A 144,179-nucleotide genomic window follows, 5' to 3' on the forward strand; every position below is an offset into this window, starting at 1 on the left:
AGCATCCTCAACGTGCAGGCCTAGATGCGGGGGCAATAACAGGCTGTTATATATAATTGGAGTCCTGTTTAATAAAAAAGTTACAAAATTATAAGTTTTAGGTACATCATTAGGTAAAAATGTGAATATTTATTTAGAATGAGGAAACACATGATAGTAAGCTGCAGAATCCATGGAGATTCAGGTCTCTTTCTTTTAAGATTCACTTTAGGCAATTTGCCAGAAATGCTTCATAGAAGTTGTCCTTGAGTGCAGTCTGGCTTTCCTGCCCCTTCTAGAGCATTTTAAACTCCCAACAACTCCTCCACACTCCCAGGAGCCTGTGTTGAGAGAGGTCATCAGAAGACATCACTGTCAGTCGACCTGCTAGCTGGACCAGGGCAATTGGAGGCTGCTCATCCCCGCTTTTGTCCTTGGCGTATGTATTCAGCTTGCTTTCCCCACTCTCCGAAACTGCTTTCCCCACTCTCCGAAACTGCTCCAAAGATATAGCCTAGAGATAGTAATGTTATGAGACTGGGCTGGGTACATGACTGAACCTAGTTAAGGTCTCTCTATAAATGTTTAAGATTCTGGAGGGTGGGTGTAGAAAACTACTTGTCCTGCAGCCGGCCGAGACAAACCTCATAAGTAATTCCCTTGTTTATTAAAGCTGTTATCTACCAATTTGGAGTGGTCTGCCTTCTTCTTTGGTCTCTCTCTGCCCTCCATGTATGGAGGCAGGTTTCAGAATATACCTGGGAAGCTCCTGGGAGGTTGCAAAGCAACAGTTGGCTAGCCAACTAGGAGAGCAAATAAGTGGGCTTTGGGCAAGAGACATAGGGATGAGGGGATCCTGCACCGGCCATCGACCTCTATGTGGGGAGAGTGGCATGAATGTTAGATGCATGTGGACTACCATAGGAGTACATCTAACATGGGAAGCATTGTTATGCTAAACTTTCTTTAGGCTATGTTTATATGACATTTCTAAAAACCCAACGTGTCCTGGTATAATGTTATCAATTACAATTTTAAAATGAATATCACAAAAATAACCAAATTTACTTGTCAATTGCATATTTCCTTTTGTGTATATAAACTCTCATCAAACCTTTAATCATAGCCATTTTTAAGTCTTTTGTCATTTGCAGACAGTTACTGTTTTACACTGATGCTTTAGCAGAAGTGTTCCTGCAAAGGTGCTTCATCTTCAAGGAGATTCATGGAAAAACTCTGACAAGTACGAGTTTCTGATAACTGAGATCAGTTTGCCTTCACATGGGAGGGACAATAATGAGTTTTTCTAGTGCTTCCTCAAGGCTTACTACACAGTCCCCCAGTATGTAATGGGATGGTAGCCCAAGACTTATTCCTGTGCTCCACCTACATCAGAAAAATGAGCCCATTACACTGATGATGCAATGTTCACATGTGAAGAGTTGCGTCTGCTGCAGGAAACTCTGCAGACTCTGTTGGAACATCTGCAAAGGGAAAGACTGGTGGTGAACCCACAGAAAATTCCCAGATGCAGCCTTAAGATTTTGGGTGTCATTAAGTCATATTGTCCCGAAGCTGTGCTGGAGTAGGTGCAAGTTTGTACAGCGCCTCAGATGTTAAGCAGGTACAAGACTTTGTAGGGATTTGAGGGTTTGGGAGGACTTTTATTCCCTTCTTGGCACCGTGCCTCTATCCCTTATGCCACTTGGTAAAGAAAGGACACATGTGAGACTGGGGATCAGAGCAACATGCTGCTTTTGAGAAGGCAAAAATACTAGTGAAGTAGATTAAACCTCTCCCAAGCAGGGCTACCATTTGAGTTAGGTGTGTCTGTGATTTTGGAAGGTATGGGTCAGGTACTGTGACAGAGACAACAGAAAGAGAAAGTACCCCTAGGATTTGGTCTCAGCTTTGGAAAGGGGCAAAAACCCAATGTACTTCCACAGGGCAACTGTTCCTCCAGGTGAAGCCTCTCAGGAAAGGATGAACCATACCAGCCAGTGGGCTGACCTCAGAGTGGTCCCGCTGCTGACCACACATGAGCTCCTGTCATTAACCCTTTGCACTGATCATTGGGCTATTCTAAGGAGATTAACCTGATGACTTGGACAATGGGAAGCCAAGGGTGGACGATTCACGAGTGGGCCCTTGTGGGGTCAGGATGTATAAAGGAATATTTGGGTTCACCTGCAAGAACCTGAGGCAAACCTCATTGTCTTCCACAACCTGGTCCATAAGGCACTGGCAATCAAAAATCTGGCATTCAAGAAGGTGCTCCCCTAGCTCAGGTATGAGCCCCGGTTACTGATTCTTTGGTAGATACAGCAGATTGGCTGCATAGAAAGAGTGGTCACCACCGCACTTAGGTAGGATGTCATACTGTGAACGATGCCTGATTGCCCGTGCAGTACAGTGACTTGGTTCATGCAGTAACAGAATGGCCTGTGTGTTCTAAACAATGTCTAAGCAACTGCCAAAGGAGTTTGAGGCCATCCACTGGAGCTCCCAAACAGTGAGGGATTGGCATATTGATTATATTGCCACTTCCCTTGAGTGAAGGTTCTGAATTTGCCTTGGTTTGTGTGGACACTATGTCTGATCTAAATCAAGCTTTTCCCTATTGCTGTGCAAACTAGGTTTCCACCATTAGTGGATTAGATAAGCTGAGTACCATATATGGATACCCTTGTCAAATAGTGATCAGAGGTCACCTTTCAAAGGTGATTAAATGCAAGACCACGCAAAAAAGAACATGGCATTAAATTAAGGTTCCATCTCCTCTATAACCGACAAGCAGGAGGGTTGGGAAAAAGGAAAAATGGAATATAATATAGCAAATTAATTTATTAACAAATAAAACAACCTTGGCAGGGTGGACTGAAATTCTGTTCCAGGCTTTAATACATTGGAATGATCAACCAGTAAGGCCCATTGTTTCCCCATATGCCAGACTGGGGACCCCTGCTGACACATCCAAAATGCCATATGGAAATCACAGGAAATAGCCTTTGCCCTGACATTCACCAATGTGCTATGTTGCTGAAAACACCAAGCCCCGTTATGCCTGGGAAAGGAATTATTAGGTTGTTGCAAAAGTAATTGCGGTTTTTGCAATTATTTTTAACTTTTTAAACCACAGTTACTTTTGCACCAACCTAATAGCAACTGTAATTTGCAATGGGACATCTTGCCAGGATGAGTGAGTTACTTCACACACCCCTGGGTGAGGATGAACTACTGAAACTCCACTGCTACAAGCTGGACCTGTTGAAATGCACTCTACCTGAAATGGGACATGCACCATTGAAAGAAAGGAGATGGTGGGGGTCTTGGTCTGGCATATCCCTTACAGTCCATCTCTTTACAACTTGAGAATGCCGTCTCCCCTGCCAACATGTATAGTATCTATCAGCTGGTCAAGTTCCTAAAGCTGCCAACCTCCTTCTTCTCCGGGCCAGGTGGGCATTTTCTGTTTCCCACAATCATTTGGCTGCCACGTTTTTTCCTCCATTGGCCTGGTGGACATTATTGAACACATAGAAGCCCATACTAAGTTCACCCAGCAAGACCTGACTAATAGCCAACAAAGCCTATCCTTACTGAACACTGACATGTCGCTAAGGAGAAAAGCTGTCTTCCAAAACAGAGTGGTCTTTGACATTGTTGAATGTGTGTTCATACCTCGTGAGTCTGTTAATGAGTCATCTTCATTAAATCACATGAGGACACAAGTGAACACCCTGAGTGATCTTATCTCCAGCTGAAGGGACTTAGTGAATCAATACTTTGGATAATGGGGTTCTTGGTGGAAAAACTTGTCATTGATTTTGGGAATTATAGTCTTAACCTGTGTTTTCACTTGCATATGCCAGCATTGTTGCTGTGGCATCTGCTCCCAATACAGCTAGATAGCTACCAAACAAGTTACCTCCATGCTAGTGAAACCCCTTGCTGACCATTCAGGGTACACTGTAGAAAGTCGGGCGTGAGATTATAAGAATCAATCACGGAGGGTGGAGTGTTGGTGGAGGTCATCAGAAGACGTGACCTCAGTTGACCCTCAGCTGGACCTGGGCAATCAGAGGCTATCACTCACTCCTTCCTCTATCCTTGAAATGCTCACTCTGCTTGGTTTCCCCACTCCCAGAATTTGTTCCAAGTATAGAGCCTTTAGATAGACAAGTGGTATTGAGACTATCTGGACTGTGTATGTGACAACCCAGTTAGGGCCTCTATATAAACTTTTAAGATTCTAGCAGGCAGGTATGGAAAACTACTCATCTTGCAGTCGACCAAGACAAGCTTGGTAAGTAAGTTCCCTTGCTTATGAAACCTGCCACCTACCAAGCTGGAGTAGTCGGCCGTTTTCTTCTGTCTCTGCCTACCCTCTGCAGGATTGGGGAGCAGTTTCAGATTCCACTTGTGAAGCTTCCTGGGAGGTTGGGAACAATAGTCTGGATGACAGAGAGTCCCAGAAAGGGAAGCTCTATTAGCTTCATGGTATATTCACCTTTGCTTGTGTAGATGGTGTCACCACTGGGTGCATTGCTGATTCCCTGGGGCTCTGCTGCAACCACTTGTCCCTGATAGCCTTATGCTGTTTGCATAGCCATCACGGAGGTTGTCTCCACCTGTTGGAGCCTGGGTAGTGCTCAGAGATTTGGCACTGAGACCATTATTTCCTCTTTCTCAGTTCTTTGCTGGGGCTGGTCCTGCCAGTTATTCCAGGTTACAGTGGTTTCTTAAGGTTTGAAAGAGGATATGACTTTCTTCAGTCTTTATCTACTGAAGGTGCTCCTTGATAAAATGAGCAGCTCTATTACCATGAATCAGTTTAATGTTATTCAATTGTATTTATCTTTCCTGTCAGTAGTACATGATGTATAATGAAGAGTTCCCCCAAACCCAGCACTCTTCTCCGTCTGCTATTCAGTTCTTCTCCTCAATGTTATTGTTTTGGGGTAGCATTACGGAAGTATATTTTGCAAATATAAACGTGTGTGTGTGTGTGTGTGTGTGTGTGTGTGTGTGTTGATGTTAACCTCTTCTATTCTTCTTTAATGTACTAGGGTAGTTTTATTTATTCTGTATTATTACATCATTTGTTAGAATTCTCTGTGAAGTTATCTGGGTGCCATGCTTATGAGAGAGCTGAACAAGAAAGGAAGTTCTTCGACATCTTTCTGCCTTTCTTTCATAGTGATATGTGTCTTATACTGGGCAAGGCACTCTGCTTCCCTTTTGTTAGCATTTGCCTGGCATGCCTTTCTTCTTTTGTTTTAGCATAGCATTTTGCTTTGTAATCCAAATAGTTGTGCTCCTATGTGAGCTTCGTCTAATCATGTTTATTGATTTGACTGATTTTTTTCTGTTATATTATTTTAGATGTTTTCTTTTTATAGCTTTAAAATACTTTACAGGATCACTCGGAATCCAATAGTGGTATATGGGTTGAGGGTGCTTCTGTTTCGGATATATTTACCTTTGTGCTGTTAAATATACTCTTCATCTTTACTCTTTGATTTACTAAAGAAGAGATCAAACTATTTACCCTTCTAACTTGAGTTAATTTTCTAACCACTTCCAATTATATTACTTACATTTGACCAGATCTTATAATCTTAATTTTTTTTTTTTTCAGTCTTTGTTCTATGGTTAAATAGATTCAGAAATCACCACAGATTTCTTTGCTGTGGCTTTTCCAGTCATCTCTCAATTGGCTAAATCTTATTCATTGTTAGATTCTTTAAGAACAGATGGGAACAATTCCCTTGAATTCCTGCAGTTGGTACCTTCTCAAATATATAGGTTGAAATAGTCTTTTATTTCAGGAAAGTCTTAATCAGTTTTATCTTTAAGTACTTGCGTTGTCTCCTTGTATTTCAATTTGTCTTTCTATAATTCCTAGTATGGTATCTTGGGTTTCCTTGGTTTATTGCCCAAATCAATGAAGACATAATAATAGCACATCCTTAGTTTTTTTTTAATTATTATTATTTTTCCATTTACTCTCTATGAAGGAAAAAAAAACCTAACTAAAAGGGAAGTTTGGCCATAAAAAGCAAATAAATCTTCCTTCAATACTGATGACTAGATGATGGTCAGACATTAGCATGTAATTGAACCAGTGACCTGCTCCAAGTCTCATTTGAAGTTACACTGAGATATGCAAAGTGGGTAGTCCCAGATTGTTGAAGGCATTACCAATTTTGTTTCTGTTGGAATTTGAAACAGAGTCTTGGTCCAGTGTATCAAGTGGCAATATGATGAGAGAGAAACTTGAAGGCCCCCACCCCAAGTTATGTCATCCATCCAAAACCCAGTAATGTTTACTCTACAGACTTTAAAATGTAAAATTTTAGAACTTTACCTATATACTATCTCATCTTTTTATACAACTTTCTGACAAATCTGAAGATGCTTAATGTTATTTTAAGAGACAATCTCTAAAAGAATAGAAATAAGATTTTATAAGAGCACAGTAATTCCCCATGGGAGCTATCTGGCCCTGACAAGAAAAAAGAGAGTGGATCAGACTGTCCCTGAAGGAAAGGGTGTAAGAACTTCAAGTCTCAGTGTAACTAACTCATTACCCAAACCTATAGCATCAGTAGGTTTTACACTAGAGAAATAGTCATGTTGGCCAATAAGTCCATAATGTTACTGGTTCAGACCCGATCTAGGGCTGCTGCAGGACCGGTGACTCAGCCATGGGCTGTATTCCCCATTCTCTGGTCTCTTGGAGTGTCCATATGATTTCCTGCTGTTACCAGGAAGAGACTTGCCAGTGACATTCTGTAACTCTCAGGCACAATGACAGAAAACAAGGCATTGGATCCAAGGCCTGCCTGATAAAAAAAGAAAAAGAATCGAAAGGAAGTGAGTAGCAGTTGTAAAGTGTGCCAAAACATACCTCTGATTTAATTCTTCAGCTGCTCAGTGACTTACGTATCTACTGTTCTTTGGATATCACACATATTTTCCTGTTTTCAGTGTTTCCTCTTTCCACTTTCTGTCAGAGATAGAGGAGAATGAAATATTTCTCCCTGCATATAATGCAATCAATTTTACCAGTACAGATCTTGAAATAAAACCATCTTGACCCTCTCGTAAAAGAATGTATTTTCAATTGCTTGATGATAGCTTAGAAGTAAGTACACGTCATTTTTCATACTCATACCCCTAGTAATTTGTCATGTGTCTGGACATTTCATTATCAGCAATATTTTACTGTCTATCTATTTGTGCTCTTTTAAGTGCTTGTGTTTAATATTGAAACAATAGACTTTAACCAGTCAATAAAAGAATATTCTACTATGTGGTGATTAAGAACATACACTCGAGTGTCAGCCAACTTGATTCAGATGAGCAATTTACTTAGTTCTCTCTAAGCCTTGGAAATAGGGTTCATGTCAGGACCCTCCTCACAGGGTTATTATGAGGATACAATTTATTCATATATTTAAAAATATTTATTGGTTGCCTCCTATGATAAGTGCTATGATGAAAAAGAATGTAAGCTAGGGGAGAGAGAATGACAGCGTGCTGCCTTAGATACAATGATGAGAGAAAGCTGCTGTCGGAAGGCTTACTATGAGCAGAGATCTGAATATAGTGAGAAAGCAAGTCATGCAAATACTGGGGAGAGAAGATTCCAGACAGAGGAAAGAGCAATTACAAGGTGCAGGGTTAGGAATATTATTGCCGTGTTTGAGCAGCTGAGTGAATTGTGTTATCGTGAATGCGATCATGATATGCTTTTCTCAGTGCCTGGGGCCCAGGAATCCTCCATATATATATTAACAATTCTCCATACTATCTGAATCTCAGGAACAGAAATATTTCCCCTTTTTATTATTCTGTTTAACGTAAGACGTTCTAATGATGCCAACCACAGCACAGAGACTACGGGCAAATTCTCTTGTTCTTTAAGCAAACAGGCTCTCTGCTGTGAAAAGAAATAAGCTAACTGGGTTTCTGTTTGGGACAGAGTAAGGAGCAATGATTTCTGACTTGCCCCACCTAGAACAATGCTGGGCTGTCCAGAACTGATGGCCTCAAGAAGACAAAGCCAGAAGCAGGTGAAGAGAGCTGTACTGCATGAATGGTATCTTTATGAGATGACTATGTTCAGTTAGTATTTGATCAACACCATCTTTTCATGACCATAAATACATTTGACCCCATCTTTTTGTCATCTCTATAGTTAACCATCATGAAGTTGAGCTACGATTTACCCAATTATTGAAAACTTATGATAATCTCTCTTTATAATGTTGTTTCTTTTCACATAATAGAAGTTGTGTTTCCAATACCCATGAAAGGAGAGAACACATAATGATAATAATCCCACAAATTTAGTGACACCTTCAGTGAGTTTGTAACCAATCAGGAATTAGTAACCAGAATAGCACTTACTTGCATTTGAAAACTTAGAGAGATAGATAGATAGATATAGATAGGTAGATAGACTGTTAATTTACTGACAGACTTGATACACAAATCAGCTTTTAGACTTTTTGCAAAGTTTCAGCAATCCATCGTCCCACTTACAGTGCATCTGCTTACAGGTTAGGATGCACAGATGATGCTAGGCAGTGGTCCTCAAAGTATGGTCCCAGAACCAACAGCATCAGCAGCAACTTGTTAGAAATACTAATTATCTGACCCCACCATACGATGATTGAATCAGAAACCCTAAGGACATATGACCTAGCAATCTGTTTTAGCAACAGCTCCTGGTGATCCTGATACAGGCTCAAAATAGAGAACCACTGAGAGGGAGAGAACATGACAGTTGAGTCCTGTATCTACCAATAATTAGACGTGTGACTTCTCACTAGTTATATCCTCTGAGCTTCAGTTTTCTCATTAATAAAAAATAAAAAACAGAAGACGCAAACAAACATTATATTCATAAGCATAGAATTTTTGTAAAGATCAAGTAATCTATATGAGAGCAACTGGCAGTGCCTGGCATATGATATACACATTGATTTGAGGGGCATTTAAGAACATAATATGTGACGGGCACAGGAAGACAAAGTGAAGAAGGTAAATATTTTCTTGGCCCTTATCTAGCAAGGAAAGAAGAGCAATTATTTTTTTTAATCAATTAAATATTGTATTTGCCTTGATAACATGTAGTTGGGCCCCAAGTAAGGGAGGGATTAATTCTATTTGGGAAGGACAGAGAGTTGGGAAAGGCTTCATAGAGAAGACCTGAGTCACAGAGATCCCAGAATAAGTGAAGTCTTGGAAGTGTGAAAAGGCCAGGCTTATGGAGGTGGTAAGAAGAGTCACTATATACACATGAATGAGACATGAATGACAAAACAGAATTTCCTGCAAAACTGGACATCCGTTTTGAGAGGAAGACAGAAGTCACAGAGGAAGCCACAAGTAATTAGAAGGGACACAATTTGAAAATGAAGAAAAGGTTAGACAAAAAAGCCAGGTCCTGAAAGTCTTGAATGGCCTTTATATAATATTTCTGGTTCCAAGCAATACCAGTTTCCCTCTTTTTTCCTTCTTTTTTTTTTTTTTTCTTTTTCTTTTTTTATTAATGCTGGAGAAAACTGCATTTTTAAGATAGTGTTGATGGTGGAAAAGAAATCACTGAAAAGAAAGGCTCCATCACAATTTGGAAAAGCAAAGGGACCTTAGGAAATTTTTCATTTCTGGATTTCTTTCTCTTTTTCTCCAGCTGATTGTCAGAGCCACTGACAAGCTGCCAGCTTTTGGGGTGAGCAAGATGAGGCAAAATGGGAGGAAAGGAGGGAGATAGACGGGAAAGAGAAGAGGGACTAAAGGGCATTCCTGGGGATTCATCCCACTCAGGGCCAGGCGGCCTGCCGCAGATTGTAGATACACTGAAGTAAATCATTTATTGCCTTTGGATTTCTTTGGATCCTTTGTGGCACATTATTTACGACTGAGTTCTTTGTACCTAGTTATTTTTAATGACTTTGTTCCCAAACTAAGCCCTTGGTACCACTGTGCCAGCACAGCCCCTGTGAAAATTGACCACTTTGTCTGTTTATAAAAGACTATAGATGTACAAATGCTGAAAATAAAACCCAGGGAGTCCATAAAGTAGACGTTCTTGGTCCTCTGCTACCTTAGTCTGCATTTGAAATAGTTTTGCAGCCACAGTCATAATCATGGTTTACTGCATGCCCAAAGACGCAAGCCTCAGAACATCCACTCCCGTAACTCAGTTAAAGGTAATAGCTTGAGCCCTCACTTCTGCTCTCAGTTTTCTGGTTAGGACAGAAGAAATGGTTATGTTTTGTGTAAATATTATGGATGTGCATTTCGTCTCTGTAGCTCGGGGTTTTAAATTTCCCACTTTAGAAGACTTTCACCACTTTCCTTTGCTTTTCCCAAACATGAAGTAAATATCAGAGAATAAAAGAAAGTTAGTATAGACACTATAATGCTCAGTTTCAGTATAATTAAATTGCATACACATAGTCACACTCAGGGAGAGCTGGGACATCAGCTTCTAATTTGCCTCCAAACACACATTGTCTCCAGTTATTTTCCAGAGTCTAGGGTGGTAACTTCAGTAATTGAAGAGGGGAATAAACAAAGTTAGCATAAAATTATAGTCTGACACAACCTTAAATTCTGCATTTTAAGATCTGGGTGAGCTCATCTGTCACAAGGCCTAAAATAAACAAGTGTCCAAGATGGAAACAATAGTATAGTTAAAAGTCATCCACAGAAGTGAGTCAAGCACTCAGAGTGCCTTCTGCCTGGGGCGTAGTGTAATTCTGAGGGGTGAATCTCTTGATCATCCTTGTAAGACATTAGGATATTTAAACAACCACCACAAAAACAGACACACACAAACACATGTACGTTTATTCTGTTTGTAAGATGTTAGAAAATAATCATGTTGATGCAATATAAGACTTGTTGCCTTGTCCATGTGCTGAATTACAAGGTGAACACCAGAGGGTTTAGGTTTTTCAGAACTCCAAATGGATGGAAAATGGAGGGAGAAAGTGCAAAGAAAGATTGTGTCTCTGGATGGATGCAACAAATCAAGGGATGAGGCCAAGGAACAAATATCAAGGAGGTCAAGAGCTTGCATTCATCCCCATTTTGAGAAATGAAAACCTCTTATTTTTTCCAAAGTGCTCCGACCAAAAAGTTGGAGTCATCTTTGACTCCTCTCTTTCTCTCATATCCTATATCTAATCAAGCTGCAAATTGCAGCAGCATTCATCACCCCAGTGCAAGTGACTTGCCAGTTTTGTTGTCACCATACATTTTTAATTGGTTTTCTTGTTCCCACCATTGCTCCTCTGTACCCTATTTTCAACCCAGCAGCTAAGGATATTGTTAAAATTTAAGCTAGATAATAACAATGGCTATCCATCTCTCTCAGAGTAAAACCTAAATTGTTCACAGTATCTCCTAAAAGGCCCTCCTTAATCAGGCCTTCTCTACCTCTGTGATGTCTTCACTCACCATCACGCCCTCTCCCACTTGCTCACTTCATTCCAACAACATGAGTCTCCTTATTGTAACTCAAGCCTGCTAGGCATGGTCCTGCCTCAGGATATTTGCATTTGCTATTCCTTCTTCCTGAAATGCTCTTCCCTTAGATATCCCCAAAGTTTTCTCTCTCACCTATTACGGGTCTTTGGTCAAAAATATTTAATGATTAAAGGCTTTCATAACTACCTGATTTAAAACTGCTGTTTCTTCCTTCACTCTTAGGATTCCCTGATCCTTTGTTTTGTTTTTGGATGCCACCGGTCATTCACAGAATGTGAAAGTATTCACAAGACTCAAAGGAATAGAAGTTAGAAAGTTTATTCAAGAAGAAAGGCACTGGCAAAGAAGCTGCCAGGGGCAGAGTCTCGAGCAGACAACTGTGCTGATCTATAGATTAGCTTTTTCTTATATAGGAAAGAGTAGATAAATTTCCTTACAGTCGAGGATGTGATGTCTAAACTTAGGATATTTTATGTATAGACAGAGGTAATTTGATTGACATATGTTGGTTATATAACTAGTTTCTTTCTGCACATGTTCTAACCCATAATGCATCCAGAAAACCCATGGGGGAGGGCAGAAAACCATAATGTTCATTTTATTTTAGTTGTATTATAATGAGGCTGGAGTTCAAACTACGGCCAGTCTCCAGCAGTCCGCATAGGCGTTAAAACTAGATCATTCCAGTTAAGGTCTTATCATCTCTTTCTAAGGGTGTTTGGACAGCGTAATTTATCTCTAGGGGTTGAGCCTGGGTGGTCCTTGGGCAGCAAACACCAAGTACTGATCATTTTTTGTTAACTCATTTTCTGCCTCATCACATCCCATTCTTTATTTTTTTTACTATAGCAGTAATTATCTCCTACAAACTATAAATTTTATTTATTTGTTTTTTATCTGTTTTATTCCACTAGGGATGTTTATGTGTTTGTTTTTAAGGCTGTTTCTACAGTTAGTACACTAGTGGCACAAGGTAACTAAACGCTCAATGAATATTTGTTAAAATTGTGAAAAGAATCATTCAAATAATTTTAATTGTACTACTTATAGGATCTTCCCTGCTCTAGTTCACTATGGATATTTGCAAAACAGATGTGAGATGTTGCAGGATTCATAACTAAAGAGAGGGAAGAAAGAATTCTGAGGAAACTGGCCGGAGGGATATGATGCTCCTATTGTACCGATCTGTTAGTTCCTTGGAACAGTCAACTGACCCATTGCATCTGACTCCAGAACCAAAAGATGTCATTCTATATTTGGGAGCAAATATTTAGGAAGGAGAAAACAATTTTAAAGACTGGTTTGCTAAAATTAAGCCAACAGCATTTTCCGAAATTTATTAAATATTCAACAACATTGTCCATATGTCTAAATCACAATGATATTCCATTTAATGGAAAAATACATCTGGCATTAAAAAGTATTATTGCTAATGCTATGAATTTTATTTATTCTCCAAATTTTAGGTTAAAATCACAGGTTTACTTGCCTCTAGACTAACTCTTTATAAACCCACTCTGGCTTTATGTAGGCCCTGGATTAATGAGGCCATTCTAATTTCTCAAATGGGGATTAGGATTAGAATTTCGATAGTACAATGAAAGAAATGACTTGCTTAAAAGGGAGCAGATAAAACTTTGCTTCTTGCCGCTTTGACCTGAAGAAGCGAAGACCTTCACCTATGATTACGTGTTATACTAGATTGATCCCTTTGGATCTACCACAGTGCACATCGTTTTCAGATGCCATGGGCTATCTCTGTCCTCAGGTTTGTTCCCCTGGGGAGATGGGGGAAATAATGAGTGAGAAGAAAACAAGAAAACATCTAGGTAATAAGTAGCTTCAGTGGACAATAACATAATGAATATACTCAAGATTGTCTCTCAGAGGCTGAAATGAGTAATGTCACATTCAAAGCTATTACAACAAATTCTGATGCCCAGAGATTCATTGTCCTCTTTAACAACATCAAGTCGGGCCTTAAGTCTCACTGGAGAAGCTGAATCACAAAAATTACAAAGCACCTCATGGCAGTGCTCTAAAGAGACATACAAAATTGCCCACCCTGTTATTTTCAGAGAGAAAATATCTTACCTCACTAAAATTGGCAGATGATGGAAGAACATACCTTAAAGGGGGATAAACCATTCAGGCAAGCACATTTTAGAAATCCAGACTGATTTCTTGTGGTGTCAAAAGCTCCTGAGAATTGGAAGAGTCTATATGACATTGCTTTTTTTCACTCTCCTTGAGAAATTTGATGTCATTAAGCAATGATTTCAGTCTTGGTCTTTTATATTAGAAATAAAACATTGACTCAAAGTCAAATCATTTTTTTAAGTGGTAGCATTTCTTATATCCCTGACCATCTTTATTGATAGCAACAAAGTATACATAAGAGCTAAGAGTTCTAATTCCTTTATATTGTTGTTTCTCTAATGATAATTATTTCTGGTTTTGGCTACATAACATGAAGCGTTTGTCCACTCACATTTTCCTCAGTGGCTCACTTTGCCAAGTGCAAATAATATCCCATTTTTTCAGCTAAACTTACTGCTGCTTTTCATTTTATCCCCTCTGAGCTTCATCGGCTTTTTTGGGTGCTATGCAGTGGAGTTCAGAGGTCAGCATTAAAAAAAAATCTCAGTTAAGAACATCTGAAGAGCTTTGCAAGGCTGTATAAATATGCATAAACAAACTCACCCTACCTATATCAAAAGGGTTAGGAACTCCTGAACAGCACTTCAAGGTCAGTAGTCTGCTTTCATCCCTGTCCAGCACTTTGCATAGCTGGCAGCCATCTATGCTTTTGGGAGTGTAGGAGAGCAGAGTGCACAAGACTTCAGCCTCAGCCAGATTTCCATAATCACATCAACAGATGGAATAATAATCACCACCGAAGCGACTGCACGGTCTCTCTGATCCAAGGAAATGTCTTCCTGCTTCATTTCAAAATCTTTTCTGCTGGCAATTTAAACATAAGGTATTCTTATTTTCTGGAAATGTTACCAAGTTAAGGTGATTCTAAAATTACTGAACAGTGCAAGTGCTGTATTTGAATACAATGCTGTGAAAGGAGCCATTGAGCGTCAGTACCGAGGTTGAGCCAAGGCGGGCCTTCATGAGTGCTTCCATGGAACACTGTCGCTTTTCTTGGTGACTGGAATCAGTGACTGTGACGGAGGCCTGTCACTTGTAACTGTCTCCTGGCCACCAGGGCTCTATCTCCACATCTGTGGTTCCACACATGACTGTGCTAGAGAGTGTCTTCCCCCAGTCTCTGTGGAGGAGGGTCTCTGTGTTCTTGATTATTCCATGGGGAAAAGCCAGTTAGATGGATTATATTGCAGAGCATGTCAGATCAATCCAGTTAGAACTGTACCTTCTAGAATCTGGTATATTAGAGTACTTAGTGTTGATTTCTAGACAGCAGCTCTGAATCAGCCCAGGAATACCCATGTGAAGAGTATATGACAAATTTAAGACACCTATAAAAAAAACACACATACCCCAAAAAACCAAAAAACAGTGAACAACATCTCTATTGTGTAGGTTTTTAAATTGTTTGAAGTTTAAGACTTTATTGATATCATGCATTGTCTGAGAGCATCTGGAAATTATTCATCTAGGGGGAATCTTTTACCGATAAAATAATGTCCAGGTTACCTACGTGGACTATTTGAATAACCATGAAAGTATAATAGAAACATGAATCTCTCTTCTACACCTAAGAATTTATAAAAGGTGTCACAGTAATTACTACATATGTTTATATAATGTAATCTACTAAAGAGATCATGAAAACAGGAGAGAAAGACTCTATTACTTCAGTAGAAAGTTTTGTTGAGAGCTATGTCTAGCACTATTCCAGACACCAAAGAGAATATAAAAAGTCTTCCTTTCTCTTTGTACATCCTACCTCTTGGAGTTTAATCTTTTTACATAACTTCAACTATATGCTAATTCAGAGAACTATATTCTTTGAAATCTGTATTTTCAATAGCAACCTCTCTTCCCAGCTTCAGACCAACATTAACAAGTATTCTTTTTTTTACAGGGAAAAGGAGGTTTAAAGTTGCCAGATAAAATATGTGATGCCCAATTAAATTGTTCAAAACTTGTGGGACAAACTAACAGTAAAAAAGTGTTCATTGTTTATCTGACATTCAAATTGAGCTAGGCTTCCTGTATTTTAACTTGCTAATTCTGACAACCCTGGGGTGGAAGCTGGAATGAGTTTTTGTTCTTTTATGTTTTGATCTCTGCATTTTCCCTTCTCCTAATTTTGAGCAGTAATCAAGCCCTAAGCATCTCCTGGTCTTTAGGATCTTTGCAAGATATAAAATCCAAGCTGAAACTCAATGAAAGGAATATGTGTGTTGTTTAAAGAGAAGAGGTGAGACAGAAGACAGATAACTTGAGGGATAGATTTCCCTTAGGTGGTGGGACATCAGAGATTGGCAGGTCTTGCATTTATCAGGGGGGAGTGCATTGCTTGGAAGTACTGGAGCAGAAGAATGGTGAGACTTTCAAGAGGATGATTTGGAGGAATGGTGCATCTCGGGAGATAGTATCCGTAACACCAAGGTTCCTGGCCTCACTATCAGTTCACATGTCTGAGCAGTGAGTGTGGCACATCAGACCTGAAGGGACTGTGTGCATTGCAATGATGGGTGCTTCAGTGGCAACCAGTGTTGACTGCTGACTGCAGAGTTCTCCTTGATGCTTTGGCATCAAATAATATCACAGAAACTTTGCACCAGGGGGAACCCAGATTATAGACTCTGATTGAATTTCCTCTTATGCACAGAAGAATGGGGACTTCTTAGAGTCTGATGAAAATTGATTTGAAAGGAATAACGAAATGAGATATTTCTTCCATACCACATCTGTGGAATCAAATTCAAACACTTTTGTGGTAGACACTGATGGTTATTCACCTAAAACCACTTCTTTCCCAAAATTGATCCTTGTTGGTAGATTGCCTTCTGCTGAACATGCCAGAAATTGCTACTTCAGCCTTGTTATAAACTATGAGACTGTCACCCAACCCATGCTATTGAGACCTGGGGAAAGAGTTTCTTCTCTGATTGAAACAAACAAACAAACAAACAAACAAACAAACAAACAAATGTCATGCAGAAAGATATTGTCATTCTGTCTTTGGACATGGTTCTGAGGAAATATCTAAATTTGTGACAACCATCTTTTGATTATGAGGGGACAAACCTGAGAACAAGTGATCTGAGGCATAAGCCTTAGGAATAGGAAATGGAAAGATGGAAGGAGCTTGAGGGTATTGAGTCATTTATTAGTCACCTCTATAACTGTCCTGCTTCAGAACAATCTGTTTTATGAGACAATATTTATTTTTAGACATTTAGTTGTTTTTTCCATTATTTGCATCTAAAAGAACCTCAAATTATACATCACAACTGCCACAGGTTAGGTTTTCTGGAAGCAGATGCTGAGATGCAGTTTAGGTACAAGATGTTAATTAAGGACCAACAACTGTAAAAAGGAAGGGATAGGAAGCAGAATTGGGCAGAGGAAGAAGCTGAACTGGAAGGGAACTAATGCAAGTGTTGCTCATGAGAGCATCATGCACTAGGTCACAATGGCCAGACCTTTACACCCCTGCCTCACTCTGAATACAAGCTGCTCTGGGAGGCATGTGACCTCAGACAAAGATGTTCTCTGTAGCTAAAACAAATCTTTGAGCAAGACAGCTGGATGTTGATTTCTGACCATGTATCCTGTTGTTAACCAGCAAGGCCCTCCTTCAAGGGTGATCTGGATATGTCTAGGGTTTTTTTTGTTACAGGCATGAGACACCATGGAAATTACTCAATGCTCACACATAAATAACCCATACCTGAGGTGGAGTTCAAGTTCCATGTGTTAGAGTTGGTGCAAAGGGAGAAGTGAGGCAGAGATGTCGGCTTAGCCTGACCTGACAACATGTACTTTCCCTTAGCAAGGCTGATCCAACTACAGCTCCTGTTGAATGTTCAACCTGCACGCAACATAAACCAACAGCAAACACTCAATATGTCTTCATACCTCAGGGACACCAGCTCAATTTTATCTGACTCTTTCCACTTTAGAAAGGGCAGTGATGTGTTCTCACAGGAATCATTATATACTCTACTTATGGACTTCCGGTCCCTGTCTGCAGTGTCTCTACCTGTACAATTGTCCAAGTATGAGCCCAATGCCTTATCTATGAAAATAGTGTCCTCTACAGCATCTTTGACCAATGGACCCATTCTACAGTGAAGGACATGCAGCTGTGGGCTCCTGACTATAGCATGCACTTGTTTACTATATACTGTATAATCCAGATATAGATAGTCTGATAAAAGGCGGAAAGGCCTAGTGAAGATTCAGCTGAGGTGCCAAGTTGAGGACAGCACCCTGCAGGAATGCACTGCTAATTTCTGGGATGCACAATAATGTGCACTCAAAAGGGGTGCAAAGGAACACAATATAAGTTACACTGAACTAGAAGTTGCGTGTATCATCTAGCCTCTTTTAAGGCAAAGAAAGGACTTACTGTACTAGTGGAGGTAATCAAGCCTGAGTACCATTAGGAGCTAGGGTTGTTGCTACACAATGAAGACAGGGAGCAGTATCTTGAACAGGGGATTAACTGTGGTGTCTCTTGACACTCCTATGTCAAATGAAAACCATGAATGGGCAATTGTAGCAACCATAGCTTGACAAGGGCAAGGCAACTATGGGCTTAAACCTCTTGGGGATGAAGATCTGGGTCATCCTACTAGGTTAACAGTCCCAGCCAGCAGGAGTGTTAGCTGAGAGTGAGGGAAACCTAAAATAGGGGGGTAATGAGGGAGATGATGAGTATCACATACAGACGAGGAACTGATTGTAGCAGTGGGTACTGGACCCTGCCTTGCTAACTCTTTTTAAGGTCCTTTGGAAGGATAAAACTTTCCAACACCTTGATGAATTAGACTTACACTTCCTATATCTGGTAGAATTGAGAGCATCTTTATCTTAGAATGATATCATTCTTTCTTAGAAGGATATCATTCGAAGAAATAAATAGATCCAAAAGGGATTTCTTATTTATGTGACACCCCAGATGCATGCACTTGCTTTGCTTTTGGGTCAGAGCTTTAGGAGCTGATTACACTATGGTGGTGTGTCCAGATTGTTGCTGCTTCCGCCAACACTACTATCGCTTTCTTGTACTAGGCTCCCAGTTATGCCTGTTGCTCATATGCAAACTCCAACAGTTCCTTTCCTCACATCATACCATGGACCTTAATCTCCTGCTCTGGTGATTCGCTGATTCCACCACAGCATGAGATAGCTCAGGACTCACTTGGCATTCATGTACATGCAAACCAGAAGTTTAGGAGAGTAGATGCTTGATGGGGGGAGTTTGGACCAATGGAAGCTGGGAGTCAACAGATAAATTCTCCTCTCTTCATTCCCCATCACCATGGACTGTCTGGAGTTGCAGTGACTATATATGGCTTCTATGAAAACATCCTGAATGACTGAACCATCAGCTTGTCAGGAAACTTTGGCCAGTTGGCAATGACCTCTATTTTATGATTTCCCTCCTCTGCCTCAGTCCCCATTCCCCTGCCTCTTGTTTCTTATGCTTGCATTCCCCAACAAAGTGTTAATGGAGAAGTGTTGATCTTTGACAGTATTTTCTAGGGAAGCTGGGCTAAAATACAGGTATATCTTAATTTATAAAAAAAGATGAAAGTTTTTAAAAATAATTTCATGGTTCATATCTTTTTGGAAAAAAATGTCATCATGGGAAAAGTAAAAAGAATTTGGATTTCTTTACACTAACTTTATAGCTTTCTGTTGTTTCTTTATTTTGGATAAGATTGGGCACGATAATCTTTTCATTGCTTATCACTTTCAACTGTACTAATCAGACATCATTATTTGAATTTACTTGGCATCTCCTGAACTAGACAACTTTGTAAGGAGAGGTTCTGCACCTTGTTTTTATTCATCTTTGTATCCCTCACTGAGGGTAACTTAATAGTGTTTAAATTATAGGCACTTAATAAATGTTTAAACACCCTTCCCCTAAGACTTCCCTTAGGCTACTGGTCATGGAGCAAAAGAAAAACAAAGAATAAACCCTTGGTAAACTTGATCCTGGGAAATAAGGAATAGCAATTATGATCAAATTCCAAGGAAAGGGGACTCCAAAAAAATACCAAAGACTGCATGGTATTCAAAGAGAAGGAGCAACAACAGATAAATAGGGAACTAGGGAATTTGGAAGACAAGGCCGGAAAGTTAAGCAGATACAAACATAGGTAGGGATAAGAAGTGCTTAATGTCAAAGAGAAAAGGAAGGAGCTAACCGTGTTTATAAATTAAAGAATGAGAGATCCAGTGTATTTCTGTGGGAATGTACATTTTTATTGGGAAAAAGAAATAAACAGGAAATAATCGAGTAAATGCAGAGATTGAGCAAGTGCACAAACAAGTGATTATGCACAAGTACTTTTGGATTTCAAGTATTCTTTTTAAAGTGCTTTTCCAAATCTTTTACCTATTTTTAAAAATTGGTTTCTGTTTTGTTTTTCTTGTTGATTTTTTTTAATGTCTAGATATAAATCCACTGTTGGAATAAAGCATTGCAAATATCTTCTCCTGGTCTGCAGCTGGTCTTATAATTTCTTTGTCACCTTTTAATGACAGAAGTTCTGAATGAAACCATTATTTTGATAGTACTTTTGTGTTTTGTCATCTTTGCCGACTCTAAGATCAAGAAAATAGACTCCTAATTTTTCTTCTATAAGTTTTCTTCATACTTTTTTGCCCTTCTGTTGAGGTCTATCATCCATCTGAAATTTATTTTTTCTATGCACTAGAAGGTATGAGAACAGAGAACTTCATATTATTTGATGTCTTACATTGCTTTTGAGAAGTTATGAACCAGAATTTTTTAAAATATTGGTTCTGTCTGATTTTCTTTCTCCAATTTTACATTTTACATATATATATGTATATATATATATATATACACATTTATATGTATATATATATACATTTATATGTATATATATGTATATATACACCTGTGTGTGTGTGTGTGTGTGTATATAACCACATTCCACATGTTTCTTATACTAGTTTCTATATTTTCCATCATTTTTTTTCCTCTCTATAGATCAATTTGGATACTGGCTATTGACCTATTTTCTGTTTTACTAATACTTTCTTCTGCTATGTCTAATCTGCCATTAAATGAATTATTAAAACTATATTGTATTTAATTCAGTTCTCATATATTTTAGTTATAGAATTCCCATTTGTGAGTTTTATGTCTTCTCTAAAATTCTACATACTACTGTCTAAAATTTGAACGTATTAATCATAATGATTTTAAAGCCCCTGTCTGATAACACTAACATCTGAATCACCCTCTGTCTAGTTAATTTATATTGTCTATTGTATTTCTCTTTTGGTCACCTGGTGTTTTTGTTTGTTTTTTTACTTGTCTCATAATGTTTTATTTCATACCAGATATTGTTTATGAAAAATTATGGAGGGTTCAGGTGTTATTTTAATCTAAAAAGGATTAGTATTTTCTTTATCTTTTCAACATTTTTTTAATTTATTTTTGCTTTTTAGTAAGTAGGTAGAGTATCAGCAGATTATCTTGATATTTGCTTTTGTTGTTTCTGGATTATAGATAATAGCTCCTCAAATCCTGCCTGTGTTCCACCACCTTCAAATTGTTGCTTTTTTACAATCTAACCAGCTCTTATTATTGATAGTAAAATGGCTAATCCAGAACCACTTGTTCTGTCAAGCTTATAGCTAGAGGTTGTTAGCTGAGATTTGATATTATCTGGATAAGTAAGGAAACAGAAAAGGGCTTTCTAGAGAGGATTAATAGCCTGAACATAAGCCCAGCATTAGAATGGATGAGGACAATTATCCATTAGAGGGTTTGCGTTAAGTGGGTGGAAGGGGGAAAATGCTTGAATTAAACCAGATTTTCAAGGATTTTTTTCAGAGTTTGTAGGGAGCTATCAAATTGTTTTTATTTATTTATTTATTTTTTTTATTTATTGGGGTGAGAATTGTTAGTAAAATTACATAGATTTCAGGTGTACAATTCGGTATTACATCATCTATAAATCCCATTGTGTGTTCACCACCCAGAGTCAGTTCTCCTTCCATCACCATATATTTGATCCCACTCCTCTTACCCTCTGACAACTCTAGTACGTCATACAAGTAGAACCAGACATATTTGTCCTTTAGTGACTGGCTTATTTCACTTAATATAATGCCTTCAGGGTGAATCTATGTTGTAGCCTGTGTCAGAATGTCCTTCCTTTTTATGGTTGAATAATATTCCATTGTATGTATAAGCACATTTTGTTCATCCATTCATCCATTTATGCACATTTTGGTTGCATTCACCTTTTGGCTATTGTGTATAATGCTACTATGAACATAGATTTACAAATGTCTGCTTGAGTCTCAGTTTGATTCATTCTATAAAATAACTTGTAGTAAGTGACAACTAGGTTATATCTTAACTATATTTCCCCTCACAAGTTAAACTCACATCATAACCATTTAAATATTTAGGTTTTATTTTTGTTTTACTATGCTTGACAATGTTTTTCCTTACTATGGCATCATTATGAAAAATTTAGATGTTGACAGTAGTAATGCAACATTATGATGTGTTGTTAACATCCCACATTTTCTTTCCTTTTTAAACTACTTTATTTCCCTCTTGCAGCAATTCTGCTTTGAGTATATATATATATATATATATATATATATAATGTATTGGCTTATTTCACTTAATATAATACCTTCAGGGTGCATCTATGTTGTAGCCTGTGAGTATATATACATATACATATACATGTACATGTACATGTACATATACATATATATATATATATATATATATATATATATATATATATATATATATATATTATGTACTATCTTTCTCTGATTCTCTAGCTTAGAAGAAACAACTAATCATTGGTGAAGCAACATATATTGTGACTAGAATTGTAAAACCATTCCTGCATTGTTGTAATGAGTATTCTGTGAAAGCGACAACAGATCAGAGAGACGACGGTCAGAACTGGGAGAACAGTCTGCTCTGAAAGAGGAACACAGGTATTCAGTTGGTTTCTGGATAGTCAGAAAGTCATTTTCTGAGAACACTGGATTCAGGCAAAGATCTAAAGAGTTTAGCAGAGCAAGACATCAGGGAGATAGTTAGTAGAATGTCAGACTTGCAAAAGAATATTTGGGCAGGTCTGATTGCACAGAGCTCAAGAAAAATGCGTTAGTCTTTAGACTCTGGAAAGATTGGAGAATAAGGCAAAAAACTAGTCCTTGAAGTGGGATATTAGAGAAGAACCAATCAAGAAATTGGGAATGAGTGACAAGACAGTGATGATTTATTTTCTGTTTCCCACCAGACCATAGTAAGTCACATGAGGACAGGGAACAATGTTTGAACCAGACAATAGCAAAGCTAATGAAACTTGAACTCCTTTTAACTTCCCTTTCTTTAAAACAGTATTGTTTGAAAGTTGTAGAAATGGGCTAAATCTACAGGGAGTGTTAAAGTGACTTTTCTGTGAATGTTAAAAGACTACAGGGACAAATATTCAAGCATGTATGTTCAATTCCCTGATGTTTGTGCTTTTCTTTTCTTTTCTTTTTTTGAAGATGTAGAATTCTAGACTGAGCTAGATTCTTTCATTCCCCCTCCCTTTGAACTTGATTCTTTGTGCACATTTTTAAAGAAAATCTTAACTTCTGATATTTGATAGGAACCTGCCTCCACTGCTTTATGTGTGCATTATGGAAGTGTTAAGATTTAAATAAAAGCTGTGATTACATTATTCTCAAATAACTATATTTGAGAATATATTTACTGTATATATATATTTATATTAAAAGAAAAATATTTGTGTAATTCATCATTTAGCTCATCTATTTTAAACGATATGAACAGATAGGATATTTAGAATTAGAATTAGGAATTTAAGGCAAAATTGGGGTAGAAAAGAACAGACATACACACAAAGAAAGAAAAACAAGAATGGATTAGTTATGTAATATGGGAATAATTTAGATTTTAAAAATTGCTTTAAGTTATGGAAACAAGGAAGATTATCTCAAACATAACATCCAGTATTGAATTTAAATGAAAGAAGAATACAAGATTCAATGCAAGTTACAGAAAATGCTCAGTTGTCTGTGGAAGAGATGTGGGAACTCTTGAAATGAAAGAATACACTTGAAACCAAGAGATTAGAGCTGGGAAATTCATGTTGGCAAACAAAACCCATTTTAGGTAGTTTAAGAACAGTTGCAGCCTCTGAGAGTTTGATTTTGTAATTGTATCTTTATAAGGAATTCATTAGACACTGTGGCAAAATTGTGTTATTGAAGAACTGTTTGGAAAACTTAGTTTTGCTTGAATATTTTTAATATTAGGTCTTGTAATAATCTGAGAAAAAATTGGACTTACCTCTATAAAAATGAACACTCTGTCAGAGATCATGAAGTAAAATTATTTTAGACTGGTAGAAGGAAATAAGAAAATCAGCTGAAGATGGAGAGAAAATATCATAGTTATTTGAACAGTCTTAGAAACTGTCTGGAAAAGCTACCCTTAACGGAGAAAAGGCTATATTTTAAGCATTCTGCATAATCATATTGCAATTTTTTCTCTCTCCTGTAATAAGTCGGGGAGATGTAAGAGAATTAAAAAGCTAAAAAGTAATTCTAAAAAAGCCAATTAGCTCTTTTACTTTTCTGCTTATGTTAGAAATGATCAAGTATTTAACATTAAAGAGAAAATAAATTGTTAAACTGAGAACTCTGTCTAAGGGTTTTGATACCAATTTGACAGAAAAGCCAAACTGAAACTTGGCCATTTTAATGTTCTAGATAAATTTTTAACCTTAAGGAAAACTTCATGTTGACATAATGGTATTCTGTTTGAGACCGTAATTAAATTAAAACAGGTGAAAACTGATTCAAAATATAATCTATTTTACTTACACCATATTTCTTAAAATCTCCATCTAAATTTGATTTAAATGTTAAATATAGTGTTGCAGTTAACATAAGGATTTTAACATTTTTTTATTATTTAGATTTAAAAAATTGTTGATTTTTAATGCAGTTAACATTATCTGCATTGGCTATTTACACCACAGGTTCACATCTTATATCCAGACCAGACCCCTTAACTACATGGAAGTTTACTAAAATGTGCTAAAAGGAAAATTTTAGTTTACTAAAAATTCAGGTATAGTGTTTGGAAAAATGCAGACTACTCTCTGGAAGACTAATTTTAAATCATCCAATATCTATAGTATAAGTGCACGTGGGATTTAAAAAGAAACTCCTCTTATTGATTTGTTGGCAATTCTGCACAGATATGGATTGGGGAAACTGTTCAGCTCTGACTCAGTAACAGTGAAAATCTAGGAAAGTCATGCAATATCTTAGTCCTCAATTTCCTCATCAATAAAATGGGCATAACCTCACCCATTCCCATAGTTTTGTTAGAAGGATTGAATGAAACCATGTTGTAAACACTTTGCACAGTCCTAGTACAGCAAATGTTCAGTAAATGGCAGTTGCTGTTCTCACCACGTATCCGAACAAGAGCTTTCGAACAATAATGATGCTAATATTTATTTAGATAGAATCTACCATTTCAGAAGGGAAGGAATCTGATATCTTTTACTTGTATAGACCCCCAGATAATTTATTCTTCAAAAGAGTCAAAGTGGGTCTCAGCATATCATCAGCACAAGCAGGATAGTCATTGCAGCATTTCTACCTCACGGTAGAATGACACACACGTATTTCATCATCAATTGTTGGAAATTGCTAACATCTGGTATATGTTATGTGAGTTGAAATATTTCTGTCTTAGGAGACTATATCATAAGCATAACACATAGTTATGTAAATATGGTCTTCCCTAAAGTGTTCATGTAGTACATAAATAAAATCAACTGCTTTATTTCCTAGCCAAAGTCTACTCTCAACTGCCCATTAAGATACACAAATTAAATAGCCCAACAGCACTATTCAGGGAGGTAGGACCAATAAATCAAAGATCTTCCCACTCAGACATTGGCTTGTATTTGAAAATGTAATGATGTCTGTAGATGCCAAAACCAAAACAAAGTAGATGAACAGTTCCTTTTGTGACTTATGATCAGAATCTTTTTTTTTTTTTCTTTTTTGAGAATGTATTCTGTGATCATTAAGAAGTGGGCCAATGGTATAAAGTCATTTCAAGGATTGTAAATACTAACAAAATAAATACACTTGAGCTTTGCCCCATAATTTGCCAGAGGGGGAAAAAAAACAATAGTTCAAATATCATATGTTAAATAAACTTTTGAAAATATAAACATATAACAATAGTTGTTAAACCTACCTATGCAGCAGAATTACTTCTTTAGCTTTTGTTAAAAAAAAAGTCGTTCCAACTTACTGAATCATCATCCTGTTTACCACCAATCTAAATCCTGATTTCCTACTGAGCACCTGGCATGTCTTCCCCTTTCACTCTATCCCAGTTGCGTGATATTTCGAACACTGGCTTGTTCCTATTTGGAACACAATTCTTCTATCCCTTTGGCTTGTGATGGTCAGAACTGTCTAGACTGTGACTAGTCCGGCCATCATCCTTTCAGAACAATCATAACCGTCAGTTCAATACCGTCGTCTCACTTCCCTAACATTAAACCTGGACCAACATCACTCAAAGGGCTATTGATGGCAGCTTTTGATCATTTTATTTCAAATAGACTTCTCATCTAGTGTTTTTGGTCATCTCTTTCATCTTCTACACTAACCGACATAGCCCATCTATTATTCTTGCTCCTGTCTTACCTACATTTTTCCTTTTGTCATACAATATGACATAACCAGTGGATGTCTCCCAAAGAAGGGACTTAAGGAGCATTATGAGAATCCTGTAATTGCCCATTGAGATTTTAACTTGGAAGGTCAAGGATGTAGTCATGGGTGCCAAGACACAATAATCTGTTTATTCTCCAATGCTGTGTCACCTGTGAAAATACTGCATCATGGGTAGTTGCCACTGTAGGAATGCTGGATATTAATGTAACCACATCTTCTACTCACTGATTTATACCACACTGACAGAACCTTGGTAAAGGTAAAGCAAATGTTTTAACAATGAGGAAGGTGGAGGTGTAAAGCAAAAGGTAGAGAAAACGTTCTTAATTCAGAACTTGGTTGGCTACCTTGCTAACCATCCACCTTGGGTTCTGCTTTGCTAAGACTATCACCTCCATAGAAACAAAAATTGGTCAATGTCTCTTCACTTTCTCTAGTGCTAACCAAGACTAGCAGAACTAGTGAAAGTTCAGTTGTACCGAGATCTTGGTAAGCAAACAAACAAACAAAAATATGAGTAAAGCATCAAATTATGGACTATGTGGCTATGATCTGTCCCTATTCTATGAATGGAAAACACTCAACGATGATATACAAAATATTTTTCTATGTTCTCTTTTTGTGTATTTACAAGTAATTATGGCAATCTTTTCACAGAAAAATAAGGAAAAACTAGAATTTTCAGGATTAATACTCTCTATTAAAAGATAAACTGGCACTTAAAGGCAGAACTCTACATATTTTAGTAGAGGTATCATTTCACAATTATTGCTGACAGCCTACGTTTTGTTTTTTCAAACAATTAATGTAATAGATGAAAGTGGCACCTTCACTATTTCCCTAGATAGAATGTTCTATGATACATATATGTGTTCTATGATACACACACACACCCACATCATACATATCTTCAAAAACACTTGATAAATTGAAAATTTCCTTATTTAAATTTTAATATTTATAAAAGGCCCCTATGAATGTAAGGCATAATGTCTGAGAAGCATTCATTGTTGGCCTTACCATGTACAAGGCACTATGTATAATGCATTTACTAATAACTACAGAATTTATAGTTTATTAATGAAAAAGTGACATACATATATTCTTCATTTAATTCCATTTGATAAATGCTATTGGAATATAAAACTATTTCTGCAATACTCTCTTCACTAAAATGTTGATAAATATGTAAATAATCCATGGTGGTATACTGCCAATGTGTGTGTGTGCGTGTGCGTGTGTATGTGTGTGTGTGTGTATGTATTTATTTCCCTATGTTCTCAGGCCTATCTAATCCAATATGACTGTGACCTTATTAGAAGAGCAAAATTTGAATATAGATAAACACAGAGAGAAGACTGTTGTGTGAATACAGAGGCAGAGACTGGAATTATGCTGCCACAAAGTAGGGAATGCCTGGGACTACCAGAAGTTGAGAGAAGCAAGGGAAAAAATCCACTTCTAGAGAATTTGGAGAGAATATTTCCCTGGAAACATCTTGATTTTATACTCTCAGCCTTCATAACTGAGAGAGAATAAATTTCTATTGTTTCAAGCCATCTAATTGGTGAATATATTTCTTATGCAGCTCTAGAAAATTAACATATCCAGTTAAATGTTATACACATTCGCAAATAACCAGTGTGATGGCAAAAGATAGGGAGTCATGAATGCTATAGAAATGTATATAAAAAATACCGGCAATGCAAGGAGAGATGATTCTTAATGAGAAAATTAGGACAGGCTTCAAGATAGACATGACATTTGCTGTTGACTTTGAAGACTAGATAGCACTTTTGATGGAAGGAAATGCCAGCTCTTTCCCTATGTCAGCTATAGTCATTAATGCTAATTTCCGAAAGCTCCATGTCACCTACTTTCTGAGATTTTCCTGACTAAATGTGAACAAATATTCAACATATTATTTCCAGCAGAAGATGGGATAAGGAATTGATCTACTTCCTTAGACCACGTTGTTTAGAATGAGCTGTGCGCTCCTGTGAAATTATTACACTTTCTAGAGTAGCCTTCTCTCATCTCCTTGATTTGATCCTATAACAGGACTTTAGTCTTGCCTCCGGCTTTGTAATTCACCTCCACTATCAAGTTTAGAATCCTTCCCTGAATTCTAATTAAGTTGGCTGCAAATCAGACACCTTATATAATGTTTGCTGTATTTTCAATGAGGACCTGGACCCCTTTTCTTAAACCTACATTTGCTGAAAGAATCCTACTCTAAACCAGATTAGAGACTATCATAATGCCTACCTCTGAGCATCACCATTGTGACTAACAAATTTATCCTGCCTGTGGTGGTTAGAATCATGACTCCCTAATAATGGCTACATCCTCATCACTAGAATCTGTGAATAAATTCTGCTACATGGCAATGGAGAGTTAAGGTTGAAGATGGAAGTGAGTGTTCTAATCATCTGGCCTTGAGATAGGAAGATTATCCTGAATCATTCAGGTGGGCCCAATGTAATCACAAAGGTCCTTATAAGTGAAAGAAGGAAAGAGAGTTTGTTTCAGAATCATACAGCACGAGAAAGACTTGACTGGTCGTTGCTGGGTTTGATGATGGAATGGAGCCACAAAACAGGAAGTGACAGTGGCTTTTGGAAGCTGAGAAAGGCAAAAAAATAGATTCTACTTTAGAGTCTTCAGAAGGAATGCAGCCCTGCTGTCACCTTGAATTTAGCCCAGTGAAATCCGTTTCAGACTTCTGACCTCTTAGAGCTATGAAACAGTGTATACGGTATATGTGTTGTTTTAAGCTACTTTGTTTGTGGTACTCTGCTACAGCAGCAATAGGAAGCAAAAACACTGCCCTTCCACAAAACAGGCAATCAAAGCTATCTTGCTTTGAGTCTAAGTTACCATGTTCTTTTGGTTTCCCAAAACAGGGGAACATATAATTTGTGGTTAATATCATATTGGGAATCCAACAAAGTAAAGGGTAAAATTCAGCCTCATTAATTACTGGCTGAATGGCTTCCTAACAAATGACTTGATTTCTCTGTGCTCAGTTTCATTATCTGTTTAATGAAGATAATACATTTCTCATCAGGTTGGTTTGAGAATTAATTGAAATAATGTATGTAAAGTGCTTCACTTAGCTCAGTGTGTGGAAAATGTTATGAATTATTCAGGATTCCCCCATGCCTTTGGTTCCAGAGGTAAGTTCTCCTGTCAGGTCGATGTAGTGATATTAGATAACATGAGGAGAAAAGCAGTTTGAAGCCATGTCAGGAAGTGTCTTTTGTCACATACTGCTAAGGAGTTGTGATTTAATTTGCTGAGCAAGGGGTAGTCATTTAAATTTCAAATGCTTCCTGTTTCAAGAAGAATTTGTTTAGTAGTCTCAGTACAACATGTAGACGTAGAGATATAAAGAAAAAAGTGAAGTCATATTTATGCCAAGTGAGGACTGAAGCACATGTTTGGGGATATGAGAAGAAGACTATCCAGTAGTGATAAAGCAGATAGATCTAAAATGGAAAGCACAATAATTAGAAGACTTGTTTTCTTCTGGAAACAGCTGTCTACCTATGAGAAAGCAGCTATTTCTACCGCTTATGTTTAGAAACATGTTTTTCAACAACCTGGAAATGAGCCTGTATATATACTTTTTCAAAGGGCTTTTGAACAATCTCTTCTTCCATGTTTTATTCTGTTCCTTCATTAATACTGCCTGCATCTATGGGGAAAAATACTCACTTGTCAAGAAATAAACGAAAGGGAAACTGGTGGTGTTTCATTTCAACATGGGAGGTACAGGCCCCCCAAACAAATCACCATAGGTAGAGACAGAAAGAGAATTAGCTTTCAAACAGAAAATATTGTATACAAAATAAATTGCAGGTTTTCAGTCTTCACTATATTAAAGTGTCAGAGATCTAAGCAACGTGGATAGGAAAAAATCCAAATTCTAAGCCAATATAATCACACTTAGATGGATCTCTGTTACTATTATAAGTTTAATTGTATCCTCCAAAAATATATGTTGAAGTCCTAACCCCACTATCTCAGATTGTGATCTTATTTGCAACAAACTTAATTGCAAATATATTTAATTAATGCGAGGTCATACTGAGGTCGGTAGGCACCAAATCCAATATGACTGGTGTTCTTATAAAAGATGAGACATGTCGGCAAAATAAAGAGGAGAAAACAGCCAGACTAACATAAAGTACCCTCTGATTCCTGTGGAAGGATGAATTTGCTAGTTTGAATAATCCATGGGCTGTCAGAGAACTGAAGCCCAATACTCCAGAATAAGCAGGCACTGTGCCTGGTTCCAGTGATAAGAAAGGTTGTCTGCTAGGGGATGTTATCTGCAGAAACACAATCGGAAGGTGAACTTGCGGTTAGGTCTTTAGAGCCCCTCCCAGTTTCAGATGTCAAAGCAGTGTGTAATATTAATTTGAGGACTTATACCACACTTATTCTCATATATAATTTTTTTTCTGAGCTATATGCTTCACACCATAATTTCATGCAGTCATACTGTGTTCAGATATTACGTTCTAACTAAAGTTTTGTTTTTATTATTTTTATTTGTATTTTTTTTCCTGACTCTGTTGATTGTTGTTGTCCACATCATCTGGAAATTTTTCAGCTATTCTTTTGCTAAATATTGTTTCTGTCCATTTTTTCCTCACCACTCCCTGTGAGATTCTAATTCCATGTATCTTAAGTTTCTCTTTTTAAAAAATCTACATCTTTTATACTCATTGTTTTGTTTTTGTTTTAAATTTTTTGTCTACCTTAACTACATTTTACATAATTTGTCTAATCTTAATTGCAGTTCACTAATTCTATCTTCAACTGTATTTATCTAAATTTATCTAAATTTAATTTTATCCACTGAGTTTTTAATTTTAGGTATTGCCTTTTTAGTTAGTTCTTTTTAACTACAAGTTTTAGTTAGTTCTTTTCCAAATTTGCTGTCACCATTTTTACTTTTTATATCCTGCAGACATTTTCTAGCTCTTTTTTTTTTTTTTATAAGAAGCATAATTGTCTTATACTTTGTGTCAGGTAACTTCGATAGCTGAAATGCTTGTGAGTTTATTTTTATTGCCTGTTTTTCTGGTTCTCACTCACAGTGGATGTGTTTTGTTACTCTTAACAGCAAATTATTTGGAAAATTATTTGGAGGAATAATTTGAGACTCAGGATGGTCATATACCCTTCTAGAGAGAATCTTTGTGCCTTCTGCCAGGCATTTGGGAAGGTACCAACTCAGGATCAACTTATACCTGAATTCCATTTTGTAGTCAACAAATGGCCTAAGTGACCTGGAACAAAGTCTGGTTTACTTCTGGTTCATCCTTACTATGAAGGTATAGCCCTGTGGGTTCTCATCTCAAAGTGAATATATAGGAGGGTTCAAAATTCTTACCTTGGTGAACCAGACTTTCCCTCCCCCTCCCCCAACACCAGAACCCTACCATGCTGCTAAAACCATCGTTCAGTTTCAAAGCAGCTACTTCCAATTGGATAAATCACCTTTAGGGCAAAACAGATTTGCATTCTAGGGTTTCCCTTCTAGTTTCTTGCCTTCTCCTAGGTTTTGATTGAGTAAACCTTCTCCCAGATTTTGGATTGTCATATATAACTATATTGTTTGTTAACTGTATTGTTTTTTATTGGGTTTCTTTTAGGGTTTCTTGTTTGTTTTTACTTTTATTTAAAATTTCTTCCAGCTCTTTTAGTTGTCTTCAGCAGGAAGATTTGGTGCTAATTACTCAGTTTACTACTACCAAGATGAAATCTCTTTCATCCCATAGTTGACAAAGAATTTACTAAATTTCAAGATGGTTAAATAATTACTGCTTCTGTTGTGGCTCAGCCCTTCTCCATCAGGTCTCATTATTTAATCTTAGGATACAGTATAGGGGATTATACACAAAAAGCTCTTTTCTTTTGCATTAAGAATAAAATTTGAAGAGGAAAGCAATAACTATTTGTATGGCCCAGAAACTCAAGAATAATTTTTAGTATCTTTGGAAAATTATACTAAACTTCCAAAGAATTTTTGTGCATGTGTTTTGCTATTTCATTGGTGGCGGTTGAAAAAAATCCATTGGTAGATACTATTTGTCAATGAACCGCTTGTTTTATTTTTATCTAGCTAGGAACCAGGACTATTTCTATTTAATTCTAGTTAGAACTTATATGTATGTACTCAAATATATATTTAAAAAGTCAAAATAAAGATTGCTAGGGGATACATTAAAATATTTTAGTATTTATCATTTATCTTTCTTGTACAGTAGAAATCTGTTTTTTTTCCTTCTCTTCCTTGTAGTTTTTCAATATTTTTCTAATTTTCTGTGAAGAATTTGTATTGCTTTGATAAGCACATTTATTTTAAATGTATAAACACTGTGCAAACTGTATTACCATGATCATAATCACATGAGCAGAAAATAAAAAATTGAGGAAAAAACACAAAAGTTACTATCGTAACAATGCATAGGGGAATGGTATTATCTATTTTATTCTTTTTTTCTTGTTACCAAATTTTCTTTAAAAAAAAATTATTGCTACTTTAGTGGGAAAGAATAATTAACAAAAAATAAAGAGGTTTTTAAAAAGATATTTCTTAAAAATATAGCTAACCTACATATTACATTAGTTTCAGAGGTACACCATAGTTATTCAGCATTTATATATCTAAAGAAGTGATCACCATGACAAGTCCAGCAACCATCTGACACAGTAGCATGTTATCACTATATTATTGACTATATTCCCCACGCTGTACATCCCCATGACTTATTTGTTTTATAGCTGGAAATTTGGACCTCTTATTCCCCTCCCCCTTTCCTCCGTTTTAAATTTATCAATCACAGTTGACATTCAATATTATTTTGTATTAATTTCAGGTGTATCGCATAGCGGTTAGACATTTATATAATTTATGAAGTGATCCCCTTGACTAGTCTAGTGGACTAGTCTCCCCTTGACTTTACTACCATATTATTGACTATATTCCCTATGCTTTACTTTACATCCCCATGACTATTTGTAACTACCAATTTGTACTTTTTAATCTCTTTACCTTTTTCACTCTACCCCCCAATCCCTCCCATCTATCACCCCAACAAATCTAGCATCCATCTGACACCATACGAGTTATTACAATATTATTGACTACATTCCTTATGCGGTACCCTACATCCCCATACTATTTTGTAACAATGTATTTGTACTTCTTAATCCCTTCCCCTTTTTCATCCATACCTCCATCCCCTCCCATCTGGCAACCATCACAATGTTTTCTGTACCTATGAGTTTGTTTCTGTTGTTTGTTTATTTTGTTCTTAGATTCCACATATTACCAAAATCACATTGCATCTGTCTTTCTCTGCAGACAGATGCAATGTGATCGTCACTCAGCACAACACCCTCCAGGTCCATCCATGCTACCACAGATGGCAAGAATCCATTCCCTTCCATGGCTGAGCAATATTCCATTGTATATATGTACCACCTCTTTATCCATTCTTCCATGGATGGACACCCAGGCTTCCTTCACATCTTAGCCATTGTAAACAATGCTGCAATGAACACATGGATGCACATGTCCCCTCCAAGTAGCATTTTGGGATTCTTTGGATAAATATCCTGAAGTGGGATTGCTGGGTCCTTCTTTGTCTCTTCTTATAGCTTTTGTTTGAAAGTCTATTTTGCTTAGTGTAAGTATTACTACCCCAGTTTGTTTGTTTGTTTATTTCCATTTTCATGAAATATCTTTCTCTATCCCTTTACTTTCTGTCTGTGTGTGTCAATCTGAAGTGAGTCTCTTGTAGGCAGCATATGTAAAGGTTTTGTTTCTTTTCCATTCATCCCTCTTGTGTCTTTTGAGTGGAGAATTATTCCAGTTACATTGGAAGTAATTGTTGATAATATGTAGTTATTGCTATTTTATTATTCATAATTTTGATTTTATTTTCCATCTTAAAGAAGTCCCTCTAACATTCCTTGTAATACTGGTTTTCTGGTGACGGACTCCTTTAGATTTTTCTTGTTTGGGAAGCTCTTTATGTGTCCTTTGATTTTAAATGATAGCCTTGCTGGGTAGAGTAGTCTTGCTTATAGGTCCCTATTTTCATCACATTGAATATTTTGTGCCAATCCCTTCTGGCCTGCAAATTATCTATTGAGAAATCAGCTGATAAGCTTATGGGAGCTCCCTTACAGGATACTGGCAGTTTTCCTCTTGCTGTTTTTAGGATTCTCTCTTTGTCTTTAACCTTTGTCATTCTAATCATGATGTGTCTAGGTGTAGGCCTGTTTGGGTTCACCCTGTTTGGGACTCTCTGCACTTTTTGGGCTTGTCTGTCTATTTCCTTTACCAGGTTAGGAAAGTTTTCAGTCATTATGTCTTCAAATACATTCTCATCTCTTACTTTCTCTCTTCTCCTTCTGGTACTCCTATTATGTGAATGTTGTTAACGCTTGATGTTGTCCAGAGGCCCATTAAAATATTCTAATTTTTTCAGATTTATTTTGCAGTTCTAATTGGGAATTTTCTGCTACTTTGTCTTTGAAATTGCTGATTCGATCATCTGCTTGATTTGGTCTACTGGTGACTCCTTCTAGTACATTCTTTATTTCAGTTATTGTATACTTCACTTCTGACTGGTTCTTTTTTAAGGTTTCTAGGTCCATTTTTATACTTGCTATCTCTTTGTTGAAGTTCTCACTAAGTTTCTAGAGCATTCTTATAACAATTATTTTGAATTCTGTCTTTGGTAGGTTGCTTGTCTCCATTTCGCTAGTTCTTTTTCTGGAGTTTTCTCCTGTTCCTTTATTTGGGATGCATTTTTTGTTTGTTTGTTTTGTTTTCTCATTTTGGCTGCCTCTCTGTGTTTGTTTCTATGTATTAGGTAGCTTTCCTATGTCTCCCAGTCTTGGTTGGGTGGTTTTATGTGGTAAGTGTCCTGTGGGGTCCAGTGGCACAGTCTCCCTGGTCACCTAAGCTGGGTGCTCCAGGAGTGTCCTTTGTGTAAGCTGTATGTGCCCTCCCTCCTGTTGTAGTTGAGCCTTGATTGCTATAGGCAGATCAGTGGGTGAGATTTACCTTTAGGCTGACTGGCTGTGAGGTTTGGGCATGTCAACAGCTTATAGGCTGCTGTGTGGGAGGCTTACCCAACTGAGTGGGTTCGCCCCAATGGGCTTTAGTCCTGTTGAGACTTCCCGTTGTGCGTGCCACTCCTCATGGAGCTAATTGGGCAGTGCTCTGCTGTGTTCTGAATCCAACCTCCAAGTTTGCTATTTCTGGGGCCTCTTGGGAGGGGCTCTGGTGCAGGCCCAGGTTAGGCACTGCCTGTGACCAGCTGGCAGCTACCTGGTAGGAGCTACAAAATGATCCACAGTTGTTCACTGCCTCTGCTGGACCTGGAGACATGGTGAGAGGCCACACTGCGAACTGAGAATGGCTGCCACCAGTATGGGTCTGGGATAACTGTGCAAAAAGTCAGGACACCCTTAGGTCTGCTGCCACCTGCTGGCTTCCTTAAGTGTCAGCCACTGATAAAGCCTCATGCAGTACATGAGTTGGGTGAGGTAGGGTCTTAGGGCATCACTAGATTGGGAAGAATTGTGATCACCAGGTTAATGTAAATTCTGGTTTGGTGCCAGTGCTTGAGCCTGGAGTGACTCAGCAAAAGTCTCAGAGCACACAGAGGACAGTTGCCTCCTGCCTGGGGCCTGCCGGACTCTGTTAGTTTTCCAAGAAAGAGTGCAATGTGGGCAAGGCTTGTTGCTTATGGAGAAAGTACAAGAGTTGGGTCAGGTGGGCTCCCAGCTGAGTTAACAGGGGAGAGCAGCAGATCTCACCAGGCCAGTCAGATTCAGGTTTGGCCAGAGAGGGCAGGCTCAACACAGGAATGATGGCGTCCGCCTGTTGGCTATGCAGAAGGTGGACTCATCACCAGGAAAATGATGATTTTTCTCCACTCCTCCCCCTGCAGCCACACACCTCAGTCTGCCTCTTCATATGTCTCCAAGGTCCCCCGATTGTCCTTCCCTCCACTGGAGCCTAAGGTGAGTGTCTGTGAATGAGTCAGTTTGCACTAGCCGTTTAAAAGGGCGTCTAGGTTTTCGGTACCCTTCCGTCCCACACAAATTGTCAGAATCCCCACTGTTTTTCCCAGGTAGATGTTGTGGAGGCTCTTATTCTCGGCACCGTTACTCTGGGCTAGGGAACCTGTGTGGGGGGCTGGGTTCCCTCGCTCTGCCAGGGGGAAAAAGGTGGCCGAGATATCCCTTCTGATTCTCAACCACCACACTCAGTTGTGGGGCTCGTTCTGTGTCTCTGCCTCTCACCAGTCTTTATGTGGCTTCTTTATCTTTTCAGTTGTAGGATTTCTGTTCGGCTAGACTTCAGATGGTTCTCCAGGTTGATTGTTCTGTAATTTAGTTGTAGTTTTAATGTGTTCAGGGTAGAACACAGGCACAGTGTTTATCTACTCCGCCATCTTGGATTTATCCAAAACATAAAGAGTTTTGAGTACAGTAATAATATACTCACTATTGTGCTTTTAAAAGTTTTCTTTAAACTTAGAAGAACACAGGAAGGAATTGTCTCATAGAAAGTTGTAAAGCTGTGATGTTATTATAGTTGAGGGTATTGATTACCTAAAGTACTGTATGTCTGCTGCATTGTAAAAGGAAATCCAGATACAAGAGCCATAGTAAAGATGGCTTCAGCAATTCATGACCAAATATTAAATTTAAGTAGGAAGAAGAATCAGAATATTTACTTGGTTTGAGGACAGGATGGCCATTCTAAGATATAAGAGATTTGGCAGATGAAGCAGATTGGAAAGGATTGTATTTGGACCACACTTTGAGTATGTGTATGCTTTAAGTTGTACACTGTTCCTAGGTGTGATGAGTTCATTAACTAGGACCCATTTTGCACACAAATGTTGCATTAGTTTGCTAGAGCTGCCATAACAAAGTACCACAGAGTCTGGGTGGTTTAAACAACAGAAATTTATTTTCTCACAGTTCCTTAGACTAGAAGTCTGAGAACAAGGTGTCATCCAGTTTGCTTTCTTCTGAGATTACTCTCCCTGGCTTGCAGATGGCTGCTTCTTCCCTTTGTCTTCACATGGTGCTTCCTCTGTTGCACAGGCATTTCTGATGTCTCTTTTTGTGTTCAAATTTCCCCTTCTTATTAGGAGACCAGTCATATTGGATTAAGGCCCATCCTAATGAGCCCCTGTTAATTTAATCACCTTTTTAAAGGCCTTATCTTCATATTCAATCACATTCTGAAATACTTGGGGTTAGGACTTCAACATAATTTGAGGCAAACATAATTCTGCCCATAAAAAAGTTTAATTACATTTATGCAAAAAAGTTACAGGTAAAGATTTGTATCAAGCAGTATTTTACTAAGTTTAATATGTTCAAAGAATGAAATGTAAGAATAATTTTAAGCATAGCTTTTTGGAAATTTTTCATAATTTAAATCAAGTTGCAATAATAAGAAATAGAAAATGATAACTAAATTACAATTTCAACTTTCTTTAACATACGTAGACAAAACACATACATAAAAACATAAGGGAACATATGAAAATAAGAGTGGCTATTTCTGATTGGTGAAATTCCAAAGTATTTTTATATTCTCTTATAGTCTTCATGCATTTTCAAATAGACTGAGACACATTGCTTATATAATTAGAAAAATAATTAATTATTAAAGGGGAGACAGATTAATTTTTATCATTATTAGTCTTTGGTTACAATCAACAGAGAACAGCTTTGTATAAGTTAGGCAAAAGAATTTACAAGAAGGCTATTCTGGTGCTTAGTAAATGAAACACCAGGCCATAGGAAGATCTGGAGAATCTTGACAACTCTGGGGAATCTAGACAGCAGGAATTGACTGACAATTTTATCAATGAGTCACAGCTGAGATGCCTGATCTCTGACTGCATTCTCTATCTTGGTGCTGTTCTGTTTAAAAGAGTCTGATTAGGCTGTCTTGGTTCATATGCCTATACCTTGTAGTTGGAGGGACACATTGATTGACAGACCCACTAGTAGAACAGACTGTTTAGGGGAAAGAATTCCTCAAAAGGAAATCAGTGTGATGTTACCAAGGAAAGGGAGAACTACTACTAATAGGTTGCCACTATAGAATTGAAGCAAGAAGTTTATTTAAAATCTATACCATATAATCATAACTAGATTCCAATTTTAATAGGCCATTTGGGAGCATTGCCTTTATTTCATGCTATGTTGATATTGAATTTCATTTGAATATTTGAATGGCATCTGGCATGAATTCTAGATAGTTATTTATAAGACATTTGAATCATTAAAAGTGTATATTTCATCAAAGATTCTCAGTATATCTTTTGTGAATCTATAATTATCTCAAAATTAAAGAAAAATTAAAGTATACATATTTTGTTTCATTCTTTGTTATTCTTTTAAAAATATAATCTGAAATTTTTATTTTGTTTTCTGTTTAACCAAAATCAGATTTCATTCTCAGTGAGTGGAGCAGAGTATGAAAGAGACACAGTTTTAATAGCTCATTGTTTACTTTTCCTTATACTACTCTTTACACTACTCTCAACGCAGATATTTACATTGCCTGAAACTTTTTGGACCAAATATTGACTACTTTTTTCAAGTTTACACACATTCTCTGATGACTACTTTTAAAATCCGTAATAGTGATCTGTCTCTCATGTTGTACTTCTTTAATACCCTAGTGTGGTGCTTTAGAAAAATCCCTTGGAAGGTCTAAATAAATTATATCTATGTTTATCCTTTATTTTCTTACAAATATCCTCCTCAGTATCTGAAATATCAGGTATTGTTCATACCAACAAACTGTGAAAACCATATTATCCTCAATGCATATAAAAATTGAACATTACCTTTAGTTATTTTCCTAAGTACTAAAGCAGTTTCAGTGATTTAAAACGCCCATAACACCACAGATTTAATAGGTTGAACACTAAAACGTATAAGGAAAACTTGAATTTCTCAGGTCTGTTGATCCTATGAAGTGATTAAGGATACTAACCAAAACGGTGGGCCCTTTTTAAACATGCACTGTTTTAAAGGCCACGTATGTGCAAAATGTCGTAGATAACAGAGTCCAGGTGTCCAAAGACCATCTAGCATCAGCATGTAGGAATAACGCAGCTATGAGCCAGGAATGAGCAGTTAATACAAATTTCCAGTAAAACAAATAAGAAAATTCAGTTTATTATAATTTTGAGAAAACAAAAAATAGAGCTTTGATATTTTCTTTATTACATTTTAAAAGTTTGTGTTCTACTGGGGTTTTCTTCTCATTTCTTCCAAACAACATAATGTTTAAAATCCAAAACAGACATTGGGAGAAATGAAAAACTTCTCTTTCCAGACACCAAGATAAATCAGATGCATGGTGATGTAGAAATAATCTGCTTTCCTGAATCTGCTTCCAAACATATTGTGAACAGAATCTTTATGTGGGCAATAAGAAACCTTGACACATGGACATCTCTGTTCTGTTGAAAATTTACTTGAATCATACTAGATTGGTTTCCCACACAAAGGTAGGAAATAGTTTATTAAAATAAATATTACCTTTAGCATTACATAAATATTTTCTTATTCTTCACTGAATTCTTGATCTGTGCTGCCTAAATATGGACTTAGCATGCTGTAATCCACACTCCCTTCACCCAAGATTGTAGGTTTGGCTAACATTTATGAAAGGCAATATGCTTATGAAATAGGTAGGAAAACAAAAAATCACTGTCTCATGCCAGTGTCTAAAGGTCAGCAATTTTTCATTTTAAATCAAAACCTTTTTCACTGACACATGAAATGCCTATAAATTCCCATTTATGTGGAAAGGCTTTCCACATGGAAGATTTTTGTGATTGTTAAGGAGGATTGAGGATGAAATGCTTTACATGATCTCACGGGCTCCCATAGCTTCACGTATCACCTCTGTGAGGATGATTCCCAGTTATGCATCTCTAAACCTTTGTTCCCAACCCGAAATCCCATAATTTCAGCTGCACACTAGACATCCCAACCTGGGTGTTCTGCTGAGCCATCACATTCAATCACATTCTCATTCAAACATGACCTTAAGGATTTCTCCAGTCTCTTTTAATGACATAATTATTTTCCCTTATACTCAGGACTGAGGACTCAATTTTTATTTATTCATTTATCCAACATATAGTTTTTACCTTATATTAAATTAGCTACAATGTAGTGATGACAATCCCCTGAAAATTATTTTTACATCCAATTTCTATTTTCCCTGCCACCATCTTACTTTATTCCAAATCATTGTTGAATGGTTTAACTTCTAAATAAATACTGTAGAATCTCCTTAATTAGGGGTTGAATTCTAAGTAAATAATACATGTTTTATTTAACTTAGGCACTACTGCATTTACAATATCTAACTTTTAGTCTCTAAATCTTTTTTTACTATCTTCCCAATCCCTCTGTCACTAGCTCATTTGTTCAAGATTATGTTTCAATAGTCTAGTCACTGAAGATATAGTGGAGCATATGGTCTCTGTCTGCACAGAGATAAAAATAAATGAATAAATGATTTTAGATATTTGTAAGCACTGTGAGGAACACTATAATGTGCTTTGATAGAGAATGACAAAGTAGTGCCACATTAGACAGAGTGATCCGGGAAATTCTGAATGATCGAAAGTGGCCAGTCATGTGAAGATCTGAGGGGTAAGCATTGTTAGAAGAATAAAGTAATGTCCCTGGATGAAAACAAAAAACAAAAAAACGAAGTCTGGGGTGTTTATTAAACAGAAGGAAGACTAGTGGGTTGGAAATTTACTGAGTCAAGAACATGCAGGAATGAGAAACATTTGGACAGAAAGGCATGAGAACAACTCTTGTAGGGTATTTAAACCATGAATAAAAGGTAGGTAGGATATGAGGAAATATTGGAGAGTTTTGGGCATGGATATGGCACTATCTAAACAGATGACACAAACTACCGAGTGAAGAATGGTTTCAGGGGCTTCTGTGTCAAGATGGTAGATTGACTTTCCACTGAAACTCCCCCCTCTGCTCCAAGTGCATGAAATTGTTCAAAATAAAATAATAATAACAAATATAAAAATAACAAAAAACAGTTCTTTCTGAACGTCATTTCTGAACCACAAAGGAAACAATAGTAATTAAAGTAGGTAGGCAGGAGAAAGGGGGACCTGATAAAGGTTGTTTGTCAACAGAGTATCAATGCCTATGCTGGGACAGAACCTCGGCACAAAGTCGGGAACCATGGCCTGTAAAATATCATCACAATTCTTGCCATCACAGATAAGAATCGAGTCCATATATTTCCTCCATGTCTATCAGACTTTTTTTTTACCACTACTCCCTCTAAGCATCAGATATTATAGAGAGATCAAACTACTCAAGTTTCCAAACACATCCTGTCTTTTTACTGTTTACTTCTCTGGAATTGCTTTTCTTTTGACCTAGAATACCTTATCGCATCTCTTGTTACAACAGCATAAATATATCCTCTCTTATTTATGTATACAGTTCTTTCATGACTGTTATATTTATTGTCAAAGCATTACTACAAGGTGGCTCCGTGATGGGGACAATATGACTTCTTGCTTAACACAGTGAAATTTCAACCACTGTCATCCACTGTGATTGTGCGTCAACAGCATCACCCTTCTTCTAATTCTACAAACAAGCAACCAGAACTCGTTGGCAGGTACTTGGGAAACAACAAAGGTAGAATTAATTTTTTATCATTAATTGTAAAGATGACAATTGTAAACGTGTTTTGTAGTGGACTGTGATTATTTTATAAGGTGAAGTGTGCATAGGACAGTGTCTAAAATTCTTTTTTTTTTTTTTTTTTTTTTAATTTATTTTTTTTTTTTAATTAGTTTCAGGTGCACAAGACAAAGCAAAACTTAGACATTTATCATTTATATCCCTCACACTGTGTGAACCCCCCTCCCCCCATCCACTATCCCTCTGTACGTTCCCAAAACCTCTCACCTTCCCCTTATCCCCACCCCCCCGCCCCTCTAGCAACCCTCTGTTTTTCCTCCATGTTTCCAAAACTGTTTCTGATTAGTTCATTCACTTATTCTTTTCTTTAGATTCCGCATATAAGTGAGATCATATGGTATTTGTCTTTCTCTTTCTGACTTATTTCACTTAACATAATGTTTTCTAGGTCCATCCATGTTGTTGCAAATGGTAAGATTTCTTTCTTCTTTATGGCTGCGTAATACTCCATTGTATAAATGTACCACAGTTTCTTAATCCAGTCATCTACTGATGGGCATTTCGGTTGTTTCCAGGTCTTGGCTATTGTATATAGTGCTGCAATAAACATAGGAGTGCATAAAGATTTTTGAATTGGTGTTTTGGATTTCTCCGGATAGATACCTAGGAGTGGGATTGCTGGATCATAAGGTAGTTCCATTTTCAGATTTTTGAGATATCTCCAAACTGTTTTCCATAGTGGCTGCACCAATCTGCATTCCCACCAACAGTGCACCAGCGTTCCCTTTTCTCCGCATCCACGCCAGCACTTGTTGTTTGTTGATTTATTGATGATAGCCATCCTGACTGGGGTGAGGTGGTATCTCATTGTGGTTTTTATTTGCATTTCTCTAATGGTTAGTGAGGTTGAACATTTCTTCATATGTCTGTTTGCCATCTGTGTGTCCTTTTTAGAAAAATGTCTCTTCATGTCCTCTGCCCATTTTTTAATTGGGTTGTTTGTTTTTTTGGAGTTGAGTTGAGTGAGTTTTTTATAAATTTGTGATATTAACCCCTTATCAGATATATCATTGGCAAATATCTTTTCCCAATCAGTAGGATCCCTTTTTGTTTTATTGATGGTTTCCTTTGCTGTGAAAAAGCTTTTTAGTTTGATGTAATCCCACATGTTTATTTTTCCTCTTACTTCCCTCGCGCGAGGGGATATATCAGTAAAAATCTTACTCCGGGTAATGTCTGTGAAGTTTCTTCCTATATTTTCTTCTAGGAATTTTATGGTTTCAGATCTTACATTTAAATCTTTAAGCCATTTTGAATTTATTTTTGTATGTGGTGTAAGGAGGTGATCCAGCTTCATCTTTTTGCATGTGTCTGTCCAAGTTTCCCAGCACCATTTATTGAATAGACTGTCTTTACCCCACCGTACATTCTTGCTTCCATTGTCATAGATTAAGTGGCCATATAGGCATGGATTTATTTCTGGACTCTCTATTCTGTTCCATTGATCTATGGGTCTGTTTTTATGCCAGTACCATGCTGTTTTGATTACTGTAGCCTTGTAGTATAATTTGAAGTCAGGTATTGTTATACCTCCCACTTTGTTCTTATTTCTCAAGATTGTTGAAGATATCCGGGGTCTTTTGTTATCCCATATAAATTTTAGGATTATATGTTCTATTTCTGTGAAAAATGTCGTTGGTAGTTTGATAGGAATTGCGTTGAATATATATATTGCCTTAGGCAGTATGGACATTTTAACTATATTAATTCTTCCTATCCATGAACATGGTATGTGTTTCCATCTATTTGTATCTTCTTTCATTTCTTTCTTCAGTGTCTTATAATTTTCTGAGTACAGATCTTTTACTTCTTTGGTTAAATTTATTCCCAGGTATTTTATAGTCTTTGGAGCAATTGTAAACGGAATTGCTTTTTTAATTTCTCCTTCTGATGTTTTATTATTGGTATATACAAATGCAACTGATTTCTGAATATTAATTTTGTATCCTGCTACTTTACTAAATTCATCTATCAGCTCTAATAGTTTCTTGGTGGAGTCTTTAGGGTTCTCTAAATATAGTATCATATCATCTGCATATAATGACAGTTTTACTTCCTCCTTACCGATTTGGATGCCTTTTATTTCTTTTTCTTGTCTGATTGCTGTGGCTAGAACTTCCAGCACTATGTTGAATAGAAGTGGAGAAAGTGGGCAGCCTTGCCTTGTTCCTGATTTTAAGGGGAATGGTTTTAGTTTTTCCCCATTGAGTATGATGTTAGCTGTGGGTCTATCATATATGGCCTTTATTATGTTGAGATATGATCCCTCTATTCCCACTTTCTTAAGGGTTTTTATCATGAATGGCTGCTGAATTTTATCAAATGCTTTTTCTGCGTCAATTGATATGATCATATGATTTTTATTTTTCATTTTGTTAATGTGGTGTATCACATTAATTGATTTGCGGATGTTGAACCACCCTTGCATACCAGGGATGAATCCCACTTGATCATGGTGTATAATCTTTTTAATATATTGCTGAATTCTGTTTGCTAGTATTTTGTTGAGGATTTTTGCATCTATGTTCATTAGCGATATCGGCCTGTAGTTTTCTTTTTTTGTGGTGTCTTTGTCTGATTTTGGGATCAGGGTGATAGTGGCTTCGTAAAAAGTGTTTGGGAGTCTTCCCTCTCTCTGGATTTTTTGGAAGAGTTTGAGGAGAATAGGTGACAATTCTTTTTGGAACGCTCTGTAAAATTCACCTGTAAAGCCATCTGGTCCAGGGCTTTTGTTTGTTGGGAGATTGTTGATTACTGATTCAATTTCCTTGGTGGTAATCAGTCTATTCAGGTTTTCTGTCTCCTCTTGAGTTAGCCTTGGGAGGTTGTATGCATCTAGGAAATTGTCCATTTCTTCCAGGTTGTCAAATTTGTTGGCATACAGTTGCTCATAGAAATTTCTTAGGATTTTTTGTATCTCTGCGGTGTCTGTTGTCACTTCTCCTCTTTCATTACTGATTTTATTAATTTGGGTCCTCTCTCTCTTTTTTTTAATGAGTCTGGCTAAAGGTTTGTCAATTTTGTTTATCTTCTCTAAGAACCAACTCTTGGATTCATTGATCTTTTGTATTGTTTTTCTGGTTTCTATTTCATTTATTTCCGCTCTGATCTTTATTATCTCCTTCCTTGTACTCCCTTTGGGCTTATTTTGTTGTTCTTTTTCCAGATCCCTTAAGTGTGAAGATAAACTGTTGATTAGTGATGTTTCTTGTTTCTTTAGGTAGGCCTGCAGTGCTATGAACTTCCCTCTTAGGACTGCTTTCGCTGCATCCCATAGATTTTGGGTCGTTGTATTTTCATTTTCGTTTGTCTCGAGATATCTTTTGATTTCTTCCTTGATCTCCTGTTTGACCCATTCATTGTTTAGTAACATATTATTCAGCCTCCATGAATTTGTGTGTCTTCCAGTCTTTTTCCTGTAGTTCATTTCTAATTTCATAGCACTGTGGTCAGAGAAGACAATTGGTATGATTTCAATTTTCTTAAATTTATCCAGACTTGCTTTGTGGCCTAACATATGGTCTATCTTGGAGAATGTTCCATGTGCGCTTGAGAAGAACGTGTATTCTGCAGCATTGGGGTGGAATGCTCTGAAAATATCGGTTAAATCCAAGTGGTCCAATGTGTCATTTAAGGCTGTTGTTTCCGTATTGATTTTCTGTCTGGAAGACCTGTCCCTTGTTGTCAGAGGTGTGTTGAAGTCCCCTACTATGATAGTGTTACTGTTGATCTCCATCTTTATGTCAGTCAATATCTGTTTTATATATTTAGGTGCTCCTATGTTGGGTGCATAGATGTTTACTAGAGTTATATCCTCTTGTCGAATTGATCCCTTTATTATTATATAGTGTCCATCTTTGTCTTTTAATATTTTCTTCATTTTAAAGTCTATTTTGTCAGAGATAAGTATTGCAACTCCAGCTTTTTTCTCATTTCCATTTGCATGGAATATCTTACTCCAACCCTTCACTTTTAGCCTGTGTGTGTCTTTTGATCTGAGGTGAGTCTCTTGTATACAGCATATACAAGGGTCTTGCTTTCTTATCCATTCAGCCACCCTATGTCTCTTGATTGGAGCATTTAAACCATTTACATTTAAAGTGATTATTGATAAGTACATAGTTATTGCCATTTTTAAATTTGTGGATAAATTGTTTTCGTCTTTCTTCTATTTACAGAAGTCCTTTTAGTATTTCTTGCAATGCTGGCTTGGTGGTAATGAATTCCTTTAGCTTATTCTTTTCTGGGAAGCTCTTTATCTCCCCATCAATTTTAAGTGATAGCCTTGCTGGATAAAGCAACCTAGGTTGTAGGCCTTTGTTTTCCATCACTTTGAGTATCTCCTGCCATTCCCTCCTGGCCTTCAATGTTTCTGCAGAAAAGTCATTTGATAGTCTTATGGGAGTTCCCTTGTATGTAACCCTCTGTCTTTCTCTTGCTGCTTTTAGGATTCTCTCTTTGTCTTTAATCTTTGCCATTTTAGCTATAATGTGTCTTGGAGTGGACCTGTTTGGGTTTATCCTGGTTGGAACTCTCTGCACTTCCTGGACTTGTATGTTGGTTTCCTTCATCAGGTTAGGGAAATTTTCAGACATTATTACTTCAAATATGTTCTCAATCCCTTGTTTCTTCTCTTCACCTTCTGGTATTCCTATGATGCGCATGTTGTTGCGCTTGATGTTATCCCATAGGTCTCTTAAACCATCTTCATTGTTTTTTATTCTTTTTTCTTTCTGTTGTTCTGTTTGGGTGATCTCTGCTAACTTGTCTTCTAAGTCGCTGATTCGATCCTCTGCTTCATCTAACCTGCTGTTAATTCCTTCAAGTGAGTTCTTTATTTCGGTAACTGTGTTCTTTAGTTCTAACTGGTTGTTCGTTATGATTTCTACATCCTTCTTGATGTCCTCTCTAAGTTCCTTAAACATTCTTATCATCAGTATTCTGAACTCTGTCTCTGACAGTTTGGTTACCTCTGCTTCATTTAGTTCCATTTCTGAAGGTTTCTTCTGTTCTTTTATTTGGGATATGTTTCTTTGTTTCCTCATTCTGGCTGACTCTCTGTGTTTGCTTCGATGTATTAGATAGGTGCCCTGGAGTTCTTAGTTCTTGCTGGATTAGTATATAATAAATGTCCTTTATATTTGACTTGCACTACTTCGTTCTTCTCCCCTACGTGTGCTCTAAAAGTGACTCTTGTGTTGTGTATATTGTCCTGTTAAAGAAGATCCTTAATTGCTTTTCGCTTGTGAGTAGGTGGAGTTAACTCCTAGGCTGACTAGTTGTAAGACTTGGCTTTGCCCACGCAGGGTATTCTGCTGCGTGAGGATTGACCGCTTAGATGTGGTTTGCCCTTTGGCCTCTATGTGCCTGTAAAGAATCCCCTCTGAGTGTATCACTTGTAGGTCAAACCCGGTAGTACTCTGGCTTGGTCTAGAGTTGGCCGCTGGGTATGTTGAATCTTGTGCCTCTTAAGCTGGGCACTGGTAGGGCAATTACAGAACAAAGCAAATCACCAAGCACAACAATAACAACAAGGAAAAAGTCAAATACATTCACATGTAAAAAAACAATCGACAACCCCCACTCGACATAGGCAAAGATGTCAAAAATATAAAGACAAATCAACACCGAACAAAAACAAACAAACAAAAAACAAACAAACAAAAAACAAACAAACAAACAAAAAACACAGCGCCAGTTGTGGCTTAAGCCCACCAAGTAATCTCCAAGTTGTTCTCTGCTGTAGCACAGAATCCCCACTCGACACAGGCAAAGATGTCAAAAATATAAAGACAAATCAACACAGAACAAAAACAAACAAACAAACAAAAAACAAACAAACAAAAAACAAACAAACAAACAAAAAACACAGCGCCAGTTGTGGCTTAAGCCCACCAAGTGATCTCCAAGTTGTTCTCTGCTGTAGCACAGAATCCCCACTCGACACAGGCAAAGATGTCAAAAATATAAAGACAAATCAACACAGAACAAAAACAAACAAACAAACAAAAAACAAACAAACAAAAAACAAACAAACAAACAAAAAACACAGCGCCAGTTGTGGCTTAAGCCCACCAAGTAATCTCCAAGTTGTTCTCTGCTGTAGCACAGAATCCTCACTCGACACAGGCAAAGATGTCAAAAATATAAAGACAAATCAAAACAGAAAGAAAAGAAAGAAAAAAAAAAAAAAAAAAAAAAAAAAAAAGACAGCGCCAGTTGTGGCTTAAGCCCACCAAGTAATCCCCTGCGTATTGTGCAGGTAGAGCCGGTCACCTGATGCCCAGAGTGACTCTGAGGCTGCAGCTTTAGATGCGTGGGGCTGAGGGGTCTGGACAGTAGGTTTTACAAAGTCAGTGCAGTTTCTGCCCTTGCCGGCACATATGCACACCGAGAATAGCACCACCAGCCCTGTGTCCAGCTCTCCTGAGTCTTAGGGCACCTCTTCCCTGTGTGTGTGTGTGGCCGGCAGGGAATTCCTCAGCTGCTGAAAGCTGAGTGCTGTATATACCACTTACTGCTGATCCCTGGGAGTGCCTCCGCAGATGTAATTGCCACGCCCTAGGCAGGCCAGAAAGTGTGGGGGCTGGGGATGGAAAGAGGGGTCTTCTCTTTCCCAGCCCAGCTGTGTCACACCCCACCCACAGGCCAGAAACGGTGGTATCTGGGGGTGGATGAGTCTTCTGTCTCCTAGTCCAGGGCAAACCACACTCTTCTCAGCCTCTTCCCTGGACCAAAGCCAGCGGCCAGTCTTCCCTTAGCCCAAACCCCAAGGCTCCTCTGTAATCTGACACTGCTCTTCAGACCAGGAGCCAGTTTAAGTCTCTGGAAGGGTGGGGGTAGGATTGGAAGAGCGGGGGGAGGGGCCCAGGTATGGAGTTTAATAGTCTCAAATGCTAGATATCCTCCCTCTGCGGGAGGGAGAGGTCTGCTCTGGGACGCAAAGTAGAGTCCAGCACTTGGCTTTTGTGTTCTCTCTTTTGTCCTGGGAACCCCTGCGTCTCTGCAGCTGGGGATGTGTTTACCCCGCTCTAGGCTGGCTAGAAAGGGTGGGGGCTGGGGATGGAAGGAGGGGTCTTCTCTTTCCCAGCCCCGCTGTCTTAACACTCTTCCCGCAGGCCAGAAAAGGTGGTGGCTGGGGACGGAAGATTCCCAGCTCCTAGCCTCCTCCCTGGGCCCGCCTGTCTTCCCGGAGCCGGGGCTCCAAGGCGCCTCTGTAATCTGCCGCTGCTCCTTAGTGCAGGGGCTAGATCAAGTCTCTAGAAAGGCGGGGGCAGGGTCAGAAGAGCGGGGGAAGGTGCCCAGGCACGGAGTCTGTGTTCCTTGTCCGGCCCAAGGACCAACTGAGGTTATTAGCTGAAGTTAATGCTGGATATGCTGCGCCTGCAGCGGGAGAGGTCCGCTGTGGGACGCAGGGCAAAGCGCCCACCTCGTGGCTTCCGGGCTCTCCTCCGTCCTGGGATATCCTGCGTATCTGTAGCCGTGGGTGTGGGCTGGAATTTCACAGGCACAGGTGCGGAGCAGATTTCCACAACCCGAGGGTGGGGGCCGAATTTCTACCGCCACAGGTGTGGACCGCGATCCCAACCCGCGTCCCCACCGCCGCCGCAGGTGCGGCGTGTCTCCGCTTCGCTCCCTTCCTTCTTCCCCTGCTCGCCCAATTTTTCCCCACCTGCAAGAAATCCCTGCGCGAGTCTCTTCGCTGTTCTGCGTGATGAGCAGAGAGTCCTTTGATGGGTTATAAGCTTCCCGTTTCTGATAAGATCCGACGGAGAACTCAAAAAGTGCGCCCCGCTGCCGCCATTGCTATGACGTCACCCTCTAAAATTCTTACAGGCATGTGAGCTTTGATCATACCAGAAATCTGTCATTTAAAAGTCTGATTTGTTTTTGTTTGTTGTGGTAGTTGTGGTAGTGCAGCTGGCAGTGATGGTGTGTGTGGGGGGAGAGATTATGCCTTTTCAATTACTTCTCTTTCATTTCCTTTTGTATTTAAATCTTTATTAAGTCTCAGTCAGTGGGGCAGTCAAGGCAGCATCTGAGTAAGGGAAGTCCTAAGGAAAGGTAAAAATAAATTTTTTCTTTAAAGAGATTATATCTGAGGGCAGTGGTCAACTGTCACTTCCTGATCTTTCAAATGAAAAGTATTTTTTTGAGTTCTAATCTTCAAGAGTAGTACAGTTTGAACACATATCTCTATTAACAGAAATAGTTGAACAGTCTCATGTAATCTCAACATATGTCTTTTTTATTTATGAATTCAATACATACATATATTTGTATTAGCCCCAAGGTCTGCAATCAGCAAACTAGAGACTCAAGAGAGCAGATGGTAAAAGTTCCAGTTTGAAAGCTGAAAAATACCAATGTCCAGCGCAAGCAGTCAGGCATAGGAAATTTCCTTTTACTCCCAGGAAGGTCAATCTTTTTTGTTCTATTCAGGCCTTCAACTGATTGGATGAGGCTCACCCATGGGAGAGCAACCTGCTTTACTCAGTAATAATAACTTCACTAAACCCTTCAGAATAAACTGTTTATTTCTCCTCGAATACTTTCTTACAGAAAAGAGTTAAATCTGTTAATCAAATGGCCAAGATTGCTCTGAAAAATAGTCTTGATAAACTTTTTAAATGATGTAGAAGTCATTTTGAAATAGAAGTTGTTGCCATAAATACATGATGATGGACATTGAAAAGTTGAAGAAATACTAGGTGTGAGGAGGAGAAAAGAATTTCAACCAGGCAAATTAGTAAATTTTCATTCTGCACAATATTTTTTTGTCATTGGAAAGCTTCTCTTCCTCCATTTTCCCAAAGCTTTAACCAGACTTCAATATTTTTTGGGGAAATATCTTAAGTTACCCAAACCCAGATAGATGTATTTTTAGGCTGTCAGTGTGCTGCATATGAAGGTGCACTTATTGACACAACACTAGAGAGAATAAAATGTTCCCTAGGACTTCAATGCATATTGAGAATCAACACTGAAGATTTTTAGAGATGGATTGGTTTGCCTTCTAGAGCAGAGAAAGACTGGCACCGTGGGAGGGCCTTATAGCATATGGCTTTGCCCATGTGGAAAGAGGATGCTGTGCTCTTCTTGCCAACTGCTCATTAAATGTTTGGGATTAGACAAGTCTCAGTAAAATAAAATAAATGTATAGTACTCGAAGGCAAAATGTTTGATACCTTAAGTCATGCGTAAAGTTGGATAGATCTGTCCTCTATCCAGGTCTATCCTGGAAAAATTAGTATTGGGGAAGGCAATGTAAAGTTAGGTCAACAAATCAACCTGCATAAGGATTCTCTAGCTTTGATACAATAATTGAATATAGTTGACAGAGGCAAGGCTGCCTGAAAGATTTCCCTGGTTATTATTGAGAGAAACCCTACCTCTACAGTGCAGCTAAATATTATAGTCCTATAATACCACAAAAACAGGGGCCTTCTCTCTTTTGTTAACTATTATATGCCCAGCCCCAGCACAATGTCTTGCATATAGTAGGCACCCAAAATATCGGTTTCAAGTTTGAATGGGTAGAGTTATAAAATTTATATCTACTAGCACACTCAGAGCCTTGGTCACTTGTGTTGTTTAAACAAGCCTGAAGTTTACTCTTCAATATATAACTCTTAAGATAAATAACATAGCATAAAATATAAGGTGGGGAAGGGAAAGTTAGGATCTCCTGTAACTGTTAATGTCATCCTGACTCCTTATATTCTTAGGGAAACAGCTCTAAGTTTGAGTTTCCTCAGCTATAAAATTAATGACTTAGACAAAATGATCTTTTTAAAATTTCAGTATAAATTTCTAGTATAACTCCACCTTTTTTTTTTTTTTTTTTTACAGATATTGATTTCTCTTTTCCCTTTTTTTTCATTTCTTTAATTTCATCTCTTTTCCTCTGGATTCCTTTTTTCTCTTTCGCTTTTTATTCCCCCTTTCTCCCTTTCTCTCTGTGCTTCTGTCTCATTCTCTCCCCCTCTCTTTCTCATAGATAGATAGATGATACATAACCAGATAGATAGATAGATGATAGATAGATAGATAGATAGATAGATAGATAGATAGATAGATAGATAGATATAGATTTGTGAAGGCAGATATCAAATGTAATTGTACAAACTATGGGTACCTTAATAGAGTCACAAGAGTATAAGATCTTTACTTTCTGATTTAAGTAGCTAAGCAATGTCAGAAGCTGCTAAGTGCTTCCACACCAGAGTAGTCTATATTGTTAGGATAAAATGATTCCAATAAATATCTTGCATGTTGCATGTCAACACCTTGAGAGTTAAGAGCCTTAGTAAATGTCTAACGTCTTTTTCATTAAGGATGATTCTGTTTTCCTGAGTGGTGGGGGGAAAGATTCCCATTTACTGAAAATGTTTACCCAAGAATTCCCTTTCCCTCCAGTAGCCAAATAAAAACACATTGAAGTATTATAGCAAATTTATATGGCGTTTTGTAAGTGCATAAAATAGCTTTGATTACATAAGCAGGTTTTCAGAACTTTATGGTGTGGGCCAGGAGAGAGCTTTTTACAAGAAGTCCAGTTTTCTTTGTGGGGCTAGTTACGGGCAGTGTCTTGAGGCTTCAGCAAAGCCTCAAGGGTCCATACCGCCAGGCCTGGAGCTCTTGCTGGGTGTACTTTCTCATTATTTATTATGGTCGCAGGAAAGTCCAGTATGAATATATTATATAAACTGTAATCATGAGTTTATTAGTACAAAGAAATTTTTATGACAGTTATTCAGTTCCAAAAAAGAATTTATATTAAGACAACACAGAAAACCAGTTTTGACTATATGAAAAAAAAACCAAAACACTATTTCTTTCATTCTAATTTGTTTAACTTAAAGAATCAAATGCTCCTGGTCTTCATTCTTACTCGTCAGAGTCAACTACTGTAAACATTTTCATGTGTTTATATACCTCCTGTTCTCTGTGTATATATCTTGCTTTCACTTATTATGCATTGACATTTTTCCATAATGAAAATAATATGTATACACATTAAAATCTGTCATAAAATCTATTAAATGGTGATGCCATAATTTACCTAATTAGTCTCTTGTTGATGGACAAAAGATTTTTCTCAATTTAAAAAATTCAGTATAACTGCATATATTTATATATTAATGCAATATAAAAATGTTGCATTAAACATCATTGGACTCATATCTTTGCCTGCTTAAATTAGTAGATCTGTAGGGAAAAGTCCTTAGAAATGGAACTGTTGGATCCAAGAGTATTTGCAGGTTAAGTTTTGAAAGATAGTGACAAATTGTTATCCAAAGGTAACGTACCTACATTTCCCCATTCACTCTAATACTGGGTAATATTACATATTTCATCTTTTCCTGTCTGAATGGTGAAAAATTGTATCATACTGTTTTAATCTCAATCTTATTATGAGTGAGGTAGAATATCTTTTCAAGCGATTGTTTGCATTTCTATTTCTGTTCCTGTGGATTCATAACATGAATTCTGAAATTGCAGCCTCAGTAAGCCCTCTTAGTTTCTGCCAAGTTAGCTTAGTAGCTACAAATAATTCTTAAAATACATGACATTCCCCCTCACCACACTCTACTAACAGTCCAGCATAAGGACAACACTGACTCATGCAGAAGAAGTTATAGTAGAGGAGAGAAGAGAGGAAAGAAGAATTGAGAAAGACTAGTGAGAGACTAGTGCTGAAGTCTGAACTCCTGAGTGGTGTAGTTTTAAATTCCATACCTGCTAAAAAGAAGTGTGCCCTCATCCATCACTGTGAGAAGGAGCTGGAAGCAAGTTCAGGATTTGCTATGCTTCTTGCTATTCCTCTTCACCCAGGCAGTGGGAGTAGGGAGAGTTAGAGTAAAAAACCTACAGACGCATCAAAGTTCTGCATTGGATTTGCAACTGCAGGTGAATTTATTCCTCAATGTCCCCTATTAACATGCTTGTCAATACATGGTAAGCAAAGAAAATAACACATCTATGAATCTCTTGTTTTATCTGTCTACCCCTGTGGAGATCACACAACGAGGAGAACAACTTCAATCACCAGACTCTACAACCTGGCCTGCATTAACTGTGAGTGAAACATAACAGGCAGGCAGGGGGTTCTCATAAAATTTGTTCTTATTTCCAAGCTTAAGTAACTCTCATGTGACTGCTTTTACTTACGACACATTAAATGACATCCCCTCACCAACTTATGTGCCAGGACTACAACGTGATAAAACTGAGGAATCATCCACAAAAATCCAGTCTCCTTATTTTATGTCCACCCTTCAGAAAGAAGGTTTCCATTCATCTTTCTCCATTTCTAAATATAAATAAAAAATAACTAAGAATAAACCTGACTTCTTTCTTTCAATCTGATTTATCAGTCATTATCGTTATCACTTCTTGCCTCATGCACTGCTCACTGGCTTATGCTGAAAATAAAAATAATTGAGGGAGGTGGGGCTGATACACAGAAGAGCACTGGTGATAATGTGGGAGGAGGGGGATCATAAAAAAATCCTAAAAATGATAAGAGTACTTCATCTTATTCTAAACAGGGATGGGGCTGAAATTTCCCTCTGTTGCTGAAGAAGGATTATTTATAGATCGGTATAAGGAAACAAGTTCTGAAAGAGGATTCACTGCCAGCTCTGTGGCTCTTGAAACAAAGGCAAGGTCAAGCTCCCCGATCAGTAGAGCAGCTTGTGAGAAACACATAAAGAAGCCGGTCATCCTTCAGTCATCCATGTGGCTTAGCCACGTGCATCTTTTCTTTGACAGTAGTGGGACTTAGATGTCCCTAAGAGAACTGTGGACTTATGAATGTACAAGAAGGGCTTCAAGTTCATAGATTTGCACGTTTAGACATTTTTACTATATTCTCCTTTATTCTTTATTATTATTTAAAAAAATAAAGCAAGCATGTATGTTTACTAGAGTTTGACATGTTGGGTATGTGACAAGCTGCACAAATCACACCTATGCATTCTCAGTTTATCATCTAAAATAACAGTGATCTTTGACAAAATTTAACGCAGTGTTAGGAAAGGTGTAGTTTTGTTAATTGCAAACATCAAATTACCCAGCCACCAGGGGAATGAGTCAGCAGCATTTTAATAATTTTATTTACTCTGAGAAAACCAAATAACAGGTTTCCATTGGATACATATGATTCTATGTTTACTCAATGATAAATTCAAATTGGAAAACAAAATTGTTTTTCAGAAACTCCCAAATCACATAATTCATCTTTGGAAATATAATTCTTTATTACAATAGGGTTTGGGATTTTGTTTTTTAAGTACTGCGGAACCTAATCCTTGATATGTTTGAGCAGTAAATTTCCTTTGGTCCCTATTTTAGTCATTTCCTACATTCCATGAACAGGATATGGGAGGAGTGGCTGTTTCCCATTTATCTAATCTATCTCTAACCTTGGAAACTAAAGGTTAAACTCAATTCCATTCTTGCCTATGGGCTGACAGAAGGGAATCACTGAGCTATAACATCCATCCACTTAATTTTCTTTATGAGACATCCTCTGTAGATAGCAATAGTAAGGGGATGGAGGAAAAAATCTGTGTATCCCATTCAAAAATATTTGAAAGCTCTCTAACACAAGCAAAGAGAAACTGTAATACAATGTTCATCATTACAAATAGCTTCAAAGTGATATCAGGCAAATATTATTTTTTCTCTCATAATAGTTATCTTCTATGGTGACATTTTAAATGCTAAATAATTAAATAATAGTGTATTAAGGATAATCTCCTTTCTTTCGTGTATGAAGATGGTGTTATCGATTTTGCAACATTGGGTCTATAATTCATATCATTGTCTCTCAATGAGAAAATTTTGGAATTTTCTGTCCATTATAATGAAAATGAGAAAGAAATAGAAGAAAAAGTAATACTTGGCTTGAAATGCAAAAATCTAGAAGGAAAGTGTGAAAGGGAGCTTTTCATTTTGTGCTGGTCACTTGTATTCTGCGCTGTGACAAGATACAAATAGAATAATACAATAAGAATTAAAGGCGTAGGTATTTTCAGGATCAGATGACTTGAGAAGGTATCACTGCATTTGCCATTGGTCTGTGGCTGGCTAAACTTTTCACTCCTTGTAAATGAGAGAAGAAACAGTTTTCACTTTCCTCACTTACATGACATCTCCTCCCAGAAGAGCTGCCTCTTGGGAAAATCAGTGATGAACTTGCGATTCTTGGAGTTCACTTTCCTTGCTGATAGAAATCATCTAAATTTGGTTAGTTGTGCCAGGATACAAATGAGAGAAATAAGAAATTAGAAACAAAGGAAAATGTAATGATGGTAAATTTAAAACATGCTACTATAGATAAATTCTTTAGTTTATGAACTTTGATAAGATTTCACTTTGATGTTCTACTTGCTTAAGAAGTAATTGTCTTCCATATTCTCTTAGGTTTGAATCCTAGAAGTAAACTTTACAATATTATTTAAGGACAAAAAATGCCTAAGTATAACTTTGAAACAAACTAATATGATAAAAAGAGAAGACTCTCTCCCAAACCATAATACGGATAAACCAGTCTGGGAATCTATGGCTTTTTGCACAAGAAGTCACTTGGGGATGTAATCTGACCCTTTGTTCTCTATCTTCTCTGTCTGCTCTGGGAGGAGTCACAATGGCCTTGTGTCTGCCATGGTATTGGAGGTAAGAGGAATGTATGTAGATCAGGTTATAATCGTGAACTTTTTAGAGCTCTTTGAAAGATGGCACAAAGACAGATATCATTAAATTTGCATTTAGAATTAAAATTCAAAAGGGTATGGGGGATAAATATTTTATAAGCAAATGTAAAAGGAAAAGCTTTCAAAAGTAAAACCTTCATCAGTGAAATACTGTACAGTTAGTTGTAATCCACATTTTCATAAAGAAATGGCTGTAAATGGTATCTTCTGAAATTCAGTTGCCTAAGGGAGATCTTCACCTTATGGAAAGATCGTTTTACTGTAGGACATTCTGGCAGTTAGTGAGTAGAAACAATCCAAGGCTGATTCTGCCTTGCTCCTCCTGTAACGACAAGTCTCCCAGGAAAGTCAGTTTATCTTCAGATAGAAAATAATCTTCTTATAAGATCTTTCAATAGTTGGGATACTTCTTTAATGACCTAAATCTTCATCTATCAGATCTCATCATCATTCCATTAGTAAATTGCTGGTCTCTGATCATATATGCTCTATTTTCTTTTACAGTTAAATCTATTTACTCTATTAAACACTAAGAGTATTTAATAATAATCATTTCATTCATTAATTGTCAGTATTTTTAAATTAATCATCTAATTACTTTTACAGGGATGTGACACTTAACTCCCAATCTTCTGATCTTAATTTTGTTTTACAAACAGCCTTCACAACCAGAGAGAAGGCACAACCTGATAACGTAAGTGTGGTTGTTCTATTTCTCCATATGAATTGGAAAGAGTTACCAACAAGTGTGTCGATAAAAGGATTGGTCACCGAGGTTGGGGTGAAACTGAGACTGCAGGAGGATGTAAAGGGGGTTGGTTTCAGAGTTGGTAGTGCTGGACGAAGGAGAGCAAATGGGCCATTACAGAGTTCTGAAGTTGTTTTTTTCATTCTTGTTTCGAAATCCAAGCTAGCAAGGCTAACAAATCAAACTGGTGGCAAGAACTAGAAGCAAAGTATTAAGAAGAATTAAATATCTCCCTTATAACATGTTATAAAATCTCAGACTGTGACAAGATTGCAGCCAGGTGAGGCCCTGTAGAGAGCAAAGCACCACACTGTAGCAGCTACTTCATCACGCTTCCTCCTGTCAACACTAGGAAACATCAAGTTTTTCCTTGGAAAAGGAGTTGATGTCAGCTCTCCTTTGTCATCTCCCAGTCCCATGTGTGCCCCGTGATTGGGTCTCTGCTATCCTTGTGGTTTATTACTCTCTTTCATCTGTGTACCTTAGGCTACCTTGTTAGCAGAGCATAATGTACTGGCATGCCACTCCCATTCTTAAGGTTAGAATAATTGATGATATCTCTACTGGTTTTGAATAGTGGCAATCTGACACTTGGGCTGAATTGGTTCTTGATTACTCTCTTTCTGGCAGAGGAGAAAATATAAGAAGCAAGGACTACACAAAACTCAAAAGAATGAAAGAGTTCCAGAAACAAAAATAATCAAACTTGTCATCTATCAATAGTTTACTTTGCATCTAATATTAAGATACGACTTTCCATTGGAAGAAAATCCAAGCTTGAAGGAAGATCAGAAGGCCTAGTTTGTCATCTTGGCATTTCCCACCACCTGGTAAGTGACTGGGGAAAAGCAGCCTTACTGCATCTAAACTTGTAGAGTTCCAAGAGCCATACATGAAGTCCAGTGCTTGTGTAACATACCAAATGAAGACTTACTTTAAATATATAATTTATATGTAAAATAGTATAGTAGTACTTAATGTCAAGGTTGCTCGCTTGCAGGTCGTGAAAAATTCATGAGGCACAAAGGACTAGAAGTTCAAAAGTTTATTTAAGAGAAGAACCAGCGGAGGGTTCCCGGGGGTGGAGTTTAGGGTAGACAGCTGTGCCCTGCTCCTCGCTGCCTGGATGTTTAAGCTTGCCCTGCAGGGAGGTGGGAAGGTTGGCAGTTAGAAACTTCACCCCAGTTCCTGCAGACCCAGGAGAGATAGTTCATTAGCGGGTTTATCTTGTTGGTTCACTCAATTTGTCTTGCTGGCTCCCATCTATGATTTAGAGTGTTTATCAGCTCGCAGGGAGTCACTATTATGGGTCTACCTCTTCTGTGATCTAAGCTTTTTTTGTAGGGCTGATGGAGGATTCAGAGCCAGACCCAAATGGTTAATCTTTAAACTCATTCTGTTAACTCTTTACCTGTCTCATCAACTAATATGTATCTTAAAATATTCCTGGGTTCTGTCACAACTTCCACAATTCCTAGTCCCCATTTCATAAAATCATCTCTTATGTAGGAGAGATCAAAAGTCACAACTTGAAAACTTCAGGATATAGCTCAGTAAGTGATTCAGCTTCTGTCACTGTTATAAATATACACCTATACTATTTTCTACTCTTTAAGACTCCAAAAAAGACCTTTAGAACTTGAGAAGAAAACACTAACAATAAGCTCTTTTGCCCCCACAAAAAGTAGTCATTGAGTGAGACACAATCTTTTAAGGTCAAGGGATTATTTCGTTGAGTATTTCTAAGGTGAGAAGGTCCCACTTTAAGGTCCCATGAAGAAATAGCGTGTGGTGACAGAACAAAGATGGATAAAAATGTGAGCTAATCCTGGGTTTTATAACATTAAAAGGCAAAATAGCTTTACTAATTAATGCATTTGAGTTATAGGTTTAAATGGATTGTTTCTACTAATTGCTAAAGGTTCTGAAGATAATAGTTATTTGGTAGGGAAGTTGTGAAATGGCAGAAATGGGTAGCCACATTTCATCTAGTCAACAATTTTTCCTATTTAATATTTTTGGTGCGTGCATAAAAATTTGTGACACCTGAGTTTTCCTTTGGAACTGGCTATAATACAGAAATGTCAGTCAGCTCCCTGTCTTTGGTCTGTGAATGGAAATTCTGAGGATAGAAAAAAAATTTCTCCCTCAGTTCATGAAACCTGCAGGAATCATACATAAAACTGCCTTTTGGGAAATCGTGATTGTTTTTTCTCCCTTTCTCTGCACTTACTTCTCTTGAAAGTAAGATATTCAGGGCATGGTTGAAGTGAGTGACTGTGTGGAAAGGGACAAAGGGAGTTTGTGTGGGATCCAGACAAAGCCAGAGACCTTACTGCCATTGACGGTTCATTGTTTTTGTCCAGAAGAGATAAAGTCAGAGGTTAGTTCTAATTCACTCCTGCTTCCAAGTGAATTCAACCTGAATGCTGTGTTTGCAGAATGTTAATTATCTGATCTTAATCCCAAATAAGTCAGAAATTCCAGTGTGAATACTCCCACAGCAACTTTAGTTCTGCCCTCTCATGCATAAGGATTATTTTGGGACCTGGGGCCTCTCACTTAGTTATTGAATACAGCATCTCAACTGCTCTGAACATGCTCAGTTAAAATGACTACCATTTTGAATCTGTGTAGCTAACTTGAACAGCACACTTTATTCTGTTTGAAAGAGGGAAAAATAGGAATGTCTTAAGAAGATTGTTTTCAAATCTAGAAAAGCTTTCCAACATGCATAGAGATGTTTTATATTCTCACTACCAATTGACTTTTCAACTTAAATTTCTTCATTCTTCTCTATAAATGTATCTTTTACACATTTTGAAGAGAAACTCTAATTTAAGTCTATATTAAATTAGGTTAAATGATTAGGGAAACATTATTTGTTGTTAAATTGACATTGTTAAATGATTCGAGCTGGGAACATATTCAAGAATTGTCATAGAAATCAAGAGAAATGCTTACTTCTACATACCAGTCGGAACCAAATCAGGGATTTTAGAAAAAGTAATAGAAAAATAATTACTAAGGATTGTGATTTCACTTATATTTTTGACTTGATCACTTCTTCCTGAACCACAACAAGGTAGCCTTAAATAAATAAAAATGATATACACTCATTTCTTAGACATATTTGTTATTCCATATGTCTATCAGATTTTGTGTGGCATAAGTGATGTGCTACTTGGAGCCAGGCAGATCTGAGTATAAATCCTGATAAACTCCTTGATAGCTGTTTATATTTAACCTCTTTCTAGCTCAGTTTTTTCACCTGTAAAATGGGATAATGGCACTCATCACTCTATTTTGAAACAATATAATGAAAGCACTGAACACAGGCTTTCACATACTAAACACTTAATACATCTAGTTTTCCTACCCTTTCCTCAAATGTATGTGTTCCCACACATAGCATATGTGGGATAATTTTTATCCAAAAAATACAAAAGTTAGGTTGAGATAGTGACTGTGGTATGGAGGAAAAAATACAGGTGTTGGAATCATAGAGATTTCTATTAAATTCTCAGCCTTACCATCTCTTTCCTAGATTTGTAATCACCAAATCTCAATCTTTGCATTTATGAAATGGTGATAGAAATGTCTAATCTGTAATATTTTGGTGATTAAATGTGCAAAGTACCCACCATAGTGCCTGTCACTAGGTAGAGCACCAATGATTGGTCACTGATGTTATTTACTATCTCAATTTTTATTTAAGGATAATAGTGTCAGTATTATCACAAGTCATGCTGGAGAGAGGTCAGCTATGAGTGGAGTGTAAGTAATATGAAGACTAGAAATTCAAAAATTTTAATGAAAGGATATAATAGTAATTGTAATCCATAATGAAAATACAGACATTATTCTAATTTAACATAATCCTGTACTAATTAGAATATAAAATATATTACATTGCCTTCTGTCATTTAACTTTCCTGATTCTGAAATAAAAAAGCAAATATACATATACATTGTATTCCTCATTTGTTATTTCTTACCTGAGGGAAGTAAATATTTTTTCTTCTCAGACTGAGCAAAAATACGGCAATATTTCATGGGAATATGAAAGTCTGGCAAAATTGCATAAAGGTCATTTTTGTCTTCACTTACATGAGACTTTTACTTTGACAGATAGCTCACAATCATTCACTGTGAAGTCATCGTACTGTCCTTTTAATCACATGAGACAGCATGTATTAAAAATACCTTAAATAGGAATTAAGATTCTTTAATTTCCTTTCCCTATTGAATTTTATGGTGAATCAATTTGCCTATAGTTCATGTATACAAAATATATATCAATTATCCTATTAATTTACACTTAAAGGTCTACCAAATGCTTAGAATGAGATGAAAATTCATTTCTTTGTCTGCCTTCTACATGGCAACACAAATTGTCTACATCCTCCATCCATAAAAACTTTCTTTCTTCTGTATTTGTCCTGTAGTCAAGGTGAGTAAAATGTGTGTGAATACCCATGTTGTAAAGCCCGTTAAGAAGCATTAAAGAATTGAAGCCTTTCTGTCATTACTCCACTGGACTCTACAAGGGCTTCCATGAAAGTGGTTTGCATTCAGTTTGGAATGTGTGCATCTATCTCCTTCACATTCTTGTGCCAGAGCCTCTCATAAGAGTGCTCCTTACAGCCAGCGCAAAGTGGCTGATTTTAATATTAAGGAAAGTGTAATAACACAGGGAACAGTGTTAGAACTAAAATGTCATGCCAAGTTGAGCACTTTAAGTTATGGCTTTATTCATTGGCTAGAGGGGAGGAGGCAGTTCAGACATTTTGATAGCACTTCAAGGTCAAGGTCAAAGTCACTGTTATGACTTCAAGGTCATTTGTAAATCTGTGGGTGTTAGAAAGACTTTAATCTCCAGCACAGTTTATTTACTGAACAAATACTTATTGAGTGTTGTCTGTGGATTGCTCACTTTTCTAGTTTCCAGAGTTAGCAATAAATATAACACAGAAATCTCTATCGTCGTGTTGTTTTTATTGTGGTAATGGTAGGCAGATAACACATAAATCAATACCCACGTAATGTCTGTTGGCAATACTGGAGAAAATAAAGTACAGAAGTATAATAGGCTGTTAAAGTTGGGAGGTGTACTTTCATATAGGGTGGTCAAAGAGCGCCTCGCTGAGGAGGTACCATTTGAGTAAAGGCCTAAAGGAGGTGGGGAGCAGAACAGAGCTGTGTGGGTATCTGGGGTAAGTGTGTTTTCAAGGGGGGAAAGTATTTGAAGGCCTTAAATGGTACCAGGGCTCATGTGCAAAGCACAGCAAATAAGGCAGGGTTGTGGGAGCCAAGTGAATGAGGGCAGAGTTGTAATGAAACAGAGAACTAATGTAAGAACTTATGGGCTAGTGTAAGGATTTTGGCTTTCACTTTGAGTGAGAAGGAGAGCAACTAGGGTTTTTTAGCATGAGAGTTCACAATGTGACCTGCATTTTTAAATAATTTATCTGTTTTTTGTATAATTAGGGAAAGGGTACAAATGACTAAACAGGGGAGGTGGGTAGGAGACTCTTGCAAATGATAGCTAGTCTCAGGGCTGAAGTGGTAAATGTGGTGAGATGGTTGAAATATGTATGAAAATAAATCCTCAAGCACATATTTTTTGCAATATCTTAAATCAGCAATATTAAGGAATTTCTCAATATAAGGAAGTACAGTTTCCTGGAAAATCTTTATTACCTAATTAAGTTAGAAAAATACTTTCTAGCGGTCTCCTGAGTCTTTTGTCACTTCACCATCCTTAGCCCTACTGGAATGCCAGAACTCAGCAACTCTTCTGGGTGAAGAGGTGGACCATAAACAATGATCTCTCCTTCCATATTCATTAGGAATGTTGTACTTGGCACAGTGGATTTCCAGTAGCTAAAGGCTCATTTCCTTAGGTCAACATACCATCTGGCAGTTAACAAAGACTTTCCTGATGAATCTTAAGATATAGAGCAAGCTGGTTGGGCAGGAGCAACCTCCAGCTCTGGAAATCGAATGGCAGTGTTGAATTTACACTCAATGTGGAAATCTAGTGCAACCCACTCTTCCTAACCACCCCCACGGTTTCAAAGAAAGGATGGAAACTATATAGCAATCATAAGGAATTAAAAGACTTACAATTCCCTAGAGCTTTATATTTGGGTGTTTCTACAAAAATTAACTTAGCTTGATAACAGTAAAAGTGAGGACTTAACACTAAAGAATGTCTTTATGTACCTTCAGTAATACAGTTACATAACTGTTGTTTTGATGAATTTCCCATGTAAAGTCTGATGTTGCAGTAACATTGCTTCACATGAATACATATTAAGATCTCATATTCCCCTCCTGATTTTAAATCCCATACAGGGAAGTACTCTATCTGGTGATGCCTCCACTCACCAGGTATTTCATAAACATTTTTTGACCTGGTATATATTTTACACAACTTTTCCACTTTCTCAGAAGAAATTTTAAGCTCCAAGATGATGTGGCACATTTGAGAATATTCTGAAACAGAAAAACACCATCTTCAGGATCACATCTGGAGTACGAGATCTGCATTTTCAATTTCCATCACTAGAGCGTGCTGGGGCAGTTCAAAGTGCAGTAACTCTCCATCCACACAGAGAAAGAGCAGCACAAATGATGTAAAGATCACAGAAACATTGCCTGTACGTCAGTGTGCTCATCATATCATATCCATTAACCCATTTAACATCACAGTTTATTTCCAACAATATTCTACTCACATTTATGAATCTTTACTACATGCAAACATATTTTTCAGTGTTTTGTAAATATAAAGTCTTTCACCAATTCTACAAATGAAAAAGAAGGGCTTTGAGGTTAAATAATGTAAACATAAGCAAGGATTTCTACAGGTACAAAGCTTATACTCTTAACTACCACACAATGAACCTATATCATGACTGAAACATAACTATACCCTTGTCAATGTGTATGCATTTGGATTTATACACACCATTCCATTGTTTCATGAAAATTGTTTTGCTGCAATTTGTTTGTATTCTTTACTATAGCATGCCAGAATACATTAATTGTTCTGTTCTCTAAAATCACATTTTTCTGTTTGGTACTTATGGATGTGTAAAGGGAAATATTCAGGCTTTGGAGCAAGGTTATTTTATTTGTTTAGTGGACACAAGAAACATCCAAGTACTGCATGGGATTTGTATAATGTTATGAAGAATCTCTTTAAAAAAACTAATAAGGCTGGAGTTTGCCCATCCCTCAATGCCTCACTCATGTACTGCAGTTTGCAAAACCTCAGCTTAAAGTTATTTTGTGTGAATATATTTTCCATTAATGATATATGATGGTTTATCAATAATATGCTTATAATAATATGTTTCTATGTATATTATAAGGTATAATTATGATATAATTATTTGTGTCATTTTTCTTTTTCTTTCTATTAAGTACAATTCTTACTCATGGGGCAATTCCTTTTATGTATGGGATTTTAACTAAAGACATGAAATAAAATTATAGGTACATAATGAGATATAACGGGCATATTTCATTATTTCAGAGTAAATGTATATTAATACATATATAGTTATATTAGTAAGCTATAGTTTCAGAGTAAAGAATAATTGCTACTGGAAAAAATACTTTTTGACTGTGTATACCTATAAAATTCAACAGTTCAAGTGATTCAAATCTTCTGGTTTGCCATGATAAATTAAGGAGCCTATTAAACACAGTCCTGTTGGAGTGCCCACCACTAGTTACAAAGGCTGAAAAAACTATTGTTTTTTTAATTCATAAATTAAATTTCTATCTGCCTAAAAATATCAAAATCTTATTCTTTAGACTCATTTCTAATAATATGTACTTGAGACATTGAGTATTTTGGAACACAAAAACAACTTCAACTTACATAAACAAATGTTTGTAACTTCCTTGGGAAAGATTTGTTGTCTAATTTGTTTTTGAAGAAAGTAATTGATTTTTCATGGCAGATCTGATAAAAATAACAAGGCCTTGATTGTCTAATCTGGAGGTCATGTCCTCCTCAGGAATCATCAGTACATAACTCACATTTAAGTGAATTGAAGTTCTCCTGGGACTCTCTGTTGATATATGACTACAACATGTTGCCACACAGCTCCTCTGCCATGAAATTACTAACACAAACAAATTGTAAGTAAACCACAGCAAAAAAAGTACATATGTATGTATTTCTGTTTGTTTTGTGTGCTATATCAATATACTTAGGAAGAAAAAAATCACATAACAAGACAGTCATTAAGAATCTTTTTTACTAACTTCTCATTAGTTCTGTGCACTTCCATCATAATCAGCTCCACTAATCCTGAATTTATGAAATTTTGCAAGCCTTAATCAACAGTTTTTCTTTGTGTTATGTATAATGTATGAAGATTGAGTTAGAAAGCAAATTAATAATGCAAATAAGATTGTAAGTTTTTTCAACATATAAAATGAAAAATAATTAATTTACAAGTTTTATACAATGTAATTAGAACTCATTTTTAGGTCTTCATTAGAGGAAATATGGAAGGACTTACTCTGCAGCATTTTTTAGCAGTGTGGGGACTAGCAAACAACGGAAAATGCATTTACTTAAAATCTACTATTTATATTCTAAATTAAATGGTTCATATTATCACTGTCATTAATTCAAATTAATGTAATTTGGGGGCTGATGAATTAAAAAGCTACTGTAGATATAGGAAATATTGATTTCAGTAAAGCTTTATGAAGTAAATATCCTTAATTTTTATAATTTCTTTGTCAAACTTATGAAGAAACATTGGACAAATACACTTAAATAGTATTGGCCAATGATGACTCAAAGGGAGAATTTTAATGTTGGACTTATACATAATATTATTAGGTTGAGGACATAGAGGTCATGCTGATAAAAATTTAAGATGGCACACCGATTTCTTAAAAAGAAGCATTAACATAATGATTGATAATTGTGATGTTGAAGATTTTGATAAGACAGTAAAATGGCCAAAATAAAAATATGAAATTTAATGGAGTAAAATGTGAAACTTACATTTATGTTAAAAAGTCAAATGTGTACAAAAATTAACTCAAAATGGATCAAAGACCTAAATGGAAAAGTTAAATTATAAAACTCTTAGAAGAAAGCATAGGGGAAAAGCTTCATGACAGTAGATTAAGCAGTAATATCTTGACATGAAACAAAAGCACAATCAACAAAAGTAAAAATAGATCAATTGAATTACATCCAAATTAAAAATTTCAATGCAGCAAAAGACAGTCAAGAGAGTAAAATGGCAACTTATGTAACTGGAGAAAATATTTACAAATCATATCTCTGGTAAGGGATTAATATCCAGAATATAAAAAAGAACTCCTACAACTCAACAGTGAAAAATTAATAACTCAATTAAAATTGGGGAAAATCTTGAATAGTCACTTCTCCAAAGAAGATATACAAATGGTCAATAGACATAGGAAAAGATGCTTAAAATCATTAATCATTAGGGAAATGCAAATCAAAACCACAATAAGATATCACTTCACACCCATTAGGGTGGCTACTATCAAGGAAAGAAGGAAGGAATGAAAGAAGGAAGGGAAGGAAGGAAGGAAGAGAAATTTACAACTGTTAGCAAGGACGTGGAGAAGCTGGTACCCTTATGGTAGTGGGAATGTACAATGGTTTAGCCACTGTGTAAAAAAGTATGGTGGATACTCAAAAACTTACAAATCGAATTACCATATAACCCAACAATTCCACTGCTGGATATATTTCCAAAAGAATTAAAAGCAAGGTCTCAAAGAGATATTTGTGCACCCATGTTTATAGCAGCATTATTCATGATAGCCAAAAGGTAGAATTAACTCACATGTCCATCAATGGATGAATGGATAAGCAAAACATGATACATATGTACAATGGAATATTATGCAGCTTTAAAAAGGAAGGAAATTCTGATACATGCTATAACATGGATAAACCTTGATTGAGGACATCATGCTAAATGAAATGTCAGTCACAAAACCTGAAAAAAAAAATACTGTCTGATTCCATTTACACAAGATACCTAAAGTAGTCAAATTCATAGAGGTAGAAAGTGAAATAGTTTTGCCAGGGGCTAGAGGAAGAGGTGAATGGAGCATTATTATTTAAAGTGTATAAAATTTCACTTTTGCAAGACTAAAAGTTGTGGAGGTTGGTTGCAAAACAGCATGAATATGCTTAGCACTATTGGTCTACATATTTAAAAGAGTTAAGATGGTAAATTTTATGCAATATGTGTTTTACCACTGTTTTTTTTTTTAAAGTCAATTGTAAAATTACCTAAGGGGCTATTATAGCAAAGCATTACCTTGTTTTAAAAAAGAAGTTTTGAGTTGAACAGAAAATGGCCACAAATTGAATTTAATTAAGATTGCATTTGTAATGTAGGTACAGAAAAGTTATAGTGAACTTAAGTTGTAGTACTTAACGTATCAAGTCTAGTTCAGGGGAAGGAAGTTTTATTCTACTTTGTGCTGGTTACATAACATCTAGAGTTCGAGTACTACATCTAGTTTTGAGCACTGTATTTAAACAGGGACATTTTCAAACCAAAAGCATTTAAAAGAGATCAAATGCAATGGTGAGAAATCTGAAAACCACGTCACACCATAGACAGTGGAGTGAAGCATTTCAAGGTTTGGCCTCTGTTACAGAAAATAACTGGGTTTAAAATCAAGCTCCATCACCGATTCAATCAGTGACCTTGAGGAAGCTGTTTAACTTCTATGACTGTTACTTGGATCCTCTCCGATAGATTTAGGATCCCAATAAATACTAACTATTCTGCAATACATAAAGGAAAATCACATAATGTAATTAGCAAAGTACTTAATATTGGCTAATAAGATTTTGATTTTTATACCATACTACCAAATGGCCTCTTCAAGAACAAAGTCATGATGAAATATAATAAATTTAAAAGTGTCTTTAGGGCTGTTCCTGTGAAAGTGGTTTATTCATTTTTGGACCAGAAGGATAAATAGAAAGGTTTAGTAGAAAGCTATCTTTTATTGAAGAAGTTTCCTGCAGAATGAAATGTTTGAAAATTAAATAAGCTGCCCTAAAAGCAGTGAGCTCCCTGGCTTTACTCCTTTTCAAGCAGCAGCTGGAAGTCTGTATGACAGAGATGTGTTAAGGTAAATTTCTACTCTGATTAGAGTATTGTGCTAGACAATATTTCCATCTACTATTCCATGATTTTATAACTTAAATATTAATATTTTTCTTATCAGTATTGATTCCAGTATTCCTCACAAGTCAATTGCTTAATTCTGAAAGGTTAACCCAAGTAGAAGTTTAGATTCTAGTTCACACATAGCATAGGAAAGTGGAAAAAACATTAAACTAGCCAATGAGATAATTGGAAAATGTCTTGAGAGCCTACCATTCTGTGTGGCTATAAAAAGGTGTGTGTGCCGATTACGATGCTGATGCTGACTGAGAGACTGGCTTTGGTGAAAACACGTGTTTTATTTTGTCCTTTTTGATCATTGCTAATGTTTGAAAACACAATTAGAACTGACTGCCCCATAGGCAGAGTGAGATAAAAGCTGGGGTAGACAAAGAATCTCAGGAAGCCAGGGCAGTAACCTTCATAGAGTTATTGAAAAACAGAGGAAGAAGAGAGACAAGAGAGGGGGGAGAAGAAGCATTTTAAAGCTATCCCCAAAAAATAAAAACAACTGTTCCTCTTGGAGGAGAAACAAAAGAAGTGTTTGAAAGGTGGAATCTGACAGAAAAGGAAGACAACCAAGGTCAGAGTCACCCGAGTTAGCAGGAAAGCAGAGTGTGGAGCTAATGGCAACTTGAGCTGCACTAAAAGAAGTTTAGAATGCAGGTCACGGGACAGAATCAACCACTGTGTTCTGTATAAAAGAGACCACATATGGGTATTATATTTAATTTGGTGCATGCTATTTTAAGACAGACACTGACTTAGATTTAGTTTAGAAGAGAAGATGCAAAACAGAAGATTGTTTAGAGTCATGTTATAAAATGAATGGTTCAAGAAAGAAAAGAAGATATAGCTTTAGAGAGAGAATATAGATAGATCCCTTAAGATATTTGAAGGATTCTCATGTAAGAACTGTTTCTGCTACCTCAGAAGGCTGAAAAGAATCAGCAACGAATGCTGCCCCACAATGAAACAGACTGCCTCATGCAGTAGCTTGACTGCACATTGCAGGTAGACACCGGATGATGGAAATTGAATTAGATGCCACAGATCTAAATTCTCATTTTCTATTTTAAAATGATACCTTGCGTCATGTGAGAGAGGTGGAAGTTTAATTCTAGACAGTGGCTCCCAACTGTTTTGTAGTGGCTTCAACTCTTTCTTTAAGCTTTCAGATATTTTTACGGTGAGAAGAAGAAAGTATCAATAATAAATCCACAGATTTCAGAAAATGGTGAGTAGGAGAGTAAAGTCTGAGAAAGTAGATGGAGAGAGGTCATCACTACTAACCAAGACTGCCCTAAAATAGACTACTTGTAAAAAAGGGACACCAAAGCCAAATAAGAAAGTTAGTAATATTTCACCCAACAGTTTATCATTAAGGGACTACAACATACTCTGGGACTCTGTTCTAAGGCTAACATGGTGAACAAAAACACTGAGGATATTTTGATTTATTGGTTTGAAGATCCAAATCCAGAGAAAATACTTGGACTTTGTTATCTTGGAAGAATTCATTGAAGGAAATTCCAATCAAGTTACTCAGAAACAACACGTAAGGTGATATTATCTTTAGTAGAAGAAACAAAATGAATTTTAAAATGTTATATAAAGAGAGTTTTATATTGAAGGGAGATATTTCAGAAGTTTTTATTAATTTGAATATGATAAAAATTGTGTGATGGGTAGAAAATTACAATAAAAATATAAGATAATTACATAGATATAAGAGGCAAATATCATAGTGTGTAGAAATGGTATACTATGGCCAATGAAAAGTAAATATATAATTTTAAATTACAATGATATTACTATATTTTTATTATATAAAGAAATCACAAAGTCCTTTTATTCACAAAAACAACTTTCTGTATTTCTCTGAATATTTAGAATTTGCCAAATTATTTTTAGATTATTAACTGTCCTAAAGTCTTTGCTAATAATTTTTTAAATTCCCAAACCCTAATATGTTGAGATTAATCTAACTCTAAACAGAAGGAAATAATTTCTTTCACTCTTAAATATTTTTTTAACTCTTGTAGCTGCTTAGCATAGCAGCAAAATCGGCAAAAATTTGCATGGAAATATTTTTCACTAGTTTTGATTTGCTCAACAAGTTTTTTGAAAACATCTGTTTAAAAAGAGTTGACACTCTTCTGACTTTTTGTTGTCCTCTTCTCTGTTCACACCCTGATACTAAGGGTTATACCAATGAAACTCCAGAGATGGATCATTCATTAATTGCTACAATATCACTACCAGGTAATTCTCCCACAGTGGCTTGATGGTCAAATTGGTCATCATAGATTTTATTTTATGCAAATTATTTATTGAAGCACAACATACAAACAATAATGTACACAAATCATAAGTGAACAGCTTGACAAATTTATACAAATTGAACACAGGATGTTACAGTCGCTTAGGTTAGATACACCAATTTTCTGAGTTTTCATTTCTCTGTCCTTTCTTAAAAGAAGGTATTGACTCCAAAGAAGAAATGTCTTCTGCCAGAATTAGTCAATGGTTTGAAAGAAGTTATCCTTAGTGTTAAATAAATTTTAGTATTTATTAAATTAGTATAAATAATTATAGATTGGTATTAATATTAATAAAACTAGATATATTCCTCCATTTAAATTTTGTTTTTAAAATCTCCTGCCGTAAGCTAAAAAAAAAATCATTTTTTGAAGCTTCTATATTTTTCTATTCATTACGTACACAGTTAAATGCTAGAAAGTGTTCAGAAGATCCAATTTTTTTTCTGGAAGCCATAAAAGTTGGTAAACCATCCTTTAGAGAAGTGAAAGGAAGTTATGTCAGTTTGAAGCTTTATAGCACTAATCTCTCTTCATTGTTTAAGTGCCAGTATTATAAGCCAATTCACAGACCAGATATTTTATTTATCTTGATTATTGAAGAATATCTGAGTGGTTTTTAATTGCTATCTATTTTAGGGACATAATCTATGCCCTTCAACCTATGTTGTAAATGTTATTTAAATATTTCAGTTAATGTTACACGTAATGTTTCATGCAGGTCACATTTGAAAGCTGCCTAAGTCCACTTATACACAGAACAATATATATGAGGTATGATCAAAAGGTACAGTGAATGTTTAAATAAAAAAATATATATTACAATAAAAGACACATTGCCATTAATCCCCCTCAAAATACTGCCCGTCACTTCAAACACACTTATTCCATCATTCTTGCCACTTTCTGAAACAGTTCTGGAAGTCCTCTTTCCTGAGTGTCTTTACTTTATCCTCCATCATGACAACATGCTGTGTCACACATCACTTCTAATAGGGCAATTTCTGTCAAATAAAAACATTATGATGTGTCCTCATCCACATTATTCACTGGATCTGGCACTGTTCGTCTTCTGGCTCTTCCCCAAAGTCAAAATGACCATGAAAGGAAAACGTTTTGAATTGATTCAGGACATCGATTCAGCCATGACAGTGCAACTAAAGACACTCAGGAAAGAAAACTTCCAGAGGTGTTTCAGAAAGTGGCAAAAACAATGGGATAAGAGTGTTCGAAACGATGGGGATATGGGGGTATTTTTAGGGGGTTTAATGGCAATGTGTCTTTTACTGTAACAATTTTTTAATTTAAACATTTGTCTTATTTTTTTTTTATCACACCTCATATTTATATCATCATTCTTTACCACAGAATTATTTGTCCTGCATTAATTACTCAGGAGTTACAAAAAAAGAAACTTGTAGACATGATTGGAGTGGCACGAAGAAGGGCTTATGCTCTGAAGCTCACCTCCACAGGGCATCTGGAACCTCTCAGAAATCATGGAAAACCCAAAGAATGAATGCTTGGAATCTAAAGAGAATGGAATTAAAATCAGACCAGCCTCTAGAACGATCAGTCACTGTCTAAAGAACAGGAAATCAGGATACAGATAAAATCTACAAATATTAGTGCTCTTCCAGACTCACTAAAAATAACTTTTAAGAGCAATCTATGTGGGCAAAGCCATAGCTAAATGCAATGGAATAAAAGAAGAGAATATTACTAACTCCGAGTTACACTATTGGATAACATAACTTACTTTATTAAGAATGTTTATATGACATAATATCCATTTAGTTCATCAATTATGTATTTTCCATTGAGTGCAATGGTCTGAAACTGATGCACAGCTAAGCAAGATAGATCTCCTTTGATTAATTTTTAAAAAGGCAAGAAGGGAGAGGAAGAAAGAAGAAACCACATTATGTTCGAAACCACTACATTTCAGAAACTGTGCTAGGTTCGTTATATACATCCTATCACTTAATTATAATAATCAGGAGGAGGTCTTTTTTTTTTTTCATCTTACATATGAATACGTCAAATTCCTTGAGTTTAAGTGACATAACTTGAATCCCAGTTAGAAATTAGAACCCAATCCTGTCTGACTTCAAAGAACTCTTCACTACAGCAGGCCGTACCTATAATAAATAGCTAAGAAGCCATGACAATAAAATGATACAATGATACAAAATAGCAAATAACACAAGATTGTAAATGAATGATAAGATCAAGAAAAGTTTTCTAAAAAAAGGGGGCTCTTCTACAAAGCCCTTGGAAGATAAAGTTGAACAAGAGAATAGAGGAAAACTCATTCAGAAGGGTTATTAGAGGAATAAAGATGAGAAATTAAGTCGTAAGAATGGATTTTTTAAAATCTCAAAAATCTCAATCAAACAAAAGATCAATTTAGTGAAACTTATGACAACTAGCTCCCTCCAATCCGTTCTCCACCCCACCCCTCCCATGCTTCTACACTGCAGCTAGAATAATGTGGAAAAACAAATCTGATAGCTTACTCTTGGGTTTAAAATTCTTCCCTAAAAGCGCTGGACTTTGGGGTAAAGTCCAAATATCTTAAACAGCTCACAAGCCTGCAGGATCTGGGCCGCTTTTCTTTGTCACACTGCATTTCAGCCACAGGGCTCCTGTTTCATTTCCTTAAAACCACCATGCTCTTTTTGGCCTCAGGTTCTAACACCGTTCACTCTGCCAGAAGTGCTTTTTCCTCCCTTTTGTGCACTTGTTCAAAACCCATTTTTCTCAGATTCTAAACTCCTTGAAAGCAGAGATCACTTATTTGCCAAATCTGCTGCATTTATTAGTTCTAACTGACTCTGATTTTATTTTTTTTACCTAATATGTATAATTTTGCACTATGAAAGACCCCTTGGAAAGTACCATTTATGGGGCCTGAGATGCCTGGCATGGCCATACAGCAATTTTTCCTTGTTTCAGGAAGAGATGGAATTAAAGGACTGTTAACTAATTTTCTCAAATGAGGAATTGTAAGAGTTCTGGATTTCTGGGCCCCTTCCAAAAGACACGGTGAAAAGCTATAAAAGGAAAGAGACTATGTAATATACATGAAACCTCTACTTCAAGCCCTTTGTTGAGGAATTATGATTGTTTGAATAGAAAAAACAGAACCAGATGAGGTAAGAATATTGTAACTGAAGATCACCAAGAAAATGTTCATTTCTGCCAAGAAAGAAAGAAAGAAAAAAAAAGAGTCAGAACACTCCCCAGAAATAGTTGTTCAGATGGACTCACAAAGGTTTGATGATTTAAGGGGCAACCCCACTGTCTTCTTCCCCATTGTCGTGTAGGGAAACCAGCACTGGGCGTCAGCCTAGTCCTACAGTTAGAACACATCTTAGTAAGCAGGGAATAGACATGCAGTTGGCAACAACGATTACATTGGCACCATTTTAAATTGGAAATAAAAAGATCATAAACCATTTGGTGATGTCTGCCCTTAAAGGTTACATAATTTTTTGACAGATCATAATAAAAAAGAATCAAAATAGTCTTGCCTGGAGAAGAGAGGCAGCCCTAATTCGGGTAAGCTGCAGATTACTATGCCTAGCCTACAGTAATCCTTTCATAAATATTTGTCGAATTAATAAATAGATGAATCAACAGAAGTGATGTCAGCTTAATCGGGTAGTTAAAAAATGGCTTACACATAGTGATTTGTTAAATCCATAAACACATTAAATCACTCAGGAATAAACCCTATATAAATACATTGTTGTCATAAAGTATGGGGCAAATTCAATATGTTTTTAAGCATCATGTTAAATCTTTTCAACCAAATTCTTAATTCGTAGATGATCCATACCACTGCTTAGTGTTATGGTTTCAATTTATTTTTATTTTATAGTCCAAGAAGAATTGGACTTTGCTTGGATAATTTGTTTTCTGAGCTGTGTCTTTTGTTTTTGTAGGAGATGGGAGAGATGTGAAGGAGAAATAATCTATTGCAGAAAGCTCGGGATATTTAAAAACAAGTGAGTGACAAAGGTGTCATTTAACACCATTTCTTTGAATTCATATCTATGTAGGAGAAGAGAGAGACATGTAATTATAATTATTTACTTTATAAGAAGAGGTCCATTTTTTTACTTATTTATTTTTGCTGGTTTTGAGAAGCCTCAAGTTTCACTTAAACATTTTAGGAAGAATGAGATGATTTGTTACCTCATAAAATATAAACAGAGAGATACTATTTTGTTTAATGGTATTAGTTTACATCTATAGGAGAGCAGAAACTCTATTAAAATTGGAAGTAATAAAACCAACTGATAGTCACTGAATGCTTATTATGTGCCAGCACTCTTGCTCAGGCTTTATTTGGATTAATTGATTTAACCTTCACCCTGACTTGAAGAGGTAGGTTCTTATCAACCACCTTATACAGATGAAGAACTAAAGGCATAGAAAATTTAAATAAGTTGCTTGAGGTTACCCAAGGTCGTGGCAGAGTTGGGACCTGATTCTAGATCTGTCCTAGTATAAAAGTTACAACTCCATTGTATGTCATAAAAATACCTTTTTTAGGAATAAGTATAGATCTGACGTTTGCTAATCATGTCCAATATTTTCCCCACCCACCCATTTAGAAAATAAACTTGGACTGTTTTTTTTTTTTTTAAAGAACAATAGAGAATATCCTTTCTAGAGAGAGTGGAATGAGATACGAGCAGGACAGTAGCCTATCCCTTTTCTAAGTTCTAAGGACCATTTCTAAACTGAGAAAGAGTCCATTTTATATTTCAGCAAATCATCTAAGATGAGGACATTAAGTTATTAGATTGACCATGCAAAGTTATTGGTGTTATAGGGCAAAACTGGCCAAGTATTAATAACTTCATATGGTTCAACCTATTAACTTTCAGTTTCTCTGTGTGGTATTTCAACCCAGAGTGGTTACAGTAAAGAATGCAAATTAAAAATTCTATTTACAAATCCAGAATTGTTCAAGGCCTAGAAAATGCGGGTGGAGTGGGAGGGAACGGAAGACATGGCCACTATATTCAAGGAAGTTAGATTAAAGTCAGACATGAAACAATCAAGATCAAAGTAACACACAAATAATTATTATATCATCATAGAGTATTAGATGGGGAAAGCTACAGAACTTTGGCTAAGTGCCTACATGTGAGCTTTAAGAAAAGGGATTCGTCGAAAAGGGCTGTGAAGCTGTTCAACGTAGAAGGAACAGCACAATAAAGAGCAGACAGTTAGGGACCATGATGAAGTATGAAGTATGTGAAGTCCAGAAAGAACAAAGGACTAATTGTATCTAAGGTGCATGGGATCCATGAGGAGGTTAGGCTAGGTGGGCCAGAGAGAAGAGCTGAAGGGACAAGGAGAAACCTGGACTTGATTCTGCCAGAAATGACTTTAGGCTTTTCCATGAGAATCGTGTGAGTAAAACCACATGTTCCAGGAGGATTAAAATGGTTGCAAGTCACAGTATAAGTGACTGGGCAGAGCACTTAATGAGAAGTCTAGCTAAACGGTCCAGAGTGAAGGGTGAGGCCAGAGTCAGGATGATAAAAATGAGAACAATATTTTGAATTCAACACCTTGAATTAGAGACACAGTTTGAAAGAAGAAGTAATAAGGTTTGATTTCTGATTTGACTTATTTATGGACTAGCAAAATGGCTCAAGATATTGAACCTGGGTGATTAAGAAAAATGGGGTTTTACTGTTTTAAAGAGAAACAAAATGAGAAAGGGTAAAAAGTTAGGAGGATGATTTATTCTAATAAATAGAGAATGTGCCAAGAAAATGTATACACATTTTAAGAAAGGGAAAAACTATCAATTGTAATCCTCAATATATACTGATAACAAAAGATGAACAAAAGTCAGGTTTGACTTCTGCAATTACAAGAGGTGCTCAAAGTGGTTGCCATCAGTGTCCAGACACTTCTGATTATGGGGAACAGCTGCTTGAGCATAGGTAACATCTCTTAAAATGTGTATATATTTTTTTGGCACCCCCGGTATATATAAAGTTATAATAGCTTATTATTGACTGCCAACTGTTTCAAGCACTGAGTACTAAGGAATGTAGGAAGGTACACACACACACACACACACACACACACACACACACACACACACATTTGTATTATACTCACTTCATCCTTGAAATAATATTGCAAGATAAGTATTAGTAATTCAATTTTATAAGTAAGGAAATGAAGGCTCAGAGAGGTAAAATAATTTTCCCAAAGTTGCACAGCAGTAAATATTAATGAGTTCTAACAGCAGTCTCTGCTCCTTCATCTGTTTCACCCAAGTGGAATTTGAAATGACAGCTGAACCTCCAAGTGACCATATCTTAAATACAGCACAGAATAGAAGACGAGAGCTAGAATGAGAAGTGAAGACTGAATCGTTGGGTTTGGGTCATCAGCATTAGCTGAGCTTTCAAAGTAGGTGATCACTCTAGGGTTTAGGGATCTGGGAAGAAGAAAAGAAACAAAACTAAAATCCTGGAAGTTACTTAGAATAAAGGGTAGAAAGTACACAGGAGAGGTTAAGAAAGGTTAGAGAACCATAGTCAGAGTGTTGGAAAATAAAGTATCATGTATCTCAGTTATTTATTCAGCAAGCATGCATTAAAAATTTATAAACCCCAAATAAATGGCAGCTTCTGTGAGTACAGTAGTGAACAAACCTAGACATGGCCTTTGCTTTCATGGAACTGGGGAGGGGAGAAGAGTCCTGTTCATCTAATAATCACATCTACAGCTGTAAAGTTTTAAAAAATATACCAGCCACTGTGACAGTTTATAGTTAGAGCCTCAGCTGGTAATGGTGAAAGGGTTCACAGACGGTCTCTTTGAGAAAGGGACAAATGAACTAATATCTTAAAGGCCCAATGGAAGTTAAATGAGTAGGAAGTGTTCTCGGCAGAGGAGACCTACATAGAGAGGAAACATGCTCAAAAGATGAATGTCAAGAAGGAACAGAGATTGGGGAGAATAAGAAATGGAGGGCTGGAGTCCAGCAGCGCTTAGAGTCTCAGGAGCAACCCACTTTTTCTTATCAAATACTGCTGGAGCACAGGCTGTCCAGTCCTGGGCTTTCCAAATCTCAGTAGTTCCAGGTTTATGGTCATGGAGACAGCTTCTCTCTTTATACCTGACTACAAAGGATTTCAGCACTGGTATCTCGTTTACCTTCCCCATACTTTCATGTGATGATAAACAAACCTTATCACCAAAAACTCTCATTATATTTAAAACTTAAAAATTGCTAATATGATTTTTCTGATTAGATTGCCACTTTGGGATTAAATTCTAAAGTCAGTAGAAAATCTTAGCCTACTATGGCTAACATAATGTACCTCAAAGGGGTACTAACGCGAAGAAAACCAGCAGTAGATTTCAGAAAATGTCAAGAGAAATCTGTTTTCCAACAATCCCCGACTCTTGGGCTTGGCTTCTTTTTCTCTTATCTGCAGTTCTAGAATGGAATAGCACAGCAGCACACAAACATGATTTTTGTCGCATTAAGAAATAAAACCCCGTCGACATCTCCACATCTATGATCACAAAATAGGCAGAAGAGCAAGATGGTGATATCGCTCAGAAAAGTACCGCACCCCTATGTGTTAGTATACTGAGCAATTCCCCCACCCTTACAGGTGTTATAAACACCACATTCTAAGGAAGCAACAACTGCAACAAGAAAACGGATTTGAGACAGCAGATATCCACATGGTTGATACGTTCTGCATCCTTTGTTAAGAAGTGTCTTGGTCTCCTAGCAACAGTGTAGAGAAATTAATCAGGGGTATGAAATTAGATGGCCATGCAGGCAAAATACCTGTAGAGTGTTCAGTTTTATGAAATGCTTTCACTAAAAATTATATATATTTTGTAAAATGCTACAGTAATCTAAGGTTAGAGTAGAAAGTGTTCAACTCCCCCACAAGCAATTCAGGGTTTCAGCAGTACCCAGTAGCCAAGGATATACAGTGTACCAACAAAAAAAAAAAAAAAAAAAATAGAGAAAGACATTATGTGGGATATGAGATAGGTTGACCATTCTAACCATTCATGATTAGAGAGAATTTCCTCCTCAAAAAGAGATTTCAAGACATCCTGATCCAGGCTCTTCTTTTGTAAAAATCTTCTCCCCACTTTGGAGGTGGACAAAAACATTTTTTCCTGTAAATAAACAAATAAGTGAATAAGTAACTGAGAATTACAAAATTCAAGGAGCAAGGACACAAAGTCCTGCCTTTTGCGGATAGTGGCTGCAGCCTCAAGTCAAACCCCAGCCAGTGCAGACCCACGCCCAGTGCCTTCTTTCTCAAAGTGCTTGAGGAACAGCTGCATGCAGACTCATGGGCTGCAACCCCACTAACCAGAGTCCTCGAGGAGTGAGTCCAGTCTGCCTAAGTGAGTCTTGATATTCTTGCTGCATTTTGTAGAATGTACATAGTCTTAATGGGGTGTGCCATTGTTTTCCATTGGAGGATGAGAAAATCTGCTCTTACGAAGGACCTATAAAGTTTTCCTCCGCCCAATTTGATGCAAAACAAAAATCCTTTTAAACAACAGAGGTTTCCTGCTTCTCAGTTAATTTATTTGCATGTGCAGTTTTATTCATCTTCCTTTCCTATCTCTTTCCAATGAATTTCAAATATTTATTGCGTGTTTACTGTGTATCCACAACACAATTATAAACTGGAAATTTTACAGAGCTGAATATATGTATTCTTGGCTTTCCTGTTTTGGGTCCTGTGCAGGGTGCTAGGGATATGGTAAGTAGGACAGACTGCTTCTGTCTCTCTGGAACTTGCAATTTACTGGGGAAGACAAACAAGCAATACACAGTAAAGACAGGTGCTATCAAAATCACTTGTTTAAAAATGTAATCACATTTTAGGTTCCTAAAGACTTTTGATTCTGGATTTTAGTTATACTTTTAAAATAAAAATTAATTGCTTGATATTATCCATATATATTTTCAAAAACCATCAAAGACATACAACAAAAGGATTAAAGATCCAACAAAGAATGGTTAAATTGTTTTGATGATATTGGAAAAATATGAAATACCTTGGGGTAAGGGTGTCAATTTATCTCTGCTGCTTTATCTCATAGTTTCTTTGTACCCCACACCTTATTTTTCTCCTGGATTGAGGATGGGGAATAGGAGGTGGCAAACAAGGGCACTGCCAGGGTCATCGCTACACATCTGTCTCTTCTGTATTTACTTCAGACTAGCTTCCTAATAAAAGTACCTGCTACACTAACCAAAGAACCTAAAATTAGATTTTGGAAAAACAGTATCCCAAGCTTCTCCATCTTGGATGAGGAGAGGAGAAAGGAAGACCTGAGGGTAGGAAGCTATTTAAGAGGTATGGTGCAGTCTAGAACTGCAGGAGAATTCTACTTCAAAATTTGCCATCAAAATTTCTAGGTGGTAGACTTTCCAGAATTAGAGAGTATATTTGACACATATTGTTTCAACTGCCAAGATCTGAGTGCCCTTTCTTGGGTCTCCTTTCACTTCAGTAGAGAAGCCAAATGTGAGAAGGTATTTCTTTTTCCTACTTTCTGGCAGCCAGAGTTTGGGCATTTCAGTCCCAAGGCAGAGACACAAAGATAGCCAGCTGGAGATTCTGTGAATCAGTTGTGATGGAGTAAAGACTCTAATAGCACATAGAGTAATGAGTGTGGTCAATGGTCCAAAGTGATGCCACTAGCATCCTAAGAAGTGAGTGCCCATGACAGGATTTTACCTGTGCTGAGACTCCTTTGGTTACTACTCAAGCTTCTTTCTCCATCCTCCTCATTACTTTTGTGATATGGCACTTTCTGACAAATTCTTTTTCTGCTTAAGTTAATCTGAATCTGTTTCTGATTTTTTTTTTTTCTTTTTTTCACTCAAAGCTAGGTCACAGATCATGGAGGAGAAAGGCTATATCAGGTATAATAGAAACAAGCCTTATCTCTGGGAGAAACAATTGAAAGGGATGAGATTCCCAGCTTGGATCCAGGACCTATGGGTGAACCAGAATCACTATATGGAGAGAAAGTTACATAGCAAAGCTACCGCTGACACTTTAATGGATACCTACACAGGTTAAATTTATCCAGGCGGCACCACTGCAACCAGGGTTGAGCTATTTTCAGAACCTACTTGCTCTAGGTCTGGGAGGACTTCTAATACACTCATCCATCCATTCATTCTTTTACTCAGTCTGTCATTACTGAAGACCTGATATGAACCAGCACCAATTGCTGAGCATATGGATACAATGTTGGTAAATAAGATAGAAATGGTGTGGGTCCTCCTGAAAATTACAGATCATCAAGACAGCTATTAAAGAAATAACCATAAATACATTGGATCCTCATTATTCAGTTTCTATATTCACGAATTCACCTACTTGCTAAATTTGTTTGTAACCCCTGAGTCAATACTCACTGTGCTTTCATGGTCATAGGTAGATATGCCCAGAGCTGTGACAACTTGGAGTCGCCAGATGCACAAGTTCCCAACTGAGGATGAACAAAGAGACACTCTGCCTTCCTATTTGAGCTCTCTCTGGTACAGAGGCCACCAGAGGATGGGCACGATAGGTGGCAGCGGAGTGCAAGGAGCTCTGGCTCTGGGGTCAGTTGACCAGTTTGAATCCCCATGTGGCACATGTTGGTGGGGCCACTAATGTGATATTTATGGCAAGTCACTTAAAGCTTCTGAATCTCATTTTCTCTATGTAGAATCTACCAGGATGAGTTGTTTTTAGGATTTAAGATAAGCATCTATATGAAATATACAGATGTACTGTGTTTCCCCGAAAATAAGACCTAGCCAGACAATCAGCTATAATGTGTCTTTGGGAGCAAAAATTAATATAAGACCTAGTCTTATGTTATATTACATTATAATAGACCCAGTCTTATTTTACTATAATATAAGACCGGTATAATATAATATAATGTAATATAACATAACATAACATAACATAACATAACATAACATAACATAACAACACTGGACCTTACATTAATTTTTGCTCCAAAAACTAGAGCTGATTGTTTGGCTAGGTCTTATTTTCAGGGAAACATGGTAGATATAAATATATATTTTTTTTTCCAGGAGCAATGTTTCCATATTTGGGGCATAACTACAGCAAATAATGAGAACTAACTGTAATAAATTTTACTAGAATGACAAATACAGGGTATTTTGGCGGGAGTGCATAGTAAAACCTCATTTAATCAGGGAACCAAGGACAGTTACCATGAACAACTCATATTAAGCTAATACTGAAGCATGAGCAAAATTATGGCAGCAAAGCTGTGGGCAAGTATGCTCTAAACAGAAGTGCAAAGAGTGTTATGGTATGGCTAGACCAGAGCACAGTGTGAAGAAAGGAGAGAGAGAGAAAAAAAAAAAAAATGAGGCTTGTAGGTTACAGGATGTTAGTTCATTCACTTTGAGTGGGCCACTCTAAGAAATTGGGGACTTACCCTAAGGACAATGGGAAACTATTGATGAGTTTTATGTGGAGCCATGAGTAGGCCAGGTTTTCCTGGCTCTTATTACTCTTCTTTGCCAACATCAATTTAAGCATAAAGACAGGCAGGAATCAGGAGGATTGAGGCTGTTGTGATATAATACTGAAGTTGCTATCAAAAGCACACCTCAAATAGATCTGTGTAGATTCTTACTAATGTTATGAGTCCCTTCCTTGAAGGAAATGAAAGGAATTACTGACTAAATGACTCTAGAGTCAAATTTTAAGTAAGATCTCCCTAATTTAACAGATTACTTTAAAAATAAAATAAGAATTTATTAATCTCAAGTGTTTTTAAGGATTATTTATATGTTAGAGAGAGTTGTCTTTCTTATCAGAATGTAACAAAATTCTGTTTAAAAAACACACACAAAAAACTTCAGTGTTCCCCCTAAACCATTCATCTTTGCCATACTGGGAGAACTATTCTTGCTTTTCCCACACAACTTGGAAGTCTACTAAATATTTTCCCTAATTTAAATAAATTGTATTGAAGTATAATATAACCAATAAAATCCACCCATTTTAAGTGGACAGTTTGATGAAATCCACAGCAATAAAGATTGAGAACATTTGCATTACCCCCCCAAAAATCCCCTGGTAGATCTTTTTGGTTTGTTCTTTCTCCATTCCTCAGGGCCAAGCTTCTATAGGCTTGCTTTGTTTAGAATTTCATGAAATGGAATTATACAATATTGGTCATTATACGATATGGTCTTTTGTTTCTGTCTGATTTTGGTTATCATAGGTCATTGAGGCTTTCTGCATTACTTTTTAGTCCTTTTTTCCTCTGTGTGCTTTATTTTGGATGGGCTTTACTGGTATATCGTCAGTTTTGCTGATTTTTTTCCCTTCAATTTTAAATATTCTTTTTAGTACCATTTAGTGTATTTTTCACTTCAGATACTATATTTTTAATCTCCAAACATTATTTTAGATTTTTATGTTTTATAATAACACATAATTCTGTGTGTTATTTTCATGGTATTGTTTTTACATCTTTGAGTGTATTTATATGTTTTTATACCAGTTCTTTTAAAATCTTTGTCTGCCATTTCTGTTTCTATTCTATTGACTTTTTTTCTTCTGGTTATAGGTCATATTTTCCTGTTTTTTTTTCCATGGATGGCTGGTAGTTTTTATGAGTTCCAGACACTGTGAATTTTACATTGTTGAGTAGTTGATTTTTGTCAGGGATATTTTTCCCCCTTTAGAGAGTATTGGATTTTGTTCTGGCAAGTATTACATTGTCTGAGAATCAGTTAGATCATTTTGAGACTTCCTATATAAGCTTTGCTCCAGTGAACCCGGAACAGCCTTTCCTTCTGAGGATAATTTAGCCTCATTACTAAAGTATGACCATTTTGCGGACTACATCGAACACTTTATGTAGTATGAGGTCGCTCTACTCTTGCTGGTGGGAACACAAACTACTACTGTAAACTCAGAAAATTGTTCTACTTACTGCTTTCGGGTGTGTTTTCCCCCAGGACCTGGAGATTTTTACCCGACACATATATAGGTAAGCTTAAAAGTTCAGTGGATCCCCTCAGCAGATGCCAGGAACTCTCTCTGTAAGTAGCTCCCTCCTCTTTGACACTCTGCCCCATAAATTCCATCTACCTTGGTTTCCCTGAACTCTGGTATTTGTCTCTTCAATTCAGTGAGTCCATTAGTCTCTTTCTCAAATCCCCATCCTTGTTCCTGTACCTGTATACTGCCTCCAGAAAGTTAGCTTGTGCAATCATAGGACTCACCTAGTTTGTTTCTCCTCTCTTTTGGATCACTATCTGGCCTGCCTGTTATCCAATATACGGAAACTCATGTTTCATAAAGTTTGTTCTAGTTGTTTATAGCAAGAAGTCAATTCTCATAGCAGCAAAGCCTTCTCAAGTAAGAGAAAATATGCAAAATATGCAAGTATGCTATCATTTGTACCTACATAATGGCCTTGATATGTTCTCTTTGTTTCTTCTTATAGATTCAGGTTACTGTCAGATGTCACAAGCTTTCTGCCTGAAGCATTTTCTTTAATATTTCTTAAGTCTGCTAGCAACGCATTCTTTCAGTTTTTGTTTATCTGAGAATGTTAATTCTGCCTTCATTTTTGAAAGAGAGTTTTGTTAAATAAAAGATTCTTGGTTAACAGTTTTCACTTTCAGCACATTGAATTGGTCACCCTACTGCTATCTGGCCTTCATTGTTTCTGATGAGAAGTCAGCCATTAATCTTATTGGCGTTTCCTTGTATGTGATGAATCATTATACTCTTACTGTTTTCAAAAGTTTCTCTTCATTTTTGGTTTTCAACATTTTTACTATGATGAGTTTATTCTATTTGGAAATTGTTGAGCTTCTTAGATGTATAGGTTAATGTATATCATTGAATTTAAGTTTTTGCCATAATTTAAAAAAAAATATTTTGGTCCCTTTCTAATTGCATGTATGTTGGTGCACTTAATAAAGTCCCATTTGTCTGCATTTGTGTCATTTTTTTTCTTCATTCTTTTTTTCCCTTGTTTTGCAAATTGTATAATCTCTATTGACCTGTCTTCAAGATCACTGGATTTTTTTCTCTGTCAGTTCACATCTATTGTTGAGGCCCTCTACTATCGTACTTTTTAACTCCAGAAATTCCATTTTGTTCTTTTTAATAACTATCTTTTTACGGATGTTTTCTATTTGATGAAGTATCATCATCATATCTTCCATTATTTCTTTTAAGCATTGTTTCTTTTGGTTCTTTGAATATAATTATCACAGCTGCTTTAAAGTCTTTGTCTGCTAAGATGACCATGTAGTCACCTTAAATTTTTTTTTTCTTTTATGTGGGTCATACTTTCCTAGAGCTGTTTTGCATATTTTATAATATTTTTTGTTGAAAAATGTACATTTTAGAAAATATATTGTAGCAAGTCTAGGTACCAATTCCTCTGAACATGGGCATTATTATTGTTAGCTTGATGATTTGTTCATTTGTTTAGTGATTTGGCTCAACTAATTCTGAGAAGTCTATTTTGCTTGCAGTATCCAGCTTCTTATGTCCTTGCTCAGATTTTTCCCACTTATTTTAATGTTTTAGTCTGGTTACCTAGGGATCACCCCAGGTCAGCTTAAGCCACTTATTGATAACACGTTGTGCTTAAGCCCTCTTAGTCAGTTATGTTTTCACCGTCTACTTGAATATGTGTGTGGCTTGGAGGCTGCTGTTATAGTTCAGGGACCTTCTGATTTTTACCTTATGTTAGGCAAAGACTGGAAGATTGGAGGTTCTCTCTCTGATCCATTCTGAAAGGATGCAGCCTTGGGCATGCACACAGTCTTTGAGACTGCCAGAGATGAAAGTAATTTTATTTTTAAATCTGGCTTCCTAGGAGTTGCCCTCAGGTTAAAGTACCTAATTGTTCAGTTAGTATTTAGTCAGAGGTTTCGTTTAAGCCCCTTGTTCCAGTGAGGCTCCTGCCCTGTGTCAATGGGTCTGTGTGCAGCTTGGGGAATGCTTTTAAATCTGTCCCACACCCTGCTCTGATTGTTCTTGAGTGGGTGCAGTCTTGCAGGTGCATAGCCTTCCCAAGTGCCAGATGTGACTGTGATCACAGGAGGACTCTTTTCAGCCGTCTCTCTCCCTGGTTCTTCTGTTAAATTTCTGGCTGTTCTGCCGTTTTGCCTTTGTCATGGAGTTAACAGCTTCCTCTTAATTGCTCTCTGCCAAGATTTCGATTGTTTTCAACAATGTCCTTAGGCACAGAGTTCTCCATTCTCTGTTCCAAATATAGTCAGTCTCCTCAAGCAGAGCTGCAGTGTTTTTCCCTTATGGCCTGCTGTTCTCACTGGGAAAGGCACCTATGCACCACTGCACAAAACTTGTGAGCAGGAGTCCACTTTTTCCAGAGTAACACCCTTCCTCTGTGAGTAGACACTGGGGGAGTGGTAGCCCCTGGTTTTCTCAACTTGTCCTTCCTGTCTTGGAAACACCATACTTTAAGTAAGATAGAGCTGGGTAATCTAAGTGCCAGTGTTCATGGGCTGCCAAACCTGAGGCAGTTCACCCTACAAGTGGGAACTAGGTGGGAGAAGAGAGACTCAGTCCTCTCAGCAATGCCTATTTGGAATAAGGCTTTTGTAACATGGGGAGAGGGGTGAGAAATGCTGACAGCCTATTCTTTCTCAGGTGAAATTGTAGCCTAATACTGGGAACTGAGGGGAGAGAAAATCCCTGTCTTCTTGGCTATCCATACCCAATATAGAATTTCCATAACACAAATCTTTGGGGATAAGAGAGTGGTGAGGGAACAGGTCATGACTCAAGTGCCACAGACTCTCACTGTTCTTACCAATATTGAATACATTTTCTTGGATGAAATTTTTTCTATTAGCTGTATGCCCTTAGGGCAATTTATAGAGACTTTAAATTATTGGGTTTTTAAAAAAATAATTTTCAGCAGTTGTTTTACTGGATTTTCACCAACCTCCTTATTCTGCTATTCCAGAAGTCCTGTTTAGATATACTTGCTTCTCTTTCAGAGGTGTTTCTCACTTGTTTTCTGAAAAATTCTAAGCTTATCCCATTTAATTTTCTGTCTTCCCAGGACCTCAATCTCACTAATTATTCAGTTGGAAAACAAAAAAAGACTAAACCAATTAATAATTTTTTCCTTGCAATTTCTTCATGTCATTGCTGCAGAAGCTTGAAATAATTTGTTCTCTTCTTATTTTCCTCCTATCCCCTCATATATATCCTTTTTACTTCCGTCACTTCCACAATTCTCTCCGTAATTTTAGATGTATCTATTTTCTCTTTCCCATCAAAAATGCACAAGCTCTGTCCACCATCAGTCATGTTTTTACGTGAAAACTAATTCCTTCTTTTGCAATAAACAAATATATGTTTCCATTTAAGTTAATTCTAGGATGTTTATCTATACCACCATTGAGGTAGTAAAGATTCTGTGAGGTAAGGGATGAAGCATGATGGAGAAGTTCATGAAATAGTTCTTGAAATCAGGTTGCCTGAATGTGAATCCTGGTACTGTCTACCACTTATTAGCTAAAGTAGTTTTTATTTTTAATGAAAGGCTAAAACAAAGGTGTAGAAGGTTGGAACTGGAACTGGCTTCACCATTCAACTATTTTCACTCTCTACATTTCATAGATGGAAAATCTATCAAAGAAATAAATGATTAACTTCAGATCAAATTCATATATAGATGTAATCTCATTTTTCACTTATAATGACCTTGTGAAGTAGGTTGAGTAACATTATAATAAGTATTTGTGAAACTGAAGCACATAGAAGTCACTAAGTTGCCTAAGCTCTTACCATTAAGTAGTGACAGGACCAGCACTAAAGCCAGATCTCCTGACCGAGTAAATGTACTGTATCACTTAACATGTTACTGACTTAATTTTGGATATTAAAAAATAACAAACTGTATTTGAATAGTCCTTTAAAATTTACTAAGTGTTATGACATATTTATACCATTTGCTCTAACAAGTGGTGGAGTAGAGGGCTACATGAACAAAGAGATGTCCCTGTTTCCTAAGAGACTCCAAGTTAAGGGCACACAGCTAGTAAGAGATAAAGCCAGAATCCCAGCACTTTCAATGCCTGTGTCAGTGCATTTATTCTCTCCACCAGGCTGCCTTAGCACAGCCTTCTCATGATGATCGTGTTGTTCTACCACCACATAGGAACTTCTTATTTTACATCTATTGCTCCATTCAGTCAGGTGTCCTCGTAAGGAGGCTCAAGCTTATAGAAGTTCACCGTTTTTGTTCCACAGGTAAGATTTTAAAATGTCAGGGAGCAATTCCACGCTATTACTTTCATTTGTCTTCAGTTATTCCTGAGTTACCCAGATGGGTAGCTTAAAACTTGAGGCCTTTGCAGCTCTTTCATTCATCTGTCCTCTGGGTTCACACTGCATTTTTGATAGCAAGATCCTACTCTTCTGACTTGCTTTCTTTCAGTAAAGAATGTATTACACCTGTATAGGTTCACAAACTCATGTGAGCACTGGCCCACTCACTCATTGACCAACCTTATGACAAATTCCCTAAAGGTCAAAAGGCATAGCAATTTTTTTTAAATAAAAGAAACAATTGCATCTCTGAAATATCACAAATCACACTGTATATGCTTTCAGAAATTTTTTTCTAAAAAATGTATGTAGGTAGAAAAATGCCATGTAATATTTCCTAATGGATTAAAATATATTAATATTTCCCAAAAGAAACATTCTTCCTTCTCAATGAGGGTATTTAAATACTTATTAGCTGTGTAGCAAAGACTGATTTTTCTCATACTAGGTCTTACTGTTTTTGAATGCATTTTATACAAACAGAAATAGCTAACTCACAACATCTTTTTATATGATGTTTAAAATTTTTTCTTAACTGTTTAAAACATGAAAATAACTTTTTTCTGTTAGATTGTAAAATGATTACATACTCTTTCTAAAATATTTTTAAATGCAGAAAATAAAAATCACCAGAAATGTCACATTGAAAGATAACTACAATTAACATTTTTAAAACATGCTTCCAGGTATTTCAGAGATACGCAAATAATTTTTACGTTCTTTTGTAACTTCGATTTCAATTACCAGTACCCACCATTGCTAACATTTCCATATCAATAAATATAAAGAAAGATTTTCTTTGATTTTTAAAATTTGGGACAGGTATGGTTTATCTTTTTACCAAAGATGTAGAGTTTTAATAATACACCTTCATTTAAGGCACAGTGATCAATACAAAGTTTATTCTTTCTTTTTTCTTTAAATTTTTACCTTAATTCTCAATTTCTTGTCTTTTCCACTCCCCTTGCATATACATTACCTATATTTAATTTGACATACACCCTTGAATATGCATGTATGCTTATAAGGCATATAATGTTGGTTTGTAGATAGATTTACATACCTTTTTGTAGGCATATATATATATATATATATATATATATATAATATGTTATATTTTTATTATGTAAAAATATAATATAGTATAATATAATATACCACATTTCCCCGAAAATAAGACCAGGCTTTATATTAATTTTTGCTCCAAAACACGCATTAGGGCTTATGTTCAGGCAATGTCATCCTGAACATGCTAGGGCTTATTTTCCAGTTAGGTCTTATTTTTGGGGAAACACAGTAATACACTATATATAATAGATGAACGCACATGTTAATATATTGCATGAGCAAATAACAACATAAACAAACACAAAACACACTAACAATTGAATGTAGCATGCCATACAGGAATACATTATTGTTCATAACCCCCATTCACAGATGTTTTCCTTTTGACCTGTTCTGGCCATGAAAGTGCTTTTGGTGTGGTTCTGCCACACCATTGTACAAAAGAAGCAAGCACAAGACAATCAGAAGAATCTTTCTCTAGCACCTCTACATTTTTGAAAACCTGAAATTGTTTCTCTATCTTCAACGTGTAAAGATGTCTCGCTATCCTTGTCTCTTTAACTCACCTTCTCCCACTTTTCACGCCTCTTTACACCAAGGAATATTCTTCTTATTTCAAGGTAAGAATCTATATTTTATCAGAGTATTTTAAAATGTATTAGAAATTTAACATGTCTTTTTAAAATGGTGCTAGTATTTTTATTAAGATTATTATTGCCTATGTTAGAGTTCTTCTTATAAAATTGTAAGGCTTTGGAGTGGACTACCCCAATCCTGTTTCTCCCATGAGCCCAGTTACTGTTAATGCATGAATTTGCAGAAGTGTTATTTCAAGAGCACATATATATGGTACTCTATATTCCTTCCAATCTGTTCACTCATGTGTCTCTTAAGGATTTGTGTTATTAATAGGAGTGAATTTGCTGAGTAATAGGTTATATGAATATTTAACTATATATGACAGATTTTTCTTCAGAATCACTGTAATGCAGATGATGTTGGATCTGCCGGCAGTTTCTGAGTGTAGGCCGGGATCCTGTCTCGTGAAGCCAAAGAATGGAAACACAGACCAGGGAGAGGCAAAACGTTTTAAAAAGAGGATAGTTTATTAGAGGTAGGAGAAGAGGTTGCAGCTCCCAAGCAGGAGGGGGTCCCGAATGGGGGTGCCCCATGACTGAGGCAAAAGCTCTTACTTTTATACCTTCCCTTGCCTGCTTGGGGAAGGGGAGCTGTTTGAAGAAGGGAACTTGTTTGAAGAAGGGAACTGGCGACTTCTAATGAAATTCGTCTACCAGGTTTGTTCTGCTTGCCCATCCTAAAGGAATTAGCAAAGTAACCCACTCTTTATCTATCAGATCTGCTCCATTTGTCAGGCCAAAAGGAATTTTATGATTAACCTCAAGGCATGTTACATTATGTCCTGGAGTGAAGGAGGGATTTCAAAACCTGAAGTTTTAGGATATGACTGCCTTTGTTTATTCCACCAGGGACCTCCCTATCTACCTAGGGACATGCTAACTCTCCTGTGTCAATTGTACCAGTTTATACTTCCACCAATGTTTTTCCCATATCCTCGTTTTCAAACAACTAAAAAATATTCCATCTGATATAAGGAAGTACAGTAATTCATTTCACTATTCCTCTACTTTCAGACCTTTTTGTTATTTCTACTTTTTGATATATTAAAACTCATAGATATACATCCTTCTGTATAAATCTCTGTCCAGTGTTTTTTCTATCTTTCCCAAAAATTCAGAAATAGTGTTATGCTTTTGATGCATATTGCCAAATTGCTTTCCAGAAAGCTTTTACCAGTTACAGTTGCCATGAGAAATCCCTCATGTGTTCATTCACAAAATATGTATTACGTGTGTAGCATTTTCCAGGTACTATTGGGGCCACCATAGATAAAATATAAAATGAAACTCCATTCTTTGGCGAGGATGTGGGGGAAGGAGGAAATTAAGGAAGGACATGATCTCAGTCGGGAACTAGCTTCAGGCTGTCCTCGTAGGAAGCTCTGCCACACAAATTACAGCACGGAATTAGGCCCCCACCCCCTGTGGCAGAATGTTGGGACACCTGTAATCCATGTCTGCTAACGTGGAGGATGGGGTGTAGGATATTAGGCAAAGAAGCCCCCATTTGGTCAAAAACAATTCTTGATCAATGGTGGCAGTTATGCATCATTAACTGCCACCACTCACACAGGTTGGGGGTGAGGGCAGTTGCCCGTGGAGGGGATCTGGGTGAGGTACTACTTTTCTATGAGTAGTAACTCAACAGAGGATAAAAACCTCAATTAATTTGAAGTTAATAATTTTGAGACCCTTCCTTTCAACATGAAGGAGGCTGAACATTTAAGAATCTCAAAACTATAGGGTTTACCCAAACCCTCCTACACCACCACCACCACTCCCCAGGTGTGAGTCAGTGCTATGGGCCACAGTGAAAACTTGAAACTGCCAGGCGAAAATTTGGAAGTCCATCTACTCCATCTCTTTCTTGCAGGGTAGATAATCACCTCATCCTAGGTGGAGAGGAATTTGTGGCCTCATACTTCAGACCAAAATTGAATCTTATTTCCACCAGATGTGTTCAATAAATGAAGATGGGAAATGATATCTCTTCATTTCCAGGTAAGAAAAGATGAGTGAGACTCTGTTGGGTGCATAAGAAGCAGAAGCCAGAATCACAACTAGAGTGACAACCATGAGGGTTTGCCTGGGACTGAAGGGTTTGGTTTACATGGATGGGACACAGGACTTTCAGTATTAAAACTGGAATCATCTCAGGCAAATTGGAATATATGGTCACCTTTCATCCCAATTACAAATTCAAATTGTACTGATATTTATTGTTACAAATTATAATTTTCTACTTTCATCTTCAACAGAGTTGGTAATATTCTGAATTTTCCATATCTGTATAGTTTATGAAGTCAAAAGAAATTTACCCAACATTTCATAGTTCTCACATTAGTATATACAAACTTACCCTTAACAAAGAATTTATATTTTAATTTTTAGATCTATAAATATTGCCAAAAAGTAAAAGAAATCAAAGGTAAAAGCAAGCTCAAGAGGTATAAATAATTTAAAATGTGGATATTTCATTCTAAATAAGTGAGATCAGGTCAGTTCCCAGTCTTCTGCAAATCTACATTCTCAGACTACAAGCAGATTGTATAAATGTGTATCCCTCCAACCCTAACTCAAATGTCAGTGTCCAGCTCTTTCATTTTTTGTCCTCCTTCATCTTACTAATTGCTAAAATACTATGCACAGGGAATTTGTGGGTGGAGAAAAAGCTAGAAAGAGAAAATCAAGGAGAAGCAAAACTGGAGAGGAGAGAAGAGCCAAGCAACCTTGAGATGGGCTGGAAGAAACTTTTTTGGAAGAGAAGTGCCAAACAACGAATTCTCAGTTCACGTTTCTCATGGTAAGATCCTCTACAAGGTGTGATCAAAACATATGGTGTTAAAAAAAAAAAAAATTACAGTGAAAGACACATTGCCATTAATCACCCTTAAAATACTCCCCTTCATTTCGAATACACTTATCCCATCCTTCTTGCCACTTTCTGAAGCAATTCTGGAAGTCCTCTTTTATGAGTGTCTTTAGCTGCACTCTCATGGCTGCCTCGATGTCCTGAATCAATTCAAAATGTTTACCTTTCATGGTCATTTTGGGGAAAAGACAGAAGTCTCACGGTGCCAGATCTGGTGAATAAAGTGGATGAGAACACACCACAAAGTTTTTATTTGACAGAAATTGCTGTATCAACAGCGATGAGTGACACGGAACCTTTCCATTGTGATCACAAAATATGGTAATGCTGCTATCAAGTTCCATCCAACAGAAAGGCAAGGATCTTCAATACAGGAAGTGGCACTTTGAACCTTAGTATCAGTGTGTGACAAGTTTCAGTTTGTTCAGTGCAGTCAGTAGGGTGTGAACTATGGTTGAGAGAAGATGTGTTATAAAATGTGCCATAAATCATCCTCCATCATGACAACACTCTGTGTCACACATTGCTTCTGATATATGGCAATTTCTATCAGATAAAAACATTTCAGTGTGCCCTCATCCACCTTATGCACTGTGCCATTTCTGATTCTTTCCCAAAGTCAAAATGATTCAGAACATGGAGGCAGCCATGACAGAGCAACTAAAGACACTCATGAAAGAGGACTTCCAGAACTGCTTCAGAAAGTGGCAACAAGGATGGAACAAGTGTGTTCAAAGCAAGGGGGAGTGTTCTGAGGGGAATTCATGACAATGTATATTTTACTGTAATATATATTTTTAATTTAAACATTCACAGTATTTGTTGATCACACCTCATATTCCGCCTTCACAAAGGTCTTTTATATGTGCAAATGTGTAGGTTACATCTTATAGAATCTAAGAAATGGAGTTTTGTTTTACTTCAGTGTTGACACAGTTTGAAAGAAGGACATCTGAAATAGTATGGAAAACTGTCTCTGCAGCTGAAATACTTTAGTGGGCACAGAAGCTCAGAATCAGAGGTAAACCATGAAAACAACTCAAAGAAACCTTTAGAATGTAGTTTCTACACTCTATGGAATGGGGATTCAGAACATCCATTCTTGAATATTGAGGAGCAGGGTGAATGCCTTAGCTGGCATGAGGGTAATAATTGTATACTTTATGACATTTTAACACGTGTGTTATATGTCCTACGTGCCTTATCCATTCTGTCCAAAACTGACCCCATGTGCATCAACCACTTTTTTGCTGCAACCGGGATATCAGATGAGACAGCCTCTGCATGCCTGGTCTTTCTCCCTATATTGCACTGTGGTGACCTGCTATTTCTGTTAACGTACAATCTCATTTTGTATCAATCACATCTTCTCTCTACTCCATACCTATGCCTGTATTTGCAGGAACTGAGAAGATGAAATAAATTTAACAAGGAAAAAGTTCTGCTAGAAAATCTGCTGTGAAATAGAACCTCTTTTTGTTGACGGGCTTGGCCACCTTACACTGAGTGATTGGTCTGAGAAAACATGCAGCCTGTAAAACTATCAGCAATGTTGTCAATTTGTTCTTCCCTGATAGATCAAGGACAGAATGGTGGCAATTCATTTTGGGGTGTCACAAAAATTATAGATGGTGAAGATTAGTTGATACAGGAAATTTATCAGGAGATGCAGGTTGTTAACCAGCAGTGGTGGAAATGACTGTGACACTTGCAAATAACCAGCATTCTCATATGCTTTACTGAGTCACTGTAAAAACTCCCCGAAGGCTTTCATCAAGGCATATCTCTGCTTATGTATCCTGCTGGAAATGTTTATGAGGTAGAAAAGTTGAAATCAGCTTTAACACTAATATTAATTTTGATTATCTTCCAAGATCATGGTACTCTCTATTTTTCTGAGAGAGTACCATGAGAAAGAAACTGATAGTTATTAGGTCACCTACTGCAGCCTCTGGGGACAGCTCATTGCAATATGCTTGTTAATTTTTCATCTTATGTTATTAGAATATTGTAAAGAATCACACTTCTACAACATTCTAAGGAGAATTCATGTAAATTATATAAGGAAAGTTTTCCTATTAGTCTGACTTTCTCTTTCACTAATTGTCATAAAAATAATTTTCTCTTTTTCTTTGTTAAACTCTGTCATGTCCATCTAATTCTGTAGCTTTTCCTTCTTTCAGACATTAAATTCCCTCTGAAGAGAAAACAAGCAAAACATATATAACTAATTATTCTGGTATCAACATGCCCATCACTAACTTTAGAGGGTACATAATGCTTAAAATGGAAAATATTACTTCTCCTCTTTATTAATTACTTTCTTTGATATAAAATGAAAACGAGACTTTTTTTCTTCTTTCCAAATGTTATGACTTTTTTCTCTTTGGTGAAAATATGCTAGAAGCCAGACATTCAATTTCATAATATTACTAATGATTATAATCTCAATCACTATCCATCTATGTCTGGACCACATTCTTACTCTGAGATACTAGGAAGAACCAGGAGGAATAGAGAATAAGAAACAACTTTTATAAAGTAGCACTGACTTCCAAACGCCTGACAAACTTTCATAGCTTGAAATAAAGATGTCCGGGGCTTAAAGGGAGAGCATCTTTTAGTCATTCACAAAACTTTAACCAAGTGCCTGCAATGTGTCAGCTACTGCACCAGATGCAGGAGACAAGAAAAATGAACAAGACACAGGAAACCACAGAAAACAACAGGTGCGATTAATGGTGTTTAATAGTTGCAATGCAGAGCAGTAAGAGCCCAAAAGAGGGAGAGCTCAATTCTGGCTTGGGGTTTAGGATTAGAAAACCTTCCCTAGAAGTTTCCTAGATGGGGACTGGAAGATAAATAAATGCTGCTAGGGAGACAGGAAGAGAGAAAGAAAAAGTGGAAAAGGAAAACAGAAGCTCTCCACCTTCGTGGACCATAGCATGCAAGTGGGTAACTAAATATTCACTGAACCATTGACCTAAGCATTATACACTGCTTTTCTACAGCAGAGCTGTCTGTCTTCAGAATTTAAGTTTAAAGCCTTAGTTCAATAAAGGTGCTATTTTTTGTTTTTGTTTTTTTTAAAGACCGTGAAAAAATAGTTACTTAGTGACTACTTAATAATAAAAAGGAGGAGCAAAAGACTGTGATTTGATCCTTTTACAAATTGCAAAACTCTGGTGCCCTTCCTTACTGCAGATTAGATAATGCGGAAAACAGTGAGGCATTTTCTACCAGAGGCAAAATAACAAAGTCACATTTGCTGGTTGTCAGGGCTAAAGTTCCTCTAACTCCAGTGGACTGCATTGTTCTTTATTCCTTAAACCTAACAGGAATGAAGAACATGAGCGTTCTTTTCTTTTTTGAAATTGTGCCTTTTAACTTTACTCTAACTCCATCTGCATTTTAGTGGAGAAAAAGAGAAGACAGCTATTTGCTGCTATGATAATAATCTTCCACTCCCCAAAATGATCAGACCAAAGGAAAAAAAAATTCAGCTTTTTCCTGCTTCAGTTCTTCCTACTTTTTGAGGAAAGTTCTCTGTCTGGTGGGTTCTTTGAGCTATGTAATGCTACTGTAAAGAGAGGGAATCATGAAGGTAGTAAATAGGAAAAGAAGAAATTACAAAAGTTGCTAAGCTGTTCTATGTGATCAAATAATAAGGGAAGGCTGAGAAAATAAGGAGAGAAAATCCACATGTAATAAGAGTGGATAAGAAAGTATTTGAAAAGGAAAGGTCTGGAGGGAGGTGTTAGAAGAGCTGCAGGATATAATGGAAGTAGCCAGATGAAAAAAGAATTTTAACAAGTGTGCTCTAACCTAACTATTGAGATAACCTGCATGGCTTTCATGAAATACTGGTTTTTGTTTTTTTAATTTTAAAATTTATTTTGATTTTCAGGACTGCATTTCTTTAATCGTAGCTATGTCCCAAAATTGAACCCTATGTTTCCAGTTTAAGAAGAATAATGCTTCTTTGACATGAAAGCTTACTGGTCAGCAATAATATTACTCCTACTCTGTCCAGTACAGTAACCACCAGCCGCATGAGGCTATCAAGTGCTTGAAATATGGCTAGTCTGGGTTGAGATGCATTGGAACTCTAAACCACACATAAAACTTCAAATACCTAGTCAAAAAGAAAAAAAAGCAAAAAATTATATTAATAATTTATATATGAACTACATGTTGAAATGATAATCTATAGGCTATAATGAATAAACATTTATTAATATTAATTTACCTGTTTCTTTTTCCTCTTTTTAACACGACTACTAAAATTTTTTCAATTACATATGTGGCTTGCATTACATTTTTATTGGATAGCAGTATACTAATTTGTAACAGAAACCAACCACAAACAATGACTGGGCATCCTGTGTGAGCACGACAGAGTGCATTTTCTGTGGTTAGGAAGCAGTACAACTTAACAGTTATGTTCATGAGCTCTGGAGTCCATATTTCTGGGTTTACTTCTGGCACTATCACGTATGAGCATGTGATTTTGAGTGAAACATTCAATGTTTTGGGACCTATAATCAGAGGTTTGCTAATCAAAAAATGGAATTGATAATAGTACCTTTCTCACAGAGTGGTTGATATGGGTAAAACATTTACAATAGTGTTTCACATGACTGGCATATAAAGACAAATCAATAAATATTAGGCTTTATTATTATTATTATTATTATTATTATTATTATTAGGGATAGAAGGGTACTAAAATATGCTGAGCACTCTTTTAAGTTTTATTTTACTTATGTCTTTCTGGAAGCTCCATGAGCACACGGACTGTTTCTATTTTGTTCTCTCCTTTATATGCAACAATTAACACAATGTGTGGTAGGAACATATTTATGACATACTGAATGAATGAGTCTAGGATGAAGAATGAATTAATGGACGGTCTTATTATCCCCATATTAGAGAAGAGAAAATTGAACTTTTTGGAAATTCAGAGGTTAAAAATGTTGGATGAAGTCACAAAATACATAGATGATAGAGTCAAGATTCAAATCCAAATGCACATGAATATTCAGTCTTGAACTCAAGGAGCATTCCATCTAATTAGATAAATAAAGTGTATTTCAAATTAAACAACAGTAACAATAAAAAAACTGTATCAATACTACTAGCCCATAGATGATGGCATTTAAATAACCTGATCATTGATTACTGGGGAAGTTGAGTGTGGAAAGATTTCACATCCAGTAGGAGTGTGCAGGAAAGGGTTGGAAGGGATGAGAGGGACCTCTAGAGATTATTAGGTTTGATTTGATGAGTACCTGGTCTGGGAACAGGGACCACTCAGGGCCAATGAAACATACTGAGCACAAACGTGGAGGGTGAAATTCAAAGGCAGATTAGGGAGCTCTAAAACTGATCTCTTTGCCTGCAGAATATATTTCATGTAAACATTAATTTTAGTGGAAATAAACTTGAAGTTAGATCTCAGGCTTTGAATAAAGGCCAGGGTAAGAAGTTAGAAATGTATCAAGCAAATAGTAGAATATTACTTTTTTATTTTTAGCATAGTCAAGACATAATTGTAGTAGTATGCAAAAAAAAGCAGAAGGAGGGGAATATTGGAGGTGGGGAAATAATTAAGGAGACTATTGCAAAACCCAGCCATCTGGTAAGTAAAGATAAAAGTTAGAGATTTGGAAATAGGAATAGAAAGAAAAGAAACAATTTAAGAGAAGCTAAAGACAGTGTTCCGGCTTCAAAGACCTAATTTGGATGATTAGTCACTAAAAGTGAAATATGTGGCCTAATTAAAGAGCAATTAAATCTCAAAATTTATGCTATAAGCAAAATGGGATTTTGGTTTATTTTATTTTTCTGTGTTTTTTTTAATATTTATTTTTTATTTCTTTTATCTTACACTAAGCCTACATCTAGTTTGTCACAAACTCTAGCCATTCTACTCAGAAATACCTAATAAATTAAATGTCTGTTTATTCGTATGCTTCAGCACAAGCTCTTGTGTTTATGCATTATTTTTCTTGTTGGAGTTATTTTAAGAGCTCCTGTTTTGGATAAGAGTATTTGTTCACAATTCTTTTCTTTTCTCCTCGTTCTTGTCTTGGCTTCCTGTGGGTAGAATATACCACCTCTTGTCCTCCAGCCCAGAAATCTCCACCCTTAGATTGTCTTCTAAAAAATGTCTTCTAAAAGATGACTTGCTCCTAGTAAAATTGTTTTGTGTCATAGGCAGTCTTACCTCCACTGATATGAAATGTTCGTTTGCTAAATATACTTTTGGACTATTCAGTGACTCAATCTCTTGATTATTCTTGCAGAGACACGCTTATATTTTAGCATGTCCTGGTTCACAAGATATTAGGACTTAAAATCTAGAAGAGTGTAAAAACTACCTCATTTTGGAGAAGATAGACTTGGCCTGGAGAAGTACACCCAGACTGGACAGCTGCTGTCTACGCTGTCTACATGGACTATTTAAGGCTACATAACTTGGACCTTGATAAATGTGGTGGTGTTTAGCGACAGAAATAGAGACAGAGGTAGAGATGTAGATACAAGTATATTTGTATGAATATGCGTGTGTGTGTGCATTTTATAATTGCATTTTGAGTAAAGGGCAAGACCATATTCCTTAGGCAGACAATTACTTTAAGGACTTGCATGTTCTCATTGTCACTCATTCTGAGAGGAGACAGATACTAGAAGAAACAAAGAATTAAAGTCAAATTCAAGACAGAGGTGAAGCGAAAACATCCTTTCTCTATATCCAGAATACCCCAAGTTTGGACTCCAATTTTTAGAGTGTCTTGAGTGCACCCCTGATGGTGGAAATAAGCAAGCCACTGCCAGATGGATGCAGATCTAGAGACGGTGGGAAAGTGCTCTGTAGCCTGGCAGAGAGGACCCTTGTGAGGGCTCCCATGGGCATGAGCCATAGTCTATGAGCCTGACCTGCAATATGTGATTTGATTTACTCTGTGTTGTGATTCCTTTCTGTTTTCCCAGAGCTTTCTGTGAAGTCCCAGTGAAAGTTACAACTTGGTATTGACTGTGCTGTGGGGAATGGATGGTCCGTGTCCACAGTTGTCTGAGAGAGCAGCACTCCCCACCCCTAAGTAAAATGATGTGGTGCATAGAAAATACTCAAGCAACAAAAGTGAGCCTAGAGGAGGGGACTGTCCGTGCACCCTTGGATGGAGCAGATATCAGGACACCAGAGCTGGATGACCACAGAGGCACAATAAGGGTAAAGAAAAGGGAACATACATGAGAGACCCAGCCCCGCCCCTCATCCACACCCTCAAAGATTTCAGCACATGTAAACACACACACATACACACACACACACACACACACACACACACACACACACGAAGTTGATCTAGATAAATGGAAGAAAGTCTGCTAACATAGGCTATCGAAGGCTATGAAGAAGTTTTGGGTTTCTCTGTTAATATGCTCTAACTTGTAGCAACCACCCAACCACCTGGGGAGGTTGGCCTGAGGATGTCTAAGCACCACATTGACAAAAGAAATAGAAAACCTAAGAGGTGGACTGGGAAACTATACATATAAAACTAGTCGGTTTCACTAGCACTGTTTCATTACAAGGATGGCTCCATTTGACCTGCCTCGGATGATATATTAGACGACCTTAGAAAGGCCGGCTTGGACTGCAGGCAGGAGAGTGGTCCTCGGCAGAGTCTGTTTTAAATCTCTGCCATTCAGTGGTCCAGGGTCATAACTTGTCTCACTTTCCTCTCAGTCCAAAAAATGTCAATATTTCAGGGATCCTACTATTTTCTCTTTTTCTTAACATAAACAATAATTCTCAGATCCCTCTTTCTTTTTTCTAAACGGTTCTCGTATGCTCTTGAAAATTTGAATGGAGGAGAAAGGTATGATTAAGACTCAGTCACTTGCTTTGAATAGATTAATTCTTCTTAAGAAGTTCACGAACAGTATGTAAGTGTTCCTTTTCCATTTGTAGTTTATTTTTATTATATATGTATGTGTATATGTATACATATATATGTATATGTGTATGTATACACACACACACACACAGAGGGTGCCAAAAAATGTACACACATTTTAAGAAAGGAAATAACTGTATTAAAATTGTAATACTCAATATATACCAATAACAAAAGATGAATATAAGTCATGTTTGACTTTTGCAATTACAAGAGGTGCTCAAAGTGGTTGCCATCAGTGTAGTTTTAATACAGTGTTTTCCTTTCTTAAAATGTGTATACATTTTTGCGGCACCCTCTGTATGTATACATGCTGTATTCTTTTTCAAAAGTCAAAATCAAGTTTTTTCAAAAATGCCTTAGCTACATGCATTGGAATTTTATATGTTTTCCCATTGTACTGCACCAGACCACAGACGCAATGACTCTGAATTTCTCTGCTGTCACAGTATGGTCAGTATATCAAAATACCGTCTATACTGTGCAAACTATCAGTACCTCACACAGCACAAAAAACACAACCCTTTGCATTGTTCTGAAGGGTCTCCAGACATAACTTTCCTTACCTTTTTAACCTGCTTGAGTGCTTTATAGTTCACAACACTGTGTTTTCTCTTTCCTAAATTCTGCTCTTTCTGCTTTAGTGGTTTTCTTTTTTTTCTAATATCTGAATTCTCCAAACTATAATTCATCTCATTTTTTAAATATGCCATTAAAGCACTTCGTCCTTCTGTTTGTGAGCAACTATTTCTATCTGAGCGCTACATGCCTGTCATTGTGCTAGAGCCCTGAGAGTATAAATGAACTGTGTAGCATGATTCCTACTCTAGCCCTCTAGCCACTTATTAGTGAAATGATGTTCTAATACAGGAAACAATGTGTGTCAAGGTAATAGAAAATAAAGTCCCATACATATACAGGGATTTAGAGTCATGAAAATTTGGTAGAATTTGAATACCATGATTGGCGGGAAGAACATACAGTTTATGAGATAATATTTAGAAGTAGAAATGAGATTGACATTTTTAGGGGACAGTCAAGAGATTGTCCTTGCTAGAATTTAAACTGGGCAAACAGATATGATAAGTAAACTTGGACACACTTATGGAAGGCACTCATCATGAGGAGATTAGAATTGAGAATAAAATTATGAAACAAGCTTAATCCTTCTTTGCTTTATTTTGTGGCTTTAAGATAGGAAAATTAAAAGTCTGAGATGACTTTAAATGGTTAAATGGAAAAATAGTAGGTTCCAAGCATTGCTAAATAAATGATGTAAGTGTAGTTTCAGGAGTTATTATTCTCTTAGGTGAACGGATTTTTAAAAAGCAGTTCAGAAATCCAGTGAATGATAGTGAGGAGCAGTAAATGGAGAAATGGGGAATTAAGAAGGAAAAGCAAATGAACAAAAAACACTTTCTCTAAATGTTGAGAAATACAAAGTTAGCCGATCCACTTAATTCTAGAAATAAGTAGCAGAACAGGGTTGAGGATATAATTATCACTGAAATTTTAAATACATGCTTAATCTAAACTATAATAAATAAGCTATGAAAAGGGACAGAAGCCTTTCAATGGAGGGAGAAAGCTTTTTTTTTTAAAGACTATTACTTCAAAATTGAGAAGGCTAAAAGAAGTTAATGAAAAGGTAATTAATTAGTACTTAAGAGGAATTGCTTTCAATCCTTTTAGTAGTCTATAGTATTCCAGTCAAATAGCTTTGAGCTATCTTGAATAATTTATGGTAGCCTTTTGCAAGTTTTCCTCACCCACTCACTGTAAATGGGGAAAGAAGCCATTTATTAGAGTGCTATAAATAAAATGAAGGAGAGGTATTGCAAATAGTGCTGATCACTGTCATCCTGCTGGTATTCCACTTCAGGCTGCATGTCAGAACTGCACATTTGTTCTTAGAGTAGCTGTGAGGATGGGGTGATGTTAATGACGCTTCTTAAACAGGTATGTGGTTGTGTAGGACCTTCTTTTCCTCGGATTATTCATACACTCGCAGTCAAAGGAGGTTGAGTTGGGTCCAGGGCATTTCCTTCCTAAGCAAAGGAAGTCTATGTTTTATAGAGCTCCCACACTGTAGCTTCTGTGCAACAGAAACCATCAAACTCCGGATTGATCAGTATGCCCAAGGCTTTTGTTTTAGAAGACTGAGATAGGGCAGTTTTCTCTTATTTACTGCAAAACCTAGTCAAAGGGATGAGGAGCTAACTAAAATTTGTGTAATTGCTTTAACTTACCTCAGTGGAAAATAATATCAATGAAACAGGGTACCTGTTAAGATACAGATAAAATAAGGCAGCAGCAGAAAAAGCAGTTAAAAATCACTGGTCTCCTCTGTGCCTCAGAGCAGGTACATAGATAATCTTGCAATAAATCTTATTTGTTTAGAGAATAGTTATTTGAATGCCCTCCTTCTTTCTTATGCAACTGTAAAGTGAGAGTAATTCATTGATTAAACTGAAAGTAAGGACATAACTTTCCTTATAAAGCCTGGGGATTAACCAAGATCCCCTACCTCCCAAATCCAAATTAGTGAATTGATGAATTGGTTTACCCCAGAATCTCTGGGCTCACAGGAGCAAAGAAATCACAACCCAGTTCCTTAAGAATAAAAATTAGGCAGAGCAATTGGAATGGATCAGAATGGTCCCAATCAAGTCCTAGTGGAAGAGAATGACAAAAATACTCCTGAAATAAAAATTCCTTCAATTAAAAACAAAAACCTAGAGTAGATATTCCACTCCTGATGAGGTTTGATTACTCATGGTCATACACAAGTGTTAAGTTCATCACCACTAGAATACAACCTCCACTAAGCAAGAGGTTTTTGTTGGTTTTATTCATTGCTGTCTGTCCAGCACTTAGAGGAGTGCTTTACCTGTTGTTAATATGGGAAATTACCTTAATCCAATGGTAGCCTCCAACTACACAACGAGACAGATTATCTTGAATACTCATTATCTGCATAGGTCTTGTCTGTCTCCCTGTGCTGTAGCAGTCTTTTTACAGTCGTGGTGTGTGGAATTTAAGTAATTAATTAGATGAGTGTCAGACATGTGTCTCTATCTGCACTCTAAAATGGTAGAGCGTGTTATAACAATTGTAGTAGTAAATCAAACCTTTTTTTGGTCATTCTTACTGATAAGTATAATGTTATTTCTGATCCATTATGTATTTCGGAACTAAAATATATTCATTCTGAGAACCAGAAGACACAGATTGATAACTACTTTTTTTTTTTTTTGCCCCAATCTAAGTTCAAATAAACAACCACAATGCAACGTAAAGAAATACCTCATGCAGATACATTACTGTTTAGCTATATATTTATCTGTCAAAGTGAATCTATGCAGTTACGTAGGTGTGTATGGAATAGCAATGAGTGTTATATTCATGTTTTTTTCACATATGTTTATGCTTAAAGCTACACTAGCAGAAGTACTTGTATTACCCTAATGTAGCAGCCATCTGAGGCTTAGACATAATCATTTGGAATCTGTTAAGACTTTTTTAAAACCTCAACAGTTTTTCCCTAACACCACAACACCTGATTTGAAAGGCTGTGGAGGATTATTTTAATTCTCAAGAAATAGAATTGCCTGATGAAAAATAAAAAGGTATTTGTGGAATTTGTACAAAGCATTTGTGGGACAGTCTATGAAGACTGGTGTGAAGATGGGGAGATTCACAATTATAAGCAAGTTATTTACCATTGCTCGAGACCAGAGGGAAAGGGGCTGGAAGGGGAAAGGAGAAGAGGAGAGAAGAGATGCCTCCTGGAGATTCGTCCAGGGAAGAAACTAGCAGCTGGTGCCAGGTTGGATATAGGAGGGAATGGAAAAGAGTATTTGCTAGCTGACCAAAGAAAGGATAACATTTTGAGAAAAATAGGCACACTGAGAAATGGGTTGCTTGCTTAAAAAGGAAGGTGGGTTCAAATAATTTTGTTATTTTTCGTAAGCCCTCTTCAATTCTCTCCCTTTAGGTTTAATGATCAACTTTAATAATGGTGGTTCTGGCACAAACTGAAGCAATGATTCAAAGAGAAAGATGCTGTGCCCTGGAGGTGTGGCATGCTTTACTCCATTTGGTTTTTAAGCTTGTTAGTTTTAACTGTGCTATACTGCTAATGTGTATTTTTAACTTTTGTTGTTTCTATCAATCCTTGACAGTTCTGAAGAAATTCTCCATTTTCAGTGACTTTACTATGGTGAAAAGCAACTGACAAGCACCTAGTACATTACACCCTGTAGGCACTCAGTAGACACTTGTTTCCTAATAGCCTGGCTGCATATGTCTTCAGAAACAGAGGCAATAAATCCAACTGCCTTAAAAATAACAGATGGCAGTATCTGGTAGGCATTCTCCCTGAGGCTTTGACGTACATGACTGATGTCAGGAGACACATGAATCTTCTTATCTATTCAAAGCAACTAATACTTCAGTCATTTGCCAACATATATGTATATGTATGAGAAAATAAACTAAAGTCACATTGGTTCCTAAGCACCTAAGATTTGTATGAAGATTAGGAAAGTCAGTCACAATGTGGGGAGTAGTTGAGAGTTGCAAAATTGGTCAAGCCACGGAGATTAGATATTGTGTGGTTGTAATAAACTTAGGTGGAGTTTGAATTGATGAGTTAATCACTGAGTCCTTAGAAATGTGTGGGAAGAAAGTGAGGGAGGTTGAGGGGAGGATGAGAGCAGGTATATATCAAAAATATATCATTCGTATTTCTGCCAGTGTTACCTTTCTAAAGTGCAAGTTTGATCATGCTACTTCTTTGCTTAAAGCCCTACAGTTAACAAGAAATTTTACGTGAATATTAAGTTTTGGGATGGATGAAGCTTTCTAAACAATAAAAGAAATAAAGAACAATAGGTTTAGCTACACAAATCTTTAAAATTTTCTGCATAAAAAATAAAGGTCAAATGAAAAATGAGGAACATACTTGTAGATACTCAGTGTTAAATTTTTTAATATGTAAAGCAACCCTAGAAATAAGAAAATCACTAAATGCTGACATGTAAATGAGCAAACAGCATGGAGATAATTCTCTGAGTAGAAAATGCATGTAAGTAACAATGTTTTTTTTAAAAAAATATGTTCAAAAATATTTCTAATTAGAATACAAATTAAAACATTTTTACCTGTCAAATTAGCAAAGTTTTTTTTTAAAGAGTGCAGAATATTAGTCATACTTTCTAATGGAAAAAAAAAAAAAAAAAAAAAAGATGAGCAGGTATCTTTAGAATCGAATAATAATGTTTTAAAAATTCAGTTCCTCACCCTTGACTCAGTATGTCATGCAAATTCTTCCATGATGCAGTCCCCGCCCATTGCTACAGATTTTTTTCCATGGCCACCTCCTTTCCAAGCTATTGTCCAGTCAAACTGGAATTTGCAGTCCTCCAAATGTGCCATATTTTTTCACATGTCTACAAGGTCAGATGATTAAGTTCGTGAATTCATCCTAGAAAAAATGCTACATACCGCATTGCTGAATATCACTATGGTCACCTTTGAAGTACTCCCCTTGGGAAGCTATGCACCGATGCCAGTGCCTAGTCCACCCTTCAAAGCAATTTTGGAACTCTTTTTCTGGAATGACCATGAAACCTGTCGTCATATTACCCTTGATGTCCTGAATGTCATCAAAATGTCTTCCTTTCAATATTTCCTTTATCTTCAGGTAAACAAAGAAGTCATTGGGGGCCAGATTAGGTGAGTAGGGAGGATGTTCCAATACAGTTATTTGTTTACTGGCTAAAAACTCCCTCACAGACAGGGCCGTGTCAGCTGGTGCATTGTTGTGTTGCAAGAGCTATGAATTGTTAATGAAAAGTTTAGGTCGTTTTCGTCTTTTTCACACAGCCTTTTCAGCACTTCCAAATAGTATAATTGGTTAATTGTTTGTCAAGTTGGTACAAATTCATAGTGAATAATCTCTCTGATATATATAAAAAAAAAAAGTTAGCAACATCGGTTCAACAAGTTCGCGAACTTTATTGTCAGAACTTGTGTGTTTGGGGGCGCATAGCCTAGAATGTTTTCTACTTTTGTTCACCTGGAAAATTCCTATTAACTCTCTAAGAAACCACCCTCAACATCCCACCTTTGTTAAATCTTCCCAGTTACCCATCATCCTCTTCTCCCCACCATCTGAACAAAGAAAGTCTGTCTTCTGCATCTTACTACATTTCTATTGTGCTATATTTTATACCAATTCTATTAATTTATTTACATATGTCTTCTCTATTAATTAAATTATAGATTGCTTGAGACTGGGGTGGTGTTTTAATCATCTCTGTATCCCAAGTTTCTGCCACTGATCTTGATAGAAGAAATTTAGTGTTGGTTGATATGATTTGAATTAAAACTATTTTAAACCTCTATTGGTTGCTTCAGTATAACATCAGTGAACAAGCAACAGAAGCATAACATTAAACCAGATCATGTGTGTGCGCACACACATGCACATGCACACACAGCTTCTCTACAGATGCCTAGTTTAGACCTTTTGTTAAACTGAAGGTCTTATATATGCAATTTCCGCCAAAGTATTTGAAAATGTAAAAACTATATTAGTTAATTACTGAGTATCCACAAAACTATACCCTAAAGGCTCAAGTACCTAATGGCTTTCTTTCTTTCACTCTGGAGCTACCCTCAGTGAAGCATATTATAAAGAGACTTAATGGCTAACTAAGCCAAGCTGTAATAAAAACCCAATATTTAGTGCCCCAGTGGGCACTAAATGTCAGAGACACATGCTCAGTTATTTTCAACCACACTTTCTTTCACTTATCACAGAAAAGCATTTTTTGCTGTCATAAAAACAAAGGTCGAAAGTAATTCTTGATCACAGATTTTATTGCATGTAGGCCACCAAGAGACTCTCACAAGTCTTGACATTGTTGTTTGATTTTTCGGATCAATTATTCTATTACAGCCTAGATGATACACATTTTAAGATGTGATTGGAAAGCCGATGTGGTAGAACAGTATCTTACTTATATTTGGTGGACATGTCTACATTAATTCATATGTTTGAAACGTGATCCTGTAACTCTCATGGCTTTTAACATCTTTAACACTTTAGAGGAAGAAAACTCCAAAAATATAATTTATGCTTTTCTTTATCCATAAAGAGGAAACCAATTAATTGAAATTTTCTTGATAATTCCAGGTCATCAGTATGAACACATATTGTTGTTTAGTACCAATCCCTTAAAGCCAGTCTGTCGTGCGGGGCGGCCTACGGGGTCTCTGCTCCCACTCCCCACATGAGAATGCAGGATATGGTGAGGCCAAAAGGAACACCCAAGGAGCCATAGATAGGTGAGTCATACCACTATAGTCTTGCTGGCAGCTGGGTTGGAGACACAGGAAGCAGGAGCCACACTGTCTGCAACTTGCTGTCCACTTCTCCGCAATCTGCAACCCGCACTCCGCCTTGCTAACTGCAGTCCGCACTTGCCAGCCACCGTCTTCTTGCCAGCCCCCATTTTCTGCTAGCGCAGCCGAGGCAGTTATATTAGTGGCCAATGGCCCACTGGTTACAGCTGACAGCCAACTAGCCACAGCTGATGGCCATCCAATCACAGTTGATGGCCATTTACTACCTGAGCCAGCACCTTTCTATGTGAGGCTGAGAGCCTGGAAACTGCTCACTGGGTCTCTGTCCCCACACAGTCTTTAAGCATAAACCTGTCTGTGGGCATTTTAGAATTTGTCTCTACATAAAGAGATTCCAGATAAATGTGTTTTCAGGCTTTTTTAACTTTCTTTATTTTCAGCTGAAACTTATTTTTTGGCTGTTACTAAATCAATCTCTAGCCCTCACCACTCCAAGCTTATTAAATTACAGTTGTATCTTACAATTATTTCTAACTCAGTCAACTTGGGAAGACTGAGGGTAGCTTAATTTCTTACTCTGTATACAAGTGTGTCTGAGTTTATTTAACAAGATTTCTAGAGTTCCTAGACTGGCTAGAGCAGGTCCATGAATGGTCAACTGGGTCTTTCAGGAGGTTGACTGAAATGTAATTAGAAAGACAAGAGATTTATTGGAGGTTAACTCCCAGGAAAATAGAGGAGGAAAGAATGAAGGTTAGTCGAGGAGGGCATTAGAGTGTAATGCAGATCTTATAAATTCTTGGCCAACCCAACAGGGAGCTCTGGAGCAAACAACACCACTTAGAGGAGTCCCATGTTGGGCAGAATTGGCTGGGTTGCAGAAGCCCAGCCAATACAGTTGGAACTTCCTTGAAAGAGTATGGCCTCAGCTGAGAAGGATCCTGAAGGCAGGGACTGCTGGAGGCTATCAGCTGATGGCTCTCCTTGCCCCTGAAAGGAAAGTTCTTTCTTAAAGAGGGATCCAAACAGGTGCACTTCTTGGCTGCATGAGTATGTATACCATTTGGAAATATATCTCAAAAGAGGTTCAAGTTCATAGGAAGGTAGGAAAAAGTAATCGTTTTCTGAACTTTTGTGAGTTTGTGGTTAATGTGAGTAGGTGCAGAAGGCAGAGGGATTGACGGGAAACAATCAGTGAATCTGACGCCTGAGGAGAGAGCGGCCAGGGGAACAGGGGGTTCTGGTTAAAGAGGATAGTAGTTAAATAACCAAGTGATCAAAATTTTACTTTTCTCAGAAGAAAATTCACCTTCCTTGGAAGGTCCCATTTTGAAAACAAGTTTGAAAACAAGACAGACAAGATATCTGGGATGGAAGGTAAGACCACCAAGAATATTACTTAGTAAGCTGCCTATACTTGTTTTTCTTTGTAATTATGCAAATTGAACATTTTAATTATTTTGAGTGTTTATTTTTCTTTTTGTATGAAATTTAGAATTATCTTTTCTATTTTCAGAAAAGTTGGTAGTTTTATTGTAATCACATTAAATATATAAATTAACTTAGGAAGAACTGACATTTGTATAATGTTGAATCTTAACCTGGAACATATGTGTTCATTTGTCTAATACAATCCTTGTATATTTTAGAAATGGTTTCAATATTTTCCCATATAGGTTTACATATTTCTTATCAAATTAATTACTAGAAATTTTATGTTGGTGTCATGTGTGTAGTTTTCTGATTCATGATATATTGTATTTGGCGGCTTTTACATATATACGAAAGCTACATATTTGTGAATTTTAATTTTAACATATGCTACCCTATTGGATTCTCTTGTTTTGGGTTAATTATTTTGCATTTACAGTTAGTTCTTTTTTCTTAAAGTAGTAATAATTTCACCTCCTCCTTTCCAATTTTTATAGTTCTAATATCTTTTCCTTGTCTAATTGCATTGACTTATAACTCCAGTACAATGTTAATAGTACTGTTACATTAATTATTAATACAATAATATGTTATAGGTAATATCCTTATATTTTTCCTGACTTTAGCAAGAATTGCTAAGTTAAGTATGTTACTGTCTCTGGGATTAATTATACATTCACACACACATTGTTAAATATGTATCCTTCAAATCCTTTACTCTTAATCTGGAAACTTTCCCCACATCCTCTTTCCCCACCCAGTTTTATTACTATCTTAAAACTCAACTTCTAACACAAATGTATTTTATTCACTTCACAATGATTGGCTTTTATTTGCTATCTGCTGGCACCTTGAATATTTATAATTTGTAAGAATAGTTTGCAACTACCCAGTTTTTTATGCCGGGCTTACTTTTGATCCTCCAAGCTTGGTTTACACGGATAGGAATAAACAAAACAAAACTACTGTTCTCTGTCTAGCACTGTGACTTTTGTGAAGTCACTTTGCGCCTCTCATCTTGGATCTTTAAGAAGCAAAACGAGAGTTGGTCTAGATCAGTTCCAATCCTATAACGTGGAGCTTTAGGATCCTCCCAGGGAAATCGCAAGTCTCTAAAAAGGTGTGGCCAGGGAAGCAGATCTCCTTTTTCACTTTTTACTTCAAACTGAGCAGCTATTCTTTTATCTGTCTTATTTATTAAGTTTTTGTATAAGATTTCTTTTGAAGAACAGGTCAATCAGCTAAAATGTATTTGAAAATGACTGATCTACGTAACTCCCTAAGGTCCATCTCAGCTCTCACATTTTACCTTCGCTATTTCTGCTGGTTTTTATGTCCCTGACATACTGCATGGTGCCTATATGTTGGCAGTCTGTATCAGAATGTTGTGTCAGAAATATATAAAATGATTCACGAAATACCTTTTAAGAAAAGAATAAGAAAATGTATTAATTGGTTTGTTAATACCATCACTAACATTTACAGATAATCATTAAATTCCAGCCAGTCTTCATGACAATGGAGACAAAATGTTGAAAAGTCAGATAAATACCCGTCCCTTCCAAACGATCAGTGAATCATTGCATTAAACAACAATTATTGGACACCTAGTATATTGCAGGAACACTTAATATATTGCAGGTATTTTGTTAAATCCTAATTATATCAGGACCTATTTCACTTGTCCCTTTCCTCTAAGATTTTAAAGTCTTCTAAAAGAAAAAAATGTAAATAGATTGTTATAATAAAAATTGTTAAGTACTATTATAGAATTATGACAAAAGTGCAATGGGAGCTCAGAGAAAGGAATATCTGACTCTGGCGTAGTAGTAAGATGGATTCCACAAATGAAGTGAGTTCTGAAGAATGAGTTGTGCCACGTGGAGCAAATCCCTGAACGTGCTGGCAGTAGGAAAGTATGTAGAAGGCACAGAGAGAAGAAAAACCAGGGAGTGCTAGGTAATAGTGAGGAGTTTGGCACAATTGCACAGCTCCGTGGTTGGACGTTAAAAAAGTAAGCTGCAATATAATGTTTTGCTTGAAATTATAAAGAACTTTTATGCCATTATAAATCTTTATAGTTACATAATTTAGAGAATGGAGAGTCCGCAGAAAATTGTATGTGGTGATTTGGCAGGATAGATTTGTCTCCTAAAAAATAAAATAAAAGATAACATGGATGTTGTGGGGACAGAGTCCCAGGGAGCAGTTTCCAGGCTCTCGGCCTCAAGTGGAAAGGTGCTGGCTTGGTTATTAGATGGCCATCAGCTGTAATCAGAAGGCCATCCATTGTGGCTGGGTGGCGATCACCTGTTACCAGTTAGCCATTAGCCACTAATATAACTGCTGTGGCTATGCTATGGGGTTGGTTGGTTGGCAGAGAAGTGGACGGCTGATTGCGGATTATGTTGCTTTTCTTTCCTGTGTCTCTAACCCAGCCGCCATTGAGAATATAGTGGTATGACTCCCTTATCCATGGCTCCGTTGTTGTTCATTTTTGGCCTCACCATATCCTGCGTTCTTGTGTGGGGAGTGGGAGCTGAGACCCTGCATTACAGATGTAGAATATGAAAGATGGGCTGGAGTAAGGAATGCATTGAGGAGGAGAGCAGTAAAAAGGCTATTGCAATAGGTCAAAGAAGAAGTTGAAGAGGATCTGAAGGATGAGGAGGGATCAGATTGGAGAGAACACTTCAAATTGAGTTAAAAGGATCTGGTGGCTGAAAATTAGTAGTACTTTGGCAGAGAAAAACATGAAAGATTATTCTCTGTTCCACTCCATTAAAAATGAGAAAACATTTTTTAGAAAACTCTATTTATCACCAAACATAACTAGCAACTACTATCTCTCTCTGGTAAATATATAGTTAATCCATTTGTGGAAGCTAATGGATGACTTAATTAAGGTCTGACAAGATTCTCCAGAATAAGGGATAAAGGGCAATTCCCATTGAACAGTCCCCCTTAGATAGGATGACACAAGCATTATAATTTCTCCAGGCATTTCCCATCCTAATAAAGAATTAACCTGGGAGTTCACCTTATCACTTGCCAGATAGTATGATCTGTAATCTCTATTTTTGTTCAGTCAAAAAGCTCAACAGTTAGCCATGGCAGGTTGTTAATCTTTGTGCTGACTTCACATACAATGTCAGAGTTGTGACTTGGCCAAGGGAGTGGGGGTGTTGTCACGAGTGATTGTTTTCCAAGATAGCAGATGGTTTGGAAATTATCTGCCATGACAGCCTGAACTGACTAGAATTTCAATTCTCTGTTCCTGGAGTGGTGATGAGAAGGGCACATGCAGAAAATTAACTTTCCTGCTTTAACAGAAAATGACAACGCATTGCATAGTCAAAGCACAAACTGGTAACAAGAAGGAAGGATAAATGAGAGGCAAGTGGGAAGTTCCTAATTAACGCCAATCTACTTCAAGTAAATTTTCCTAACTCAATGTTATTGCACATATGAGGAAAGTCGATTTACTCATTTTAAGGCTTGCTAGTGTAATTTTGCTCTTGAAGGATGAGATAAACAACAGAAGGAGTATATTAACTAGGGACCTGGATTCCAGTGAGTCAGAGCAAGGTATCAGGTAATTGAATCTGGTCAGTTTATTCAGAACAGGATGCAAATAAGTAATTTGGACACCTTGAATGAGCTCTGCCAAGTTAAAGGGTTCATGAGAATTTTGTAAATATGCTATGCACTTTAATCTGAAAATGTAAGTGGTTTACAATGATTTCAGACTTCTACTTGGTTATAATAATAATAATTATTATTATTATTATTTAAATGTTTCCTCTGACATCCTTCCTGTGTAAATAAATATGTCCCAAGGACACTCCAGTAAACGAGATGAACTAATGTAAAATGTTAAATAATTCATGTTTTTGGAAGCCACTGTGACTTTGCTCATGTTTTTATAGAAACTAAACCACTGCTGTGGTGTAGGCAAAAAAGCCATCTGCATATGAAAATATCTAAAGTTATTATCTTTTAAGCCTAAATGTGTGCTCAGTAAGGAAAAAGAGGAAAGGGAAACATGTTAAAAGAATACGTCACATGCCATTTTCACCATTTTATAATAGTAGAGATGATTAATATTATAAAACAGAAAGAGTTCATCCAACAGGCACTAGCAGAGCCAAACACTAAATAATGAGAATCGCAGTGGAGAAATATTGGCTATTTTATTGATGAATGGCACCATCCAGGAGAACGGGAAGCTAATGCTCAAAAGCTTGAACTCCCCGATGGTGGGTAGGTTACAAATATATAGGGCAAAATCACGAGACACTGTGGGTTAGGGGTTCAGAGTCATGCTGGGAGCTGATTGGTCAGAGGTGAGGAAAGGTTAATAAATCATTTCTTCAGGTCTTGAGGACAGTTCTTTTTTTCTTTTTTTAATTACAGTTTATTGGGGTAACAATTGTTAGTAAAGATACATAGGTTTCAGGTGTACAATTCTGTAATACATCATCTATATCTCACATGGTGCGTTTACCACCCAGAGTCAGTTCTTCCATCACTATATATTTGATCCCCTTTACTCTCATCTACCGCCCTCCTCCCCTCTTCCCCTCTGGTAACCACTAAACTATTGTCTGTGTCTATGAGTTTTTGTTTCTTCATTTGTTTGTCTTCTTCCTTTGTTGCTTTCAGTTTTATATCCCACATATCAGTGAAATCACATGGTTCTCAACTTTTTCTGACTTATTTAGTAGCTTAGTGTAATAATCTCAAGATCCATCCATGTTATTGCAAATGGCACTATTTCATCTTTTCTTGTGGCAGAATAGTATTTCATTGTGTATATATACCACATCTTTGAATGGCTATCATCAACAAGACAAATAATAACAAGTGTTGGAGAGGCTGTGGAGAAAAAGGAACCCATATACACTGTTGGTGGGAATGCAAACTGGTGCAGCCACTATGGAAGGCAGTGCAGACGTTCCTCACAAAATAAAGAATAGAATTACCATATGACCTAGCAATCCCTCTCCTGGGTATCTACCCCAAAAAATCAGAAAACATTTATCCATAAAGATATATGTACTCCGATGTTCATTGCAACTTTATTTACGGTGGCCAAGACATGGAAACGACCAAAGTGTCTTTGATAGATGACAGTTCTAAGGTCTTTTCTGGAGTCCCTTAGTCCAGTCTCATAGGAAAGTAACCAGGGAGTCATTCTACCTTAGGTCTCAGGAACTGAAACATAACTTAGGTCAAGATGTTATCTTTAGCCTACCAGAAGTTTGGATTAGTCAGGTCCAGACTACTGTCTCCGGCCTTGGGGTTTCTGATTATCCAGGGGAAATGCTAGGTCTCTGGGTGTTATAAAGAGAGAGGGGGGATATGATTTCAGAGCTAGGATTTAAAATTAAATTTAGTCAAAGTCATAGGACCCTTGGTTTCACTAATAGGATTTTGATATTGTTTTGGTTTATTGTTCGTTTTGTTTCATTTGGAGCTCATTTCACTGCCTTTGCCATCATTTCTTTTGTTCTGAATTATGCTGGATTGAGATTAACAGATGAGGTGGTCAAGTGGGATGTGGAGGGGAGACTGGGACAACAGAGGCAGCATTGAGGAGAAGAAGGCAAAATAAAATGAATAAGGGCCTGGGATGTTTGTGTTCTAAGACCTGCCCCTGTAAGGTCTGATTTGGGGTTTGTTATATAACTTTTCAGGGCCACTGTTTTCTTATCTGTAATATGTTACCAGCCTCACAGAGCTGTTATGAAAATTAAATGGGATAATATTTATGTGCAGATTAAAGTACCTGATACAAAGAAGTCACACAATTTGGAACCTACCTGGACATACTCTTCTAGGAAAGAACCTCAAACTGCCAACTTCCCCTGGAAGGGAATTCCAGATGTCCCCTCACTAGTAATAGGGAGACAGTAAACCAATGGGGTTATGAGTTAATTTTGATGACACAGTTCTTGGTCTTAAATTCTAATTCTACCACTTATCAGTAGTGTAATAACTAGTTATTTAGCCTCAATTTACTTATCAATATAATAGAGATAATGTTGGCACTTACCTTATTGGAGGTTGGCAAGGATTAAATGAAACAATCTGCATTAGGGAAAAAATCTGTATTAAGTCTTCACCTGGTGAAGACTCTCTAAATGCTTCCTCTGAGTATCCATTGATTAGCACCACAGAATTATAGCAAATTATGACAAAAGAGTCAAAAGGGCAAAATGTGTAGGAGCCTGAACAGACAGCTTCAAAATTTGAATAAGAAACTGAAAAATCTGGGGGGAAAATTAAATCAATCCTAATCACAGTCACAGATTTTAACACTCTTCTCTCAGTAGTCGACAGAAACAGTAATTGACTGATAAAAGAAAACAGTAACTGATAGAACAACGACATAAAAAATCAGTTAGACTATCGAAAGATTGAAAAACCACTGTCAACCACTTTAACTCAACTGATGTAAGACCTTATATGGCACAAATGTACAAAATGATTTCTTTAAAAGTACACAGGGGACAGTCACAAACATAAAAAATATGATGCATCATAATCAAGTCTTAATAAAGCTCAACAAGTGCAATATTAGCAAAATATATACATTGTGAAAAAACATTAGATATTAATAACAATATCTAGAAAAGCTCCAAATGTTTAGAAACAAAATAACTGGTTCTAAAAAGCTAGTGAGCCAAAGAAGAAATCACAAAAGAATTTAGAAAACTCTGAAATTCAACATATTATAATACGTGTGATGCAGCTAAAGCAGAGCTTAGAGGAAAAGTATGACTAGTTATATAACCAATATTGTCTTAAGAAGTTAACATAAAGGAATAAAATTAACCCCCCCAAAAAGTTGAAGGAAGGAAAAAATAAATATAATATCATAAATCAGTGAAATAGAAAACAAAATTTAAAAATTCACAAAGTGAAAACATTCTTTGAAAAGATTAATAAAAATCAATAAAACCCAATCAATAATAATAATAACCAATAAGGTAAAATATAAGTTGCCAGTATCAGCAATAAACTAATATCTATTTCATTACACAGATTTTTAAAAGATAATAACAAAACATTATGAACACTTTATAACAAATGAAATAGATAATTTTCTTTAGGAACACAACTTACCAAGACTAATACAAGATGAAATTTTAAAAAGCTAATAGCCCATATTTATTAGAAAGGTCAATTTTGTTATCAAATGTTTTCTCACAAAGAAAACTCCTAGCTTAGATGGTTTTACTGTGACTTTCAAAATGCATACAATGCCAATCTTACCAGAGCTTCTTCAAGAATTAGAAGATAACACTTTTAACTACTGAATGCACCTTAGCAAATGAAAACTACATGTACAAAATCAAGTAGGAAATCACATACAACATAGCTGGTATGTGAATTTTCAAGGTTTGATGAGATGGATCATGTTGTATATGGATCACTGTTTGTAACACATTGTATTTGGTTGGTATTTAATTTGGATGCCATTTCCATCTGTAATTGCATCTTTCAGCTGATTTGTTTTTAAAATTTGCTTTTCTGATGAACTCATCACTCACTGCCATGAGACCCCCAGTTACGTATGAAGGAAAGGGAAAGAAAAGACCATCACATAATTCCTATAATAACTATATATTCTACATATTAGTTCTGTATCAAAAATGAGCAAATAATAAAAATGGAAATACCTGTCTGTGTATGTAACCCTGAAAATATTTATTTTCCCCAACCTTCCAGGTTTTAAGAAGTATCTACTAAATTCTGATCTCTATTTCTACCATGTAATGTAATTCTTAATGTTCACTACTACTACAGAGGACCTGAAGCCCTTTTTGCAGATGTATTTTCTTGGTTCAAGCCCCTTCACCCAGACTCTGGAAATTTCAGTTTAGTGGACAATCTGTGTCTTCCCACTTGCAAGGACCCTGTTCCCAAGAAAACAATAAGGAGATTTTAATAATGACAATAACACAATATTATAGCCCAAATATGACGAGTCCCAAAAGCACACCCTCACAGCAACTTTGGAGCATAACTCAGAGTTTCTTTTCCTTCTCCAAAAGGAAATATTTTCCAAAAGTTGCTAATGAAAAACAGAAAGTTTTACATTCAGTTTCAGTTTCTTATTCAAATTTTGAAGCTCTGTATTCAGGCTCATACATGGAGAGAGATTTTATATCATGTACTAAATAGAAAAACTCAATGAAATTCCAACTGGATATCTTTATTTCTCTTTTATACCATTGCTCTATGCATCATAGTGTCTTCTCTTTTTTCCTTTTTTTTCCCCCTAGATTCTACCTCCCTCTGCCCATCTTCCAAAACAGCATTGTTCACTAGCCATATGTGGCTATTTAAATTTAAGTTAAATCAAATTATAATTTCAATATCTCGGGTAGACTAGCCACATTTTAAGTGCTCACTAGCTATGTGAGTGGTTACCGTATTAGACAACACAGGTAAAAGAGCATTTCTATTATTGCAGAAATTATTATTGGACAATGATGATCTAAAGCAACTAAACTCTGGCTCTTTCAAAAAGAAAAAAACCAAAAAAACAGAAGGCAGTGGCAGAGGGAGAGGAGGTGGAATTTGGGAAAGGAGGAGGAAGAAACCATGTTGCTAGCTACCCCTACTCTTGGTAAAAAGCAGTTCAAGAGCTTCTTGTTCCAGCAGCAAGTTGACAGTAATTTAGTCCTAAAGCTACACTCTTCTCCTCTAGGAAAGCAGATAGAACCACAAGATGGGTGAGGAGGAAATATCTACAAGCTCTAGCTTCAGTGAAAACAAGAGAGAACATTTAAAAACCCCAAATTTTATGTGATGGCAAAAGCAAGTAAAACCAGCAAAATCTGCCTAAAAAGCTATCATAGCATGATAGGGAAAATCACAGAGGATAAAGGCAGGCTACAGAGGGCAGTACTCAGCAATGATCAGGAAATACTAACTCCCAGAAAGGAAACACCTTCTTAGGTAGACAGTGGCATGATAAGGCTGATTTCTAATAGGACACAATCACTATGGCTGCTGTGACATAAGATACTGAAAGTCCCCTGGGATCCTGGCAGTGGTAGATCTAAGAAAACACCATCTTTCAAAAGAGAAGAAGATACTTTGGGAGATGGGAACTGTGCTCTTGATAGCAGTATTTAGTGAAAAAACAGTGGTCTGAGGCTAGGTCTGAGAGGCAGAGGAAACATGGTTGCACAGAGGGGTTATATTTTAATCAAACAATCCCCATCTCTTTAATCCCACTCACCTGGAAAATTCCCACCCCCCACTAATGTGTCCTGCTACTATCTAGTTTGGAAAACTCTATTTAATCAAATCTAAGTAACAACAGCAACAAAAATCCCAGCATCCTGTTAGGGGTTGAATAGTGTTCTCCAAAAAGATATATTAAAATCCTAATCCTCAGTCTCTCAGAACATGATCTTATTTGGAAATAGGGTCATTGCAGATGTAATTAGTTAAGATGAGGTCATACTAGAATAGGGTTCATCCTTAATCCAATATGACTTGTGTCCTTATAAGGAAAGAAGAGACATAGAATCACAGGGGAGAATGCCATGTGACAATAGAGAAAGATATTGAAGTGCTGCAAGTCAAGAAATGCTGAAAATTGCTGGCAAACCACCAAAAGCTAAGGATTCTCCCCTAGAGGTTTCAGAGGCAATATGGCCACGCTGACATTTTGATTTTGGACTTTTAGTCTCCAGAACTATGAGACAATAGTATCTGTTGTTTTAAGCCATCCACTTTCTGGGTTTTTTTTGTTTTTGTTTTTTTTGTGTGGCAGCCCTAGGAAACTAGTACAATCTTTCCAAAGCCATCATAAAAATGGGGAATAGCAACAAAAATTATTTATTTTCAAAGAAATTTCTTCAGAAAAATGTTGGCTCAAAAAAGATAAGATTACAATAAAACATTTCACCATAATTAAAGAAGCAGTTACAGCCATGAAGGAAATATAAGGACTCAGGAAGATACGACTGGACAAGAGAAGCTAGATGTCTAGACATAGGGAAATAAAGTGAAACCTGTTAGAATTCTGTAAAAAAATGGAAGAAAAAGAAAATTATTTTGAGATGAACACTAAACTACAGGATCACAAAAGAGAGTGACACCATAGAAAGAACAATAAGAGACATACCTGAGAAAATGAAATCAAAATAAACAGAAATAAAGATATAAAAAGGATTGAATAGAATATGCTACACAAACGACAGGCAAAATATGTCCCATGTTCACATAATTGGAGCCCCAAAGAAAACCAAAATAATGGAAAATAAATAGTGTGTTAAAATATAATTATAAAACAACAACACTGGTTTATGTAAAAGAAGACTTGAATCTACCTCTTAAAGAGGAAACTGTAACCCAGAAAGGGGATACGCTATCACACAGAATGGTAAATATTGAGACAATACATGAAAACAATTATTTAATTTTAAAGATAAAGAATTTAAGGGCATGTTTCTGTTTGTAAAGTATAGCATAAGGGATATATTCAATAATATTATAATTATTATGTATGCTGTCAGATGGGTACTAGATTTATCTGGGTGATCACTTTGTAAGTTATGTAAATGTCTAATCACTATGTTGTACACCTGAAACTAATATAATATTGTATGTCAACTGTAATTAAAAAATAAAAAATATATATATATTTTAAAAAATAATTTGGGGGCAGCAGGAAGAAATACCAAGATAATTTTAAGTGAAAGAAAATCAAGGTGATATCAAACTTCCTCAGCAATTATCTACCAAAAGACAGTGGAAAAAACACTTGCAAGGAAAAAAAGGAAATGACTCAAGGAAAGAAAGTGTGAGCCAAGCTTTTACACCCAGCCAGACTATCCTTCCATTATAAAGGCTATAGATAATAAACATTATTTTAAAAACATATTTGTAAGAACTCAAGGAGAATTAGTCATACAAGGCTTTCTTAAGGAAACCTTCCTCTTCCTCCTCTTTCTCCTCCTCCTCCTCCTTCCTTTCTCTCTCTTTCTCTCTTTCTCGCTCTCTCTCCCCCCCTACACAACGCACTGATGATTGACACTGTACATTAGTCTGAGGTCAGACTATTTCAACTAAAATGCACTTTGGCTGTATAAATGACTATCTAGCAAGATAACATTATCTTCTAATTGATCACAGCCGCAGAAGTTGACAGAAAGGGAATATATTGGCATAGCTTATAGAACCGTAAGGAAAGAACCAGGCTATGGAAGGACACAAATCAGCTCTCGTGGAGAAGTCTCCGTAGCTGGAACTGATGAACAGCCTTTCCAGGTGCTACTCTTGAGGGAATGAGCTCTTACTTTTTGAAGTATTTTTGATGCTCTGCTTAAAAGTAAAACTCAAAAAGCTGCATGGATCACATGCTACAATACCAGATTGTATCCACTAAGTAAAATATAATAGGCCCAAACAAAAGAAAATTAACCAGGAAAAGGAAGGATAAACACTGAGTGACAAAAATCACCAAATATCCACTGGAAAAGTCATGATCTTTGTGCCTACACTGGTAGGTTGGAAGAAAGTGGACAGAACAGTTCATTTGTCTCTCAGAGAAGTTAGAGAAGCTAAGAAGTAGAGAAGAGTTGAAGAAAGCAAAAGAATTAGAGGTTGTTTATGGGATTTCTTCCCTCTCATGTATACCTCCTGCCACCATCTCTTTTTCCAAATTTCTTCATCTCATAGAACTTATTCTGTACTTACACTCACTCTTATTTGTTCACATCTTTCTCCTTCTGGCATAGCATGGCTTCTACCCAGGGACATAAAACTTTTCCAGTTGTTTCCACCTTACTGGAATTTTGAGACAGCCCCTTTAAGAGAATGTGCCTGGAATTTCCTATTTTTTTCCATAGCACCTATTGAGTTAGTAGTAGATGCCTATTGAAATCATTTCTGGTATCCCTCTGTGGTACCTGTGCCACTTAGTTGAAGTTGCCTTGGAGATTTCAGACTTTGAGGTCAAAGGGATGTTCTAAGCTCATGAAACTTTATTCAATCTCCTTAACTCAAATCTGCTACAAAGAGCCACTGGCAGTTGGGAATACTGCCAAACCCTGAAACAGTTTGTCCAAGGTCTGTAGTTGGCAACAGTTTGTTCATAAGTTTCATAGTTCTGTACAAAGTTGTATTCTCTGATTTGATATTGTAAAGATTCCATCTGCCTCCACTTTAGGGCAATTTGGAAAGCACGGGGGAAAAACTGTAACAAGTAATCAAATCTTTCCTAGGTGGATTTTTATTTTTGCTATGGTGCCATCTGGAATTAGGAAATAAACAAAAACAAACAAACAAACAAAAAACCCCAACAACGAAAAACAGGAGAGCCACTACATAAGCCATCTGCTACTAAAGGCCTTCAGCTATTTCTTTCCACACCTACTGCCAAGGGAGGTCCCCAAGGCACTGCAATTCCAAGTTGAGGGTTCCAAATTCCAGCCTTTTAAATAGCAGCAAAGCAGTAGCAGTGGAAAGACAATAACAGATACTTGTCATTTTTGTAAGTTTAAATATTTTTATATTCATAATAAGTTCATTTTGAGATAAACATGAAGATGAAAGAGCAGAGTGACATTTTAATCATTCTTAAAGCAGGAAAATGGTAACTATTTTATGGCATGGAAACTTTCTACTTTTAGTAAGAGAAGAGTGAGAGAAGGCAGAGTACAATGTCAGTTCCACCAGGCTCAATTAATTGTTGAAATCAAACAAAAATAGCCTTTCACGGTTGCCATTGTTCTGCAGCTGTTGGCTTCAGAATGCTTGTTGTCTCCTTCCTTCTGACTAATCAGCATGGTTGCCCAATTTCCTTTCTTGGTTTCCTACCAGAAATTGTGATGTGTCATAGGAAGAGAAGGCAATCCTCCCAACATTTCTTTCCAGGCCTTTTGAACACATCCATCCTGGAGCACTTGTCCTTTTCTTCAAATTCCTGAATTTCTTGACCTGTGTGGACGCAGAGGCTGTTTGTGAGCATTTAGTCTCTGGCCATTTGATAAGGGAGCCTAAGTGGCTTCCTGTTTTAAAGAGGTCCAAAAGATGTGAGTCTTGAATGGAATGTGTGTACAAGTCTTAGGTCAAATGCATTGTTTTTTTTAATCTCACTTTACTTCTTGCTGCTTTGTTGAAAGAGTTCTAGATTGCTAAAAGTATAATTTGCTTTCACATTTTTGATCTGAGTTTAGCAATAACTAAAAGTGTTATGTCATCTGGCTATAGAATCCCATTTAGTTGAATGTCAAACTTGTAGCAACTTAAATCTTCAGGGCATAGAAATGAACTGCAAAGAAAAGACCACTAACATAGTTGCAAAAACTCCATGCGCTAAGACCCAAGCACTTTTCACATAGAAAAAAATTAAAATTTAGAACCCTTCATGGTATGTATTAAACACTACATAAGTGTTTGTGGTTATTATTAAAATATATTAGCTATTTTTACATATAAATCAGTAAACATAATTATTACGTTTCTCAGGAAAAAGGAAAAAGATTCCTAAAAGCGTTTTTGAATGATAGGAAAATATGACAAAATGAGATTATTGTGAAAATCTACACCTGGCATCTAGCTGTAATAATGAGACAGAAAATTAACAACAACAACAAAAAAAAAATTGCAGTAGTTGGCCCATTGAAAATGCCAAAGGATTAGAAATACTTTATACCATCCTTTAGAGACACTGCCCAAATGATCATCGTGACCCCTTAAGTCATCAAGGAAAAACCAATTAGCTTTCATCTATTCTAAGAATGTAATGCAAGGTAATATAAAAAAGAATAATGTTTAAAAGGGGTAGATTGAAGCACTAAATAGGATTTTTATCAACTATCTGGGAAAATCTACTTAAATAGGGCAGCTCATTCATCAACAGTTTTAGTGAGGCCTTGCTAAATATAGTGATGTTATCAAATTTATTTATTCATTTATTTAAAGTTTATTGGGGTGACAATGGTTAGTGAAGTTACATAGGTTTCAGGTGTACAGTTCTGTATTACATCATCTATATATCACATTGTGTGCTCCCCACCCAGAGTCTGTTGTCCTTCCATCACCATATATTTGACCCCATTGACCCTCATCTACAACCCCTCCCCCTTTGCCCTCTGGTAACCACTGAACTATTGTCTGTGTCTATGAGTTTTTGTTTCTTTATTTGTTTGTCTTGTTCCTTTGTTGTTTTCAGTTTTATATCTCACATATCAGTGACATCATATGGTTCTCAACTTTTTCTGTCTGACTGATTTCGTTTAGCATGATAATCTCAAATTTAAAGATATCCCATCACATAGTTTAACACTGTCCATGGGCCTGGCTTAGAAACTGGGGTGAACTCCACAGTCCTTCTCTCCCCCTGCTGGACCATGTCTGGCTCCCTTTAGAAAATAGCTGTCTGATTGTTAGGAAGCCTCCAGGAGAATGCAGCTCCTTTGCTCGCACTGAGTCACCACAGTCTATTTGCAACCGGCCTAATTGGCATGTATGCTGACACTGGTTCCCCGCAGTCAGCCTAGGCAGCATGGCTCAAACCTATGATTCAATGTATCCTTCAGTTATGTCTCCTGCCCGCTTGTGTTGTTTGCTACAGCTCTCTCCAGGTCACCACACATTTTTTTCCTCCTCCATCATCATCAAAACCACTCATTGCCACATTGCATCTCACACACCCAGTTCTTTTACTTCTATGCTTTTATTCCCCAAGTGGCCTCTCTCTGACAGGTCTCATTCCCTCTCTGCTTTCCCCATCCAGTTACCACCTCATTTTCCCCTAGCTCAGTAAACGTACTACCAACACGTAGTAGACAGAGCCCAGCAATGTTGCTAAACATCTCACAATGCACACGCCCATCCTTCAACACAAAGGATTACCCAATCCAAAATGCCAATAGTGCCAAGGTTGGAGGACAGTACAGGGAGATCTCACTGGTCCCCACTCTTCAAATCTCAGTTCAAATCTCACCACCCCTGAAATCTTCCCTGCCGTGTACTCCTCACTGCATAAGCCAGGTTAGCTCTCCCTACTCTTTTCCCTTCTAGTCTTTGATAAGGTGTTCTGTCTTTGAGGTTTCCACACTACCGCAAAATTGCCTTTGAATGTTTCCCTTTTCCCTAAACTACTGAAAACTCCCTTTTTATCCAAGTTTGGCCAGCACTTGGACTAGTACCTGGCTTATTGTAAGTTTTTTTTTTTTTAAAGTTTGAATGATTAAATGAAAAAAGAACAATTTTGTATCAAGCTTTGTGCCTTTGCTTTTCTGCTAATTACTTGGCAGCATTAGAGACATCTTGCTGATCCTCTTGAGAATTTTTAAATATACAGTAAGTGGTCCTTATCTTCTTACATTTCATTAGGACTGTGTTCTAAAGTGTCTCAGCATCTTTGATCCTAATCTTTGGATGGCGATGATAGTACATTTAATACTAACAGTGAGCCCATCTTTCACTGCTAATAATCTACCGTGTTAGAATTATTTCCTACTTAAGAGGGCAGTCACTGAAGTCAGATTGCCTGTGTTCAACTCTGGGATCTGCCACCTGCCACTGTGACCTTAAACAAATTACTTACGCTCTCTGTGCCTCAATTTTCTGTGTGAAAAATGGGGGTGATCATGGAAAAAAACCCTATAAATTTGTTATGAGGATTAATTGAGTTATTTGTAAAATGCTTAGAATACAACCTGGCACCTAACAAGTTCTATATATGTCATTGTAAAACATGGAAGGACAATCAGGTATCAACTCCTTATTGCTCATCATGAATGCATTAGCCAGGTAAATAAATCTCATTTTATCTTGTTTCTCTGCTTTATTGCATTCTTGAATAGAAATGGATAGAATCATGTTAAAAGATAAGAGCCTCCGCGATTTGACCACTAAGTGTCCTGGTCAGACCAAGATAACTCTCCAGAACTTCTCCAGCTTTGTTACGGGCAGGTGACAGAGTGTCTCATAATCTTGGTACAGACAAAAGCCACCGATCATTTATGGTTGCCACTCCTGCTGCATTCTAATTTTTCTGCTTCAAACAGTGACATTTTAATCATTGTGCCCATAGCAACTAATGTCCTTTAAATTAGCATTAAATATTCATTCTTTTGGTTTATCCTTCCTGAATCAAACTAATTAGCTATCAGCTGAAAGCCCTTTACATTATAAACTGAATGTGTTACATTTTCACATTTATAATGCCTCATCTAGGCAAATTGGAAACCCAAAAAGAGTGAATTAATTAATGTTAATTAAAGTGTACAGCGTGGAGCAGATGCCAGGTCAATCTTTAGAGTGCACTTTGAAAGCCATTGTTGGGACTAGGTTGACATTTAGTAGCATATAGCTTTGGACAAAGGTCTTTGCCATGGTGGCTTTGTAAAGAATAGGAACAAAAAGACAGAGATAAGGCTAGAAGCAGCACTGAAGACAGATAGCATATATCTCTTTATTACATATACTACATATATAATATTACATGCTCCCTGTACTAAGAAACCAAATAACCAAATCAATCCCTGAAGATTTTCACATTTTTCTAAAATTTTCCTTTTATATTTTTATCAGCAAATATTTTCTGAATGCTTCCTACATCCAAGGTTTTATTAGACACTGAGGGAAATGCAAAGATAAGATGGTCACACCCAAAGAACTTACAGTATAGAGCAATGCTTCCAATGGAACTTTCTGTGACGATGAAAATATTCCCCATCTGCACCATCCATGTGGACATCTACATGTAGATATTCAATGCTGGAAATATGGCTCCTGTAGCTAAGAAATTGAATTTTTAATTTTACTTAATTTAAATTTAAATACAAGTAATCACATATGGCTACTATACTGGATATCTCAGGTCTAAAAAGTGAGAGATACAGCATACTGATGATTTTTATTACTTAAAGATTTCCAAAGTTTGTCAGTCTGTATTTCTCTCATGCTATACCATTGTACTGTTCTCTCTCTCTCTCACTCTCCCCCTCTCTCGTACACACAAACAAGCATGTATACACATACCTGTGTGCGTGCGCGCGCGCGCGCTCACACACACACACACACACACACACACACACACACTGTTTTCTATTCAGTGTAATATTCATCCACTTAAACTGATTTTCCTTAAGGCTGTGATGATTAACTTGGAGAGATGAAGCATATCAGTTTCTGGAGTGAAGAAAATAGTTGCCTACTAAATATTATAATTTTATAAAAAGAACATGGAAAAATACTTATATCCAAACTACAGTAAAGTAAATTGGAGGGAGAGTTTGTGTTCTCAACAGAAAACTCTACCAGTTTCCAAAGAGGAGTATCAGGAGATTTTTCAAGGAGATTTTTATGTTGAACTAATTGGTGCATAGGTTTATAAACTTCAAGAAATACTGCCTTAACTTAAAAACAATTAAAACACGTTTGTTCTAAAGTGCTGAAAGATCTTTTCACTGTATAAGCCAGCATGCATATAAGCATTATCTCAACAGACATCAGAAACTCACTGAGTGTTCTGGGGTCCCATAGCCTGGGTAGTCCCAGGGCCCTACCCACAGTTGCCGACACAATTACCAGTGGTGTGTACTGGACAACATAATTTGGATTTTGCCTTTATATTCTTAAATGAAAACAAAGGTGTTAGGAATATAGTTGTGAAAAATTGGTTTGAATTTATTAATAGTTTAATAAGCTATGATAAGTAAACAAAATGCGAGTACATTTAATTAAGGTACCATGAGAGTGGGATTCATTACTCAGGACAAATAATTGAAAACGTTTTTTCCCCCCAAAATTCAAATCTATTGTTCATTAGGGATATTTCACAAGTAAGGGCTGATTCAACGAGATTTGGTGAATTTACTTCTTTGTTTCAAGTTATTTTATGTTCATCAAAGATGTGATTCAGATTCAATCATCTTTGCTGAGCCATTAAATTATGCTCCCTTATTCACCCCATCTTTCTGTTCTTGACTTGAACAATACCAATATTGCCATCTATAGGTCAAAATGATTTTTTGGTTTGTTTCTCAAGACCAAGATGAGGATGAACTAAAAACCTTTGGAAAATGGGTCATTCTGAATAGTTGAGTTTAACAGCTTCTTAGAATCCATGCTTTACTCACCTTATTTTTGTTTATTTATTTATTTATTTATTTATTTATTTATTTTTAGTAATTTTGGGTGGAAAACATTTTCAAAGATACTATATAAGTCCCTAATTTCTCAGCTACTACACTGAAAATAATGAACTTTTTTTTTTCATGAAAAATAAGGGTCATCATCAGTACTAATTATTGTACTAGCTTACTTGGCCCTAGTCAAAATTATCCCAGACTGTTGCACCCTTTGAGTATTTCAGTCACTTGTCTGGACCCTCCATTCGCTTTTCGCAGCTGACAGTATATATTGTTCTTTGGCAATTCCTACTTTTTCATATGTTGCTCCCAGTTTCTGTAATTAGAAACAAGATGACTACCCTAGTTAGAGTTATTTGCAAAATAAGGGTAATTGGGAAGTGAGTTTGTGACTAAAGAATTCATAAATCTTACGTTAGGAATTTTGTGACTCATTATATCCCCTCGGGTAAATTGTTGCTAATACACAGCTATATTCCTAACAAGTGAGATTACTCAGTAAGTGTCTGGATAGGTCACTAATTAATGACCTCTTATAATTTCTAAGACTTCCCTCAATATTTAACTTTATTTTGATTTTTATATGTGGTAATTCTTTATACTTGAAATAAAGTGTCAATTTTTAATTAAAAATTTGTTTTATGATATTAAAAATATTTGAAAATATGTTATCTACCTGAATCTTCCAATTCCAGTTTCAATATGCCATACAACAGTTGGTAAAAACGTTATGTTTTTCTCTAAATTAGCAGATTGTATTATTCAGAGCAAGAGTTAATGAACTTTAGTGAATAATTGAACATTATTTACTAATTTTTAACTCATTGCATTTAGATAAATCACACCTTGACATCTGGTAAGCTTTTAAAAAGTAAATAACTTCCAAAATTTTAACTTAGAAATACCATATTCAGGTGGTTTGTGTAAAAACTTGAACAACACTTCAGTGCTTCAGAGAAATTTGAAGTAGACCTCATAGTCTTACCTTTTATTATAGACTTTAACATTCATCAAGTATTCTAACTTAGAAATTTTATGGGGAGAAAAAGAGCTAGACATCCATGATTCTTATTTGGAAAAGTTGTTTATTACTTTTCTATAGTATTAATATTTATTTTTTATTACATGTGAAACGAATATCAAATAAGCAATCCATAAAGAGAAGTTACAAAATTGGGGAAGGGCTCAGAAAATACACCACCTAGCCCATCTTGAAAAGATGACCAGACAAACAGTGTTTCTCCAGATGCTCTGTGAATAAAGAAAATCCCAGTTTAATGAATTTGGGAAGCACACCATATCATAATCCTAATTAGATATTCATAAGTCACTTTACAGGTTAAATACTAACAATCCCACAATGAAGAAATATATGCCACTTTAATCCAAATTTCCCCAATTTGTTGAACGTGGAATCCTTTCCTCTCCAAATGCCTTTTAATGTCCTACTGAACCACTGTATTTGGACACATATTCTGGTGGCCACTGGGCCGCTAACAGATGTTTGCTTCTCTCCTCTTGCCAGGCCATGATAGATTTGCAGTTCTTTACATATTTTAAAGTTTGACATCACCAAATCACATGCATTTGTCCAGATACATGTGGCAATTGTGTCGTTTCTGGACAGAGCTTTAAGGACCACTGTGGAATTTTCCACATCCCCCTTTCCCTACAAAAAGAAGTGACAAGTATGGGTCAAAGTGGAACTTGGGTGCCTGGATCAGAGAGTGACTATGATGAGCAGAGCCCCCTCCTACCTACAGGAGGTGAAGAGTGAGCAAAAATAGCCCTGTGTTCATTTTTAAGCCTCTGAGATCTGACGGTCATTTGGTATGGCAGCATTACTTAGCTTATTCTGAATGATACACTGGACTATGCAGCAGAAAACTTCAAAGCATCAAAGGATTTCTAAGATTCCCAAGGTGAATTATAGCTCCAGAACCAAATTTTAATGGGGTTCTGTAACAGTTTTGCCTCCTTTAAAAGTCTTAGACCTCTTCATAAAGGTCATGTGGGCACATTAAGAATGTTTACTTGATGAAATTATGATCAAGCCAGAGAACCTCAATTCATGGTTGGACAGAAAGCTCTGAAACTCTTGCAGGCACACAAATGCAACAGTGTTTAGTAATTACCTACTCTATTGGCTCACATCCCCAATAGCAATTCTTTTTGCACACCATCCCCACCACAGCAATTTCATATTGTTTTTGCTACTCTCATAGGATTAAAAGTTCCTACAGTATAACTCAGTCTATGAACTTGATGAAGAGGTTGACTTAATGCTGCTATTGTTTTCCCCAAAACTAGCTCATCCCATTTGCTTTCTGGACATAAATGAAAAGACAAAATTAAAAAATATATATATTTTTGTTTGCTCGAATCCCAAATGGGAGTTCAAATTCCTCTACTGAATAAGCTAGAAGTAAATGGACTTCTTTAATCATAGACTGAAGAAGGGACAATTGATGTTCTGTGTAAGGATATAAAACAGCTCCTCTTTCCTGCTAGGAATCAGGTTTCTAAATAAAGAAAACTTTACATCATCAGTTTACACTTATATTTGGTACTGACCTTTTTCTAAAACCATAATAAGAGAAAACTCAACATGAAATAATCTCTCAGTTGTTAGAACCACATTTCTGTGGACTTTCCATGCCACCCTAGTCTTTAATCCCTGTACTTTTTTTTCCCCTTAGAACCCTGGAAAAACTGAATCAATGACATAGTTTAGATCAAACTAAAAAGAATAAGAGCTTATTTTCTGCTAAAATAGTAGACTAATAAGAGCTTATTTTCTGATGGGGATGGTGTAACAAAATGAAATAAAGTTTCCTTGATTTGTTCAGCTGTTCTGCAGAAACATTAATTTTTCAATCTTCTAGAATTTACTCGTTTCTTCATTTAGTAATCACTGAATAGTGAGTGTCCATTATGAGCTAATTACTGAGCATACAAAGAAAGCTGTCAACATATCTTCTCCACTTCTAAAACAATTCAAAATATTGATCTGCAGTTTTCATTATGGCAACCACTAACCACACATGCATCACTATTTAAGTTAAATTAATTAAATTTAAAAATTCAGTTTTTCAGTCACATGAAACATGTTTCAAGTGTTCAATAACCACATGTAGCTGGAGACTATCATAGTGGATATTGCAGATGTAAAACATTTCCATAATTACGCAAACTTCTATTGAACAATGCAGATATAAAACATCAGCATCATCACAGAAAGTTTTTCAGACAGTGTAGGCTCTAGATAATAAAACTGACATATTTGTAAATAATAATATAATGATAACCGTCTTAAGTAAGGAAGATATGGTATCAGTAATGTATAACTTTGCTTGGGAAAAATAGAGGAATGCAGAGAAGATTAACTAAAAGGTCAGGAGGACAAAAGAAGGTCATTCTAGACACAAAGTCAACATGTTCCAAGGCTCACATGCTTGATATAGTGTATGTTTTGGAACTAGGATAAAGCTCAGTGTGGCTAGAATGAAACATTGAGAAGAGGGAATGGTATGAAATGAGGCTATAAGCTTTATCAGGGGTCAGATCATGGAGGGTTTTGTGTGCCGTATTAAAAGTTATCAACAATAATCTCAAGAAAAGCCAAAAATGTATATTAAGCAAAATGTAGCGTAGTCACATATTTTTCAGAAATGTGGTTCAAAATCTACTAAAGATTGATTAGAAAACTGAGCCAAACTTCTTCTTCAAATATATGGGGATTATAGAAAAGAGAATAAACAAAACTAAAAGTCTGGAGTCTAAAAGAATATACACAATTCTATTCATAAGAAATAAAACAGAAAAAAAAGAAGAAGAAGAGCATGGCTAAGTCAGTAGTCAGTGAGCTTTCATATTAAAAGTACTTCGAGTCAGATGAGGACCAGACCTAGACTCCCTGCTTGAAGCCAGGACCAATAAGGTGGGGAAGAAAAATCAAGCCATTTCTTGCATCCATGAGATTTGAAATACCCCTAATGTCATGCAGGAAATAAATAGCCAGAACAAATGGAGTATTACCTTTAAACTTCTGGTGAAAAATAACCCAACCTAGAATTATAAACCAAGTTATATTGATATTTAAAAATCAAGGGAATATGACTCAGCAGTTGACTGCTCAGCTCATGGGCTGATGAAAAACACAGCTCGCTTTGAGAATTAATGCAAATTACAGGGCACACTGATCATCAACACTTCAAACACACTTACACTTTGAGTTCTACCCAGAGCCATGCCAACAATAAAAAAATTAAAAAAAATAAAAACTAGGAAAATAATGATATTTTTACATATTAAAACAAATCACTCAGATTTTATCACTCACAGTTCCTTATTTTAAAAATAATTAAGGAATGTACTTAAGCAAAAAAAGTTGAATCCAGAGGGAAATCATGAGATACCAGAAAGAATGCTGTCCACAGAAATTTAAAAATAGGTTAATAAGCTTAATTAACTATTAACTAAAAAAGTAAACTGTGAAAAGCTCTAAAACCTATTTTATAAACTGTAAAAACATAATATTCAATGTTTGTTGCTAAAAATAAAATTAAGAACTTCCAGTTTATGGTCCAGCTTGGAAGTCATCACATTATCCTAACAACAAATAAAAAGATGAACAAACTAAAAATCAATAACTATTTTTAGATCCATCAGAAAATTGAGGTCAGGGCAAACCATTGCCCCCAAAATTGAAAAGACAGATAGGCAAATGTAGAGAATTACAACATATTATTGCAGAAATCCATGAGCCTCTATATACACCAGAATGAGTGCTGGGGTAAAAACCTAAACTGTAAACTAAGGAATTCTACCAAACATTTAAGGAAGACATTACACCGATTCTCTGCAATCTCTTTCAGAACATAGAAGCCAAGGGTACACTTCCCAACTCATTCTATGAGGCCATCATTACCCTGATACCAACACCACCACCAAGGCATTATGAGAAAAGAAAACTACAGATCGATACCTCTCATGAACATAGATGCAAAAGTTCTCAACAAAATATTATCAAATTGAATCCAATATATAAAATGAATGATGTACAATGACCAAATGGGATTTATTCAAAGTATGCAAGGCCAATTCAACATGTGAATATCAATTTATGTAATCCATCAATTCAACAGGCTAAAGAAGAAAAATCCCATGGTCATATCAATAGATATAGAAAAAACACCCACTTGACAAAATCCAATACTCAACACCCATAATATATAATATAATATATATATATATATATATATATATATATATATATATATATATTATATCAGCAAACTAGGGATATCTATATGATACATGTGATTATATATATATATATATATATATATATATATATATATATATATATATATATATATATGGCAAACTAGGAATAGAGGGGAACTTCCACAAGTTGATAAAAAAAATCTAAAAAATACCCTGCAGTTAACATCATGCTTAATGTTAAAAACCTAGAAGCTTTTCCACTAAGATTAGGTACTAGGCAAGGATTTCCCCTCACACATCACTCCTTTTCAATATTATATTGAAAGTCTTAGCTAATTCCACAAGACAAAGAAAGAATATAAAAAGCGTACAGATTGGGAGGAAGAATCCATCCTATCTTGGTTTGCAGATGACATGATCATCTATGTAGAAAATCTCAAAGAATGAACAAAAATTCCTGGAATAAATAAATGATTATAGCAAAGTTGCAGAATATAAGGTTAATATAAAAAAAAAAGTTGAATCACTTTCCCATATGCCAACAATTTGAAATTTCAAACTCAACAGCACTTACATTAACACTCAGAAAAATGAAATACCTAAGTATATATCTAACAAAATATTTATAAGCTGTATATGAGGAAAACTACAAAAGTCATAAAAATATCAAAGAACAAAATAAATGCAGAGATATTCCATGTTCGTGAAAAGGAAGACTCAGTACTGTCAAGATGTCAGTTCTTCCCAATCTATAGATGCAAAGCAATTCCAATGAAAATCCCAGGAAGCCTGTTTTATGGATACCAGCAAACTGATTCTACAGTTTACATGGAGAGGCAAAATACCCAGAATAACCAACACAAGGAGAAAGAACAAAGTTGGAGGACTAACATTGCCCTACTTCAAGACTTACTATAAAGATATAGTAATCAACAGCCTGGTATTGGTGAAAGAATAGACCAATAAATTAATGGAACAGAATAGAGAACTCAAAAATAGAGCCACACAAATATGGTCAACTGATCATTGACAAAGGAGCAAATACTGGTGAAACAATTGGACATTCACGTGCAAAAAACAAAAAAATGAATATAGACACAGACCTTATACTTTTCTTAAAATGTAACTCAAAATGGATCATAGACCTAAATGTAAAATACAAAGCTGTAAAACTGCTAGAAGATAACAGGAGATGATCTGTTTAGATACAACACAAAAGCAAAATTCCTGAAAGAAATAATTGATAAGCTGCACTTCATAAAATTAAAAGTAAATGCAAAAGACAATATCTAGAGAATGATAAGACAAGCCACAGACTGGAAGGAAATATTTACAAAAGATATAGCTGGTAAAGGACTTGTATCCAAAACATAAAAAGAACTCTTAAATCTCAACAATAAAAAAAACCCAAACATCCTGACTAAAGAATAGGCCAAAGATCTTAACAGATACCTCAACAAGGAAGATATCTGGATGGTAAATAAACATTTGAAAAGATGCTCAGCCTCATATGTCACTAGAGAATTGCAAATTAAAACAATACTGAGATATTACTACACACCTATTAGAATGGTCAAAATCCAAAACACTGACGACATCAAATCCTGACAAGGATATAGAACAGGAACTCTCATTCATTGCTGGTGTGAATGTAAAATGGTACAGTCACTTTAGAAGCCTTGAATATTACAGTGTGATCTTGGGATAGTGGTAGACAAAGAAAACTGATAAAATACTGTAGAAAACTCAGAAATAAACCCATGTGTATAGTAAATGTGATATACGGAAAAGACAATATCAAACTGATAAGAAATGGGTAAGCTACATAATAAAAGGTACTAGGAGAACTGATTGTCTATATAAAAAATAAATAAAATTACATCATTACTGTGTGCTAAAATTAATTCTAGTTGTCCTTGTGAATTTACAGTAAGACAGAATTTCTTAATCAAGACACAAAAGAATAAATCCTAGAATTAAGGATTAATAAAGTTAACCACATTAAAATGATAAACACCTTATCAGATGCTTTCATAAACAAAGTTAAAAAACAAACCACAGACTGAGTGAGAGAAGATACTTCCAATGCAAATAACTGACAAAGGATGAGAATTCCTACAAATCAATAATCTGATATGAGAAATGGCAAAGGATATGAATAGGCCCTTTACAGAAGATAAAACCCAAATGTTCAATAAATATGTGCAATGATTCTCAATTTAACCTCAATAGTAATCAAAGAGATGCAAATATGATATTATTGGCAAAAATGTCAAAGTGAGACCATGCTAAGATATTGGTGAATGTGTGAAGAAACAAATTTGTACAACCTCGTTGAAGAACAAATTTTCACTGAATTTGTTGCAAATATGTGTATCTATAGCCCAGCAACAACACTTCTAGTATGTATTTTTAAGAAATTCTTACATATGTGCACAAGGAGATAGCAAAAAAGTGTCCATTATGAGATTATGTATAATATTGAACGCCTTAAAACAATTTAAATGTTTATCAGTATAGTGGATAAATATAGTGCATTCATAGTATAATGTAAAAGGGAATTTTATATGCCCAATGTGCAGAGTAAATATTAATAGTCATAAAGAATAAGTAAATCTGTCTCTTGGCAGATAAAACTAAGAAAGCAAATAACAAGGCATCAATAGTAAGTCAATAAAACCCTCAAACTTGCTGATCACATCTGCACTTGTGATATTTGAAATGTGCTCTTCCAAGGGCACCTGTCAACATGTCACAAAGAATAAAGCAAATGTCAGGTCAGCACTTCTGGATCTCTGGTATAAATGTTCTAGCTCGAGGCATGATTGTTAATTAAAGAGTTTAGTTCTTGTATTGCCTTCTTTAAACCTTGACTTCATTGTTTTTTTCAAGTTCCAACTTACTATATCACTTATGCCACCACATGTCCTCTTTCTTAATACAATTAAGCATAGACAATGCATCTGTTCACCGAACTATTACCCTATAGCATTCTGTTGACCTTATTGTCAATTCTAATATTGAAATAAGGAAACACAGTCATGAAGAAACTTAAAAGACTTTATTCCACTTATAGCGATTTCTTTGCCTGAGAGAGGACTTACATTACACAACGGCCTTACGTTAATTCCTTAATTAAAATAGATAACCTTTTATTCTTTGTGAGGAAAAGAAATTACCTTGTTTTCTTTCTATTGGGAGTAAATCATCTTTAAAAAATACTAGTAACTAGAATTTTTCTACAGGGCACTTTCTCTCTCTCTCTCTCTCTCTCTCTCTCTCTCTCTCTCTCTCTCTCTCTCTCTCTCTCTCTCTCTCATCTTAATACTTCTGACCTCCTCTTAGGACTTCATTAAATTAACATTCATTAAGTGGAGAACAGAGTGCTGGTTGGTGAGTTACAGTTCAATAATAGACCACAAGAGAAACTGAAATCTTTGAATTATAGAAGTCTGTTAATCATAGGTCCAGAGGAAGTACACTGTATGCCACACAGAGAGGGCAAGGCAGAGTGCAGAGAGAGAGAGAGAGAGAGAGAGAGAGAGAGAGAGAGAGAGAGAGAGAGAGAGAGGTAGGACCTGGGGCACAAACCTATATTATTAGGTCTCTGGGTGTCATTCTTTGCAGACTACTTAATTTAAATCAAAAGATCAGACTTTTGGTAGTCCCTGTGGAAGGGGGGAGGGCAGGTCATATCTCAGGGGCCTGTAAGGTACACAGGCCCTGGGAGGCAGGGGAGACTGTTGATCACAGGGCTGTTGGGAAGTCATATCTTACATTTGCTTGTGACTCTGTGGACTGTTATCTAGGACATGTGCTTACAGGAGGATCTAGTGTCAGTATAAAGTCCCTGCAGGCCACTTAATCAAACAAAATGGATCCTGAAGCAGCACTGCCATGGAGTAGTTTAGATAAACACCTTCAAATGTGAGGAAAATGTAGGCTTACACTTGCAATGCTTACAAGGACCTGTGGATAGATTTGCTTCATCAGGCTGCATAATGTTCTTCTTTTTTCCATAACAGTTCTATGTTTGTCCCATCGAATTGCTGAACTTCTAGTACCATACTATTTGCCAGGGTAATTCGTGGATATAAGAGAAGAAGTTATTGTGTTCCCCTGTTTCAGACCCATAGTTTACATCCCGTCTGTAGGACTCTATGACCTAGCCACTGGTCACTGAGAGTTTTATCATTAATGCATTTTAGCATAATGCCTTAAGGTATAAAGTACTTGTTTCTAAGTGTCCTTACTCAGCTTTTCTGCCATTGGGTATCCTGGATCAATTGGGTCTTCTAATCAATAAAAGCAATGAGCCATATAACCAAGATGCAGAGAGGAAACGAGGTTGTGATCCAAGATTCAGTCCTGCCATAGTTTTGCATGCAATCGGAGGAGATGTTGGGTCAGATAGTATGCTAAACTCTGTCATTTTCATAATTCTATTCAGAAATAAGGCAGGGCAGGATAGGAACAGGGCCCAATTCCTGGGAAATGGGTCTGGTAAGAACACAACAGAAAGTACATTCTCTGGTTAACTGTTTTGTTTCGATGGAATGGCTTTCCTATCCTCTCAGTACCTCTCAAACATTTATGCTCCAGTGTAACCAAGACCAAAACAGAAAGTGGCCAGATGGGGACTGATTTCTCCAAGGAGTTTTATACTACTGTTCCTTTGCATCAAGGAAGTGCCTGACATGCTATCTGTATTAGTTAGGGCAAATTAACCTTAGCTACTGTGATGAATAATGCTAACCTCAGTGACATATGCAAAAAAAAAAGGAGTATATTTCTTATTTTTCACACAGTTCCATATAGGTCCCACCCTCTCCTGACACACTCTCCTTGAGAGAATGATTTAGACAACCAGCTTTCTTTCATCGTGATCTCTGTCACCTTGGAGTTCTTCTTTTCCACTCATATAAAAGGAGGAGAGAGAGAGAGAAAGAGGGAAGGGGGTAAGCAAGCATGAGTCGAGATCATGTAAGTTGTTTGATGGGTTATGCTTGTAGGTAGTATACATCACTTTCTTCTTATTTTATTGGCTAGAAGCTAGTCATATAGCCCCAGCCTAACTACAATTGACGCTGTTAAATGTAGTCATTCTATGTGGCCAATAAGAGAAAGCAGAATTTGTGAGCTCTAGCAAGCCTCTGCCACACTATCTTCCTAGAGAGAACAATAAGGATTTTTTCACATCACTGGTACATACTAAAAAGCTCCTGGTAAACTGATAAGCAGCCTTCTCATTGTTTCTAGTCAGCAAAAATCTGGAGGCTCAGTTGGGTTAAATCTAAAGCTACTTATATCTAGCTGTTGCTTAAAAGTTCAGCACATTGAGTTCTGAGACCAATCCTGTTTCATATCAAGTTAATTTTAGAAATCTAGGTCACTAAGTAAATTGTCAGCAAGAAGGTAAATGTTCTCATACTACTGCTGTGATCCTGTTACTCCAGTTTAAAACTTAAAACGGTAGGCTCTGGAGACAGACTGCCTAGTTTGCACTCTGGATTGCTACCTATGAAATGTAGGGCAAGTTACCTCATTTTCCTTCCCTGTAAAATTAGAATAAAATCATGTTTAAGTAACTGGAAGTTTGGAAGGAATAATTTGAAAACCTGTGAAAGCCCTTAGCATAGCACAGCGCCTAGTTTCCGAGCCATTGTTGTGGTCATCATCACCATCATCACCATCATCAGCAATAGGAACATTTTTCCTTTATTGAAGTTTACTGGATTTTTTTAAAAATTCGGGTTGAAGTTTCTTTTAAGTTCTCTGGCATCTCTAAAAATCAATATTGTTATTTCTTTATTAAACAACTCTTCACACTAAGCACTTGTTTTCATATTTTGAATCAGTCGGTTTCAAATTAGTTCTGGGTTCTCTGCATAACCATTTCCCATGTTCATTGCTTGCATCACAGGCAAAATTTGCTCTCTCTCCCTAGGCAGCCTGGTGATATGCCACTTGAAAGAAAATATTGCTATTTGAAGCCTTATGAGCAACTGTGCTTGATTTAAAAGGGCTCCTACTCATTTCCAACATGACTCACAGAGAGTGTAATATGTCTGCTCCTTGTCTTCAGGTTAAAAACAAGGTTCATTTCCTTTGGCAGTGTGGGGACAAGCAGGGGAGACTGTGCTCAGCAAGTTGCTTCTTTGAGTAATAATTTCTTAATCAAGATTTCTATTTCCTTTTTGGAAGAGTTTATTAAATATTTTGATATACCTAATTACAAACTAGACAAGCTGCTTTGGTAAAAGGTACCTACGCCTTTGTTACCACACATCTTGCCTTTCCCTTCACATCACAGCTTATAATATTTGAAACTCCCTTCTTGTTATGGTTTAACAGCCTCTAACTTTAGAGTAAACTGCCTTGTCAGGATCATGAATAGAGATGAGGTCAAAGATATATTACTTACCAGTTGAAGTTAGATTACAGTGAAATCTAAAGCTTTCCATAAAGAACAGTCAAATGCAGGAGAAAATTTGAGTTTTCAGATTTCTTTACCAATGAATATAATGAATAACCAAATAATTAATTTTCCTTGGTTCAGATTCTTTATGATGTATTTCACTGGTGGGACAATGCATTTATTTTTAAATCATAATGTTTAATTTAGGAATTGAACTTGTGGAAGTCTTAGACTTGACAATGAATTAACATTTATTGTAGACTTCAATAGAGTTATTTTTCTCTAAACCAAAGAATAAAATACATTAATTTTATATAGTTAGTCTCCACCTTACCCTCCTAAGGGAGAAAAACACTATGTGTTCATTTCAATTTCAATTAATATAAGTATTTCCTTAAACAAATTAAGCACAATTTTACTGTTGCATCCATATATTGGTGATAGAAGTATTAAATTACCTCCAAAGAGAGCAGTTTGGAGTTTTCTATCTAATTTAAAAATTCCCAAATTCTTAGAGCCTGCAATTTTACTTTAAGAAATTTTCCTTAAAGATATACTAGCTCATAGGTTAACTGATGTATGTACTGGGATGTTCATGTCAACAGAGCTTATAATAGCAAAAGACTGGGCACAACTTAAATGCCTATCAATAGAAAGCTGGCTAAATAAATTTTGTTAAGTACATGCAATACAATAAAATGTAGCTTTAAAATAAAATATATTCATTCATTTAAAAAAATTCAAATATTATTGTGTGTCTACTATGTGCCAGGCAGTATACTAGGCATTACAGAGGCAAGTAAATAATATAGTTGATAATATTTACTCTCATATAGTTAACAATAACTACATGAGAGTTATTGATTGGGAGCCAAAAGCAATAAACAAATTAATGATGGTGGTTGGTTCTGCCTTTTTTTTTTTTTTTTTTTTTTGTAAGGAAGTAAGGGCGATTGGGTGTCTGAGGTGTTGAACCATATCTAAAATAAAGAGAGACCTTCAGTATTAATATAAAATAATTTCCCATTCATGTTAAGTGAAGGAAGGAAGGTACATAGCAGTACCTTGAAACATACACACATACAACCAGAGAGTATTTGCTTATATAAAATATCTCTCAAAGACATCAAAAAACTGGTAACACTAGTTATCTCCACAGAGGAATATTAGGTGAACAGGGGCAGGGAAAATAATTTCGTTTCGTACTTTTTGAATTTTGTACCACACAAATATTTTTATTTTAAAGTTAAATAAAGAGTTTGCAGTTTGGGGTAAAGCGCAGATTCTCCTTGACTTACGATGAGGTTACATCCTGATAAACCCACCATAAGTCGAAAATATAGTAAGTCAAAAATGTATTGAATATGCCTCACGTACAGAACATCATAGCTTAGCCTGGCCTACCTTCAAGGGGCTCAGAACATGACATCCAAACAATGCTGGTAACACAGCACCCTGTAGAATATGGGTTGTTTACCCTCATGATCACCTGGCTGAGTGGGAGCTGTGGCTTTGTGCCGCTGCCCAGCATCACGAGAGGGTATTGTACTGCATGTCGCTAGCCTGGGAAAAGATCACAATTCAAAATTTGAAGTACAGTTTCTACTGAATGCATATCACTTTCACACCATCAGAAAGTCAAAAATCTTAAGTCAAACCATTGTAAGTCAGAGACAGTCTGTATTTCTAATTGTTAATATTTTTGTCATATAAAGAGACTTTCTCATACTTTCTGGAAGTCTGATCTCCAGAATGACTTTACCTGGTCAGTCCCCTGTTCCAAACGGAAGAAGGATGAGGTAAAAAGGCAAGGGTGACGATGTTTTGAGTGCTTCTTTTATCCCACAAATCCTTTGCTTAACACTCAAGATGACTTTGTGTCAGCACTATCATTGGCATTTTGAAGATAAATACACAATATTTTAATGTCTCCAGTACAACTGTATGGTACACTTGAGAATATGTGAAATTGATGAGCAATATGACAGTGAATCTTTAAAAGCAGCAATAGGGCACACACTTCTTATAAACTAAAGCTCAAGGAAATTAAAATCCCCTTCACACTCCCACAGTAATCACAGTCTGGGAAAAGTAAGACTCGTTAGGTTTAAGAAACTGTTTCCTCTCAAATTAAATAATACCTGCTTTTTGTTTGTTTTGTTTCTTTCTCTTTTCTTCTGAAAGCAATTTTCTTCCCCTTTACTCTATCCCTGCCATTCTTAACGTTGCAGTTTTCCAAGGGTCACAATCTGTGATAGATTCCTAGTGAGAATGAAATTAGGCTGTGAAATTCTGCTTTGCTTCACCCATGAGATAGCCAGTGCCTTTTTTCTTAGCCACTTAATATTCTACTGCTGTATTCAATCCTTAGCAAGTTCTTTTGCTGTGCTCTAGAAGTGCCCCTCATGCTCACAGATGTAAGGAGGTATAAGTCTCTACTAACTGATATTTGTTTACACTTTTCGGCTTTCAAAGTGTCATATATGGCTTTTCCTTTGGCTGTTTATGACTGTGCAAAAAACAGAATCACAAACCTAAAATTGGAAGAAACGTTATCATTCAATGCAAGGTGATGCCAGCTCCTCATGCGAGAAGAATCCTAGAAGTCACACTGCATCTTAACAACAAGTAAAAAGGTGAACAGACTGAAAAAATCAAGAACTCTTGTATCCATAAGATAGGGGAGGCCACAGGGTGAATCACTACCCCCAAGATTGGAGAGACAGACAGGTGAACATAGGGAAGCACAGCTTACTGAAGCAGAGACTCAAGGGTGGAAACTGCCATAGGAACTAGTGCCTGTTACATCATGTCCAGCTAGTAAGAAAAAATTACAAGGCATGCCACAAGGCAAAAAATACAATTTGAAGACACAGAGCAAGTATCAGATCCAGACGTGGCAGGAATATTGGAATTATCAGAGTAGGAATTTAAAACAACTATAATTAATATACTAAGGACTCTACTGGAATAGAGTAGACTGTATGCAAGAACAGATGGGTACTGTAAACAGAGAGATGGAAATCCTAAGAAAGAACCAAAAAGAAATGCTAGAGATAAAAAGCAAACAAACAAAAAATACTGTTAAAGAAATAAAGAATGATGGTTGGAAGGGTTTATTAGTAAACTAGACATGAATGAGGAAAGATGGGGGTGGGGGGTGGGAGATGAGGGTAAGGGGGATCGAATATATGGTGATGGAAGGAGAACTGACTCTGGGTGATGAACACACAATGGGATTTATAGATGATGTAATACAGAATTGTACACCTGAAATCTATGTAATTTTACTAACAATTGTCACCCCAATAAATTTAATAAAAAGAAAAAAAAAAAAGAATCCTCGAAAACCAAAACACAAAAAAACAAAAACAAAAAAAACAAACATTAAAAAGAAAAACAGAACTGAATATCCAATAATGGTGGAGCAACTACAAAAAGTATAATATATCTGTAATGGGAATGAGAAGCAGGAGAGAAAGGAACAGAAGAAGTATTTGAAACAGTATTAACAGAATTTTCCCCAACTAATGTCAGACACCAAATCATGAATCCAGGAAGCTCAGAGAACACAGGGAAATTGCCAAAAAATTACACCTAGATATATTTGTTTTCAAACTATATATGTATGAAAAACCAAAGATGAAAAAAATCTTGAAAGATGCCAGAAGTAAGAAACATCTTTCCTATAGGAAAACAAAGATAAGAATTACAACTGAGTTCTCCTCAGAAACCATGCAAGCAAAAAGAGAGTGGAGTGAAATACTTAAAGTGCTGAGAGGGAAAAAAACACCAACCTAGAATTCTGTACCCTGTGAAATTAGCATTCAAAATGATGAAGAAATAAAAGTTTTCTCAGACAAAACAAAATTGATTTTGTTATATGTCGTGTCACCTAAGCCTGCAGAACCTATTGACAACATTAAATGAAGATTTACTGTATATATACCTATGCATGCTTTAAAATAAGTGAAACAAATGATAACAATAATACAAGGGATGAGGAGGAGTAATTAGGATTATTTTGTTATTATAAGGTATTCACACTACCGGTGAAGTGGCATAGTGTTATTTGAAAGTAAGCTTGGATTCACTGAAAATGTATATTGCAAACTCTAGGGCAACCACTAAAAAGAGTAAAAAAAAGAAAAAAAAGTACAACTGATTTGCTAAGAAAGGAGAGAAAATTGAATCATACAAAATGCTCAATTGAAACCACAAAAGGCAGTGCAAAGTGAATAAATGGAGGTCTAGATAAGAAGCACAATGGCTTGCTCAGGAATTCACCATGAGATGCTGAGCCAGGACTAGAACAAAATGTCA

The sequence above is a fragment of the Rhinolophus sinicus genome, chromosome 1 (genome assembly GCF_057876585.1).
Source record: "Rhinolophus sinicus isolate RSI-liver-muscle chromosome 1, RSI-T2T, whole genome shotgun sequence".
NCBI classification, from domain to species: domain Eukaryota; kingdom Metazoa; phylum Chordata; class Mammalia; order Chiroptera; family Rhinolophidae; genus Rhinolophus; species Rhinolophus sinicus.